The 143060-nt window shown below is 38.2% G+C and overlaps 1 protein-coding gene, 1 long non-coding RNA gene, 31 other non-coding genes and 11 pseudogenes across 40 annotated transcripts in view; 22 read left to right on the top strand and 22 right to left on the bottom strand.

The window, feature by feature from the left end:
* The first annotated feature begins 44329 nt into the window (after window positions 1-44329).
* LOC140880546 (uncharacterized) lies at window positions 44330-64226 on the top strand. Of its 2 annotated transcripts, XM_073285092.1 has the most exons (16): window positions 44330-44580; window positions 45261-45628; window positions 45747-45972; window positions 46045-46290; window positions 46605-46720; window positions 47236-47334; window positions 47413-47500; window positions 47798-48027; window positions 49194-49378; window positions 49562-49761; window positions 61962-62294; window positions 62385-62486; window positions 62559-62856; window positions 63132-63280; window positions 63473-63757; window positions 63844-64226. In XM_073285092.1, exons 2-16 carry the CDS (start codon window positions 45330-45332, stop codon window positions 64054-64056), a joined length of 3069 nt encoding a protein of 1022 aa, XP_073141193.1. In that variant the 5' UTR covers window positions 44330-44580; window positions 45261-45329; the 3' UTR covers window positions 64057-64226. The 2 variants fall into 2 exon arrangements, with proteins under 2 accessions (XP_073141193.1, XP_073141194.1); XM_073285093.1 differs by lacking the exons at window positions 44330-44580; window positions 45261-45628 and having other exon boundaries at window positions 45770-45972; window positions 46077-46290.
* Window positions 64227-75209: 10983 nt separating this feature from the next.
* Window positions 75210-75328, top strand: LOC140885617 (5S ribosomal RNA; annotated as a pseudogene).
* Window positions 75329-75728: 400 nt separating this feature from the next.
* Window positions 75729-75847, top strand: LOC140885591 (5S ribosomal RNA). The gene has a single exon (XR_012151035.1). It is a non-coding gene; the product is annotated as a 5S ribosomal RNA (ribosomal RNA).
* Window positions 75848-76240: 393 nt separating this feature from the next.
* On the top strand, window positions 76241-76358 carry LOC140885601 (5S ribosomal RNA; annotated as a pseudogene).
* Window positions 76359-86314: 9956 nt separating this feature from the next.
* Window positions 86315-86433, top strand: LOC140885602 (5S ribosomal RNA; annotated as a pseudogene).
* Window positions 86434-86830: 397 nt separating this feature from the next.
* LOC140885614 (5S ribosomal RNA) lies at window positions 86831-86949 on the top strand (annotated as a pseudogene).
* Window positions 86950-87349: 400 nt separating this feature from the next.
* LOC140885597 (5S ribosomal RNA) lies at window positions 87350-87467 on the top strand (annotated as a pseudogene).
* Window positions 87468-87866: 399 nt separating this feature from the next.
* On the top strand, window positions 87867-87984 carry LOC140885851 (5S ribosomal RNA). Its single transcript, XR_012151265.1, has one exon. It is a non-coding gene; the product is annotated as a 5S ribosomal RNA (ribosomal RNA).
* Window positions 87985-88381: 397 nt separating this feature from the next.
* On the top strand, window positions 88382-88500 carry LOC140885639 (5S ribosomal RNA). Its single transcript, XR_012151057.1, has one exon. It is a non-coding gene; the product is annotated as a 5S ribosomal RNA (ribosomal RNA).
* Window positions 88501-88898: 398 nt separating this feature from the next.
* LOC140885723 (5S ribosomal RNA) lies at window positions 88899-89017 on the top strand. The gene has a single exon (XR_012151140.1). It is a non-coding gene; the product is annotated as a 5S ribosomal RNA (ribosomal RNA).
* Window positions 89018-89415: 398 nt separating this feature from the next.
* LOC140885967 (5S ribosomal RNA) lies at window positions 89416-89534 on the top strand. Its single transcript, XR_012151377.1, has one exon. It is a non-coding gene; the product is annotated as a 5S ribosomal RNA (ribosomal RNA).
* A 397-nt stretch (window positions 89535-89931) lies between these two features.
* On the top strand, window positions 89932-90050 carry LOC140885596 (5S ribosomal RNA; annotated as a pseudogene).
* A 405-nt stretch (window positions 90051-90455) lies between these two features.
* LOC140885769 (5S ribosomal RNA) lies at window positions 90456-90574 on the top strand. The gene has a single exon (XR_012151185.1). It is a non-coding gene; the product is annotated as a 5S ribosomal RNA (ribosomal RNA).
* A 398-nt stretch (window positions 90575-90972) lies between these two features.
* Window positions 90973-91095, top strand: LOC140885746 (5S ribosomal RNA). The gene has a single exon (XR_012151163.1). It is a non-coding gene; the product is annotated as a 5S ribosomal RNA (ribosomal RNA).
* A 400-nt stretch (window positions 91096-91495) lies between these two features.
* LOC140885675 (5S ribosomal RNA) lies at window positions 91496-91614 on the top strand. The gene has a single exon (XR_012151094.1). It is a non-coding gene; the product is annotated as a 5S ribosomal RNA (ribosomal RNA).
* Window positions 91615-92015: 401 nt separating this feature from the next.
* LOC140885603 (5S ribosomal RNA) lies at window positions 92016-92138 on the top strand (annotated as a pseudogene).
* A 400-nt stretch (window positions 92139-92538) lies between these two features.
* On the top strand, window positions 92539-92656 carry LOC140885919 (5S ribosomal RNA). The gene has a single exon (XR_012151332.1). It is a non-coding gene; the product is annotated as a 5S ribosomal RNA (ribosomal RNA).
* Window positions 92657-93050: 394 nt separating this feature from the next.
* Window positions 93051-93169, top strand: LOC140885620 (5S ribosomal RNA; annotated as a pseudogene).
* Window positions 93170-93570: 401 nt separating this feature from the next.
* LOC140885593 (5S ribosomal RNA) lies at window positions 93571-93689 on the top strand. The gene has a single exon (XR_012151037.1). It is a non-coding gene; the product is annotated as a 5S ribosomal RNA (ribosomal RNA).
* A 402-nt stretch (window positions 93690-94091) lies between these two features.
* On the top strand, window positions 94092-94210 carry LOC140885615 (5S ribosomal RNA; annotated as a pseudogene).
* Window positions 94211-94613: 403 nt separating this feature from the next.
* LOC140885612 (5S ribosomal RNA) lies at window positions 94614-94732 on the top strand (annotated as a pseudogene).
* A 397-nt stretch (window positions 94733-95129) lies between these two features.
* Window positions 95130-95247, top strand: LOC140885908 (5S ribosomal RNA). The gene has a single exon (XR_012151321.1). It is a non-coding gene; the product is annotated as a 5S ribosomal RNA (ribosomal RNA).
* Window positions 95248-95969: 722 nt separating this feature from the next.
* On the bottom strand, window positions 95970-96091 carry LOC140885627 (5S ribosomal RNA). Its single transcript, XR_012151043.1, has one exon. It is a non-coding gene; the product is annotated as a 5S ribosomal RNA (ribosomal RNA).
* Window positions 96092-96492: 401 nt separating this feature from the next.
* Window positions 96493-96611, bottom strand: LOC140885978 (5S ribosomal RNA). Its single transcript, XR_012151388.1, has one exon. It is a non-coding gene; the product is annotated as a 5S ribosomal RNA (ribosomal RNA).
* A 400-nt stretch (window positions 96612-97011) lies between these two features.
* Window positions 97012-97130, bottom strand: LOC140885635 (5S ribosomal RNA). Its single transcript, XR_012151051.1, has one exon. It is a non-coding gene; the product is annotated as a 5S ribosomal RNA (ribosomal RNA).
* Window positions 97131-97529: 399 nt separating this feature from the next.
* Window positions 97530-97648, bottom strand: LOC140885574 (5S ribosomal RNA). The gene has a single exon (XR_012151018.1). It is a non-coding gene; the product is annotated as a 5S ribosomal RNA (ribosomal RNA).
* A 399-nt stretch (window positions 97649-98047) lies between these two features.
* Window positions 98048-98166, bottom strand: LOC140885956 (5S ribosomal RNA). The gene has a single exon (XR_012151367.1). It is a non-coding gene; the product is annotated as a 5S ribosomal RNA (ribosomal RNA).
* Window positions 98167-98566: 400 nt separating this feature from the next.
* On the bottom strand, window positions 98567-98685 carry LOC140885652 (5S ribosomal RNA). The gene has a single exon (XR_012151073.1). It is a non-coding gene; the product is annotated as a 5S ribosomal RNA (ribosomal RNA).
* Window positions 98686-99086: 401 nt separating this feature from the next.
* LOC140885638 (5S ribosomal RNA) lies at window positions 99087-99205 on the bottom strand. The gene has a single exon (XR_012151056.1). It is a non-coding gene; the product is annotated as a 5S ribosomal RNA (ribosomal RNA).
* A 397-nt stretch (window positions 99206-99602) lies between these two features.
* Window positions 99603-99721, bottom strand: LOC140885632 (5S ribosomal RNA). Its single transcript, XR_012151048.1, has one exon. It is a non-coding gene; the product is annotated as a 5S ribosomal RNA (ribosomal RNA).
* Window positions 99722-100119: 398 nt separating this feature from the next.
* On the bottom strand, window positions 100120-100238 carry LOC140885931 (5S ribosomal RNA). Its single transcript, XR_012151343.1, has one exon. It is a non-coding gene; the product is annotated as a 5S ribosomal RNA (ribosomal RNA).
* A 401-nt stretch (window positions 100239-100639) lies between these two features.
* Window positions 100640-100758, bottom strand: LOC140885815 (5S ribosomal RNA). The gene has a single exon (XR_012151230.1). It is a non-coding gene; the product is annotated as a 5S ribosomal RNA (ribosomal RNA).
* A 401-nt stretch (window positions 100759-101159) lies between these two features.
* LOC140885874 (5S ribosomal RNA) lies at window positions 101160-101276 on the bottom strand. Its single transcript, XR_012151287.1, has one exon. It is a non-coding gene; the product is annotated as a 5S ribosomal RNA (ribosomal RNA).
* Window positions 101277-101585: 309 nt separating this feature from the next.
* Window positions 101586-101704, bottom strand: LOC140885604 (5S ribosomal RNA). Its single transcript, XR_012151038.1, has one exon. It is a non-coding gene; the product is annotated as a 5S ribosomal RNA (ribosomal RNA).
* A 400-nt stretch (window positions 101705-102104) lies between these two features.
* On the bottom strand, window positions 102105-102222 carry LOC140885633 (5S ribosomal RNA). Its single transcript, XR_012151049.1, has one exon. It is a non-coding gene; the product is annotated as a 5S ribosomal RNA (ribosomal RNA).
* A 650-nt stretch (window positions 102223-102872) lies between these two features.
* On the bottom strand, window positions 102873-102991 carry LOC140885606 (5S ribosomal RNA; annotated as a pseudogene).
* A 398-nt stretch (window positions 102992-103389) lies between these two features.
* LOC140885664 (5S ribosomal RNA) lies at window positions 103390-103508 on the bottom strand. The gene has a single exon (XR_012151083.1). It is a non-coding gene; the product is annotated as a 5S ribosomal RNA (ribosomal RNA).
* Window positions 103509-103907: 399 nt separating this feature from the next.
* On the bottom strand, window positions 103908-104026 carry LOC140885937 (5S ribosomal RNA). The gene has a single exon (XR_012151349.1). It is a non-coding gene; the product is annotated as a 5S ribosomal RNA (ribosomal RNA).
* A 400-nt stretch (window positions 104027-104426) lies between these two features.
* Window positions 104427-104545, bottom strand: LOC140885757 (5S ribosomal RNA). Its single transcript, XR_012151174.1, has one exon. It is a non-coding gene; the product is annotated as a 5S ribosomal RNA (ribosomal RNA).
* Window positions 104546-104942: 397 nt separating this feature from the next.
* On the bottom strand, window positions 104943-105061 carry LOC140885631 (5S ribosomal RNA). Its single transcript, XR_012151047.1, has one exon. It is a non-coding gene; the product is annotated as a 5S ribosomal RNA (ribosomal RNA).
* A 392-nt stretch (window positions 105062-105453) lies between these two features.
* LOC140885897 (5S ribosomal RNA) lies at window positions 105454-105571 on the bottom strand. Its single transcript, XR_012151309.1, has one exon. It is a non-coding gene; the product is annotated as a 5S ribosomal RNA (ribosomal RNA).
* A 399-nt stretch (window positions 105572-105970) lies between these two features.
* On the bottom strand, window positions 105971-106089 carry LOC140885616 (5S ribosomal RNA). The gene has a single exon (XR_012151040.1). It is a non-coding gene; the product is annotated as a 5S ribosomal RNA (ribosomal RNA).
* Window positions 106090-106490: 401 nt separating this feature from the next.
* On the bottom strand, window positions 106491-106609 carry LOC140885839 (5S ribosomal RNA). Its single transcript, XR_012151253.1, has one exon. It is a non-coding gene; the product is annotated as a 5S ribosomal RNA (ribosomal RNA).
* A 32111-nt stretch (window positions 106610-138720) lies between these two features.
* The window catches only part of LOC140882669 (uncharacterized), a 4594-nt gene continuing 254 nt past the window's right edge, over window positions 138721-143060 (bottom strand). Inside the window, exons 1-6 of one of the 7 annotated variants that reach the window (XR_012150255.1) lie at window positions 142884-143060; window positions 141037-141133; window positions 140286-140702; window positions 139951-140201; window positions 139387-139554; window positions 138721-138837 (exon numbers count right to left, since the gene is read on the bottom strand). The exon at window positions 142884-143060 is cut by the window's right edge and continues 254 nt beyond it. This is a non-coding gene — a long non-coding RNA (uncharacterized lncRNA). Of the gene's footprint in view, window positions 139555-139950; window positions 140202-140285; window positions 140703-141036; window positions 141134-142883 lie in introns of all 7 variants that reach the window. The other 6 variants (XR_012150257.1, XR_012150253.1, XR_012150252.1 and 3 more) reach the window with 6 other exon arrangements.

Raw genomic sequence — 143060 nt, 5'->3', positions numbered from 1 at the left:
AAAACAAGTGGGGTCAAAAACATATAAGGCAAAGCTACAAAAATCATATATTTCTTTCAGAGATCTAAATTTCTTTGGTGGTGTCTCACTGGAAGAGCCAAGTAATGGAGAAATTGGTGAACTTGTTTTACCATTGTCACCAGATGAGGAATTCCTTGGACTTGAAGGAAATTTTTCTTCAAATGACGGTGTTTCTGTTTTCCATCCCTCAAAATCTGTTGGAACTTGAGCACTAACTTCTGTATAAACATTCCAATTCCAGCTGCTCTCTTCATTAAACACAACATTCCTGCTAATGATTACTTTGCCACTTATGGGGTTATATAGACGATAAGCTTTGGATTGAGGACTATATCCAATGAAAATACATTTTTCAGATTTTTTATCAAGATTAGAACAAATATTAACCAAAGCAAATGCTATACAACCAAAGATTTTTAAGTGGCTTACTCGAGGCTTCTTTCCCCTCCAAGCTTCATAGGGTGTCTGATTCAAAACAGCCTTTGTTGGAGAGATATTCAAAAGATATACTGTTGTTGAAACTGCTTCTCCCCAAAATTTATCTGGAATTCCTTTTGCTATAAGCAGGCTTCTAGCTATCTCCACAACCGTTCGATTTTTTCGTTCCGCAATGCCATTCTGCTCTGGTGAGTATGGTGTTGTAAGTTCTCTGCGAATACCATTCTCATCACAAAAAATAATAAAATATTTTGATAAGAATTCACCACCTCGATCAGTTCGTAGTGTTTTTATGTTGTTTCCACTTTGCTTCTCCACCAATGCCTTAAATTTCTTAAAATTATCAAAAGTTTCTGATTTGAATCTCAAGAAATAAACCCAACTCATACGGCTGTAATCATCAGTAAACATCAAGAAATATTGACTTCCACCTACTGTGTAACACCCCAAATTATCTTAATTGTCTTTATTTGAGATAATCAGTGATTTCAGAATTCAAGAGCCGGCTTTTTATTGATCTGGGACTATTTTGCAATTTTTGAAATTTTTAGGGTCTAAAACGCAAAAAGTGGATTTGTTATATAATCTTGGACTTTGACTAAGTCTTATTATCTTCAACCTTTCCCCTCCAAGTCGATTTCCTCCATGGAAGCCGCCCCATCTTTTCCCCAAGCTTCCATATTTCCGATTTGGCTCGATTCGTCCGTTGGAATTTAATTCTGAAGGCAGATTAGCGATCACGGCATCGAGAGCTTCGTTCTATCGTAAGTTTCTCTCCGATCAGATATGTTTTATTTTTCAGAGGTAGTTGGAATTTGATTCTTTTTGGGTATGATGTTCTTGAGATAGTTCTTATCGTTTATTCTCAGACGGAATCAAAATAGAACGTCATTCAGATTTGTTTTGAATTTATTGGTGTTTTTTGAAATATTGGATTTTGAGATGTGTTGGAATTGTATTGGAATAGTTGAATGGTGATTGGTATGAGTTTTTGGGATTGATTTTATGCTGTCTGCGTTTTCGGTTTATCAGAATATAGCCGTTATGCCGTCAGTTTGGGTTTTGTTTATCGTTTTTGTTTGATTGGATCAAACCGAGTTTGAATTGTTGTTTGAAGGTCGATATTGATCTTGTGACTTCTTCTACAGATTTGTTTGCAGGCCATTATGTGGGAGATTTCAGATTTGAATCGTTCTGAAGATTAACCGGTATTGTATCGATTTCTTATCGTTTGAAGAAGATTTGAGGGAGTCATTGAATGATATATTGTTGTTGTTTCCAGGTTTGGGGCATTGACGTATTGAGAAGAGGTATAAGACAACTTAGAGTTGAATGGAACGTTTATCTCGAATCCGACTTGATTCGAGCGTTACGGAGAAACCACATACTTGCATGTTAATTGATTATTTGAATTGATTGAGTTATGATTTTCATTGCATTCATATTGAGCCAAATGATTCATTTCATTTTGAGTTAGAAATTCTGAGAATTATAGGTGGGGGCTTTGTAGGCAATTTACTACAATAGCTAAGTAACTCCCTATAGTTGCTTCAGAGTCTAGAGGTTTGAAACGTACACCCTCTGCCTCGAGTGGAGAAGTAGGTGTGACTGGTGTGATGCTTCAGCCTCGGGATCCCATAGAGAAAGAGAAGAATCAGATCACCTTTTGATTATCCAGACTTGATAATCCCAGAGTTTTAAAGACATGCATTTCATTTTAGATTATTTCTTGAATTGCATGGTTGAGATGTGTATATCATTAGTTGATATATTGAATGATATTGCATGTTTGTTGCTTATACTGGGAATGCTATTCTCACCGGATTATCCGGTTGTTGTCTTGTCTTTGTATGTATGCTTGGCATCAGGTGGGGCAGGACCGAGTCAGAGATCGCATGGCTATGTGGTTGAGTTGATAGAAGTGAGGACTTGGTGTTTTGAGAAGTCGATTATTATATTTCGAAATTGTATTGTATTTTGGATTGTATAACTAAAACTGAAGAATGTTCTACTAGATCGATGGAATGTACAACCCTAGAACTTCATGTATTTTGAGGAGATTGTATTTGTAATGCATGATTTATGTTTTGGTTGAGTTGGGGAGTTGTATTGCATGATTTCGGTTCTGTTATTGCCTTGATTTTCTGGTTTTGCAGCAGAGCACGGACCATGGACATGCCCCCGTGCATGGGTCCGAATGTCCTCAGTCTCGCATTATTGTTTTTTTGCCAATTTGCATCGACACGGACCTTCGCACGGAGGTATGCACGGGGCCCGTGCAGGGGTCCATGCAAAGGTCCGTGTAATGGTCTGTGGGTCTTCTGTTTTATTTTTGAAAATTTTCGTATGTCCGGACCCTTATCCGGAGGTGGTCTGGGGTCCGTGCATTTATTCAAAAAAAAAAATTGCGTTTAATTCACTTGGCTTATTCTTTGCCTTTTGGTTGATTAATTATGATTAAATGATTAGAATCAAGGTCCTCACATACTGACTCAGTTTTCATAGGTCCACACAAATCAGCATGCACGAGTTCAAGATAGTTTGAAGCCCTCCATGATTTCCCTACTGGAAAAGATCTCCTGTTTTGTTTCCCATAAACACATCCTTCGCAAAAATCAAGTTCACCTATTTTTGGTAAGCCAACAACCATTTTTTCTACTCAAAAGTTTCAAACCATTCACATTCAAATTCCCATAACGCAAATGCCATAGTTTAGCCTCATTATTCCTCGAAAAAACTAGAGCATTGTTCTCAAAATTTGATACATCAAGAGGAAACATTCTGTTTTGTGTCATAAAAGCAGCTGCTATGTTTTGGCCTGTTTTCTTATCATGAATGGCACATGCATCACCATCAAACATAATTGAATAGTCACTAGTCATCAATTGACCAACACATAAAAAATTATGAGTTAAACTAGGCACAAATTGCACATCATGGATGAGCTTTTCATTACCTTGCACGGTTTTGATAGTGATTGTACATTTTCCCTCAACCTGAACTTGCTTGTTATCACCAAGCCGAACAACACTTTTATGTGTCTCATCAAGATCTTTAAACAAGGATCTTGAACTAGACATATGATTCGAGCATCCGCTGTCAATATACCAAACACTACTAATGGCATCAGTGATAGGAGAATGGGCTATGAACAACTTACTTTCTTGATTTTCTTTTTCCACTTTTTCCGTGAAATTGACATTGTTTTGCTCATCTCTCTGCTTTGTCCAACAATCAGATTCCTTATGGCCATTCAACTTGCAATATCGGCATTGTATTGTACTTTTGTTTTGATGGAAGTTAACAAATTGGCCTCTACCTCTCCCGCCACCATGACCTTGACCAAAAGAACAGTGCTCGTACTATTGGCAGCCATGGCTTTCACTTTCTTTCTTCGTTGATTTTTTTCTTGTCTCTCACTCTGTCTTTCTTCACTCACTTTTCTTCTATAGTTTTTTTTAAGAAATTGACCGATCCCCTTTTTGGCTCTTGATACCACAAATGTTGGGATCTTGAGGAAAGTAGTTTACAATAAAATATTGAAAAGAGGACAAGGAACAGAGAAGCTTGACAATTCAATTCACTCTACTTTAATGTCAAGTACAACCACATATTTAAATGTACTAGAATAACAAACAATGCTAGAAACAAGGACCATAAACCCACAACTCACTACTACTTTATTGACTTGTTCCATATGAGAATTCTAGACTAATAAAGAAAACAAACATGCTCCTAAAAATCAGCCACTAGTATTTGAATCATTCAACCAACATTGGATTCTTGATGATTTTTAGACATTGCATGTATGATCTTGGGCGTACCTATAAAATTTTTTGAAATTTTGTTTGTTGAAAATTAAGTTAAATTTATCCAGGTTACGAGCGAGGGATTGAAATCCTAATCCCTTTGTTTGTAACTAAGTATGCGGATTCCATGGGGTTAACAACATTTTAAAATTTTAAAATAGAAATTCCATCCGGTCTTGGGAAAATGATTGAAATCCTAATCAATTTTTCCATAGCTAAATTTGCGGGTTAAATGGGATTGTTTCTCCATCTGGGATATAGATAAGGAGATTAAAATTCTAATCTTATCTTAGTTATAGCTAAGTTTTCGGGTAATTATTGGGGCATAAGAAAACTGGGTGCAAAATCCGGAGGTACATAATTAATCTCAAGAAAGTGCATGTTTTGTTTGGGATTGTTGGGATGATGGAGTGCTGGATTGTGACGCTTGCATTGAATTGTCATAGGTCGCTAAGAATTCTTAGAATGGATTCTTTTGAAGTTTCATGAAACTGGAATAACATGGCACACAGTCACGTTTACGTTAAACCGGTGGTGTATTGTGGACAATCAGAAGTTGTTGAGGTTTTTAGTTGATTGAAGTGGAACTCGTCTGAGGCTATTTTGTACATGATTCATTCTTACTTTTGTTATTGCATTTTGTGTTGTATGTCTTGCTCGAGGGCGAGCAAGGCTTAAGTATGGGGGAGTTGATAACTGTGTTTCATATGCATATTTTTGTGATTGTTTTTCATACATTCATATGTTATTGTTGTTGTTTTATTTAGTTTTAGCATTTTTAATGAATTTGTCTGCATAATACTCTTCCTGGTTCATTTCGTAGGGAAACTCGGAAAAATCATGATTTTTGGACAGAGTTACACTCGCTCGAGCGAGAGGCTATGCTCGCTCGAGCGAGGCCGTGAGAGCAAGAAATTTTCCAGAAGTTCACTCGCTCGAGCGCATCTGGTGCTCATTCGAGCGAGCGAAGAGAGATCGTCGAGACAGAAAGTGTCTCGCTCAAGCGAGACTTGTGCTCGATCGAGCGAGCGAGACGGGCCACAATTCCTTCGGAGCAGAAAGTTTCTCGCTCGAGCGAGCGGAGCGTACATAGTTTTTTTAAATATGAAACTCCTGCTCATATTGGATGCTATCTTTTGAAGACCCTTGGGCATATAAATACAAACTTAATCATCAGAATAAAGGTTACACAGTGCATTCGAAGGCAAGAGGCGGCTGATCATCATCTTCCATTCTACTTTCTTCTTTTCTTTTTATTTTTGATTTTCAGTTAATGTTTTGGATTAAAAACTTTTGTTTTTGAATTATGTTGAACTTTGAGTAGTTTTTCTCTTTCGATCAAGGCCACTTGATTGGGCCGAACAATTTATGTAGAAAACTTGGATGTTTATTTGAAAATTTTCAGACTTGATTTTATTTTATTGATTATCGAATTTATATTTGTCTTGTGAATGATCTGGCCATTTATTTGCTTGCATGTTAATTGATTCCAAGTCGACAGAGAATGTTTTGATTTTGATCACTTTGATAATCATCATATTGTAAAACTGACTAGAAATAGAATTCGGTTTCATTATGAGGTTTGGGTGTAAACTGAATTTTCACCGTTCGTCATGAATTCAAATTTGATTAGAATTACGAAAGATTAATCCGTCAATATTTAAATAGATTTGATTGTTCTAGAAATAGTCCTTTGAACAAATTAGGAGAATTCCCGTGATATAAGATTAAATCTGAGTCTTGAATCAACTACTTGTTACATAATTTTTCTGGTACCTACGTGAGTCCTTGATCGAGCTTTTTCCCTATCAAATTTAATCCAAAAATCTCTGTTGTGTTTTGAGTTGAATTTTATTTGCAATTTAATTTCTTAGTTTAAAATCTGAAATGACTCTTTTTTATTAGTCTAGATTAAGTAGAAATAATTATATTCTGGTAGTCATATTTATACAGTCCCTGTGGATTCGACATCTGATTCTATTCACTATCTATAACTTGACCTGGTACGCTTGCTAGTTGATTTTAATCACATCGATTTTTAGCTGTCAATGCTAATGATACTGCCCAGTTCGTAGAACTCTTAACTCAAGGAGAATTGACCCGAAGATCTTGGGAAAAGGATGTACAGGTAACAAAAAGAAATTTTATTACCTGTACTGGTAGTTTGGCAATATGAATTTCACTTGACACTTTAGTAATCCCCAAGCTATTATTTTATTTTATCGTCAAACTTTATTTTATAATGTCATACTAGGTCTTATGAACGTAATTTGATTGATCAAACGAATAATATTAATTTCACCTGAACAAGATAATGTCGGCGTAAGGAGTGTGCGTATTTTTTCTTGTGCTTGCACAGGCCTGGAGGTTCATCATTTGGTTCAGGACATCGACTCGATTCTTTTTTCTTGTGCTTGCACAGGCCTAGAGGTTCATCCTTTGGTTCAGGACATCGACTCAATTCTTTTGCAGCTTTTGGTTTATACCAGGGGAGTGGTGTGTCCTTTTTTTTTGCTTAGATGTGGAATAAATGAGTTGCAATGGGACGATTGTGACTCCAGCTAGTTGCAATTCCTATAAGGTGCCTAAAGGCTGCACACTTCACCTTTCAGATGGGAATTCGGTGTATTGTGGCTAGGAAATGTAAGTTTCTGTCTTTGAGTTAAGCTTAAACCTTGTACTTGTATCCATGTAATAAGAACACGTCACGTGAATAAATTCGCGGAATGTAACCTTGCTACAATGTGAATGATGCAAACAATATTGTTACATTAATTAATAGATATGAAAAGCTCCTGTGAGATAGTAATATCCAATGATAAAATATTTCTTGCAATTATTGTATAATTATGTCGAGATAGATTGTTTGAACTGATTTTTTTTTTTACCCGCATAAGTTGTATTTAAGAAATAATGGGTCGAGGATTTTGTGGCGGTGGAGGGCAGAGTTCATTGGGGTATCTTTTTGGAGATGGTGGAGCCCCTGCTCCAAAATCTTCTACAAACACAGTGGAATCTCCTCCTCAAAACTCGTCTATTGTGGTTAATCATGTACAACAGAAGGTTCTAGCTGTTGCACCATCACCAGCTGTTGTTGCTGCTGTTGCTACTAAACAGATTCCGGCTGGCGCCCATGGAAACCAAACAAACAACTACCTCCAAGTTGATGGCCAGAAATGTGTAGACAAATTTGTTCTGACTTTTTTCGGATGTAATCGGGGTTCTAGAGTTTGTGTAATCATTTAGATGTATGTGTCATATGTTGTGGCTTTGTGATGTTGAGTTGAAATCTAGGTTATACAATCTTGCATACTCATTGTCATTGTCCGAATCATTAGTGCCCTCCATTATTCATCTTGTTGTCTAGCACCGTATGTGTTCTTGGGACTGTCTCAGTGTAGTTTGAAGTGCAAGGATTGATGGCAAAGAGTTACATATTTTTCTTGCTCTTTATGCATTGCGCGCACTTATGTTCTTGTCACATATTTTATTTGAACTGCAGTGCCTTTTGCTTTGCGTTCATGTCTGGTTGGTGAAGTATAACAAATGAGGTTCTCACGAAATCGGTGCATGTATGTTTACTTGGTTTGCCTATTGCTTTAACGGACTGTTTTTTATCAATTATAATCCATCAATGTGCTTAAACAACCTTTTGTTTGTTCATTATATCTAGCGAACTACATGTATGTATTAGGTGTTTCATCAGATCAAGTCGATCTATATAGTGAGATTTTTGTAAATGATTGGATATTGATGTATTGTCATAGGTTTCTCATTTGTCAAAAGTGGATCTGAAATCTAAATCGATGCATTTATACTAGTTTTCTTGTGTTTACTTTTTGTTTCTTTTAAGGCATCAAATTGATTGTGAATCCATTTAATCAAAGTGAATCTGAAAAATAATTTTTTTTACCATCGTTTCTTCTGCTAAACAGAGATTAGAAAACTAACATATGTTTATTTGACTCAAAAATATCACATTTTATGTAAAAAAATATTAGTTTTCATTGCAAAAGTATTACTTTTTATATCAAATTGTTTGTAAAAAATTGAAAATACTTTGAGGACTTAATGACATCCTAATAATTTGTAACTTTGATAAGTTCAATTTATGCACTTAATTTATATATGATTTGGCTTGACTTTTGCGATGTATCGAGTGGATATTAGTGTATTAGTTGATGTTATTGTGAGTTGCAAGTATTGTCGCAAAAGTAGCAAGAAGAAGCAAAAGGATGCATTATGAAGTATCAAATTCAGAAACTTACTGGGAATTCTTTAGGCATCAAAATTCAATCTCCACCGTTCATAATAAATTTAAGATGTTTTGAAGCTGATGTCAAAATTTCAGCTCAATCCAACGGTTAGATTGTGAGATATGATTTTTTGAAAAATGTTGCACGATGCAGATTTTCATACCCAAGAGGCATGCGCGGGCGCGCCGGTTGAGAAATTTTGAGCAACCAGGAGACAGAATCACATGCGCGGGCGCCCCTCTCTTCAGGCGCGGGCGCGCCATCACGAAAGTCAGTTTTTTTTGTTTTTCGGGAAGGAAACCTTCAGACTTTCATGGGATTTTATTTATTGGATTTGAAGCACATATAAAAGGGATTCTTTGGCACATAATTGAAGAAGAAGCCGCCGCATAGAGAGAAACACATCAAGGATCGATCGAGAGAAGATTTTGTAGACTTTGGAAGAGAAAATTCTGCACAAGTTGGAAGAACATCAAAGAACAAAAACGAAGATAGATCGTTCGGACACGGAAGATCGAATATTTGGATTTGTTTTCTTTCTCTTGAATTTATATTATTGATTTGATGTCTAGTTTCATGAATATGAATTGGTTTCAACTATTTTTGATTATGAACTAAATTTTTAGAGTCTAGAGGGACGATGGAACCTAGTGTAGACTCTTCTACGAGTTTTTGATATTTTTGGATTGAATTCTAGTAGATTAATTGTTTTTTTCTAGAATTGATTGTCTTTTCAATTACTTGATTTGTTATATTTATTTGAAATCTGGCACTCGGGAGATGGGATTTTGAATAGGACCAATAGAAATTACACCGTTAATTGTTTATATAGATCGGGAGAGTATATAGCATTAATGGAGCCTTAGAAAGAACATCATTTTTCAAATATCACTAAGACTAGATTTTTTAATAGGGATATTGGAATTGAATCTTAGTTGATACACATTATTTGTTGCTCGGGAAAGGAAAATAATATAATTAAGTGTTCTAGGCTATTAATTGAATAGAATTCATGGAAATAATTTAATTAGGAGTAGTTGTTGTCGAAATCAAGTGAAATCAAAACTTCTAGACCATTTTTCCTCTGATTGATATTTCGTTGAAGTTGTGTGTGTGATAGTCGTGTTTGTGTTGCATATTTTGATAGCATTCTGTTGTGAGTTTGCATGTATTTGTGGGTCTTAATTAAGCATTTGTTCATATTTAAGTTATCATGTCTACATAACATGTTCCCGATTTATTTTGTAGGACGTAGAGTTTGATTAAGAAACAACGCGCCCAAGGAATTTTCGAGATAGGAAGCTATGCGAAGGCAAGGCGCGCCAGCTCGATATTGAGGCGCGCCCGCGCGGTCTGGGAAATCTTTGGAAAATAAAATACGTAGGCTAGGAGCGCCCACGCGATAGAATTGAGCGCCCGCGCGATGGTCTGTAGCAAACAAGGAATTTATGCGTGAGACCCGCGCGCCCACGCAGGAATGTGGTGCGCCCGCGCCACTCCGAAGAATGCAAGATGCGAAGAGGTGGCGCGCCCGCGCGATAGAATTGAGCGCCCGCGCCATCGCGATTTTGGAATTTTGAGATCTTAAAACTATTATTTTGCGGGTTTTATTTCGTGGGCTTTTCAAAGCAATATAAATACAAATATTTAGACGCAAAATAAAGGAGAGGAGATGAGAGAAAAACGCAGAGACGGCTGAAGCAGAAGAAATTCATCTGGAGGCGGCTAAGTTCTTCTTTGTTCTTAGTTTTTAATTTTCTAGTTTTTATTCTTGGTTGAGGAAGACGAAACCCTTGAATTTATTTAATTTGTGAGATTCAGTTTTTATTTGTTTAATTCGAATTGAGTATCAAGAGTTGTTCTGATTCGATTTCCATGCTTGTGTGTGAGATTATAAGGCATGTGATTTCGCTATACAATCTAATGCTAAATTTGAATTCAAATCTATAAGTGTTTGAATCAAATAATTTGCGAAGAAACTACAATTAATAATCGTCCGCTTGTGAGTTTATGAATTGTAGGGATAATAATTGACTAGGCTAAATATATCCGCTTGTGTATGTGTTGTCTAGGTTTATCAGTTTTGCTAGTTTGAATGCTACCGTGGATTTAAATCTAATCGCTTGTATTGGGTTAATTCATTGGTAAGGGTTAACTTAGAACGTTTGTGTCTAGTTAACTAAAATTAAGGTGAAACAGAAATAAAATTTCCAATGGTGAATATTCAATGAGAATTAATTATTTTTAGGGAATCGATGATCGAATGAATAATTTCAAGGGTATAGTCGACCGATACCAAGTCTTTTTAATTTATTGATCTTTCTTATTTTAATTCTTGCTTAGTAGTTTTTAAATTCCCAAATTCCCTTTTATTTATTTTCAGTATTTTTTTAAGAACACAAATAAATTTCACTTTTCTCGTGGGAACGATCTCTACTCTCGCTACTACATGTTTAATTGTTTAATCTGAGTTGGGTTAATTTGGGCGTGACACGACTAAGCGCTACCAAATTTTGGCGCCGTTGCCGGGGAAAGGCGTTTAATTTATTTGTGTTTTTGTTTTTATTTAATTATTATTTTTTTTATTATTCCTCCTAGTGCTACTCTGGTTTGTTCGTGCGTGCTGGTGTATCTTCGGAAGAAGAAGAATTTCCATACGACCCAGAGGTAGAAAGAATTTTGCATAGGCGAAGGAGGATTTTTATGGTGAAATACTTCGAGATGTCAAGTCGACAAGTATTCACAAGTTTTACCCAGCAACACGGAGAGCCATTCTACGTAGCTTGGAAGTGATTCAAAGATTGGGAAACCATCTTCCGGTTTCATGATTTTTCTAACTATTCTCTCCTTACATATTTTCTTAATGGTTTGGATGCAGTGACAAGAAGATGGCTAATTGATGGAGCTTTCACCGCCGGTGTTTCAATATTTTGCCGAGATGATGAGACCATTAGACACCTGATGGATGATATGGTAGAATTTGACTATTACCGGGATTCACACTTTCAAAACCCGGATTTTACAGACCAACCATTCGAACTTCAGGAGGAGGGAAGTTGTTCGGAATTGATCTTACATCCGCTAGCGGATATGATGAGCAAGTTTGTGGCATCGACTGTGAAAGCTATAGAAGATCTAAAAAAGTCTAGATGCGACCTTGCGGAGCACATAAAGAATCTCAAGAGATCAATTCCCCAGAGACACAGAGAACAGGAAGTGAAGCAAGATACTCAAGCAGTGACCAAACCAATTTGGTTCGATGATGATGATTCAGAGAACCAGGATTGGGAGAGCGAATCAATTCCTACTGAATATTTAGAGGTGTTTGAGTCTTCTCTTCTTGTTGAACCTCAGCCGGAAGATGTACTGGAAGAAACAACATATGATGGAGTACCAGTTTCGAAAGATTTTGGTTTCCAAGAGCCCGCAGAGATATTCTCTTCCCGTGTTTACCAGCTACGGAGTGTTGTTGAGGTGACGAGCTTCATCTGTATATATCTGGCCAAGCTTGAGGGAATATGGAACAAAGACCCATTTGTTGTGTCATATGACACTTATTTTGGGCGTCAGCCGCTCTTTGAGCAGTGCGTCTGAGAGTCAAGCCGACGACTGAAAATCAAGCGCTGGCTGGGAGGCAACCCAGTGTCTTTTCCCTTTATTTCATTTTTGTTTGTTTTATTTTTGTTTGTTTTATTTTCTTTGTTTTCAGCACTTAGCCGCCCCATCTGCAGTCTAAGTTTCAATAGGAATCTTCCGTTATTCATCCAGATATCGAAGAGGAAAACGTCGACACTTAAACCAGTGGAGTATTGTTTTTCGTTTTCGCTTGCATTTTCATCTTGTGTTTGCATTTGTGTTGTTAGTGCTAGAGCATTGAGGGCAATGCTTTGGTTAAGTGGGGGGGGGGGGGAGTTTCATTCGTTGGTTGTCATTTTGTTCTGCATTTGTTTTGTTGCGTATTTGCATATAGTTCATTCCATATCATTTGTTAAGTTGTTAGTATTTGTCGTGTTACATAAATAGGATGGAAATTGATAGCCTATGAAGAGGGAGTAAGAAAATGTTTTTTTTTTTTGTGAAAAATTTACTCTTGATTGGATATGAGAAACTTGAGGTTGAGTAGTGAATAATCTTTTGCACACATGTTTGACCAGTGAACTGTAATGATGTATTAGATGAGTTGGTGTCTGTTGGACCATTGCACGGCAATAGGTGTATGTGGAATTTGATAGTTTCTTGAACCTTGATGATTTCTTTGATATGACATACACTATCTTGGGCGTACCTAGATAAAGAAAAATAAAAAATTTTACAACTCCATTCGGGCCTAGAAAGGATTGAAATCCTAATCCTAAAAGATTAAATTCAAGGCTAAGTATGCGGATGAAATGGGGTTGATGCTCCATCCGGGCTATAGACGAGGGGATTAGAAAGAAAAAAATAGAATGATTTTTCGTATCCTAACCAGTTATATCTAAGTCAGCGGGTTATTATTGGGGCTTAAGCAATACCGGGTGCAAAATCCGGAGGTGCGTAATTATATCTCAAAAGAGTTGTGTTGTGTTGAAGGATTGTTGAGAGGAGGGATTCTTGATGGTGATACTTACACTGTTATGCCTTAGGTCGGCGAGCAGTCTTAAAACTTGGTCTTTTGAAGTTGCACTAGCTGGAATAACATGACACACACACACGTTTGCGCTTAACTGGAGGTGTATCATAGAAAATCAAGAGTGTTCGTAGTTGTTTTGAAAGTTGGATTTTTCTGAGGCCGATGTCATAATCCATCCTTGCTTATGTTGTGTTTTGTTTTGTTTGAATTTTGTTTTGCATAACTCGCTCGAGGGCGAGCAAGGATTAAGTGTGGGGGTATTTGATAGTCGTGTTTGTGTTGCATATTTTGATAGCATTCTGTTGTGAGTTTGCATGCATTTGTGGGTCTTAATTAAGCATTTGTTCATATTTAAGTTATCATGTCTACATAACATGTTCCCGATTTATTGTGTAGGACGTAGAGTTTGATTAAGAAACAACGCGCCCAAGGAATTTTCGAGACAGGAAGCTATGCGAAGGCAAGGTGCGCCCGCTCGATATTGAGGCACACCCGTGCGGTCTGGGAAATCTTTGGAGAATAAAATACGTAGGCTAGGAGCGCCCGCACGATAGAATTGAGCGCCCGCGCAATGGTCTGTAGCAAACAAGGAATTTATGCGTGAGATCCACGCGCCCGCGCAGGAATGTGGTGCGCCCGCGCCACTCCGAAGAATGCAAGATGCGAAGAGGTGGCGCGCCCGTGCGATAGAATTGAGCGCCCGCGCCATCGCGATTTTGGAATTTCGACATCTTAAAACTATTATTTTGCGGGTTTTATTTCGTGGGCTTTTCAAAGCAATATAAATACAAATATTTATACACAAAATAAGGAGAGGAGATGAGAGAGAAATGCAGAGACGGCTGAAGCAGAAGAAATTCATCTGGAGGCGGCTAAGTTCTTCTTTGTTCTTAGTTTTTAATTTTCTAGTTTTTATTCTTGGTTGAGGAAGACGAAACCTTTGAATTTATTTAATTTGTGAGATTCAGTTTTTATTTTTTTAATTCGAATTGAGTATCAAGAGTTGTTCAGATTCGATTTCCATGCTTGTGTGTGAGATTATAAGGCCTGTGATTTCGCTATACAATCTAATGCTAAATTAGAATTCAAATTCGTAATTGTTTGAATCAACTAATTTGCGAAGCAACTACAATTAATAATCGTTCTCTTGTGAGTTTATGAATTGTAGGGATAATAATTGACTAGGCTAAATACATCCGCTTGTGTATGTGTTGTCTAGGTTTATCAGTTTTGCTAGTTTGAATGCTACCGTGGGTTTAAATCTAATCGCTTGTATTGGGTTAATTCATTGGTAAGGGTTAACTTAGAACGCTTGTGTCTAGTTAACTAAAATTAAGGTGAAACAGGAATTAAATTTCCAATGGTGAATATTCAATGAGAATTAAATATTTTTAGGGAATCATGATCGAATGAATAATTTCAAGGGTGTAGTCGACCGATACCAAGTATTTTTAATTTATTGATCTTTCTTATTTTAATTCTTGCTTAGTAGTTTTTAAATTCCCAAATTCCCTTTTATTTATTTTTAGTATTTTTTTAAGAACACAAATAAATTTTACTTTCCTCGTGGGAACGATCCCTACTCTTGCTACTACATGTTTAATTGTTTAATCTGAGTTGGGTTAATTTGGGCGTGACACGACTAAGCGCTACCAGTGTGCGCTAGCTGAAATTCTTTGTTTATTTTATTTTTCTGAAAACATATCAAATATTGATTTTCTAGATAAACTTTAGACTATTCTAATTACAAGTACTAAATAATTATAAATTTTACTCCTCGTGGGAACGATATTTTACTCACTATATATTAAAACTTGACATCGTGCACTTGCGGGCACAAATTTCGCAACAAGTTTTTGGCGCCGTTGCCGGGGAGTAATTTTAGATTTTTTTTAGTCTTGTTACCAATTAGCCTAAGTTTTAATTTAGAGCTTTTATTTATTTTAATTTAAGTTACTTATTGAGCTCTTTCTGTTTTTTATTGCAGTTCATGCGAAGATCTCAAAGTGCAAATTCACTACTTTATGATCCGGAGATTGAGCGAACTGCACGTGATTTGAGAAGAGCGAGAATAGAAGAAGTAAGGAACATGGCTGAAGAAGAAATACAACAACCTCCTGTGGTGCCAATTAGAGATCACTTCCGGCCGATAATCCAGGCTCACTATTCTGGAATCGCTCGAGGGACCATTAACGCCAACAATTTTGAACTGAAGCCGGCGTTGATCAACATGGTTCAACAGAACCAATTTAATGGGAGTGCAACTGCTGATCCTCATCTACACCTGTGGACTTTCTTGGAGATAACCGACACGGTAAAAATGAATGGTGTGTCTGAGGATATTATACGTTTACGCTTGTTTTCTTTTTCTCTCAGGGATCAGGCGCGGAGCTGGCTCCAATCACTGCCACTAGGAAGCATTACTACTTGGGAAGAGATGGCAGTCAAGTTCCTGGAGAAATATTTTTCACCTGCCAAGTCCACCCAACTGAAGATAGAAATAAGAACTTTCAGGCAGATGGATTCTGAACAACTTTACGAATCCTGGGAAAGGTATAAGGATTTACTTAGACGTTGTCCTAACCATAATTTTGCAGATTGGGAAGAAATCGAGCTTTTCTACAATGGTTTGAACACGCCTACAAGGATGTCAGTGGATTCTGCAGCTGGGGGAACAATCTTTTCAAAGATCCCATTCAAGCTTATGACATGCTGGAATAGATGACCATCAACAGTTTTCAATGGCCATCGGAGCGAATGGGATTTAAGAAGCCTGCTGGAGAGTATAACGTTGATCCTCTCACATCTATCACTGCCTAATTATCTGCTTTGACGACACAAGTGGCTGCATTAAACAAGGTGAATGTCGCAGATTCAGCATGTGTGTCAATCTCCATTGAGAAATATTATCCTCCTGGACAAGCTCAGTACATCAACCAAAGAGGTTATGGAAGCTATCGAGGTAACCCTTTCCCAAATTCTTATCATCCTGAATTGCGTGATCATGAAAATTTTTCTTATGCAAATAAAGGGGAAGGGAAGCCTTCTCTGGAGGATGTGGTTAGTACTTTTGTGCAGGAATCTGGTAAAAGGATGGCAAGGACTGAAAATTGTCTCGATAGCTTGGAGACTCATGTGGTCAATATGGGTGCCATGATGAAATCTATGGAGACTCAAATTGGGCAGCTGGCGAATGCATTTAAAGTAATAATCGAGGTCAGTTTCCAAGTAATACAGAAGTAAATCTCATTGAACATTGCAAGGCCATTGAGTTGAGAAGTGGAAAAGAAGTTGGAGTCAATGAGTCAAAAGCTGAAGTTGAAGAGGAGAAGAATTTCGAAGAAGCTGAAGTTGCTGATAGCAAGAGTGGTAAGAGTAAGCACATGGAGTCAAAGGGTGAATCTGAAGAGAAACCAATGTTTAAGACGAAGCTTCTATACCCACGGAGATTCAAGAAAAAAGTGTTGGATGAACAGTTTTCCAAGTTTCTTGATATCTTCAAGAAACATCAATATTTCGTTTGCTGATGCTTTGCTGGAAATGCCAAATTATGCTAAATTCTTGAAAGATGTGATGTCTAAGAAGTGAAAGTTGGAGGAGTTCGAGACTGTGAACTTGACTGAAGAGTGTAGTGCTATCCTGCAAAAGAAGTTACCACAAAAGATCCAGGGAGTTTTACAATTCCTTGCATTATTAGTTCTTCTAATTTTAATAAAGCATTATGTGATCTAGGAGCTAGTATTAACTTAATGTATTTATCTGTTTTTAGGAGCTTGGGACTTGGCGAGGTGAAGCCCACAACAATCATGTTGCAGCTAACTGAAAGATCTATCACATATCCTCTTGGAATCATTGAGGATGTTCTGGTAAAAATAGATAAATTTATTTTTTCTATGGATTTTGTAGTGCTAGATATGGAGGAGGATGAAAATTTGCCATTGATTTTGGGGCGACCATTCTTGGCTACTGCTGACGCCAAGATAGATGTTAAAAAAGATGTGTTGACTATGGGTGTAGATGCTGAGAAAGTTACTTTTAATGTGTTCAAGGAGGCTGAAAATCCATCCACAGAGAAGTTGTTCCTGATTGAACAATCAAAGAAGATGGAGAGTTGTTATGAAGTCGAGAGAAAAGTAGAATTGCCAAGAGAGAATGATCCGAAGGTGCCAAAGAAGAAGAAAAAAAAAAAGAAATCGAAGTTTAAGAGGATCGTTGAGTATGTTTGGAGGGTGAAGGAAAAGGGAAAATCCTCCAACAAGGCTGAAACGGGCTAGAACCAGAGTATAGTCGGGCTATGGACTATAAACTAAGCGCTTCTTGGGAGGCAACCCAAGCTATTTTTATTTATTTGATTTATTTTTATTTGTTTATTTTAGTTGTTTTTGTTTCATTTTTTTTAGCATAACGAGACTAGACATCAATAATACTTTTGAGTTGTGTAGGTAGAAAGATGAAGAAATGAAAGTTTAATAGACACCCCTGCATGAAGAGCTTTGAGTGATTAAGATGGTTTCGAGTACAAACGCTTGGTACCCAAGGTGCGTGTTCTTGTTTTAATTTAATCTTGTACATTGAGGGCAATGCACGGTTTAAGTTTTGGGGGTGTTTAAAAAATTCTGAAAATTTTGAAAATTTTTCATGAGTTAGTTTGAGCTGAATAAATGATGTGTACTTGTGTTGGCCTATGATGAAAATAATTTTTTGTGTTGAAAAGTTCATGTTAACAATATTTAATCTTGAGTTCTCACTTACATGCAAGAATGCCATGATTTTTTATACTCCTAGCAATTAGATAAAAATTATGTGGATTTGTGATGTGGATTAGAGGATTTGATTCTTAACTCTTGTGATTTTTACTTGAAACTGAGGTATATTTTTAAGAGCACAGAAGTGATTTAGGCCTTTTTGAATTCGTTGAGCCTTTTTAGCCATTATTCATTTGTTACTCATATAAATCATGAAAAATCCAAAACAAATTGAGTAGCTAAAAAGTTCAAAGAAAAGTAATGGCGGAGAAAGTAAGGTGAGGGGAGGCCTTGAAAAGAAAAAAAAATGGATTGAAATTCTAGTTCAAATACAAGGCATAAAGATGGAGATGTATGGAGTAGAAGAAAGCCAAGACTAATGTCAATGCAAATAAAAAAAAAATTAGCTACTCATCATCCTGCACAAATTGAAAATATTCAATTCCCTTTCCTTTGAATCCTGAGTCCTTGTTTACATTGGATATACATATGGATGCTTATCTCCTGCTGATTATACTTGAGCCTAATGTTAACCGAAAAAGTCATGTTGATCTGTGCAATTAGAAGTTGAACTTGGTGGAGAGTGTTTTAAACTTGAGGACGGGATTAATGAATCTGTGAAGCTTATGGATTGCATGATTTTATCGAAATTTGGGTGGGTAGATGAGACTGGCGAAATCACACACACACAAGAACTCTTGAGAAAATTAGCCTACATGCGAATTGAGTTTTGGGAATAAAAAATTCGGAGGCCGATAGATTACTCATTCTTGCTTTGCTCGGGACTAGAAAAAATCTAAGTTTGAGGGAATTTGGTAAGTGCAATTTATGCACTTAATTTATATATGATTTGGCTTGACTTGTGTGATGTATCGAGTGGATATTATGTGTATTAGTTGTTGTTTTTGTGAGTTGCAAGGATTGACGCAAAAGTAGCAAGAAGAAGCGAAAGGATGCATTATGGAGTATCGAATTCAGAAAATTACTGGGAATTCTTGAAGCAACAAAATCCAATCTTCACTGTTCATAATACAGTATAGGATTTTTAAAGCTTCTGTCAAAATTTCAGCTCAATCCGACGGTTAGATTGTGAGATATGATTTTTTGAAAATTGTCGCGCGATGCAGATTTTCATACACGAGAGGCATGCGCGGGCGCGCCTATCTTATTGCGCGGGCACGGCGGTTGAGAAATTTTGAGCATCCATTAGACAAAATCACATGCGCGGGAGCCCCTCTCTTCAGGAGCGGGCGCGCCATCACGAAAGTCGGCTTTTTTGGTTTTTCACGAAGGAACATTTCGGACTTTCGTGGGCTTTTATTTATTGGATTTGAAGCATATAAAAGGGATTCTTTGGCACATAATTGAAGAAGAAGCCGCCGCATAGAGAGAAACACATCAAGGATCGATCGAGAGAAGATTTTGGAGTGGAGACTTTAGAAGAGAAAATTCTGCACAAGTTGGAAGAACGTCAAAGAACAAAGACGAAGATAGATCGTCCGGGCACGGAAGATCGAATATTTGGATTTGTTTTCTTTCTCTTGAATTTATATTATTGATTTGATGTCTAGTTTCATGAATATGAATTGGTTTCAACTATTTTTGATTATGAACTAAATTTTTAGAGTCTATAGGAACGATGAAACCTGGTGTAGACTCTTCTACGAGTTTTTGATATTTTTGGATTGAATTCTAGTAGATTAATTGTTTTTCTAGAATTGATTGTCTTTTCAATTACTTGATCAATAATTGATTTGTTATATTTATTTGAAATCTGACACTCAAGAGAGGGGATTTTGAATAGGACCAATAGAAATTACACCGTTAATTGTTTATATAGCTCGGGAGAGTATATAGCATTAATGGAGCCTTAGGAAGAACATCGTTTTTCACATATCACTAAGATTAGACTTTTTAATAGGTATATTGGAATTGAATCTTAGTTGATACACATTATTTGTTGCTCGGGAGAGGGAAATAATATAATTAAGTGTTCTAGGCTATTAATTGAATAGAATTCATGAAAATAATTTAATTAGGAGTATTTGTTGTCGAAACCAGGTGAAATCAAAACCTCTAGACCATTTTTCCTCTGATTGATATTTCATTGAAGTTGTGTGCGCGCTAGCTGAAATTCTTTGTTTATTTTATTTTTCTGCAAACATCTCAAATATTGATTTTCTAGATAAAGTTTAGACTATTCTAATTACAATTACTTAATAATTATCAATTTTACTCTTCGTGGGAACGATACTTTACTCACTATATATTAAAACTTGACACCGTACACTTGCGGGCACAAATTTCGCAACAAACTTACTATGGAAACACTAACTTCATACAACGTTCTATTAATATTTATAATCAAAATGATTAAATATAAAATAAAGTATTACTTTTTTCCTGTTAAAATTGTTATTTTTCGATCAAAAGTATTAGTTTTTCTATTATACGTATTAATTCTAAAATATGTTAATTTGATATAAAACGTATTAGTTTTCTTATGAAATATATTATTTTTTTAATAAAAGTTTTATTTTTTATGATAACATTTTTATTTCTAGATTATACGAATTTGACATAAAAAGTATTACATTTTTTGTAAAAAGTATTAGTTTTTCTATTAAAGATATTACCTTGTATGCTAATTGATTATAAAAAGTATTATTTTTTCTTTAAAAAGTATTAGTTTGTATGATAAAAGTATTAGTTTGTATGATAAAAATATTGATTCTATCGTACACTAATTTGACATAAAAATATTATTATTTTGGTCTAACGTATTATTTTTTATGTGCAAAGTATTAGTTTTTGTGATAAATGTATTACTTCTAATGTATGCTAATTTGACACTTTTTTTGTCAAGGGTATTATATATTTTGTAAAAAATATTACTTCTAACATATGCGTTTACATGTTATGTCAAAATTAATGCATGCTTATTTGACATGACATTAATATTTTATGTTAAAATTATTATTATTTTTTTCAAACGTATTAGTTTTTTTGTTAAAAGTATTACTTCTCTCGTATTCTAATTTGAAATAAAAATATTACTTCTTATTCAAAAATATTAATCTTTATGATACAAGTATTACTTCTAAATTATGATTTGACATAAAATATCTCACTTTTTTCATGAAAAATATTAGTTTTTATGTGAAAAATATTAGTTTTCATTGCATAAGTATAACTTTTTTTATCAAAAAATTACTTTGCAAAAAAATTGAGAATACATTGACAACTTTTTGACATTCTAATAAACCAGAACCAAGAACTTCCAAGATCGTTAAAAATATCATTCCATGCAGCAAAGGGTAAAGTCTTAACCCTTTTACAAGGAAAGTCTACCGAAAGTGTATTTTTGTAAATTACATCTTTCCCTATAAACATCCTAGAACTTGTATCATAATATCTTAAATGATAGAATCTTAAACTCAAAGGTCTAATGATAATCATAATATCAATGCGAAAAATATCATAATATCTTAAATGATAGAATCTTAAACTCAAAGGTCTAATGATAATCATAATATCAATGCGAAAAATATAAAATATTCAACTTGGACAGTTGGTCATCACCTAACCTCTCAATCCTCAAGAGAACTACATGCAATCTGCCCCATCGAATGGGGTGTCCAAACAACAACAAAACAACTGAACGTGAGAATAAAACGCTCAGTACGAGAGTATGAGTATACAATATTATATGTGCATGTATGCAAGTGTACTAGTCACCAAGACTCTCAGGTCAAGAAAAAAGCTCATAGACCGGGCCCAGGATATATAGCACGCGACGCTGTCGCATCATAGGTGGCTCCTATACCCAATGGATAATGGTGAGCTGATACTAGTATAAGTGTCCAACCATAGCGGTGACCTGGCACAAGACTTACGTATCCAACCATCCATTACTCATAGGGTGAGCGCCCTACTACTATAGGATATTTCAAAGATACAGGATCAATATGCTCATGTATGCAATATACAGTCATGACACGTATATGAAGATAAAATAATGCCATATAACCAAATAAATCATGCAAACACATAATACATGCATACTCAGTCTTGATATCTCGAACAGCACTTTCGTACCTTTCTAAGGTAGATCCTAGAAGCTCCCATCTAGATTTCAAGCCTACCATACAGCACTACAATACATAATAACTATGCATTATCTAACATGGCAAAACATCATTTATCATGCTCTAAAAGCCTTAATTAAACTATAGCTTACTCCCTACTTTATCTAAGGAACCAGAGCTATACCTTCGTCCGTCATCAGCCCGTTGATGTCGAATGCCCCAGAGCTTGGGCACAGCCTTGCTACGACCCCTGGACACCTCGCCAAAGCTCCACTGCTTGGCCACCACTACGGACACAGTCTGTTATAAAAATACTACTTACTACTCCAAATCTTAAAGAAAGAGTCCCGAAGCCCTTAAAATAGAGCTATGACGGGAGATGAGAGGATTCATTGCATTTTAAATGAGAAATCTCGTTCCTATTTATAGACGGAGTTTGGATCGTCTGATCCCTAGTTCGGACGGTCCGATCTTTGCATGATATCCACATTGCATGCATGCAAGTTCGGATGGTCCGATCCCTCTTCGGATTGTCAGATCGGGCCTAGTGACGTCAGCCATGACGTCATCCACCTGACTGGTCTTGGACACCTGTCCTAAGAGAGTTCATACCATCCAATCTCCTGATCGGATCGTTTGATCTGCCCCAGCTCCCGAACTTCCTTCGCTGGCTCCGATCTGGTTCGGACCCTCGGATCCTCCGAACTGCCCGAGCCCAAATAAGCTCATTAACCATTTTTCGGGCGTTTTGGACCCAATTCCTTGGTTCGTTAGATCATATTAAAATCTTTTAATCATGTTTTCATTAAATCTAAACATGATTAGCAACTTAATCTTGTAAAATGGAACCGAGCTACTACAGCAAAAGTGACAAAACCAAATCCTCGTTGACCAGTCCTCTTGTGGTCCTATGCAGAGTAGAACGACAATTCACACAATTCGTATAGATCCTGGCAGTTTCCAACAATGCTGACATACAAGCATAAGGATACGGAAACTTGGCTAGGGAGAAAAAAAAAACTAAAATAGCATGACATGGATATGGTATGCAGAAGACAAAGGTAACCAATAATTTAAAGATGATTTCATTAAAAGAAGTTAAACTAGATACATGTGCACTTTTAAAAGTTATCAATAAAATCTCAAGACTTTTTCATTCAACTGTGTGGCCACCATGGAGCCCCTAAAATTCGCCATCTTTGCAACCCGTTTTGTCAAACTAATAAAACCACGACAATATTGAAATCAAATAGTATTTCCAATCACAAAACTAAGTTCAAATCCAGAATGTGAGACTAAAAAATCAATCTTTGTGTCATGATGTATTTAGTCTACCAACTGCCCTGCTCACCGCCATCCGATCCGCCGAGTTCGAAAGAGGCATGTTAAGATTAGAACACCATGAACAAACTAAGGCATGTCACATATTAAAAAACAATATGAAACAATCTATAACAACACACTATAGTAAAAAAGAAAACAATTTACTAAAAATGGGGTACCTTGTAAGCCAACAATTACAGAGAAGAATGTAGTAGTCATTACAGGCCTGTGTGGTAACTGTCCCAAAACAATTTTCTTAATCATCGAAAAAAAATCGCGGCTTGGGAAAAATCTGGACGCAAAATTGAACAAGTAATCTAACGAAGGCCCCAATATAATCATACCTCCAGCCATCCTCAAAGTCCTCACGAAATCATACTCCGATGACTCTCCAACAAACGTCTGCATGAAAAAAAAAATTAGATCGAATCAAGTTCTACATAAACAAATAGAAGAAAAACAAAAAATGGGTATCAATAATTTTCCCATTATTTCAGCGTACCAATGGAAGATTAGAAATACACACACAACATTTTTAATTATTGATCAATCAACTCATTTTTTGTTTTACTGTTAGTTGAGTGGCACTAAACAAATGAAAGTTTCCAAGGAAAAATTATGGTAAGAAAGATAAAAATTCAAGACTAGATCAACAACTTATTAGTAAGAAAAAAATGTAAACTAAGCGAAACAACTGGAACGTCAATTGGTAAACAGACCATACAACCAGAATAAATAAACCTTGAGCTATCACTCCTTGTTTCGCATTTAAGACTACACTAGGCATCTGGACAGATTGATTAATTTACACGTACCACATAGCCCACATTGAAATTAACACAGCAAAACCACAAACTTGTGACAATGAGTTTCCAAAACAAGAACAACACTTTTCAAAATGATTCACAATCTATGAATATAATTCAGGACATAATCTGCTAGTTTGACAACCATATTAGCAAACTTCATCAAGTTGATCAAAGATAACCCTAATTCTCCAATTGATATCTAATTATAGGTGATAGTGATACCACACTTATTTGAGTGGCAGAAAGAGTTTTTTTTATTATTTTTTTTAGACAAAAAAATCTTTTGCTCGAGGATGCAATGTTCCAACCACAACTTTTTGAGACTAACTTATGGAAAAACTAAGCAGAGCTTTAAAAACAAAACTAGAGGTTAATTAATGAGAGACACTAATCCAGAGTGTCGTCCCTTACTCTTGGCCTCTTTTATTCTGCAAGCCCGGGAACGTGAGTGAAACTTGGTTGGCTTCCTGATAATGAAACCATCCTTGACCAACTTTATAATATTTTGTTGAGAGTTGGCCATGGAGATTTCGTTGGCTTCATTGGCCTCAGTGTACAAATTTCAAGCGGATGAGTAGGAAATTCAAAGGCGATGACAATCGAACAAAAAATCTCAAAAAATATATACAGATTCGTTGAAAGGAAGAAGGAATCTCACCTTAGTGTAAGTAGCTTCGTTCTTCAATGTAGCAACGAGCGATCTTCTCCATGGGTGAGAGCGATTCGACAAGGAGAAGAGGGGTAAAAAGAGAGATGAAGGTAGAGAAACCAGGGAAGATTTAGAAAAATAGGTCTCTCAACAAATTCAATTAAGAGAATAGGCCTTGCTTCACTTATTACTTATTTCGTTTAAGAAATTACTTATATACCCTTAAGAGCTTCTATTAAGGAGCGTGCAAATTTATTTATTTAAAAAAAATGTGAATGGCTATAAAGAATAAGACTAATCCAAATAGTATTTATATAAAAATTCAAATTAAAATTAAATAACATAAACCATATCATATACATGCTTATGTACATACAGGAGCAAGTATGTGTTTAGGAAGAAAACATATACTTTCAAATCATTATTGCATGAAATATGATAAAGGATTAAAAGTTCGAATAGGAGATGGATCAATTATTTTGCTAGATACAGTAGCAGAAAAATTAAAAATTGAAATTGAGGAAACAAAATTTGTAATACCAATAATATACCAAATAGAATCAGGAATGAATATTATAATAGGAAATAACTTTTTAAGACAATATCTTCCTTTTACACAATTTGAAGATCACATAACTTTAAACAAAGGATCATCAATGATTTACATTCCTAAAATATGAATAGCATTTCGTGTAGGAAATGAAGGATTTAAAAAGAATTTTCATAAACAAAATACAAATCCAATAGAATTAAAAGTAGAAAATATTTTAACGATTAATCCTGAAAAATAAATCATGAAGAAATTTCATGATATTTGTTCTGAAAATCTTCAGAACAAAATTAAGAAAAGAAAACAATTCATTGTTTCAATAAAACTTAAAGACCCTAATATCACAATCCGTGAAGCACCAAGAAGATTCAACATGGATGATGTAAAAATATTCGAAAAAGAGGTTCAAGAATTACTAAAACTTAAGATAATCATCCCAAACAGGAGTCCACACTCTTCACAAGCCTTTTATGTCAGTAAGAAATATACTGATAAGAAAAGAATAGTAATTGATTATTGAAAAATGAATAAAGCAACAATTATGGATGGTTATTATATTCCAGACAAGAATGATTTACTATCTTATATAGGAGAAATGAAATATTTTTCCAGTTTAGATTGTAAATCAGGATTCTGGCAAATTCAGCTAGAACCATAAACACAATTACTTACAGCATTCAGTTGTCCAACAATATCAATGGACTGTATTACCTTTCGGACTTAAACAATCACCAGGTATTTTCCAAAGATATATGAATGAATCTTTTAAATCATATGTAGATTTTTGTTGTGTTTATATAGATGACATATTAATTTATTTAAAAACACTAGATCAACATTATAAAGACCTCATGACAGTATTAGATATTTGTCATAAAGATGGAATTATACTTTCTGAAAAGAAAGCACAATTGTTTAAAACAAAAATAAATTATTTAGGATTACAAATAAAGATGGAAAACATTGTTTACAACAACATATACTTAAGAAAATTCATGATTTTCCTAGTGAAATCAGATATAAAGATCAATTAAGAAGATTTATAGGATTATTAACTTATTCTGGAAATTACTTTAAGAAACTTGCAGAAATCAAAAAACCTCTTCAGGCAAAACTTAAACAAGACTATAAGTGAAAATGGTTTAAAGAAGATACTAATTATATTGATACTATTAAAAAAAAAATTAGTAATCTTCTTGAGTTATATTTTCCTTCAAATAAATACATAATAATAATTGAAACAGACGCTTCAGATGAATACTGGGGAGCATGTTTAAAAGCTTATATAGGATAAAGAACTTTAGAAGAACTTACTAAAACAGCTACCAGGAATAATGAAGAATTATGTAATTATACATCAGGAACTTTTCAAGGTGCACAACTAAATTATCACTCAAATAAAAAAAAATTATTAGCTTTAATATTCATAATTAGAAATTATAAAATTTATCTTATTCCTAAGCCGTTTTTAGTAAGAACAGATAATATGAATTTAACATATTTCAATACAAGAAAAATATCAAGAAATGCAGGGAGAAATGCAGCAAGGTTAATTAATGGCAATTGGAATTGAACCATTATCAGTTCGAGATCCAGCATGTCAAAAGAACGGATAATTCATTACCCGATGCATTAACCGGAGAACTTTATCCAAATTATATTATCCATAGTAACGGAATAACAAAGGAGATCCTAAGTGATCCAGAAAATGACTGCGAGTCATCAGAACATGCCTTAGAAAGCATGGGGAATATAAATTGATGAAATGAGTTTTATATTCAGAAACATGAATTATTTTATGGCTTCAAGTCATCCGAACATGCCTCAGAAAACATGGAGAATATAAATTAATGAAATGAGATTTATATTCAGAAACTTGAATTACTCTATGAGTAAAATAATCAATCTCATGAATATTGGTTCAATTCTTGCAAAAGAATTCATAAATGCAATGATACGCATAATAAAACTATCCGAATTACTCACGATAAAGAGTTAAATTTCTAATCATTATATATATATATATATATATATATATATATATGTGTGTGTGTGTGTGTGTGTGTGTGTGTGTGTGTGTGTTTTCTTGTGCATGATGAACAAATTAAATCAATTAGAGGAAATATTGATCGACATACAAGAAGAAATTCAAATTCTTCAACAAAAAGAAAAAAAATGTAATCGGGAAAATTCAGAAGATAAAAGAGAAGATGACAACCTCGTCATCATCATCCTCACCAAGAACACCAATCAAGATAACAACTTCATTTGATAAAATAATGGAGATGAATGAGAAACAGTCAGTGGTCACAGCCAACAGTGACAACAAAGAAAAAGAAAAGAAAAAAGAACTGGTGGTCACAGCCAACACCGAGAAAAATGAAAAAGAAGAAAGAACATTTAAAAACGCACTTGAAACAAGAGAAAGGAAGGTGGTCAATTTGCGACCACTAAAACCAATTTTTGAAAAAACAATTTTCCAGAAAAACTCAAGACTGAGTTCCTTGAAACATTAAACTATTTGAGAATAGCCAAACCATCTACAGGATCTTGGGTACAAACTTGTGACACACAAAGCATATCAAGAGCAAGAACACTGCAAGGTACTCCAGCGAATGAAGACGCAAGATTCTTTACAAATGGATTATTACGTGGATTAGAAGTAAGTCCCAACAATCAAGAGATAGAACTATTTTTATATCAACTGAGAAATAGTATTATCCATTTCAAGAAAGCAGTCTTCAAGGGCGATCCAGTGTTAACATTGAGTATTCATTCAATCCTTCGAGATTGGGATAATGACAAATTCTATCAACCAATGATATACATTCAATGTCGAATAAATAAAGACAAGTTTTTATTTGAAGGATCAAATGAAGAGAAATCAGTAATGGATCTCTCGACAATTCCGGAGATAAGAATAAAAACATTAATCGACATGATCTCAAAAACTGGAAAGATTGATGAAAATTTAAAGGTTAAAATAAATTTTGCACCTAGTAAAATTTTATTAACCACTGGACACAAGGAGACAATCCAAAAGAAAGATCAAGTCATGTTAGCTCAATTTTAAGCTCCGATCTATGAAGCAAGAGTTGACGTGACTAGGGAAACACAACAGATGCTATGCAAGAGATTAGGTACAATAATTTCCACTCACAAATGTGGACATTGCCTAAAGACAGAAGAAAAGACAGAAAAATGAGCTGTCAAAGAAGAGAAAACAATAAAAAAAGTAGTCTGAAGCCACTAGTGATACAGACAGCGAATCAATGTAAGAAAATTACAAACCGTGGACCACACCACGTGTAAAGGCGTTCATTCAGACGATAAATGAATTGTCTTCAATAATGTTGTATTTTTAATTATGTAGTGTCAGAGTGGTCCCTCCATAAATTCTTGTCTTTAAGCGTTTCTCCAAGCCTATTTAAGGAGAAGTCTGTTTTGTGAAAATGATAAGCGAAGTTTGAGTATCTCTCTCTCTTCTTAAGTTTCTTACAATCTGGTTCATACAAGACGTATGAAAACTATCAGAGATTAAGAAACATAAAAATCAGAAACAAAACTAAGCTTTATGGCAAATAACTAAACAAGCAGTGCGTAAAGAGGATAAGGTTGGAAGTCAATCATTGAAGATTCATGATGAGAGTAAACCTGGAGATCCACACAGCAAGTACCATCTGATCAGGTGATCGTTAAGGGAAAGCAAGGATTTGGCCTCTGCTCAAAACCAAGATTCAATCATCAAGGTAACTGTAGCATCTAAAATCCAATCTATTAAATCGCATGCATTAAATTAAATAAATATTATGATTATTATTTTTAATTTTAATCGATTTAAAATTCTTTATCTTAATTATTTGTTAATAAAATATTAATTATTTATTTAAATGTTTTTATTGTACTAACTATTTTATTAATGCTTTTAATTGCTTAAATGTAATTGCCAAAATTATTTTTATTGTGCAACTTATCTGTTTTAAATATTTAAATATTTTAAAATTTTAAGTTTGCTTAATTAAATGATTTTAATTATTTAGTTTATTTGTTTAAATGATCATAACTGTCCCACTTATTTATTTAAAATGATTTAAGTTTATCGGATAGTTATTTAAATTATTTTATCTGTTAAGCTTATTTATTGAAATTTTTTTTTTTGGATTGTCCAACTTATTTCTTTTAAATAACTTAAGTTTAGCTGTTAGTTATTTTAAATCATTTTAAATGTCTAGCTTATTTATTTAGATGATTTAAATTATCCAAGTCGTTTTAAATATTTTTATTCCGCTTGTGTATTTATTTAGGTTACTTTTAAGCAATCGTTTAGTTTATTTAAATTATTTTAATCGCTCTGTTTATTATTTAAATATTTTATTTAACATCGTGACATCAAAATAACTAAAGTATTGATTTTAATTTCTAAGTTAGTGTTTAAATTCCTTCAAATGTTTATTTGTTTTTGTGACGCCAAAGTTCTATAATTTAAATTCCATGTCTAAACTAGCCTCAATATTTAAATTTCTTAAATTCATGGTGATTTAAATGATTTAAATTTTCTTAGAATTTAATTTCGCCAATATTTAAATTTAATTGCTTGAGATGCTTGTTATTGGTGATCTTCGGCTTCGGCACGCGGCAAAGGCGGACACGGTGGGAAAACCTCTTATTTTAAATTTAGATGGCCTAAAATTTATAAGGGATTAAGAAAATAAAAATAAAAATCTTTATTTTAAAATTTTCTTGTAAAGAAAAATCGCGTAACAGCATTTTCGCGCGTAATTCTTTAAATTTTTCAAATTCGTCTTTTTGGACCCGGACAAGTGAAATTTCATTCTTGACATTTAAATTTAAAGATTCTAGACTTACGAATTTAAAATGGGGGCAATTCTACAAGCTAAAGTTTTAATACTTATATTAGCACTTTTATTAATAAAATGACATTTTTTGAGCATGCCCTACACTCATACACTCACACCTATTGTAGTAGCCCGGTTCTATTTTACAAGATTAAGTGATTTTAAACATGTTAGAAAATGACATAGAATTTTAAAAGTGTCAAAACATGTTTAAGGTGTCCTTATTTGGTTAAAATAAGTGGAAAATCAGATCCGAAACATCCGAAAATTGTAGGGTAGGTCCCGGGGGTCCAAAAATGAGTTCGGAAGGACAAAAATTATTTGGAGCATACGGACCAGTTTGGGCCCTCCGAACCAGTTCGGGCAATCCGAACTCAGCAGAGCCCAGGTGTCAAAATGGCTCAGACAAGTGGCAGTTCGGGCCGTCTGAACACAGTTCGGACCGTCCGAACTTCGCCTATAAATAGGGGTCCGAATCCCTCATTTTGAAGTGCAATTTTTCCTCTCCTCTCCCGGTAATCGCTCTATTTAAGGGCTTCGGGACTCTTTCTTTAAGAGTTGGAGCAGGAAATAGTATATTTTTATAGCGGACAGTGTCCGCAGTAGCAGCCAGGCGGCGGAGCTTTGGCGAGGCATCTAGGGGTCGTAGCTAGGCTATGCCCAGGCTCTGGGACATGTGACATCAGCGGGCTGACGACGGACGAAGGTATGGCTTTGGTTCCCTATAGTAAATAGAGAGTAGACTATAGTTTAATTAAGGCTTTTAGAGCCTAGTAGGTGATGTTTGGCATGCTAGGTAATGCATGGTTAGTTATGTTGTAGTGTTGCATGGTAGGCTTGGACCTAGATGGGAGCTTCTAGGATTTGCCTTAGTAAGGTACGAAAGTATTATTCGAGATATCCAGATTGAGTATGCATGTATTATGTGTTTGCATGGATTATGCGATTGCATGTTTTATATGCCTTTATATATAGCATGTCATGATTGTATGTTGCATACATGAGCATATTGAGCTTGTATCCTTGTGATATTCGGTATTGGGATATTTACCTTGTCAGTTGATGGTTGGACACATAGATTCATGTCAGGTCACCAATATTAGTTGGACACATGAGCTCGTGTCAGGTCACTGATATTTGGTTGGACACGTGGAGTTGTGTCAGGTCACCATCAGGGCATCTAGGTATGTCTGTCACCTCTTGTAGCGATGGCTCAGCGTGGTACATACCAATGCCCAATTTGTTATCTATCAGATATTCTTGACCTCGTGTCTTGATACCCAGTTAATTTGCATTCATGCGCATATAATAGTGTATACTAATACTCTCGTACTGAGCAAGTTAGGATCACTTCTGGTTGTTTTCTATTGGCTGGATGCCCTATTCCATGGGGCAGTTGCAGGTAGTTCTCCCGAAGACAGGGAGGTTAGATGGTGACCAAGGCTGGATAGCAGGGTTGACCATTAGGATTTGCTTACCTGGTATTATTTTATTATAAGATTCCGTGGTTATTCCAATTAAGATTATTTTTTTGATTAATTGCATGCTTAAGTTCTGATTAGTAGGTGATCACTGCGCGGGTCACTACATTTATGGTATCAGAGCATGCAATAAGATTCTTTGGGACATAGTATTGATTTTTGGTTATCCTTTGTAGGATTACAATTTGGTTTCAATGACGATAGCAGTATCAGGAATTGGAATAGCAGGATGTCTAGGCTTTTCCAAGATCGTCATTGCCAAGGTTGGCAACAGAGGATCATATTATGTGGATCCCAGCAGGATAGAGCTGGAAGAGAAGATCCAGTTTTCAACGCCAGGTTCTTCGCAGAGTTGAACGGAATGTATGACATGTAGTCATCCATTCTGCGTCGACCAAGGAAGACACCCCATTAGATCCTACCAAGAGGATGTCTCAGGAAGCTTTGGACATCTCTAGTAGGATATATTTTTATATATCTTTGAGATCTTGCGATGTATAAGGTCTGCTGACATGAGTGGCAGACAAGAAACTTCATGTTCAAGATCAGTAGACGGAATGAAAGACTTCCGCATGAATTTAAATACTGTATTTTGTTGTAAATAGTATTTCAGTTGTAATCAGATGTATTAAAGATTTCAGTATTTGATATACTCAGTTATTGTTGTATTGTACATCTTTCAGTGTAATCTTTTGGTTAAGTTATGTATTATATGGGATTGTAATAAAGATTGTATTGGAACCTGGATTTGTGGTTCAAGTATTGTAATCATTGAAGATTAACTTGGTTATATTGAATAAAATATTGATCATTGTTTAAATGAGTACTTGGGAATTTTGCATGTTTTCAATGAATAGTTCTAGATGTTTTACCTAGAATATTCTAGTAAGCCAAGTGTTTCCCAGAGATGATGTGATTCATCAGGGGGCATGAATGTTTGTTTTAGGCGGGTTTCCTTAGAGCAATTGGCTGTTTTGATCTTTTTATGTTGTTACCTAGTGATGATGGATTTTCATCAGGATGACAGACTAAGTAATACCAAGAGTTGTGGATTGTGACCAGTAATAGACGTGAGGAGGCGCCACCCTTAGTCGGTATTACTCTGGAAGTTTCCATACTTCAGAGATTGTTTGGAGGTCTTGGTGCTCCAGGGACTATATAGGGAAGGCTACTCGGTCTGGAAATTTGGCAACAGTCACAACAGGGTATGACTTTGGATATGACAGATACCAGGTGTGGTATCAAGGTTTAGTTATCGACTGTTTGAGATAAAGATGTTTCGTTGTCAGAACAGTCTTGGAATGCATTTTTCCTTGACAAGTAATTGTTCTAAGTAGATAAGTTTTGATCTTGATTTGTGATTTCGGGATTTAATCCAGGAGATTAGTTGAATTGATATTCAACATGAATTAATTATCAGATGCTTGCAGACTCGGGATTTGAGTTGTGCCTCTACAGAGAATTTTTCCTTGACCAGTGATTTTGGTCCGGATAGGAATATTTCATAATATCAGAGACTCAGAGATGAGTTATGCCAGGATGCTCTTGACTGACGGGTTTCGAGATGGTATAGTAAGTGCGACCTTATGCCGGTGTACTCTAGAAGGATTCTTTTGTTCCAGTTTGGCATTATAGGAAGACTTACATCAGTCTCGTTGTATGTACAGTTATAGCAATGGGTATAACTATCACGAGAATATTCAAAATTTATTTGAGTCTTCTGGAATTGTACTTGGTACTGGATTAGTTTCAAGGGATTTGAGTGATCGTCTGACTTAATCAGAGATACAGATTTTGGTTTCCGTGGATAGAATAGTCTTGGAAAGGATTCCTTGACAAGTGAATATTCTGGACGGGTAGTTCTCGCATGTGATACTAGGGGAGAACCAGGAGGTTTTACCAGTATTGTCTGATTCTATCAGAGGTATAATTAGTGATCAGGATCTTGATTACAAGATGAACAGGAAATTCGAAGTTATGAGTTTACTTAGGTAAGTTTCCCTGTAAGAATTGAAATTTTATTGATGGGTTATCAAGCAAAGATGAGTTTTATTAGGACACTGGGATGACTTATACTGGAAGACGTGAACTATGATCATTACAACAGTTACGTTAAAGTATAATTTGGTGTCAGTTTGATAACCTTGAAAAGATACTCGATTCTATTGACAGATGTCATGAGCCTGCTAAGTTACAGCATGAATACGACAATATAAGAATTCATTTGGTTAGTTAAACTGGTGCAAGTTTGGTGCCCAGTGACTATTTGAAACTATTTGTCTGAGGTAGATACAGATGTTATAACTCCGTGATGGGGGAGCTAAATATTTTTTTGCATAAAGAACGATTGGAATTGTTCACTTTTTGGTAGACTGATAAGATGAGTACAGTACTCAGATATTCAGTTCTCAGGAATGATTTGCATAAATTCTAGGACTTCAGTGTCAGAAATTGATCAAGCAAGCATTTGAATTTTAATGGATACTAACAAGATAGAATCAAGTGTTTAGACATGGAAAAAGGATAGCAGCTGAGATCTAAGGTTATCAGGTCCAGCGGGATTGTAGTCACCAATTTTCCGGGATGTCTATTGGATGTGTTAGGTCATTGATATGTTAGATTTGATGAGATCGATTCAGGGTTTTGCTAGGTTGTATTGGTTTTAGGACTTTACCTAAGAGTGATGAAACAGTTTTGTTCATCCAGTAGTGCAAGTCAGGATTCAACAAGAAATGATTATCCGTGACAAGATAAGCAATATTCTCCTTTTCAGGTGTTATCTGAAGTTATGAGATAGATGTCAATATATATTGGCACTAGATATTGTACTAATTGATTTGTGAATCAACAGAATAATTGTATTGATATTTCCAAGAAGAAAACTTGAAGGGTTCAGGAAATCAAGAATTGTGGACAACGACGTTGTCACAAGTGTTATCACAAGTGTTAGTCATAATGTATGAGAATCTTTTTGGTACAAAGATTTGCGTCCGAGGTTCTTTCTGGTGGAAAGGAATGAAGAAAATGTGTATCAGTATGCTTCTAGATGTTTGGTGTATCAGTAGGTCAAGGCAAAACACCGACGACCTGGAGGATTGCTTCACAGTTTATCCATTCCTGAGTGGAAATCGGAGCTGATCATGATGGACTTCGTGAACCATTTACCGGTGAGCTCGAGGAATTGTGATTCTATCTGGGTTGTGGTGGACCGACTCACCAATTCAGCACATTTCATTCCTTATAATCGGGACTACAGTTTTGATAGGATGGCACGGTTGTACATCCAGGAGATTGTTCGATTGCACGGAGTGCCTGTGAGCATATTCAGCGATCGAGATCCCAGGTTTACTTCCACGTTTTGGGGGAGTCTTCAGCGCGCTATGGGTACTACTCTTAGCTTGAGTACACCATATCACCCAAAGACTGACGGACAGTCAGAGCGCACGATCCGTACTCTTGAAGACATGTTGCGAGCATGTTATATGGATTTAGGTCCAACATGGCAAGATCAGTTGCCATTGATTGAGTTCGCGTACAACAACAGTTACCATCACAGTATTGGGATGGATCCGTTTGAGGCGTTGTACGGGCGACGATGTCGTACTCCACTATTCTGGAAAGAAGTGGGGGAGTGACAGATAGAGGAACAAAAGTTAGTCCAACAGGCTGTTGATATTGTTGGACAGATCAAGAAGAGAATTAAGGTTGCGCAGGATCGACAGGCTAGCTATGCGAATGTCAAGCGCAGAACTTTGCAGTTCGAAGTGGGAGAGAAAGTATTCCTGAAAGTCTCCCCATTTTGCAATATTTTGAGATTTGGTCTCAAGGGTAAGCTATCTCCTAGGTACATTGGTCCATTCGAGATTCTGGAAAGTGCTGGAGATTTGGCTTACAGGTTGGCTTTACCTCCGTATTTGTCTAGTATCCACGACGTGTTTCACGTTTCACTGTTGCGACGGTATGTGACAGATGAGTCTCATAACTTACAGCCGTCTGAGGTACAGTTGGAATCGGATTTGACAAATGTGGAGAGACCTTTGCGTATCATAGGTCATAAGGATAAGGTAGTACGCAACAAGGCCATTCCTCTTGTTCTAGTTCAGTGGCAACGCCGAGGAACTGAGGAGGCCACTTGGGAACTTGAGAGCCGTATGCGTACAGATTATCCAGAGCTATTTTGAATTGTTGTATTTTTAGATTGTAACTTGTAAATGAATCAGTTTGAATAAAAGATATTTATTCAGTATTTTACTGCATTCAGTACTTAAGATTGTTCGAGGACGAAATATCTTAAGTAGGGGGAGAATGTAGTAGCCCGGTTCCATTTTACAAGATTAAATGATTTTAAACATGTTAGAAAATGACATAAAATTTTAAAAGTGTCAAAACATATTTAAGGAGTCCTTATTTGGTTAAAATAAGTGGAAAATCAGATCCGGAATGTTCGAAAATGGTAGGGTAGGTACCGGGGGTCCAAAAATGAGTTCGGAAGGACCAAAACAGTTCGGAGCATACAGACCAGTTCGAGACATCCAAACCAGTTCGGGCCGTCCGAACTCAGCAGAGCCCAGATGTAAAAATGGCTCGGACAAGTGGCAGTTCGGGCCATCCGAACTTCGCCTATAAATAGGGGTCCGAATCCCTCATTTTGAAGTGCAATTTTTTCTCTCCTCTCCCGGTAATCGCTCTATTTAAGGGCTTCGGGACTCTTTCTTTAAGAGTTGGAGTAGGAAATAGTATATTTTTATAGCGGACAGTGTCCGCAGTAGAAGCCAGACGGCGGAGCTCTAGCGAGGCATCTAGGGGTCATAGCTAGGCTATGCCCAGGCTTTGGGGCATGTGACATCAGCAGGCTGACGACGGACGAAGGTATGGCTTTGGTTCCCTATAGTAAATAGGGAGTAAGCTATAGTTTAATTAAGGCTTTTAGAGCCTAGTAGGTGATGTTTGGCATGCTAGGTAATGCATGGTTAGTTATGTTGTAGTGTTTCATGGTAGGCTTGGACCTAGATGGGAGCTTCTAGAATCTGCCTTAGTAAGGTACAGAAGTATTATTCGAGATATCCAGATTGAGTATGCATGTATTATGTGTTTGCATGGATTATGTGATTGCATGTTTTATATGCCTTTATATATAGCATGTCATGACTGTATGTTGCATACATGAGCATATTGAGCTTGTATCCTTGTGATATCCGGTATTGGGATATTTACCTTGTCAGTTGATGGTTGCACACATAGATTCGTGTCAGGTCACCAATATTAGTTGGACACATGAGCTCGTGTCAGGTCACTGATATTTGGTTGGACACGTGGAGTTGTGTCAGGTCACCATCAGGGCATCTAGGTATGTCTGTCACCTCCTGTAGCGATGGCTCAGCGTGGTACATACCAAGGCCCAATTTGTTATCTATAAGATATTCTTGACCTCGTGTCTTGATACCCAGTTCATTTGCATTCATGCGCATATAATAGTGTATACTCATACTCTCGTACCGAGCAAGTTAGGCTCACTTCCGGTTGTTTTCTATTGGCTGGATGCCCTATTCCATGGGGCAGTTTCAGGTAGTTCTCCCGAAGACAGGGAGGTTAGATGATGACCAAGGCTGGATAGCAGGGTTGACCACTAGGATTTGCTTACCTGGTATTATTTTATTATAATATTCCGTGGTTATTCCGATTAAGATTATTTTATTGATTAATTGCATGCTTAAGTTCTGATTAGTAGGTGATCACGGTGCGGGTCACTACAGCTATACATACATACACTTAAAATACCACACCAAAAAAATTAAACCCTAGCATTTCTTAGGCTCATCAGCCGTCATTCACTCTCCTCCTCCCCTTCACCTCACACCATCTTTTTTCCCCTCCACTTGAAGCACTCGGCCGCCCCTTTATCTTCTTTTTCTCGTCGCCGGCCGCCTTTCCCAGCCCAGCTGCCGCCGTGGAGTACACCTTGAGAGGTGTCCAGCTGTAGCCGTGAGAGTGTGTGCCCAGCCGTTCCTCATCTTTCTTTTGGTTGCAAGTTTAAGGAAATAAATTCTTTCCTCCATTTTTAAACCCAAGCATAGACTATATTTTTGGTTATCTTGTTACCTTGGCATTTTTTTTGGCAAATTATTTGAGTATGGGAGGGTGTATGGTTCGGCCAACAGGGGGTGCTCGGGAGTTTGGGTGGTTTTTGCGTATTTTAAATTCTAACCCGTATTTCTAGTTCGTATGGATGAGTTGCATGCACTTAAATGAAATTTTGATGGCGTGATTGAAAAATCAGTAGGCATTATGCTTCATTTCGGCCTTGTTGTATGTATGGATGTTTGGTTTTTAAGCCCACATGATGTTGGTTAAGTTAAATATTGCATATGCTTTGAAATGATGTAAATAGAATTGAGTTGCAGCGTTTGAATTGGAAATTTTATGTGAATGGATGAATGGAGTTTAGGGGCTGCCATGGGATGTTCATGGGGTTAAACATGTGTATTTGGATGTGTTAGAGATGGGCTATAGGGCTGGTCATGGGCAACTAAGTTGGATGGTCGTTTAGTAGTGTTTTGGAAGTCTTTGGGCTAATGTTTTGGGCAAAGGGAGAAGTAAGGTAGCGTTGGGCTAGAGCCTTGTTCAAGGGCCCTAGCTGGTTGTCTAGGCATGTTTACTAGTTGTTCTCATGGGTTTTTGAGGTGCAATAGGTTGAGGGGTTAGCTCGGGAGTCCATAGTTTCAAGTTGTCCAAAACAAAATTTTTACCATCGCGTCATGTCTCTGGGAAACAGGTCTGATAGGGTCGGTTTTTGAGGTTTGGACAGGGTCTACCTCTGATGTTTTAAACGTATGTAATGTTAGGATCGTTTTGGTGCAAATTGGGCTTATTTCGGATAAAAATCGACTAAGTTAGGTGCATTTTAAGATAGTGTGACACAAGCAGATTTTTAAGCATTTATGGGCTATCCGGGAATTTAAATTGTTTGGGTCATTTGGTTCATTATAAAAAAATATAAATACTGGTCATAGGAGTATTTTAAGATGTGTTTGAGGTGTCGGTTCAAACGGAAAGTCTTTTGGATTAAAATAGGTTAAGTTATGGGTCATGCGGGTTAACCGCTCTTGTAGACCATTTTTTAGCGTAAACTTAGCGTAAAAAAAAGGGCCCTTAAGCCGTGAGTGCTCCCCTACACTCCAATCATCCATAAAAATTTGTGTCATGCTATCTTTTGAGGTTCATGTCGTTTAAATTATTCAACGCCCATTTATTCGCGTGTGTGACTTCATATTTATTTAATATTCTAGCCCCGAAGTCTTAATTAAAGAATGCATGAATAAGCATAAGTTGAAATGAGAAAATTTAAATGAATGAAAAGTAAAGTATGAGATGAATTGGTTGTAACTTAGACGTGCAATGATGGGTAGGGGGATGTCCTGACTCACTTGCCAAATGAGACGTGTAGTACGGTGTTTAACGGGAGAAATCTCAGCATCCCTACCAAATTCAGACTTGTAGTACGGTGTTTAACGGGAGAAATCTCGGCATCCCTACCAAATTCAGACGTGTAGTACGGTGTTTAACGGGAGAAATCTCGGCATCCCTACCAAATTCAGACGTGTAGTACGGTGTTTAACGGGAGAAATCTCGGCATCCCTACCAAATTCAGAGGGGTAATGTGGTGTTTAACGGAAGAAATCTCAACATCCTTGTCGGCATTGTATATTATAGCCATTGATCGATCAAAATCATAGTCACAATCGAGGATCTAAATTCACAAGTAAATAAAAAGGATAAATGACTCATGAACATTACTTTTCATTGCATATTGCTATCGTTTCTACTTCGGGCATGATATGACGTTTTTCCTTTTGTGTGAGTTTCATGATATACTGAGTACTACTTTTAGTATGCTGCATTATTTGGAACCCTTGTTGTATTATGTAAATCTTGTTGGGTTTTTAGGCTCACTACTATGCTTGGTGCAGGTTGTACTTTGTTGAGATCAAGGGCCGTGACTCTCGAGTGGACTGCGATGCGGGCACGGCACATCCCTCCGACCTATGCTATTCTTCAGCAAAATTTTATTCAAACTTAAATGTTATGAAGTATTTGCTTTGTTTATTTGGCAAATGTAAATGAAATGATTTTTAAGATTTGTTTCTTGGTCTGTAAGGATTAAATTGCAAAATTTTGATGTTTGTGATGTTGAGCCTTTTTCTATACTTTCTCTTTTATTTATTCTGGTCTATTTTATCGGTGTCGTAGGTTGCTTTTGTTGTTTGCTGTCTGTGTCAGGTGAGTTTTAAAATAAACAGATGGGTCATGCCGAAATTTTTTGAAAAATCCATATTTTATTTAATTATTAATTATAGTAGAGATAGTTGTCGTTTCAGTAACCTTCCTAAACCTCCTGTTGCCCTTAATTTAAAACTTACCCAAAACCTTATCATGCCTGGAATGACTCTGAAGCAAGAAGTACTCATGTTAAATAAAAAGTTTCGAGATTTGAGAAATAAAATTCAAAATTTAGAAAATACAGATTCACTCTACATTCAGATCTATAATAAAATAAGTACAATAAATCAACGATTATTCATTGTAGAAAATTATATAATTGTTCGATTTGGTAAACATAGTATAAAAGAAATATATAATGAAATTGATGATGAAAATAATAATTAAAAAAATATTCAAAGTATATTAATCATGTCATTATCCTTTATAAGAAATGAAAATTAATAATTAAAAACTTGTTTGAAACAGAGGATGATCATGAATATGATACATTTCATGAATTACATATAAATAATTTTGATTTAACCATATTCGAATCAATTTATCAATTAAAATTTGTAATAGTAACTAATGAATGAAACCAAATCTGAATTAAATCATTTATATGTTACAAATGAATTAGATCTGTAAACCGATGAATAAAGAACTTCATAAGAATTTCGAGAATTCCGCAACCTGGTATTAGAGCTTGGTTAATAAAGCAAATTATTAATGTCTGAATTAACTTTAGACATTGAGATTAAAAACTTATTTGACAAAATAATCTTACTATAAGATTTACATCAAATAAACCAATTATGGAATAGAATAAAAGATCTTCAAACCTTTTATTTCAAAAACCATAAACAAGAACATTTTTCAAGCAACTGAAAAATGATAATTCAAATTTCTGAAAATGAAAAGATTGAAGACATAACAATTTTTTTATGTATAGAAATACGCTTTGTTATCGAAACCCGATCAACAAAAACAAAATAGTAAAAATAACAATTTTTACTAAATGGAAAATGTATGAAAATACAAAAACAAATATCTTTAACTTATACTCTCAAAATATAAATTTTGATATAGAAAATTGTGAAAACAATTTGAAACATCTCAAAAATTCAATCTTCAATTAATCGAAGATTTCCATAATCTATTAGAACAAATAGATTCAACAAAAAGACTTTTAATAGCTTTAAAAAAATTAAGAAGTTCTATTATCTATTAAAATGACAGAGGTGACAATTTCAAATCAAAACATTCAGATTGATGAATCTGAAGAACATCAAGAGTATAATTTGAATATTATATTCAATCAAAGTAAGTTTGCTGAAATACAGAAAACAGGATTTTCTAATTCAAATTTTTTTTAATAAATCAACCTGAAATATTAAGTAAAATTTCAAATCTTCTTAATCCCAGAAAGAATTTAATTTATTATTCGATACGAACAAAAAAACGATCATGTAAAATAAATAACGAATTAAGGTCTAACACTCTAAAGTTATTAACAACTCAAGATATTGATACCATCATGGAAAAAGCCAGTGAAAAAGAAATATTTGAACTAAAATATGTTCATATCGGAGGAATTGAAATAATTGTATCAGCTCACTACCGAGAAGTAATAGATACACTAATTGAAATCACAGTTCGTGATAAAATGATACGTAATCTTGAGGATTCAATCTTTGGAAAAATTATAGGAAACTTATGTTACAAAAAGATGAAATTTTGTATTTATCCACAATACAATATATCTCTTTTTGATAAAAACATAAATGTTGTTTTAACACTAGATTATTATTTTTATAGAAATAATCTTATGTTAACAGGAAACCATCCAATCAATATAAACTATGTTGTCGGTTTAGCAATGAGTAACAATTCTTAAACAGGAATAATTTCAACGAAACCAACCATTTATGTTGAAAGAATGCTTGAAAATATTACAAGAATTGAACATCCCCGAAATGAATTTATTGAAGAAATAGATTTCTATAAAAAATGGAGTTCAAATGACTTCCAAATAACAAAACATTCTTTTCCAAGAAGATCGTTATCATTTTCTAGAAATGATGAAGATATCCTTGAAAATATTGGAACAATGAATCAAAACATCCTTAAAATTAAACAAGCCATTGTTACTTAATCAACCTCATCGTAATGACATCCTTAACAAAATTATAAAAAAATAGGAGAATTAGAAAGTAAAATTGATGAGATCAATCTAACAATACAAGATTTAGAAAGAAATTTTCAAAGAATATATTGATTTAGCTACGACTAGATTAATAATAGAACAAGAAAGACATAGTAATGAAATATTAAGCTATTTTAAGGAATTTCTTCCAATAGATAAAGGGAAAAGAAAACTGAAAGAAGAACCACCATTCAAAATTGAATCATGGTATAGAAATCCCCTTATTTATGGAAAGACTAAGTATGAAAATGTTTAGTGAAACAGATCAATCTGATTATGAACAAATAAAAATAAATACAGAAGAACTGTATCATTCTCATCAAGAAACAGAACAATATAGAGATATGGATATCTCAGAACCAGAATCAGAAGATGATTCTAGACCACGATTAACTCTACGAATGAATGTAGGTAGTGGTAGTGGTAGCGGCACCAAAAATGAAGGATTCGAATATAATAAAGACCAGTATTTCGGATCATATAAAGATGTTAGAGATATTCTCAGAGAATAAAAAACATCAGGATTCGTAAAACAAAATATTCTAGATTTAGGATGTTGTACTACTAAAGAAAGAAAATCAAGGATAGATCATTGGGCAAATGAACTATCAGTACAAATTTAATTAACACAATTATTAGATAAAAGCGAGAACATATAAGTATTAACTCATGGAATGATAAAAATAACTTTGGTAGGAGCAGTGAGAACTTGGGCTGAAAACCTAGTAATAACTAACCTACCACAAGGAATGACATGACATCAATATTTCGAACTATTTGTTGATGCCTTGTACCAAGAATTTTTAGGAGTTTCTAATAATGACACTAATTTAGTAGCCAAAAACATAGAACAAAATAGAGCAATTTTTATACTGGATAATATTAAATTATACAATTTATGTTATCTAGAAGAATTTATCTGTGATTATGAAACAAATTATTATAAATTAATAGATGCTGATAAAAAAGAACATTATAAATTAAATATTTTTAATAAAATACCTAATATACCAGTAAATAGTAAAGATAAATTTTTAACGAGATCCTATGCAAAAACCTTAGGAGAAGCTATTAAATTTATCAAAGATATAATAACAAAAAGATGCCATGAAGTAACGCTAAATAAAAGAATATCTAAATCCTACAAACAAAACAATAAACTTTGTTGTTTCAAAATGGAGTTCACGGTAAAAGAATATGGTTGTAAAACAAACATGTCACAAAAATACTTAAAACGACAGAAACAAAATAAATCTAATAAACCTTATAAATCTTTTAATATGAAATTTATTCCTTATAAGAAAAAAAAATTTAAAAAGAATTTCTTCAGAAAACCTTATAGAAGAAAATTTTATAAAAAGTTTGATAACAAAAAACAACCTTGCCCAAAAGGTAAATGAAAGAATTGCACATGTTGGTTGTGCAATGAAGAAGGACATTATGCAAATGAATGTTCAAAATATAACGAAAAGAAAAACAAAGTTAAACTTTTAGAAGAACTATACACCATTGGATTTTATCCAGTTGAAACAATTGAATGTTCATTAGAAGACGAAAATATTTATTACCTAGATGAATCAAGTGAATCTAATTTCGAATCAAATTCAACATTTGATGATATTATTTCAAATTAATCAAAAGGGCATTCTTGTCATTACAAATCACATTTATATAAGATATATAATAAAAGTCAAAAGACCCTTAAACTTAAAAGAAATTTGTGAGGGAGTCATTTTTGCAAATGACCCGAGAAACTAGGCCACGGGAGAAATGGGCCTAAAAAAGCGGGTTAGATACGACTCTATTAGATTCCGTCTCACGAAATATGACTCGTGAATCGGTCTCACAAAAGTGTTTGTCTAAATTTAAACAAGAGTTGAGCAAGGAGAATGTCTTACATGAAGACCGACCAAATATTTTAGTTCGACATTAGATATTTATTGATCGTTTTTCCTCAAAACATTGCATTTTTCTCTTTTTATCATTTTTTTTTTGGTTCTCATTAAAGAGAAAGTAATAATGTATAAGCACACGAGACTCGTGTACCAACAATAATAATTATTTGTTTTTCAAACAATAATAATAATAATTATATTATATATAAACTCTAAAAAAAATTATTATTATTTATTAATATTAATATTATATTATATTAAAATTGAAAAAGTTCAAATAAACCGACAAAGCTCTCGAAGCACTGAAGAAAGTAAACGCAAAAATCCAATTTAAATACGAAAAAAGGAGCACGAAAGGGATCCGACTTCTAAAAAAAATCCTAATAATTTCTGGGTTCGGTACGAGGGAGTTCTGAGTTCGAAGAATATGCTGTTCCATTATGGAATTGTTCCTTTTTCTTTTTTCAAGGATTAACTCTCAGAAATAGGCTGGTTCCTGTTTCTTGATCTCTGAAATATATCCTTTTTCCTTTCAACACGCTTGCTTTCTGGGTTCTCTTGCTCTATCTCATCTTACTTGAATTAGGTAACTTTGATTCACTTGCGGGGAGTTTTGTGTTCTGTGGACGTTTGTTAATTTCCCCCCCTTTTTGGGTTTGTTCAGCATGCAAATATAAATGTCGATTGGAATAGGAAAAACCCAATTGCTAGTTATGCTCGTGGATCCCAATTGGGGTATTGAATTCTTGGTTTTCGTAGTTGCCTGTTTTTTGTGTGTCAAAGTTTGTGTTGGTTTGTTTAATTCATTTGCTTCACTAAGTTGTTGATTATTTCTAATGGTATTCTTGTTAAATGAGTTGTCTCATTTCCCACGGTGGAGAATTGCTCTGGTACTACTTGAATGAAACGTCAAATGGGGATAATTTTATGGTGTACTATTTAGACTTTCTTGGTTTCTGAATTTTGGAAACGTTTGATCATTGTTGACAATTATTATAGTTTATTTTGCTTGGGGTACTCTCTCTGATCCTTACTTTGAATATCGTTGATTGTGCGGTGTTTGAGACTTGAACTTTCTTTTAATTTATTTGACATTTTCTGGGATTGTGTGAGAAGGGAAAATTTTTGCCTGGATCACTTTGTTTACCCAAGGACTCCATATGAATAGCAGCACGCTGTTGTACTAAGATATTCATTGTTCCATACATGGTATGTATTTATAATAATTGTCAGCAGTATTCAGACCTGGTGATCTCTGTTGTGCAGTTGTTTCTCGTGGATCGAGTCTCTGGCAACATTAAGAAGGAGAAGTTAACTTAATTTCAAGATTCTGCAATGGGGCCTGACAGACAGCCTAGTGGTTTACTAGATACGCTAAATATGGAGACAGTTAGGACTATTTTCACCCACACATATCCATATCCGCATCAGCATTCGCGGCATGCGGTCATTGCTGTTTTTATTGGTTGCTTATTTTTCATCTCATCGGAAAATATGCATACACTTATCCAGAAATTAGACAGCAACATTAAATGGTGGTCGATCTATGCCTGCTTGCTTGGATTCTTCTATTTTTTTTCTTCTCCATTTATAGGGAAAACAATCAAACCAAGTTATTCTAATTTCAGTCGCTGGTAGGTATCCCTTGTTAGAGCTATTTATTTTGTTGAATATCATCAATGCTGATTATTTAATAAGAAACTAAAATGTATATCTAAGGAAGTTTGATTATGTTGGTGTTTCACTTTGTAGGTATATAGCCTGGATATTGGTGGCTGCATTATATCACCTTCCTAGTTTTCAATCAATGGGGGTTGATATGAGGATGAACCTATCTTTGTTTTTAACAATCTATTTATCTTCCATTTTGTTTCTTCTTGTTTTCCACGTTATCTTTCTTGGCCTCTGGTATGTTGGACTTGTTGCTCGTGTGGCTGGAAGGAGACCTGCAATACTTACAATTCTTCAAAATTGTGCTGTAAGTCCAATGAGCGCATCCTGAGAAAAACTAAATTTCTTGAATCTTATTTCTGGAATTACTGTTGTGTAGGTTATAAGTATAGCATGTTGTGTATTTTATAGCCACTGTGGTAACAGTGCTATTATGAGAGACAAGACATTTGAAAGGAGGTTCTCTGGCTGGTTTACTTTTTGGAACAAAGAAGAAGTGAATACATGGCTTGCGAAATTTGTACGTGTGAATGAGTTTAAAGATCAAGTTTGCAAATCTTGGTTTGCTCCAGTTGGTTCTGCCAGTGATTATCCGTTTCTTTCCAAATGGGTTATTTATGGAGAGGTATGTTTTTCTTTTGACATTTAGCCACATTTGAATTGAAGTCTTTGATTGGAGAAATGGATTTGGAAGAATATATTTCAAATTAATTCATGAATTAAAGTTTTGGAATCCAATAGTGATAGAAAAAATAATTTGAAATTTTAACCAAGGAATTTCAAATCCCTGGATTTAAAAATATCCAAACAAGTCGCTTTACTAAAGATTTGAAACCCCTCGCATTCAAATCCTTTATCCACGCATACACCTATGCTTTTCTTATCATTATGGTCTATGATCTTAACTGGGGCTATGTGTTTGCATTTGTCTTGTTTCAGTTAACTTGTAGCGGGTCATGTGAAGAATCCCCAGATGAAATTTCTCCTATCTATTCATTATGGGCCACTTTTATAGGCCTCTACATGGCAAATTATGTTGTGGAGAGGTCGACCGGGTGAGAGTCAACTAATCCCTTGCTTTTCTATTTCATAAGTTGTATTATTTGCTTTTGCTTTACAGTGTGGTCTTCAAAGGTTCTCATTAAGATGCGGAAAAAATTACGAGCACCATGGATTTATATTACCTGTCATATCTTGATAAGTGTTGGCATTTAAGTTTTTTCGTTCATCCAACTTTATATAACTTAGGAGGCGAGTAAATTGTCGTTCAAATCTTTCTTTGATAATTGTTCATATTTAGTTTTTTTTTTAATCCAACTTTATGTAGCTTAGGGGGGTGAGTGCAAGAGTCACCAATCTTCTTGGCATTGTTGCATTATTTTAAGCCACTGCTAGGCTTTGTTTGCTTCTACCTTTTAGCTACTTTAAGATTGATTGTCCATGGTTTTCAGTTTGTAACTAACATGATAATTCATCAAATGTTGTTTCATCAACTCTCCTTTTTCAATGAAGTTTAGTCAAGTTCTAATTGATTAAATTCTCTATATTGATCACATGCTCCAACTAATAGATGGGCTCTTACTCACCCTGTATCACAAAATGAATTTGACAAGTTGAAGAAAAAGCAAATGAAGCCCGATTTCTTGGAGATGGTGCCTTGGTATTCGGGGTATACCCACTCTCCAGCTATCTATCTTTCTTTCCATATGTATCCTCAAATAATTTGTTTTCAATTTCTATAATGCAGGACATCTGCTGATTTATTCAAGACAGTTTTTGACCTCCTTGTATCAGTTACTGTGTTTGTTGGACGCTTTGACATGCGTATGATGCAGGTATTTGAAAGTTCCATGTTCATATTATTGATGCTCCTATTGAAATTTATTCTTCAACATAAACTCAAAACAATTTCGTTTAAAGATTTGTCTCACAATGATGGATCTTATTATTGAAGAAAGAGCCATAATCTGAATGCATTTTAGTGAAACTCTCGCATTTTTCTTTAACAAAGAATATCTTGACGATTCTCATAATTAGTTTTATTCTGTTTTCGGCACATGCTGTTATTTTATGTTATCATACCAGATATGGTGCCTTTTTTTGATGATTTTCCATTTACCCTATTGCTGCAGGCTGCAATGAGCAGGGCTGAAGTTGGAGGGAAGCATGAGGATCTTTTATATGACCAATTTAGCGAGAGAGAAGAATTATGGTTTGATTTTATGGCTGATACTGGTGACGGTGGAAATTCTTCCTATAGCGTTGCACGACTTCTTGCTCAGCCTTCAGTTAGAGTTTGCAGTGATGATTCACCGATTATGCTGCCCCGTGGTAACCTGCTCCTTATTGGAGGTGATCTTGCGTAAGCTCGATACCTTGTCTTTCCTCTGGTAGTATTTCATCATTATTTTTTTAAGTGTGCGACGATAAAGGGAATGTTAAAAAATTACTGTTTTTGCGCTTCTGGGATCCATTCTAAAATTTTAAATAATTTTTATATTTATGTAAAGTAAAATTTATTTTTTTAGTAATATATAAAAGAAATACTATATGGTATTTCGTGAGCTTTAGCTTGCAAGTTGAACTCATGATTTGAGCGTGCAACATATTCAAAACAAATATAAGCAAAATCTGAGCTTGCAGGCTTAATCTGAATCCGTTTATTTTATGCTCGAGTTCAATCTTTTGTACTCAAGCTTGAGCTCGTAAAATTTCATGAGCTTGTCTCATTCATACTATTATAGGTGAAGCTCTTGGGCTAAGGTGAACCTCTTAAAATCTAGAATTGCTTCCCATTGATCTCCCTTGAAAAATTCCCGATAGTTTTGGGGGAAAATACTGAAAACAGATCTTAACCTGCTTGTGCCAAAGATAAAGCATGAATTTGAGTTCATTCAAAGAGGGCGTTGTCAGAATCCAGTTATCCTCTTCAGACAAGATGCTAGGTATTTGGTCAAGTGAATGATTTAGCAGATCAGGTGTATAATCCCCAGAAGGTTGGATAAGTAAGATATGGCCGATTGGAATGTATCTTTGGTCAATGAAATCCACTATCTGCATCTCTATCTGCCTTATCTGTAATAGTTAAACGTACTAATTGAAAAATGGTCCCTTAAAAGGGAACAGTTCTACTATAATGTCAATGGACACATTAAAGTAATTTTATCTGTTCACAAATCAGATTGTATTATGTTCCCGAGATCAGCTCATTTGGGTCATGTGATGTATCAGATTCTCTTTTAGAAGGTAGATTCTTGCGATTTTTCAATGTCATAGCAGTATTTTCAATATAACTTTAAAATGTGTTATCTTGGAGCGATCACGACAAGTACTTTCCATGTCAAGGTGGTTGAGGATCACTTAAACTTCACAAAACAAAATGCCAGTTAATGTAAATGGCAATATTTTTGTTTCGTCTTCATCAATAAATAATGTGTATGTCGTAGATGCTTTTGGATCATGCTTGATGAAGCGTTTTAACTTCATTGTAAGGTGGATTAAGCATTGAATTTCGTGTTTGTTATCCAGGTATCCCAATCCATCAGAATTTACATATGAAAATCGTCTTTTTCGTCCCTTTGAATATGCTCTGCAACCTCCAGTTTGGTATAAGAAGGAGCATATAGCTGTAAACAAACCGGAATTGCCTCCTGGGTTCTCGTCTTTGAAACAGTATGATGGGCCTCAGTGCTTTCTCATACCTGGAAATCATGGTTTGTTTCGGTTCTTGGCCTGCGCTTTGGGCTTCTTCCTTTATTTCTTTTTGGTACCATAGGCATCTTTTGTTTCTTAACTACTTTATGCCCTCCGCCATTTAATTTCTCTGATTAATCTACCTTTTGCTCTTTCTTGTTCATGAATGTGTAACATAGCCAACCGTCTTTGTGAATTTTCAGATTGGTTTGACGGGCTTCAGACATTTATGCGATACATTTGTCACAAGAGCTGGTTAGGTGGATGGTTTATGCCTCAAAAGAAAAGTTATTTTGCCCTTCAGCTACCCAAAGGATGGTGGGTCTTTGGTCTCGATCTTGCTTTGCATTGCGATATTGATGTCTACCAATTCAAGTTTTTTTCAGAGTTGATCAAGGAAAAGGTGACATTTCTAATAATCTGGCTATAGTTGTCCTCGTGCTGTATTACCGAATGTATCTGAAAATGAATGTCTTTAGTTGTTTTGCTGATTTTAAAATTAAGGTGATGTAAACACAACAATGTGTGAAGGTGATTTTAAAGAGGAATACTCTTTTTGATTTCTCACGCTATATCTTTTGATACACAAGTACATCATATATACAACTCTAATAATCTATCCTAGGAATAAAATAAAATCTATTCTAGGAAGAAAATAAATATATTCTACGAAAGATTACAAATGACTAATTACATATTATATTTCTAAACATAAAAGACAAATTATTAGGAGCAATTTTGGAAGAATCTAATCCAATCTTTTGAATTTCTCAACACTCCCCCTCAAGCTGGTTGGTAAAGATCTGTCATTCCCAGCTTGTCTAAAATATTCTTGAATGTAGTATCAGATAGTCCCTTAGTGAAGATATCTGCAAGTTGGCCACCTGTTGGAACATGAGTACAAATCAGTCCACTGGCAAGTTTCTCCTTTATGAAATGTCTATCCACTTCAATGTGTTTTGTTCAATCATGTTGCACTGGATTGTGTGCAATACTAATGGCAGACTTGTTGTCACAGTACAATCTTATAGGTCCGTCCCACGTCACCTTTAAATCTTCTAGGATGATCTTAAGCCACAACAACTCGCAAATTCCTAATGCCATTGATCTGAACTCAGATTCTGCACTTGATCTTGACACCACATTTTGCTTTTTACTTCTCCATGTTACCAAGTTTCCACCCAATAAGGTACAATATCCTGAAGTGGACCTTTTGTCAACCACTGCTCCTGCCCAATCTGCATCGGTGTAGCCTTCCACTTTTAGGGATCCATTTTTTCTATAAAGAATTCCCTTACCTGGATTTCCTTTCAAGTACTTGAGTACTCTGTAGACTGATTGAAGGTGAGATGTCTTTGGATTGTGCATAAATTGACTGATCATACTCACTGCAAATGCTATATCTGGTCGTGTATGTGACAAATAGATAAGCTTGCCTACCAATCTCTGATATTGGCCTTTATCTACTCCTTCTTCTTCTTCATTCATGTCAAGTTTTTGCCCTGGTTAAACTGGAGTATCACATGGCTTGCAGCTTATCATCCCAGTCTCTTTTAGGAGATCTAGAACATATTTTTGTTGTGAAATAAAAATCCCCTTTTCTGATTGAGCTAGCTCTATGCCAAGAAAGTATTTGAGCTTACCAAGTTCTTTAATCTCAAATTCAGCAGCTAGTTTCTTCTCAAGAGATTCCTTTTCCACTTGATCGTTGCCTGTCACAATTATGTCGTCAACATAAACAATAAGAATTGTAACTTCCCCTGCAACTGAATGTTTGATGAACAGTGTAGGATCCCCCTGGCTTTGTTTATATCCCACTCCTTGCATGGTTTTGGTGAACCTGCTAAACCATGCTCGTGGTGATTGTTTTAAACCATAGAGTGCCTTCTTCAATAGGCACACTTGGCTTTTAGAAAGAGAACCATTGAATCCAGGTAGAGGATCCATATACACTTCCTCCTCCAAGTCACCATGTAAAAAGGCATTCTTAACATCATATTGCTGCATAGACCATCCAAAGTTAGCTGCCAAAGAAATTAAAATTCGAATGGTATTCATTTTTGCAATTGGTGCAAATGTATCTTGATAATCTATACCAATGTTTGAGTATATCCCTTTGCTACTAGCCTAGCCTTATATCTTTCTAGGCTGCCAACTGCCTTATATTTTAGTGTAAATACCCATTTACACCCTACAGTTTTCCTAAGGGTATTTACACCCTACAGTTTTCTTTCCCTTAGGCAATTCAACTACCTCCCATGTCTTGTTCCTTTCTAGAGCATTCATCTCTTCTCTCATAGCATTGTTAGGAACCACAATTTATATATATAATAGAAGAGAATTATAGTAAAGAAAAACCCAGAGATGATCTCTGTACAACCCTAGTTCACGCTAGTCCCTAGCAAACGCTAGTATTAACCTTCGAAACCAATTAACAGAAATGCTTTCCCTCAATGTATTCCTTCCCTTTATAATACTGTTTCCCTTTCCTCAAGTTATTTGTTTCTAGAATAAACGTTTCTCTTAATGGGCTTGATTTGGTTAGGCCCAGTGTCTTAGAACCTCTTGCATATTTGGGCCGTAACAATACCGCTCTCTTCAAATCAGCCTTGTCCTCAAGGCTGAGTCTTGAGCTTTCCCCAGGATCAAGCCAACATCGAAGACAATGATCTCAAAATCAAGAGGACAATCTTCAGTCCAAGCATTAATTATAGCAGAAAAGTTTACTGCCTTGTTAAATTTCTGCAATTTCAAATGAGAATTGAGAGCCAAGTTCTTTTCCAATAGTGTTTCCATGAAAATAACACTACTAGATAAATCACATAGCTTCAGCGGCTTCATCAAATAAATGCCAATCTCTTCACCATTATCGATTGTTGCTTGATCATTCGATCCGATTTTTGTTCAAGTCGATCTTCACTCGTCAAGTCATTCTCTAAGTATACCCAATCTGCCATCACCTCATGGCTGCAAGCAACTACCAGCACAAGTGCCACCCCTTTTATCCCACACACGCAACTTGCTACAATGTTCACCCACGATAATACTCCTATCTCTGAACAATACTCGTATGGTTCCACCGCTTTTCGCCCATCGTACCGTCCGATTAACTCCATGACTTTTGGGTAACGTTCGATCTTTAGCATCCATCCCATCTGATCTCGCTCTTCGTACTCCAATGGATTCCCTTCTCCAGAAAGTTTCAGATCCCCAAGACAATCTGAAAACTCTTTGTTGATTTTACAGAATACGATAGAACATGATAGATAGGAGAGGAAAAATCTTTTTATTAATTCTTATTTTCAGTCTATACAAACTTAACGATAGATACACTTTAAATAGATAAAAAACAAATCAGAATAATATCCCACAAAATCTGTGAGATATTTTATTCCTATAAAATAAAATCAAATCATATCTTTCCTAAATAAACCTCTCAACACTCCCCCTCAAGTTGGTGCGAAGATATCTATCATACCCAACTTGCTGACTTGTTCTTCAAAGACTTGTCTTGGCAGCCCCTTGGTTAGGACATCAGCTAACTGCAAGGTACTGGGAACAAACGGAGTACAAATTATGCCTTCTTCAATCTTCTCCGTTATGAAGTGCTTGTCAACCTCAACATGTTTTGTCCTTTCATGCAACACAGGATTATGGACAATACTAATAGCTGCTTTGTTATCACAATATAACTTTATGGGAAAGTTTATGGTGATGTTTAGTTCCTCCATGACCCTTTTTAACCATAGCACCTCACATACTCCTTGAGCTATGGACCGAAATTCAGCCTCTGCACTGCTTCTAGCAACTACATTCTGTTTTTTACTTCTCCAAGTTACCAAATTACCCCATACAAATGTGCAGTACCCTGTAGTCGATCGTCGATCAGTAATCGATGCTGCCCAATCTGCGTCAGTATATACTTTCATCTCCTCTTGAATTGCTTCTTTCCACTCAGGTAACTTTAAAGCCTCCTGTACATTATTAGGAACACGAATGGCTTCCATCTGAGAGATAAATGCATGATATGAAGATGACAAATGGTTATACGATACAAAATTTGAGATGGGATGTTTTGTGCAAGACCGAACACCTTTCCTTTGAGCAATAGGAAGTTCAATATCAAGATTTGTTGAGGAGTCATCATGAGTTTCATGATTGGGTCTCAGAGTTGATTCATGGTTTGGTACTGAGACAGAGTCTCCCTCTTTCTTTGCATCTCTTCTCCTTGTGTAGACAAAATCATATGTCTTACCTGTTTCTACAGTGTTAGTTGGATCAAGAGTGCTTTCAATTAACGGCTGATCAGAAGGTTCAGTATTTCCAAATTCAATTTGGAAATCTGAATTGAAATCTGAATGAGTTAAGTATTCATCTTCTTGTAGGCGCTCCCCCTGAAGATGATTGTAGTAGGACTGGCCTTCAAAAAAGGTGACATCCATAGACACAAAGAATTTTTTTAAAATAGGATCAAAACATTTATATCCTCGTTGGTTAGCAGGATAACCAACAAAGATGCACCGAATGGCCTTCTTATCAAGTTTTGAAATTTTCGGATCATGATTATGAACAAAGGTGAGACTTCCAAAAATTTTGAGAGGAATATTTGTTAACAAACGCGTATCAGGGAAACATTTTTGAAAAATTGTCATAGGAGTTTGAAAGTTCAAAATTTTGGTATGTAAGTAGCTGTTAGGATTGCTTCTCCACAGAGGTACTTGGGAACTTTAGTATGAAAACTAATGGCCCGAGCAACTTCAAGGAGATGTTTATTTTTCCTTTCAGCCACCCCATTCTGTTGAGGAGTATGAGGACAAGAGCTTTGATTTATAATCCCATGATTAATGAAAAAATTCCCTAGAATATGATTGAAATATTCCTTGCCATTATCACTCCGAAAAATTCTGATCCTGGTTTGAAATTGTGTCTGAACCATTTTGTAAAAATTTTGGAAAGTATTTCCTGCTTCAGACTTATCTTTTAAAAGAAATACCCAAGTCATTCGAGAATGATCATCAATAAAGGTGATAAACCATTTTTTTTCAGACAAAGTTCTGATTTTGCACGGACCCCAAACATCACTATGAATCATGGTAAAAGGAGCAGATTTTTTATATGGTTGGGGGGGGGGAAATGGGATCTATGATGTTTAGCTAATTCACACGATTCACAATGCAAAGTAGAGACATTTTTATTAATAAATAACTTGGAAAACAATTGTTTTAAATAAGCAAAGTTTGGATGACCTAGTCGGCTATGCCATAACATTATTTCACTAACACTCGAAGTAGAGTTGGAGGTGAGACATGTATTCTGATTTTGCCTTCCAAGGAGAGAGTGAGCATCGAGCAGGTAGAGACCATTGTCTTGCCTAGCATTGCCAATCATCTTCCCCGAGACTAAATCCTGAAATTCACAATGAGAGGGCAAAAAACTGATACGACAATCAAGATCAAGGGTTAGTTTGCTTATAGACATGAGATTGTAGGAAAGGAGAGGAACATGTAAAACATTGTGAAGTGCTAGAAAAGGAGAAACAAAAATTGTTCCTTTTCCAGCAACAGAGGCAAAGGAACCATCGGCAATTTTAACTTTGTTGTTCCCTGCACAAGGTACATAGGAGGAAAAATATTGCGAGGATCCCATCATAGGATCTGCTGCACCTGAATCCAAAATCCAGGAGCTGTTAGATATAGAACGGACGACATTGGCGGACGAGGAAGTACCTGTCTGGGCTACAGAACAGGAAGAATTAGTCTTGCCCAATCGATTGTCAAATAATTTGTACAGGTGCTCAAGCTGATCCTTTGTGAGAGGAAGAGTTTCCAAGGGCGATGATTGCTGTCCAGAGTCATCCGCACTTGTTTGAAGGGCACGACTACCAGTATTATGCCTGTAATGGTTGACTGGTTTTTTCTTGAGATGTGCTGGTTTCCCATGAATTTCCCAGCATGTTTCAATGGTATGCCAGGGTTTTTTACACTTTTCACACCATGGCTTTGATTTTTCATCACGTCTATCTGCCCAATTCTCCTTGCTAACTCGTCTGTCTGCCCAATTCTCCTTGCTAACAAGGGCTGATCCTTCAGTTTCCAGTGGTATTTCAGCAGGCTTTAGCATCACATGGCGACGAGCTTCTTCACGCCGAATCTCTGAGAAAACTTCTCGAATACTGGGCAGAGGTTTGCGCCCAAGTATGCGACCTCGAACCTCGTCAAGGTCTTTGTTTAAGCCAGCAAGAAACACAAACACCCTACTGTGCTCAATTTTTTTCTTGTAGCGCACGCTGTCTTTGTTGCATTCCCATTCCTCCCCGTCGAGGAGGTCCAGCTCTTGCCAGATAACCATCAACTCATTGTAGTAGGTTGGGACATCCCTACTGCCTTGTTTGATTTGCCACATGCGAGTGGTCAGCTCATATAATTGAGAATAATTCTCCAAGTCAGAGTACGTCTCTCGTACGGCCTCCCAAATATCACGGACAGTGGGCAGAAACATAAAAGGTTTGCCAATTAGGGGATCCATGGAATTAATGAGCCATGCCATGACCAGTAAGTTTTCAGATCTCTACTGAGTGAACTTTGCATCAGATTTTTGTGGAGCTTTCATTTCACCGGTCAAATATCCTAGCTTTCCTTTGCCATCGATGACAAGACGCACAGATTGCGCCCACTCAAGGTAGTTCTTGCCATTTAATTTATGGATCGTGATCTGCAGGGATGTATCGGAGAGAGACAGGCCTGCAGTTTGAGATCCGCCGCTGGAGCTGCCGGATTCAGGACCACCAGTAGCGCCGACCATTGCTGCCTTAAAGTTCATGACCGTCTATGGCTTTGATATCATGTTGATTTTACAGAATACGATAGAACATGATAGATAGGAGAGGAAAAATCTTTTTATTAATTCTTATTTTCAGTCTATACAAACTTAACGATAGATACACTTTAAATAGATAAAAAACAAATCAGAATAATATCCCACAAAATCTGTGAGATATTTTATTTCTATAAAATAAAATAAAATCATATCTTTCCTAAATAAACTTCTCAACACTCTTCTACCTCCTCAACTCCCTCTTGCTCTATCGTTTTCAGTGCTTGGGGTAAATAAGTTTTAAGTTTCTCTGCACAGTTCTGGACAACCTGCGCCACCAATTTTTTTGCATTTGACAGTATCCCTTCATTACTCCTTTTCATGGCAGCCATAATTGTGGGTAAAATCAACGTTATATCCATATCCTCACTTTCTTCAAAAACAAGAGTCATCACTGTCTCCATTGCCTTAAAAATATTTCTGAATGATGAACATTTATAAATCTAAGGAAGTATTTAAGCATCTCAATAATCGTCTCAGCCATTTCTAAATCCAACATGATCAGACAGTACCTTACCTTAGCCATGGTTTCGAGAATGGTTACCCTTTTGAAATTAGATCTGCTAGCAATGTCCGTGAAATCCTCAAAAGCCGATACTATCAAATAGAAAACCTCTTTCATTTTGTAATCATTGTAAGGAGCCTCCGGTGCCGTAATTCTAATAATCTCACTAATGCAAGAAGCTGCTCCTACCTTTACATCAACATCAGAATGCTTGAGGAATTCTGTCGTCCCCAATACATCCATCAGTGGTGAAAGAGCCGATAGCATAGATTTACACGGTGACTGCTCGACTTTCGATAGAAGCTTCTCAGCTTGATCAAGGAGACGGAGGAGTTTGTCCGATGATGAAGGAGGCTGATGAAGAGCTTTCCCAGCTTTTGTGAGTTGTTTTTCCAGCTCCACGTCTGAAATTGGCAGTTTCATCTTTGACACTCTACTCAAATTGTGGTTGCCGTTACCTTTCCGACTAAGATCCGGCAGGTCGGACCAATTGTTAGGAACCACAATTTATATATATAATAGAAGAGAATTATAGTAAAGAAAAACCCAGAGATGATCTCTGTACAACCCTAGCTCACGCTAGTCCCTAGCAAACGCTAGTATTAACCTTCGAAACCAATTAACAAAAATGCTTTCCCTCAATGTATTCCTTCCCTTTATAATACTGTTTCCCCTTCCTCAAGTTATTTGTTTCTAGAATAAACGTTTCTCTTAATGGGCTTGATTTGGTTAGGCCCAGTATCTTAGAACCTCTTGCATATTTGGGCCGTAACAAGCATCCTCTCAATTCTTATTTCCTAGTGCCTCATGAAAGGTTCGTGGAATTTGGATGGTGTTTATTTTAGTGAGAAAAGCTCTATGTGAAGGAGAAAAGTTTTTGAAGGTTATGTAATGAGTTATAGGATACAATGAAGTTTCAGTACATTTTCGTTTACCTTTCCTAATAGCTATAGGTTGCTCAGTATCAACAATAGTAGGAAAAAAAGGTGAATGAGAATGAGTTTCAGTACCTTGTATGGGTTCGGACTCATGGATCTGCTGAGACATTGGGTTGGGCTGTAATCTCCTTGTATAGACCTGTAATGGACGATCTATAGTGGTTCCACGTGGGTTTATTTGAGAAGATTCAATATCCAGATGCAATGTTGAACTGGAATGGGAATTTGGACTTGGATTGACCATTGTAAGTTCAACAGGTTCAATTTCTGTTCTTGTTTTATTGGCTGGTGTTTCTGGTTTTTGTCCTTTTGTGACTGGAATGGGTAAAGAAAACAGATCGAATTCATCATATTCATCTTTCTTTTGGCTATGCTCCCCCTGAAGATTAGCTGGGCCAAAAAACGACTGTTTCTCGCCAAATGTGACGTCTTTGGACACAAATTTTTCTAGAGGAAGGATAATAGCATTTGTATCCCTTTTGTGTGGTAGAATAACCTACAAAGATGCATCTAAGGGCCCTTGGGTCGAGTTTACTCCGCTGATATTTGTGAATGTGAACATAGGAAACACGACCGAAGATCTTTGGGGGTATTTTTGAGTAGAAATTATTGTTAGGAAAGAACTCTGACATATAGTTCAAGGGACTTTTGAAGTCAATGACTCTAGAGGGCAACCGATTGATTAAATATGCAGAGGTTAAAACTGCCTCTCCCCAATAGCTTTTTGGAACATGATTTTGGAAAAGTAAGGCTCGGGTTACTTCAAGAAGATGTCTATTTTTTCTTTCGGCGACTCCGTTTTGTTGTGGAGTGTCAACACATGAAGATTGGTGAACAATGCCTTCTTTTTCAAAATATGATGACAATGCTTGATTGAAATAGTCCCTAGCATTGTCTGTCCTAATACCTCTAATGTTTACTCCAAATTGTGTTTTTATCATGTTAAAGAAAACTGGGAGAACATGACTCACATCTGATTTTTGTTTAAGGAGATATACCCAAGTCATTCGAGTGCAATCATCAATAAACGTTACAAACCCTTTAGCCCCTGAAATGTTGGAAATTCTTGACGGTCCCCATATGTCAGAGTGAATTAAGACAAAAGGTGATAAAGATCTTGTGTTGCTCACAGGAAATGGCACTCGATGGTGCTTTGAAAATTCACATACTTCACAATGAAAAGACTCGACATTAATATTTCTAAACAAAGAGGGAAACATTCTCTTTAGGGCTGTGAATGAAGGATGTCCTAGACGACGATGATGATTCCAAATCTCATCTTTATTTGAATTGACAGAAATTAAAGAAAGGGACGAGGGATCACTACAGCTATCCTTGTCTTTAAGAAGATACAGCCCTTCCATTGCTCTAGCTTGCCCAATCATCCTCCCCATAGTTTGGTCCTGGAAAATACAATGATCATTGAAAAATGTCACATGACAATCCAAATCTTGAGTTATTTAGTGATGGATAATAAATTAACAGAAAGTCTGGGGACATGTAACATGTCTTTAAGAATGAATGAAGAAGAAAGAACCACTGTTCCTTGACCAGCAACTGTGATTAATGAACCATCAGCAACTTTGATTTTTCTATTGCTAGAACATGGCTGATAGGTGGTGAAACAGCTTGCAGAGTATGTCATGTGATCTGTTGCACCCGAGTCAATGACCCAGGTGGCAGAATTGCATTTGTTTGAGGCACTAAAGGCACAAGATTTTAGGATTTTACCATTCTGAGCAAGAAAGCATGATCCAGAAGGCTTCTCAAGATTGTTGAGGAAGTTTCTTAGCCTTTCAATTTCCTCTATGTTGAACCCTCCATTCTCAGTAATTTGTTGATCATGAACTAGTCCTTCCATATTAGTGTGATGTGCTTGGCCTTTTACTTGATTTCCTCTATAGCCTCCACCTTGGCTCATCGACGGGGGTTTTCCATGAAGTTTCCAGCAATTTTCTTTCGTGTGCCCTTTTTTCTTGAAATAATTGCACCACAGATTGTCTTTGTAAGTGGATCTCTGTCCATTTTTCTTTGCTTCAGCAACATTTAGGGCTTCACTTGGAGTTTTCGTTTCTGTGATCATCATAGCAGACCCTTCTGGATTGGAACTTGGCATTCTGCCCTTATGAGAGAAAAGGCTTCATTGAGCGATGGCAGTGTATCCCTTCCAAGGATTTGGACTCTAACTTGGTCAAATTCCATGTTAAGTCCTGCCAAAAACTCAAAAATTCTCTCTCTTTCCACATTGTTTAAGAGTTACAGCATTCTCGCTACATTTCATCTTGAAATCTTGATAATAATCTAACTCCAACCAAAATCCTTTCATTACATTATAGTATTCAATGATGGATAAATTACCTTGCTTGGTTGTTGAGAGTTTTGTCTTAACCTCATAGATTAATGCAACATCTTTGACCTTGGAGTATGTCTGTGTTACTGCTTCCCAAATTTCCTTCGCTGTAGTGAGAAACATATATGGTCCACACACCTCTGGCGTCATCGAATTCCAAAGTCATGACATAATCATAGAGTCTTCTTCTTCCCAAACAATGAACTTGGGATCCTTAGGGGTCGGGGACTCGCCTAACAAGTGGCTAATCTTCCCCTTGCCTTTCAGAAATGTCTTCACAATTTGAGACCATTTCAAGTAATTTCGCCCATTCAGTTTTGTACGAGACTTGTACATTTTGAAACTCCCCAAAAGTTTGATTGCTTTGATTTTCAGACTTAACAACAACGGTTTCTTTGCGGATATTTTCAAATGTTTCATACATGATGAAGATAGGTAAAAAATGTATGAATGAAATTGAAGGGACGGCTGATAGTGTTTAGGCAGTGAGTAGATCGGAAAAATTTTGCAGAACCCTAACCTGTCTCTGATGCCATAAAGAGGAATACTCTTTTTGATTTCTCACGCTATATCTTTTGATACACAAGTACATCATATATACAACTCTAATAATCTATCCTAGGAATAGAATAACATCTATTCTAGGAAGAAAATAAATATATTCTAGGAAAGATTGCAAATGACTAATTACATATTATATTTCTAAACATAAAAGACAAATTATTAGGAGCAATTCTGGAAGAATCTAATCCAATCTTTTGAATTTCTCAACAAATTTCCTTCAAATATATGTGCTTATTTTGTCGTGAGAACAATGTGTGATCCACAATGATCTATGTTTGGTGTTGAAATTAATTAATTTAAAATGGAGGATAAAAAGTTCCTTGATTATGAAGCTATTTCTCTTCATCAGGTAAAAGCTTGGTCCTCAATGTTGAAAGAAAATCAAATCCCATTCAAATAATTTAGGTAAAATTTGAAGGAAACAAAAATGGACATTTCATGATTCATTAGTTTGGCATATAATTTTGTAATCTATTGTTGCTCTCTCTGTAATTCTGGCCAGATTCTGAATTCCATGCTACAAGGCAAAGAAATAATAATAATAATAATAATAATAATAATAATAATAATAATAATATGATGATGATGATGATGATGACGTGCCTTCCGTGAAATTCTTACTGTTTTAATGAATATTTGATTCAAAAACAAACAATTTTTGAAATCAAAATCCATCCCTGGATTTGTTGTCTTAAATATTTAATTTGTTTTGTAAAATTAAGATTTTTCAAAATTGAAAGAAAGGCATGAAAAAAATCAGTAAAAAAGGCATGTGGTTTAGGAAATCGGTTAACATTGAGCTCCAAATGGCTTTAAATGTTGTTCTACTTTCAGTCCCCAGCGGACTAGTACGAAAGGCATATGGTTGCTATAGCCCAGTAGGTCGAGATTTCTTTTACCCTCTTGGGGTTTAGAGAAGCCCAAGCTTGGTACTAGACAAATTATCATGGATGAGCTGGAGGTGGATGAAAAAGAAAATGTTGTCTATGAAATATAGAACAAGGAATGATGATTGAAGAGAAAAGGCATGACCACATGAACCTTAATGGAGGAGAAAAGGCATGAGAGCTGATTGAGGAGAGAAAGACATGGTCATATGTGAAGAGGACATGGCGGAAATTAATTGATTGATTTAATAACAAAATTTGAGTGGATGTCTCGGTTACTATAAGTTACAGTGCACCTTGGGTCTCTGGTTTGAATTAGCAGATTTTGGGCATCATCCAACATCTCAATAAAGAATTTATCTTAATATCTTATCCTTGATGTCGATGTTAACATACGATTTCTGAAGGTTATGAAATTGGACTTAAGAGACTTCCAACTCAGCATTGTCCAAGGTCTTTCTTGACTTGTTCTTATTTGTTTTTCAGGTTGGAGACTCTGATTCTGTGATTATAATGACCCATGAACCTAATTGGCTTCTTGACTGGTACTGGGAAGACGTGAGTGGGAAGAATGTTACCCATCTAATATGCGACTATTTGAAAGGAAGGTGTAAGCTCAGAATGGCAGGAGACTTGCATCATTACATGCGCCATTCATATGTGCAGTCAGAGAAGCCCGTACATGTGCAACATTTACTTGTTAATGGTTGTGGTGGGGCATTTTTGCATCCCACTCATGTCTTTAGTAATTTCAACAATTTGTATGGGACGCCATATGAAAGCAAGGCATCTTACCCTTCGTTTGAAGACTCAAGCAGGGTGCATCAACAGTTTTGTGATACAAACTATTTGTAAATTGCTATCCTTTTTATCATATTCGAAACTATTTCTTATTGAAATTTTGTGCAGATTGCTTTAGGGAATATATTGAAGTTTCGGAAGAAAAATTGGCAGTTTGATACAATAGGTGGCTTTTTATATTTCATCTTGGCCTTTTCCATGTTTCCACAGGTAAACATTTAGCAACATTATCACAGTATGTTCAATTAACGGATGTCTCACCAGTTTCCTTTCGTTTTCTAGTGTAAGCTAGGACATATCTTACGAGACGATACATTTTCTGGCCATCTAAGAAGCTTCTTTGGCACGGTATGGGATGCTTTCATCTATATGCTGGGATGGTCGTATGTGTCCTCAGCCGGGGCTCTTTTATTGTTAGTTACTGCCATCACCTTTGTGCCCTCAAAAGTGTCTCGAAAGAGAAGAATAATCATCGGCATACTCCATGTGTCTGCGCACCTGACTGCTGCGTTGATTTTAATGTTGCTTTTGGAATTGGGGATTGAGACATGTATCAGGCATAAGTTATTGGCAAATGCAGGTGATGATGGTTTCATTCCATCAATAAATTAAATTTTTTTTTTCCGAGTAAGAAATTTGCATGTTGGTCTGTGGGATATTTTTCTTTTAATTTTTTGATTCAGTTTTCGTTCTTTTATGGACATACATGTTGAACTTTGTCTAACCATCAGCCATTCCATGGCATATTTTAAATTTCTATTTTTTAACTAACTGTTTGTTGATACCATACTCACATTTCCGTTGATACTTCATTGATGGTACCCACTGTCACCTAAGCAATTTAAAGTGCCGCAGGTTATCACACTTTGTATGAGTGGTATCGATCTGTTGAGAGTGAGCACTTTCCGGACCCAACAGGCCTCAGAGCACGCATGGAGCAATGGACTTTCGGTCTATATCCAGCATGCATCAAGTACCTGATGTCCGCTTTTGATGTGCCTGAGGTGAGAATGCTTTGCTGACTCATCCGTGTCTTGGATTTTTCTATGCCACATGCAATGGTATACGAAGGGCATTGATTTACCTTAATTTTTAAGGTTTATATGTATGCTCCAGATTGGCATAAAAAGGACTCATAGTCATGCTTCTCTCCGAATCCCTAATTTATTTTTTGCTTTATGCCAACCAATTTTCAGGTGATGGCTGTCACCAGGAAGAACATCTGCAAGAATGGGATGGATTCACTTCCCCGAGGAGGTGCTGCGATTTATTATGCTTCCGTCTTCCTTTACTTCTGGGTCTTTTCGACCCCCATCGTGTCATTGATTTTTGGGAGCTACCTCTATATCTGCATCAATTGGCTTCACATACACTTTGACGAAGCATTCTCATCCCTGCGCATTGCTAACTACAAGTCATTCACACGATTCCACATAGACCCGAAAGGCGATCTTGAAGTTTTCACCCTTGCAGTCGATAAAGTATAAAAACCAATGGTGCACATTTTTTGACAGTCTGATTAATATGAAATCTGAATTCCCAGCTCAATCTCCTGTTTTTTTTGCAGGTTCCGAAGGAGTGGAAGCTGGATCCTAGCTGGGAGAGAGAGTTGAAACAGCCACAAAGCCTTGGCTACCTCAGAAAGCATCCGAGCAAATGGCGATCGGTTTCCTCTCAGCAAGATCCTGTCAACACTGTAAGAATCGTCGACCGCTTTGTCGTTGAACGAACAGTAAAACCTGAAGGAGAGCCAGTCGTTAATGGATCAGTAACTCATTGATTTAGCAAATGTGACTTGTAACATTAATGTAAGGTGTGTGGTTTAGGTGCAGCAGCCAGGAGATTTATTTTGGGATTAAGTTTTTACTAATTGTAAAAATATGGATATAAACTCAAAAAACATAGGAAAAATGAACCCAAAAAGAACATAGATATTTAATTTGATGTTAACCATGTTGTCTTAATTTTCTGCAATCTTTGTCAAGGCCATTTTTGTGAAAATCTAGATTAATCTAATCTATATATTATACCAATTATAAAAGTGTGAATCAAGGTCAAAATTTTTCATTGTGTATTTTCAACCTTGTCCTTGGTTTGTACACACTTGATAAATTCTATGATGATGTTTTTGTAAAATTAATTATTATGATGAGATAAAAATTAACAAAATATGTGCATATTAGATAAGGATTTAGTTTTCAAAAATATTGAAATACCAAAATACTTTGGTTTTTATTTTTTTTGTATCTAAACTGAATGAATAGATTTTTTCAAAAGTTTTTTATGTATTAAAATTTTGTAAGGATCTATAGAGCTAAATTGTTAAGAAATCAATTGCCTAAGTTTCGGTGTTTTAACAAAACGACTTTGCGCATCAACAACAGAAGAAGAACACGAAGCAGAAAAGCTCAAAACAGCAGAAGCAGAAACTCAAATAACAGACATTAGATCAGGCGTGATTAGAACATCCTATTAACTAGTCCAAGATTTTACCCAAAGATCTCTAGTACACTGACTTGCGCAACCATAGTGAAACGACTCATACTACTACTATTGAAATTTTTTTTTAAAAATAAATACTTAATATATTATATATACTAGTTACGGAGCACACACTTTGCGTGTGTAATATAATGTATTATATTAAAATTTTGTGCTCCGAAAATACATGTGTGTGAGAAGTTAGATTTTCAATTGAAGAGAAAATGGGAGAAACTGATGCAAAGTGAAAATTTGGCTGCAATAAAAGGGCAAATCTAGAAGAAAATTTTGGTGTCATCACACCATACCAAAAACAGTTTTTATAATGGTTTCAAGCATTATAATATAGTATAGATATATATAAAACGTGTCTAATAATAAATAAATTAATACATAAATATATTTAAACTTAAAATAAACTTAAATAAAATATTCTACATATAACTACTATTTTTGCATGCAAATAAAAATATCCACTAATTAAACTCTTAAGTATAAAATCCATGCATTAAAAATACCATAACTTAAACTCTCCATAACTTTCAACATAAAATCCATAAACTCATAAATAATAAATAAAACATGTGCGGAAAATGTATTATTATTTAAAACCACTGAAACATAAATAGCATAGGTCACGGGCTAGCCGACCGCCGAGAGCTCATACATCTTTATCCCCAGTCGGGGCTACATTCTCTACGTCAAAGTCTTGCTCATCTACACCATTTAAGTCTAGTCATCCTAGAGGCTCAACACGCTCTATCTCATAATAACATGATAAAAAACATGCAACACGTAACACATGCGATATACATAATATTACATATATTCATGCATATTCTTAAAATTCATAGCTCATGGCTGTAACATAAACATATCATGCATAATCATGTCATAATACATTCATCATACATAATACATAAGGCATATCATAACTTAAAAATTTCATGAGGTTGCATCCATGCCGTGTGACCGTAACATGTGTGATTGATCAATCAAATAACCAACGTACGTGAAGGTGAGATCTCCACCTCTTATGCCACTTAACCAGGCTGACCTCGGATCCATAGGCGCATCATCATAAACATATGGAAAGGCAATCGAGCCCCAGTATCTCGACCCACAGTTCAGTGTCATATGGAAAGGGCTTCGGCCTAGGTATCTCATCCACAATCCGGTAGATTGTCACACACCCACTTTAACTTCCTTAAAATATTTTTCATGTCCATCATCATACAAATAACATATTTCATCATGCACATCATAAAATTTTTCATTATCATATTTTCATAAAAATTTGCAGTAGATATATATTTAATTATTTCATATAAAAATAATACTTTTACATACTTAAAAATATACATGCAAGAATTAAATATATATTTACGGACTATGCATTTTTCATGGACTGGTTCACGCTGCTGACTCCTTAGACTTAAGCCCAATAAACTTTTAGACTGACCCAATAACTCAACTTAAGTCCATTAACTTAAAGTTAGCCCAAATAATTTATTTAAGCCCAATAGTAGGAATGACAACGGGTCGGATTCGGGGCGGGTTTGGGCAAACCCGAGACCCTCCCCCGCCTCCCCTTGGACCCGACCCGCCCCGCTCTGTGAACCCGGCGGGTCCAATTCGGGTTAGACTCGTTGAACCCGCCAAATTTTATATAATTTAAATTTTATTAAATAAAAAAATTAAATAAGTTAAAAAATTAATTAAAAAATCATTAAATTTATATTAACAATATTTAGGACAAAAAATATTCTCACAAGTTAAAATGTATTATTTTTTATTTAATTAATAATTAAAAACTAAAAAAATTTTATAATAATATATTTTTATATTAAAAATATCATGATATATTAAAATTATTTCAACCCAAAAATATTATAAACTCAAATTATAAATAAAGTATTGATTATTTAATATAAAAATATAATTATATATATATATACATATATATTTTATATTTATATATTAATATATATTTTTGGCGGGGCGGGGCGGGTCTGGCAAAACCCGGGACCCGCCTCGCCGGGCCGGGTTCGATGCGGGGCCGGGTTTAGACCCGACCCTTTGCCATCCCTCTAGGGATGGCAATTTTCCCCGCGGGTTCGGGTCCCTGCAGGGAAAACCCGAAACGGGGACGGGTTCGGGGGAGAGTTTCGGGTTCGGGTTTGGGTTCGGGGATTTTTTTAAAATCCCCGAAGTGGAGTGGGGCGGGTATGGGGATGCTATCCCCACCCCCGAACCCGCCCCGATATCCCCGAAAATAAATAAATAAATAAATAATTAAATAAATAATAATAATAATAATAATAATAATAATAATAATAATAAAAAACACACACTCATCATCATATAATAAATTTTTCTTGAATTTATTTAGAATTTTCAGCGTATATATGTTAAAGATATTTGAATCACTAAGTTGAATTATTTAATATTTGAGACTTGGAATGCCTCAAATTTTTTATATAAATCTAGAATTTATGAATATTTGTCAAAATTTTAGAGTTAGAGTTTGAACATTTTATAAGGTAGTACACAAAAATGTAATATTAATGATTTTTGGAATGTAAAAGATAATTGTTGGAAAATTGAATATTTTAAGTTTGATGTCTACGGGGACGGGTTTGGGGATTTCCCCACGGGTTCGGGGATCCACCCCATCACAATCTCATTTTCATATCTAGAATGGGTTCGGGTTCGGGTTCGGGGAGGGGGGTTTAGTCCCCACGGGTTTGGGGACGGGGATTCCCCGAATATGTAGAACCGGGGATGGAGACGAGGACGGGGATGGGGATGGCAAACCCGTCCCCGCCCTGCCCCGTTGCCATCCCTACATCCCTCCCAATAGTGCATTCCTGGCTCATTAATTTACCCAAGCCCATTAATGACTTAATCTGGCCCAATGAGCCCAAATCACCATAAACTGACTCAATAACTTCCATGGACCCTAGGCCCATGAAAATTAATGGACTCACTTAATTAATTATTTAAACCCAATTAATAAAACCCAATTGGCCCATTTATTTAATTAATTCAAACTTAAGCCCATTTAAACACCTAAACTAATAATTAACTTAAAAATAAAATACCCGAGCCCAATTAACACTACCTAGACCCGAACCCAACTAACTTGACCCGTAACATTTTAGACCCGACCTGGACATGAAAACCCAGCCCGGCCCATCCTAAAACCTACAGCCCGATCTGCCCTTTCTCCTAAGCTGCTGCCGCGAGCAGCAGGTCATTATGGCCTGCGGCCGTCCAGCTCCGGCCATCCCCGGCCAGAGTTCCACCGCCCAGATGTAGCCCAGGTCTGTGCGGTTCCAACAAACCCATCCTTGCACCAAACCAAGCCCTACACCACCTGAACGAAGCCTCCTTTTCTCAAGAACCCTAGGGGTGTCAAAACTCAACCCAACCCGTCAACCCGACACGACCCAACCCGAAAAATATCAGGTTAGGGTTGGGGGGGGTTTTGGGTTTGTGTCGAATCGAGTTGACCCGAAAGCTAACCCGAAAAAATTAATCGGGTTCGGGTTGGGTTAGGGTCAACCCGGGTTGACCCGAAATGACCCGAAACTTTTAATTATTATTATTTTTATATAAAATTAAGATAGATTACTACATTTTTATACGTTGTATATATGTTTGAAAAAAATTATTATATATTGATATAATATATTTTCTTAATTTAATGTTTATTTTGTGCAATTTTTATTTTTTAAAATATTTTTTTATTTTTTGTAATAAGTATACTACAAATTTTTTATAACTAAAAATTCAAATTTAAATTGTATATAAGTTTAGATTTTGTTATTATGTGTTTTAAATTAAATATTATTATTGTTATAATTGTGTTTTTTGAATTTTTATTTAATAATTTTGTTAAAAAATTAAAAAAAACTTCGGGTTGGTTCAGGTTGATCGGGTTAGTCGGGTTAGTCGGGTTCGGGTTCGGGTTCGGGTTCGGGTTGGGCATTTTAGCGTTGATTCGGGTTCGGGTTAAATAAATTTTTAGAATTGTTTTCATCAACCCGACCCGAACCCACCCGACCACCCGAATTGACACCCCTAAAGAACCCTAAACCGCCGTTCTGTGCACAACCAGAAAGAACCACTTCGGCCCTAACATAAACCACCTTCATGCAACCATCTAAACCGACCACTGTGACCCTAACACACTCCATGACCATGAACTAGCAGCCCTTCAACGAACCCAATCAGAAAAATAATGAAAAACCCGTGAGAAACATGAAGAACGTGTACAGTTCACATATAATTGCACAACCTTCATAAAACTCGAACACACACATACTAAATCCAAGGTTTTCATGCAAGATTAGAATATTATGACTTAGATGGTGGCCAAAGAGAGAGTTCGAACGTGTTTTTTTTTTGAAGCCAAAAATGGGTTTTCGATGCGTTAGACGATCTCGTGGATGAACGACTCGCAAACCTTTGCTTGAATCTTCAAACATCGTGTGTGGGAAGTGTGTTTTCAGTTGAGGCGTGAGGAAGATGGTGATTGGTGTGTGCGGCGGCTAGGGTGAAAATAACGTGAAGAAGAAGATGAAATAAGGGCTAAATAAATTGTTTGCTTATTTAACTATTAAGTTAGATTTTTGGAAGATAATCTATCAAGTTTAATATAAAAATAGCCCTTAAAATTTATTATTTTTCTGATAAAATTTCGTAATATAATATTATAGATATTTTAAAACCTACTAAAAGCCCTTAAAATAACTTATTTTAGTGAAAATCGGACTCCTATATATCTATATATATTAAAAATATAATTTTTTTGAAAATAATATCTTAAAATAATAATTTATGTCTCATAAAATTCTCATAAAATATTTTAAGTAAAAATCCTTAATCTCGTTCATCCACGGTCCCGTCTATGCGATCGAAAAATAATATTTATAGAAATTTCATAAATAGCATAACTGCAGGTTAAATACTAAAAATAAAATTTAAAACATGCAAATAATCTCACATAATTGACATAAAAACATTTAACCCATTTTCTAAATTTTAAATTAATTATTTTTCCTAGTTATGCATGCGAAATCACCTAAGAAAATTTTCGGACGTTACAACTTTCGCCCCTTAAATTGAATTTCGTCCTCAAAATTAAGTTACGTAACGAATAAATCCGGGTATCGAGTCCTCATATTGGCCTCAGTCTCCCAATAGCTTCCTCCTCGGAATGATTCAGCCACTGGACTTTGACCATCGGAATAACCCGCGTCCTAAGCCTCCTTGGAAACTTGGTTGGAGAGCATGGAAATAACTTTGAAAATTATTATAATGTTTTCGGAGGTCAAAAGGATCAAGAAAATGGAAAAAATATTGAAGAAATCACGAAATTGAATTCTTTGGTTCGAAGCATAGGCGCGCCCGCACTCCTGTACACGTGCGCCCGCGCCATCATCTGCGAGAGGCCAGCGCGCCTGCGCCTATTAGCCGCGCGCCCGCGCCGTTCCTGCGCACGACAAGCGCGCCCGCGCCGACGTTCTCTCACACACACTTCTGCGTGTAGTGTGTGTGCGTGGAATTTTGAGTTTTTTTAATATTTTGGATTTACTTTGTTTATTTTAGGTCTTTTATTCCTACTAGGAAACTTTAGGAGATATCTTTGATATCTTTTTGATTTATTTTGCGTTATCTTTCAATATTTTGGGTTGTAATATAAATACTACAATATTCATTATTTTAATGATAACTAAGATTTTCAGATTATTGATTATTCAATACAAAATTCTCTTTAGAATTTTATCAAAGCTTTTGCTTTACCCAAAATCAAACTTATCAAAGATTCATAGCTTTGTGGCGTTTGTAAATCGATTTTCAATTGGGTTGTCAAAGACAGGTTCCTTTGAAGGTCTAATTTGAATCTTCGATTGTTTTCTATCGTAAATTTTCTGTTGCTAGTTACAGGTTCAACTAGAGGTGGAGATTCCAAAATCTGTTACTTGTTTCAAAGTCGGGACAAAAATCTTTGAATTCTTTTGTTATCGAATTGAGGTGCGATTCATTGAAATCGTGTTGCCTTTCATACATAAGATTCACATCATTTGGTATCAAAGCTTAAGGTTTTGATTCAAGTAAGTCGTATCTTTCTTTAATCTATATTCTTTCTTCGTTCTTCGTTCATCTTTCCTTTTTCTTCGTTCTTCATCTATATCATCTCAAATTTCTGTGCCATTCTTTCAAACTTGTTATCCAAATCTTGTGTCTTGTGCTACAAGTTATAAATTCAAAAAAAAAGAGAAAATTCGAAAAAAAAAAATATTCGGTCAAAAAAAAAAGAGACCGAAATTGTCAAAAAAAAAAAAAAGAAAGCAAAATAACTTGTGGTCAAAATTTCTTGTGTCTTGTGAGTCTTGGGTGCCAAGTTTATTTCAATCTTCATAAAGTCAATTTCTTGTTTTTGTGCAATCTACGTGAGTCGATTGGCAAGTGTTTACAAGTTTTAAACTTGTGAATTTGATATTTAAAATCACAAAGCATAAGCTATTCCATATATTTTGAGTGAAAAAAAAAGAGTAATTGAGTGATTTTCTTTGGAGTGACTAGTGAGAATTTGGGTAAGGATATTTTATTACTAACTTTTTTCTTGCAGGTACAATGTTTTAAAGAAACTTTGATGAGTATAGGAAGAGTGAAAAAAGATTATATGGGTATGATAGTAGTAGGAGAGAGAGAAGACATGATGATGGTTGTCGTGGAGAAAAAGATTTTGAATATTATTTGGATAGGATTAAGATAAATAAAATTCCATCGTTTGATGGTTATTCAGATTTGGAGTCGTATTTGAAGTGGGAGAAAAGGGTAGAGTTTTTATTTGAAGGTCGTGATTTTTCTGAAGCTAGGAAGTTTAAACTTGTTTTACAAGAGTTTATCGACTATGCTTGCACTTGGTGGGATAAAGTGGTAGTGAATAGGAAAAGACATGGAATGAATCCTATTTTTACATGGGATGAGTTGAAGAGAGCTATGCGGACACGTTTTGCTCCTAATGAGAGGAAACGAGGAGTTTCCAAATGTGAACATAGAGGTACATCTAAACTTTCAAATTCTAGTACCTTTGATATTGCATGCTTATGGTGTCGTAGAAAAGATACGCATGATATGAGCCAATGTGTTAAGGAAGCTATGATGAAAGTGTCGGATTCTCGTGTAGAGCTTGAATCTAATGTTGTAGTGAAGGTTGAATCTAAATGTGAAGTAGAAGTAGTTGAGAAAGTTGAGGATGAAACTTCATTAATTGATGAAGTGATTGTTGAAATTTGTGCGGTGGAAGGTGAATGGCATGATGAGAAATCTTCTATTGTGCATGATGTGATTGATAGTGGTGTTATTGATGGAGAATGTGAAGTGATAGGTGAGTTTGTATGTGTTGAGGAGTCATCTAATATTCTTGTGAGGGATGAGAGTCCTATTGATGTTCATAGTAAGACTAGTAATTTGTTGTTGGATGAGTCTTGTAATCTTTCTATTCAATTGAGTCCAAAAGAACTTCTTGAGGATCAATTGGAATTTGAAAAATTGAGTGATATGGCTGAAAAAAAAGAGTGATGAAAAAAGTGAGATAGCCATGGAAAAAGAAAAAGAAAAAGATATAATTGAGGCCGAAAGAAAGAGAGTTCAAAAGAGTGAGATGGTCTTTGAGGTAAAAAAAGAGAGGAAAGAAAAGAGAGGAAAGAGACCAATAAAAAAAGAAAATATTATGATCCAAAATTGTGAGGTTGAAAAATTTGTGCAATTGAATAAGATCTTTAAAGTACTTATGTACAAAGAGGTTTTATCTCATTGTGATGAAATAGCCGGTTCAATCCCGAGCAGTATTCTTTCTTCTTTGCAGGTTGTGAAAGATGTTGGGATGAGTAAGCAAAGAAGATACAACATGTTGGATCCATGTAAAGTTGGTCATACACAAAGTGAGGTTAGATATTTGAGAGTTGTTCCATTCGAGAGGTATGATTTAACTTTAAATGTTGGATACCAATCAAATGCCTACTTTCAAAGGTATGATCTCAATTCTCAATTATTGGGATTTAATGATTTTGTTGAGAGATTTGTGACTATGATATCTATGAAATATGCTTTAATTTCAAATTGTGATTTTAAGTCTCTTGAAATTTTGCATACTACAAGAGTGATTGATTTGGATCATATTGATTTGTTGAAGTCACTTTTTGATTTCAAGGTGTTTGAATCGTTGTATGTTATGAGATTGAGTGATTTGGTTTATGTTGTGTGCGAGTGTTGCATGAATAGCATAGGTGGAAAGTCATATTTGCTTGAGTGGCTAGTATTAACTTTTGAGCTAGCTAATGTGCGTAATACTTTCATGGGATTGATGAGTTTGTTTTGCATGCATCTATGGGTAACTTTGTTGTGATATACTTTGATTATATCTTAGTGTATAACAAAAATTTTAATGTGCATGTTGAACATTATGGAGTTGTGTTAATCATGTTGGATCGTGAACATGTTAGAATTATTGGTGAAGAGTTGATCCAATGCCAACGAGGTAAGAAATATGTGGTAGTTACTATACTATCACAAAGGTATGAGTTCTTATCTATTTTGGTTACAAAGTTTTTATGGATTGAGAATGTTAATGAGTTATATGCATTGGATAATGGTTTGAAATATGTGTTTGAGTTATGTTTGCATGAAACTCTTGAGAAATTCTATGTGAGCAATAAGTGTTTGTTTAAGATGAGTAGCACTTTTATTCCATCTTCGTCATTGAATAAGTTACTTGTTGTGGGAGCATGTAGTATAAAGTTAATGAATACGTTGCATGAATATTTGTTGTGGTTGCATATGAAGAGATATGTTGAGAGGAATTGTGAGTGACATATTTCAAGTGCATTGTTTCTTATTCCTAAAAAGCAATGGTTGTACTTAACTATGAACTTTGTGTTGGGGTTAACTAGGTCTAATAAGGGGAGGAATTTGATCTTTGTCTTGCTAAATGGAATTTTAATCATGTTTAAGCATGCGAGTAGTTATAATGTGTTTCATTTGTATATGAGAAATTTCGTGATTTTTGACATGGTTTTGAGTGTGCAAAGTACATTGTTGTTTGTGAAAAATATTTTTAAAGTTTCTAATATTTGCTTGGTTTTTGTAGATAAAGGGCAAGATTTGAGGACAAATATTTTTGAAGAAGGGGAGTCTGATATGAATCTAGGAGGCGTTCGATGATTCATATTGTTCCAAGGGATGTCTCTTAATTTGCTATCAATGATTGCAGGATTTGGGATCCATGGAAACTTGGTTGGAGAGCATGAAAATAACTTTGAAAATTATTATAATGTTTTCGGAGATCAAAAGGATCAAGAAAATGGAGAAAACATTAAAGAAATCACAAAATTGAATTCTTTGGTTCGAAGCATAGGCGCGCCCGCGCTCCTGTACACGTGCGCCCGCGCCATCATCTGCGAGACGCCAGCGCGCCCGCGACTGTTAGCCGCACACCCGCGCCGTTCCTGCGCACGACAAGCGCGCCCGCGCCATTCCATAGCGCGCCCGTGCCGACGTTCTCGCACACATACTTCGGCGTGTAGTGTGTGTGCGTGGAATTTTGAGTATTTTTAATATTTTGGATTTACTTTGTTTATTTTAGGTCTTTTATTCCTACTAGGAAACTTTAGGAGATATCTTTGATATCTTTTTGATTTATTTTGCGTTATCTTTCAATATTTTGGGTTGTAATATAAATACTACAACATTCATTATTTTAATGATAACTAAGATTTTCAGATTATTTATTATTCAATACAAAATTCTCTTTATAATTTTATCAAAGCTTTTGCTTTACCCAAAATCAAACTTATCAAAGTTTCATAGCTTTGTGGCATTTTTCAATAGATTTTCAATTGGGTTGTCAAAGACAGGTTCCTTTGAAGGTCTTATTTGAATCTTTGATTGTTTTCTATCGTGAATTTTCTGTTGCTAGTTACAGGTTCAACTAGAGGTGGAGATTCAAAAATCTGTTACTTGTTTCAAAGTCGGGACAAAATTTTTTGAATTCTTTTGTTATCGAATTGAGGTGCGATTCGTTGAAATCGTGTTGCCTTTCATACATAAGATTCACATCACAATCCGCGGATAGAAAAGATGCAATAGACTGAATCACAAGACGTGAACGTGCGATCTGGGTAACGCGGGTCGTTTCGATGGGTCCCAACATGCCCTACGGGAAAAACGCCCCGAAAGTCCATCTCCGGGTTGGAAATTGAGCGTCTCCGTCTCTTAGACCAAGATGCGCACTGTAGGTATCGAGACGAGCTTTGCATGAGCAGGTTGAAGCTCCCATAACTCTCAGCGGGCCAAAAGTTATGTCCGTTTGAAAGTGCAGCGCCTGTTTCTCCGATCCGAAATTCGAGAGACAAAACAATAAAGAATTCATTCACTGTTGGGTGCGATCGTACCAGCACTAATGCAATAGATCCCATGAAAACTCTGAAGTTAATTGTGCTTGGGTGAGAGCAGTACTAGGATGGGATACCCCCTGGGAAGTCCTCGTGTTGTACCTCTTTTTCATTAATTTCTTTTTTTCTTACTCGTACATCTTGTTATTCCGATTCCTCACTATCCTATTCCCGACTCCTTTAGTCTAATCCGCGGATAGAAAAGATGCAATAGACTGAATCACACGATGTGAACGTTCGATTTGGGTGACGCGGGCCGCTTCGGTGGTTCCTAACATGCCCTATGGGACAAACACCCCGAACGTCTATCTCCGAGTTGGAATTTGAGAGTCTCCATCTCTTAAACCAAGATGCGCGCTGTAGGTATCGAGACGAGCTTCGCGTGAGCAGGCTGAAGCTCCCGTAACTTTCAGCCGGCCGAAAGTTATGTCCGTTTGAAAGTGCAGCGCCTATTCCTCCAATCCGCAATTCGAGAGACAAAACAATAAAGAATTAATTCACTGTTGGGAGCGATCATACCAGCACTAATGCACCGTATCCCATCAGAACTTCGAAGTTAAGCGTGCTTGGGCGAAAGAAGTATTAGGATCGGTGACCCCCTGGGATGTCCTCGTGTTGCACCCCTTTTTCATTAATTTTTTTTTTCTTACTTTCTTGTTATTCCGATTCCTCGCTGTCCTATTCCCGACTCCTTCAGTACAATCCGCGGATAAAAAAGATGCAAAAGACTGAATCACATGACGTGAATGTGCGATCTGGGTGACGCGGGTCGCTTCGATGGGTCCCAACAAGCCCTATGGGAAAAATGCCCCGAAAGTCCATCTTTGGGTTGGAAATTGAGAGTCTCCGTCTCTTAGACCGAGATGTGTGCTGTAGGTATCGAGACGAGCTTCGCGTGAGCAGGTTGAAGCCCCGTTACTCTCAACGGGCCGAAAGTTATGTCCGTTTGAAAGTACAGTGCATGTTCCTCCGATCCACAATTCGAGAGACAAAATAATAAAGAATTCATTCACTGTCGGGTGCGATCATACCAGCACTAATGCAACGGATCCCATCAAAACTTCGAAGTTAAGCGTGCTTGGGCGAGAGCAGTACTAGGATGGGTGACGCATGGGAAGTCCTCATGTTGCTCCCCTTTTTCATAGTTTTTTTTTCATACTCGTACTTCTTGTTCTTTCAATTCCTCGCTGTCCTATTTCCGACATTTTCAGTCCAATCCACGGATAGAAAAGATGCAATAGACTGAATCACACGACGTGAACGTGCGATCTGGGTGACGCGGGTCTCTTGTAAGAGTGGGTGCCCAGTGAGCCAACTGTGTGGCTATGGGCTTTGATGACTCTTTGTATAAACAATCTTTTGTTTAATATTATTTACACTTTTATGGCAATGACTTTATATTACTTCATATTGTTATATTGTGATATACTATTGTTGTTTTGATAAAGACCTTGAATATACTATAGTGTATGTAAGATGTGGTAGAACATGGAGATGTCTATCATGAAATACATCTTATAGTCACTGTATGTTCTAAAACCGTTCCTAGTCGATTGAGCCGTCCGATAATAAGGATAAGGATCGCTCGAGTTTGAGACTAGCATTTGCGATGCGGAGTACCACGTTTCATTGGTAGGGAACATGGAGATGTTCGAAGCATGCAAATGGATATTCATAGGATGAATAATCGAACTACCCTATCCGGACTTTCCAAGTGGTTATCACTTATCGAGTGGATTAAGTCCGCGGTTTTGGTTGTACACCATTAGTCCTTACGACTTGAAACATCATGGAGACTCTATATGCTAGTGCTGTGCTTTGACTCGTTTACCGACTCTATGGGGGTCATCAGGTGTCGAGATTGGGTACAGTTACGACACATATAGGAGTCAATGCATTGTTGTCAAGGATTCACCACATACTTGCGAGTGTGGATATCCTATGCGATCTGAGGAGATATTAGTGTGATAAATCTCTGGCCAGAGTAATTGATGTGATTTAAGAAATGGTTTCTTAGTAGCACATGCGATGTCACTAATTTGATCTTCAAGATGTATTGCATAGTTATCGAATCTTGAGCGACTCTCGATATACCAATGGTTGTTGATTCGATCGGGATATTTGGATGAAGGGACCGTACTGTACGCTAACCAAAATCTACTGGTTCTTGTAGGCACTATCAGTGATACCTAGGGAATCATGGGGCGATGTTGCTAGGCGCTTTACCATGATTCGTTGGGCAAGTCGGAAAGTGTTGTTCCGAGTCACAAGGAGTTGTGAGCCCACGGCTAGCTGTATCCCTGAACCATTGAGGGTCACACAGTGTAATGGAGTTTTAATCCCCGTTGAGATAGTTAAATTTAAAGAGTTAAATTTAATGAACTAAGGAGTTGGACTTCTTAAATAAGAGTAAGGGAGTAGGATTTCCTAAAATGACATAGGGATGAACATTTTTGGAAATCACTGAATTCGGATTCAGGAAAATTTATTTTGACTTTAAAATGTGCAGAAATGGTTTCTGTGCACATTGGTGAAATCAGTTCATCAATCGGAGTCACGATGAATTTTATATTAATTTCTGAACGAGCGGGCTTTGCTTGTCGGGCCCCAGCTTATGACTAATGGGCCCTAAGGTGTTAGTGGCCTGCATTATAAATAAGTTATTTCAGTACAGAAATTAAAAACAACAGCTCATAATTTTTGAGAAGCAAAAATCGAACCCTAGCCTCTCAAAAGTTTCGGCCGTCCCCTCCCTGTCCTCTGCCCGAGAAAATTCCGGTCTGTGATTTTGAATCGCAGTAAGGAATAGCGAATCAGATTCGTTTATTCTCTTCGCAGAAAACTTCTGATAGATTTTCTAGTGCAATCTATCAGAGGGATTAAACCTCTGTTCGTGGACCTGATTGAAGGAGTTCATCGGTTCCAGGGAGAGACAACAAGAGCAGATCAAATCTGTTGGTGTCCATTAATCTCGTTGCGAGATTGGAGGTAAAATTTAATAATTGTTATTTGAATTTTACACACACAATAATTTAATCGTTGAATGGTTGATACCCACACCATGGAATTGTTCCATGATAAAAATTTTTAAACTTCCGCTGCACCGGGTATCAATCGTGATTGATCTGACCGCCAGTTTTCCAACAGTGGTATCAGAGCCAGGTTGCTCAGATCAAACGATTAAATTAATCAATTGTACAAAATTTTTGAGTCTCGGTTTTTGAAACAAAATAAAATATTTTTAAATAAAAAAAAAAAAAAATTTCGGGGCAAAACCCGGGCAGCGATTGGATCGCTGCCCGGTGGGGCAGCAATTGTTGCTACCCCGGGCGGCGCACGGCGCCGCCCAAGGCGGCGACCGTCGCCGCCCAGGGCGGCGCTGTGCGCTGCCCAGCGCAGCGCTGGGCGCTGCCCAGGGCAGCGCACGGCGCCGCCCAGGGGCGGCGCCAGGCGCTGCCCTAAGGGGGCAGCCGGGCTGCCCCCGGCCCGCGCCCCGGGTGCGGGCCGGCCCGGGAATGTCCCGGGCGGCCCGCGGGAAAAATTATAATTTTTATTTAAAATTAATTTTAATATTTAAAATTTTATTTTTGGTCCGGTCAAAAATTGTTTTTGATTGGTTCACGAGATTTCGGATCGAATTGTTCGAGTCCGTAAATTTTAAAATTGATTTTGGATAAATTTGAATTTTTGGAAAATTTTAATATTTTATCCGTAAATTGAATTTTGAAATCAATTATTTTGGTACAATTGATGATAAGATATGATCTTATGATATATTAAGTAAAATATGATTTTATTTGTAAAATTGGATTTTATAGATAAAATATGATTTTATTTGATATAGAGATAAAATATGATTTTATATGTGAAATGAGATTTTATATATAAAATATGATTTTATCTTGTTTAAATTTGAATTGCCACAGCATGTTATCCAATAAATTAATTTTGAATTAAATGTTATTGGATAAGGATGATCGATTGCCATGACCAATTTTGTAGGTGTATGTTAGGAATTTACATTTTGTCTTTATTATTGTTGGTTTTATTAATGGGCCTGGTTTATGGCCCGATATGAATGTCATATGTAATAAAAGTGGGCTTGGTTTATAGCCCGTTCCCACCCCCTAAAAATGTATCCCCTACTTGTCATTGTTATTTATTGTAAATACATTAGATTTAGTGGGAGATCAAGATTTGAAGATGGTGGGCCCAGCAGACAATGAAGACTGAAGAAATGTAAATTGGAAGCATATGTAATAGGATTGCATTTGCATACTGCATATTACCTAGGATTGGACTAAAACCCGTGATTGGCAACCACGGGTCAATTAGAAATGGAATCGATCATCCTATATAATATGTGATATTATGATTGTATGCATGTTTAGACATAAATTGCGTGAATCCGGCAATGCATGCAATAAATTAAATATGATGAGACAAATATTTTTATAAATAAAATCCCTCATTTTAAATATGATTTAAAATTTATATCAAGATAAATAAAGGAAATTTAAATATTGTTTAAATGTTCCTACCTTCCATCAACGGTCAATGTATGTGATGCTACCCGCGGATACGGTCCGGCTCATATTATTGGGGGGGCCCGTCCGTCGGAAAGCTGTACATTGGATCGACAAATGTTGTAAGTTGGGTGGAACTCCCATGGGATCGGCTCATATTATTGGGGGATCCACATGGCGACCGTCCATCACAACTTAATATTGATGGGTCATCTTGACATGTCACTTTAAACGGCGTCATATTATTGGGCCCTTATTGGACATGAGGTAAATACATGGGGGTTGCTTTGGAAGCAATTGGGCTCTACCTTTTGAGAATTATGGTTGGCTGATATTATTCGGGACCATAAGTTTGTCAATTGGACTCCATGTTCTCACTAAGGAAAAAGTTTCCCGTTTTCACTAGAGGGTGGTGAAATCGTTAAAATAGTGGGAGTGAGATTCATAAAATTAAATTCGCCTATTTTATGTCTTAGTAAATTGTTAAACAATCATTGATATATGTCTGTTTTCCTTTTCAGTATTTCATACAATGAATTCGCGAAATCCTTTATTCTCGATCCTCGAACAAAACAAGCTGACTGGCGCCAACTATACGGAATGGTTCCGGAAGTTGAAGATTGTCTTAACTTCGGAGAAAATGCTCTATGTGTTAGAGAAAGCACCTCCGAAGGAAGCACCAGCTGATGTTAGTCCGGAGGAATTGGCCAAGCTTGATGCATGGTGGGACCATGACATCAAGACCAAATGCTATATGCAAGCCTCGATGTCTGATGAACTCCAGAGGCGATTTGAGGACACGGTGAATGCTGCTGACATTCATGCGCAACTCAAGGAACTTTTTGGGGCTCAGTCGAGGGCTGAAAGGTTCTCTACTGTTAAGGAGTTGATGACGTGCCGCATGCGTGAAGGGACTTCGGTCCGTGATCATGGGGTACGAGTGATTTGGCTCATACAGAAGTTAGCGACCCTTGATTTGGTGTTGGAGCATGAACTCAATGTGGACTTGCTGCTTCTATCTCTTCCTTCTTCATTTGATGGATTCGTGATAAATTTTAATATGAACAAGATAGAGGCCACCCTTGAAGAGATGGTCAATATGCTCGTTACATATGAATCCACACTTAAGAAGGATAAGCCAGCTTTCTTGGTGGGCTCCTCATCTTCTGCTAAGAAGGGGCCAAGTATGAAGGGCAAGAAACGTTCTGCCCCACCCAAGAAAGTGGAACCCGAGAAGAAGCAAAAGACAAAGGCTTCAAACAATGGAAAATCCAAGGATGTTTGCCATTACTGCAAGAAGCCGGGTCATTGGAAGCGCAACTGCAAGGAGTATCTTGAGCAGTTGGGAACTGCAAAGGGTATGTTCTATATCGAAATAAACATGTCACTTAATACAACTTCTTGGGTATTGGATACCGGATGTGGATCTCACATTTGCAATGATTTGCAGGTGATGACAAGAAGTCGCAGGCTTAGAATGGGTGAGACCCAGCTGAGGCTCGGGAATGGTTCCAGAGTTGAAGCTACGGCCATTGGAGATGTTTGTTTGATTTTGCAGAATGGTTTTAAATTATTGTTGAGAGATGTTTTATTTGTGCCAGATTTAATTAAAAACATTATTTCTATTTCTATGCTTGATAGAGATGGTTATTCTTGTAATTTTGTGAATGGGATTTGCAATATTTACAAGAATGAATGTTTAATTGGAAATGGACAACTTGAAAACGATCTATACAATTTAAAACTAAAAGACGTTCCAGTGAATTGTATTGACAAACCGGCGACAACAAACAAAAGGAAAATCGATAGTCAAAACCCGGCAAACCTTTGGCACGCTAGACTAGGTCATATTTCCTCAAGGAGGATGAACAAGCTAGTGGGAGAGGGCATGTTTGATATGTCTGATATTAACTCTCTACCTACTTGTGAATCCTGCCTAAAAGGAAAAATGACTAAATCTCCTTTTAAGGGGAAACCTGAGCGTAGTCAGAATCTGTTGGATTTGATCCATACAGATGTTTGTGGTCCATTTAGAGTAGGGACTCAACATGGCCACACCTACTTCATTACCTTTACTGATGATTATTCAAGGTATGGGTATTTATATTTAATGAAATATAAGTCTGAAGCATTTGAAAAGTTCAAAGAATTCAGGGCTGAAGTAGAAAACAAGCTAGGTAAAAGTATTAAAGCACTTCGATCGGATCGAGGTGGAGAATACTTGAGTACCGAGTTTTTGGACTATCTGAAAGAGAATGGGATTCTCTCTCAGTGGACTCCTCCTATGACACCACAACTTAATGGTGTATCGGAGCGTCGTAATCGAACTTTGTTGGACATGGTTCGATCTATGATGAGCTTCACTGAGCTTCCACCTTCGTTTTGGGGCTATGCGCTTGAAACGGCGGTATTGTTGTTGAACAACGTCCACACTAAAGCAGTGGACAAAACACCATACGAGTTATGGAATGGCAAATCTCCTAAGTATTCGTACTTGAGGATTTGGGGATGTCCTGCTTACGTGAAGCGGACAGTGGGAGATAAGTTGGATAGTCGATCCAGCTTATGTTATTTTGTAGGGTATCCGAAGAATTCAATCGGATATTATTTCTATTATCCTGCTGAAACAAAGGTGTTTGTTTCTAGGAATGCCACCTTCTTGGAGAAGGAGTTCTTATTGGATAAGAAAGGCGAGATGATGGATCTCGAAGAAGTTCGAGAAGAACCCGAAATACAAAATAACGATCCTACACCTCAGGAACCATTGCTGGACACGCCTGCACCTAGAAGATCCGAAAGGACTTCTAGACCTCCAGTTCGATATGGTCTTCTTCTTGAAGGGGATCAAGATGAACCCGACATTGGATGTGATCCAAGAAACTTCAAGGAAGCAATTTCTGATGCGGATTCGAATTTATGGCTTGAAGCTATGCAGTCAGAATTGGATTCGATGCATACAAACCAAGTTTGGTCTTTAGTAGATCCTCCCGATGGAATTGTTCCGATAGGGTGTAAATGGATCTACAAAAGAAAGCTTGGGCCTGATGGTAAGGTATTGACCTACAAGGCGCGATTGGTGGCTAAAGGTTATACTCAAAGGCAAGGAGTTGACTATGACGAAACCTTTTCACCAGTTGCAATGTTCAAGTCCATAAGAATCCTAATTGCCATAGCTGCATGGTATGACTATGAGATATGGCAAATGGATGTGAAGACTGCTTTTCTTAATGGAGACATTAAGGAGGAAATCTATATGAAGCAGCCTGAGGGGTACACATCCATGGGAAGCGAGCATAAGGTATGCAAGCTTCAGAGATCAATTTATGGTCTAAAACAAGCATCAAGAAGTTGGAACCAGAAATTTGATGAAACAATAAAAGATTTTGGTTTCATCAAGAACCCGGAGGAACCTTGCGTGTACAAGAAAGTAGTTAAGGATGCGGTGACATTCTTAGTACTTTATGTTGATGACATCCTACTCATTGGGAATGATGTAGGGATGTTGCAGTCAACAAAGATATGGTTATCAGGTAGATTTTCGATGAAGGATTTGGGAGAGGCATCCTACATTCTTGGGATACAGATCTATAGAGATAGGTCTAAGAGAATGATAGGACTCACTCAATCAACCTACATCGATACCATATTGAAACGGTTTTCAATGGATGGGTCCAAAAGAGGACATCTACCCATGTGTCATGGAGTTTCTCTATCCAAGTCTATGTGTCCCAAGACTGATGAAGAGATAGAGAATATGACACATGTACCATATGCGTCAGCTATAGGTAGTATCATGTATGGGATGATATCTACCAGACCGGATGTAGCATTTGCTCTGAGTGTCACGAGCAGATATCAGTCTAATCCTGGTCAAATGCATTGGAAAGCCGTGAAGGACATTCTTAAGTACTTGCGAAGGACTAAGAATATGTTCATGGTTTATGGAGGACGAGAACTCAAACTGGAAGGCTATACCGACTCTAGCTTCCAAAGTGATGTGGATGACTCGAAGTCTACCTCTGGATTTGTGTTCATGCTCAATGGCGGTGCTGTCTCTTGGAAGAGTTCCAAGCAGGACACCACAGCGGATTCCACCACTGAGGCTGAATACATTGCAGCATCAGCTGCTGCTAAAGAGGCCGTTTGGATGAGGAATTTCGTCCAAGAGTTTGGCGTCATTCCTGAATTTGTTGGTCCAGTCCCGGTGTACTGCGACAACACGGGTGCCGTTGCTCAAGCAAAGGAACCAAGGTCTCATCAAAGATCCAAACACGTACTGAGGAAATACCACATAATCCGGGAGATTGTGGAAAGAGGAGACATCATTGTCGAACGAGTGGCCTCTGCAGACAATATCGCTGATCCGCTTACTAAGCCCTTGCCAGGACCATTGTTTGACAAACATCGCGAAGCAATGGGTCTACGTAGTATGACTAGTTGGCTATAGGGCAAGTGGGAGATTGTAAGAGTGGGTGCCCAGTGAGCCAACTGTGTGGCTATGGGCTTTGATGACTCTTTGTATAAACAATCTTTTGTTTAATATTATTTACACTTTTATGGCAATGACTTTATATTACTTCATATTGTTATATTGTGATATACTATTGTTGTTTTGATAAAGACCTTGAATATACTATAGTGTATGTAAGATGTGGTAGAACATGGAGATGTCTATCATGAAATACATCTTATAGTCACTGTATGTTCTAAAACCGTTCCTAGTCGATTGAGCCGTCCGATAATAAGGATAAGGATCGCTCGAGTTTGAGACTAGCATTTGCGATGCGGAGTACCACGTTTCATTGGTAGGGAACATGGAGATGTTCGAAGCATGCAAATGGATATTCATAGGATGAATAATCGAACTACCCTATCCGGACTTTCCAAGTGGTTATCACTTATCGAGTGGATTAAGTCCGCGGTTTTGGTTGTACACCATTAGTCCTTACGACTTGAAACATCATGGAGACTCTATATGCTAGTGCTGTGCTTTGACTCGTTTACCGACTCTATGGGGGTCATCAGGTGTCGAGATTGGGTACAGTTACGACACATATAGGAGTCAATGCATTGTTGTCAAGGATTCACCACATACTTGCGAGTGTGGATATCCTATGCGATCTGAGGAGATATTAGTGTGATAAATCTCTGGCCAGAGTAATTGATGTGATTTAAGAAATGGTTTCTTAGTACCACATGCGATGTCACTAATTTGATCTTCAAGATGTATTGCATAGTTATCGAATCTTGAGCGACTCTCGATATACCAATGGTTGTTGATTCGATCGGGATATTTGGATGAAGGGACCGTACTGTACGCTAACCAAAATCTACTGGTTCTTGTAGGCACTATCAGTGATACCTAGGGAATCATGGGGCGATGTTGCTAGGCGCTTTACCATGATTCGTTGGGCAAGTCGGAAAGTGTTGTTCCGAGTCACAAGGAGTTGTGAGCCCACGGCTAGCTGTATCCCTGAACCATTGAGGGTCACACAGTGTAATGGAAAAAATCCCCGTTGAGATAGTTAAATTTAAAGAGTTAAATTTAATGAACTAAGGAGTTGGACTTCTTAAATAAGAGTAAGGGAGTAGGATTTCCTAAAATGACATAGGGATGGACATTTTTGGAAATCACTGAATTCGGATTCAGGAAAATTTATTTTGACTTTAAAATGTGCAGAAATGGTTTCTGTGCACATTGGTGAAATCAGTTCATCAATCGGAGTCACGATGAATTTTATATTAATTTCTGAACGAGCGGGCTTTGCTTGTCGGGCCCCAGCTTATGACTAATGGGCCCTAAGGTGTTAGTGGCTTGCATTATAAATAAGTTATTTCAGTACAGAAATTAAAAACAACAGCTCATAATTTTTGAGAAGCAAAAATCGAACCCTAGCCTCTCAAAAGTTTCGGCCGTCCCCTCCCTGTCCTCTGCCCGAGAAAATTCCGGTCTGTGATTTTGAATCGCAGTAAGGAATAGCGAATCAGATTCGTTTATTCTCTTCGCAGAAAACTTCTGATAGATTTTCTAGTGCAATCTATCAGAGGGATTAAACCTCTGTTCGTGGACCTGATTGAAGGAGTTCATCGGTTCCAGGGAGAGACAACAAGAGCAGATCAAATCTGTTGGTGTCCATTAATCTCGTTGCGAGATTGGAGGTAAAATTTAATAATTGTTATTTGAATTTTACACACACAATAATTTAATCGTTGAATGGTTGATACCCACACCATGGAATTGTTCCATGATAAAAATTTTTAAACTTCCGCTGCACCGGGTATCAATCGTGATTGATCTGACCGCCAGTTTTCCAACATCTCTTTGGTGGATCCCAACATTCCTTACGGGAAAACGCCCCAAACGTCTATCTTCGGGTTGGAATTTGAGAGCCTGCGTCTTTTAAATCGAGATGCGCGCTGTAGGTATCGAGACGAGCTTCGAGTGAGCATGATGAAGCTCCCGTAACTCTCAGCCGGCCGAAAGTTATGTTCGTTTGAAAGTGCAGCTCCTGTTTCTCCGTTCCGCAATTTGAGAGACAAAACAATAAAGAATTCATTCACTGTTTGGTGCGATTATACCAGCACTAATGCATCGGATCCCACCATAACTCCAAAGTTAAGCGTGCTTAGGCGAGAGCAGTACTAGGATGGGTGATCCTCTGGGAAGTCCTCGTGTTGCACCCCTTTTTAATTAATTTTTTTTCTTACTCGTACTTATTGTTCTTTCGATTCCTTGCTGTCTTATTTCCGACTCTTTCAGTCCAATCCGCGGATAAAAAAGATGCAATAGACTGAATCACACGACGTGAAAGTTTGATTTGGGTGACGCGGGCTGCTTCGGTGGGTCCTAACATGCCCTACAGGAAAAATGACCCGAAAGTCTATCTCCGAGTTGGAATTTGAGAGTCTCCGTCTCTCAAACCGAGATGCGCGCTGTAGGTATCGAGACGAGCTTCGCATGAGCAGGCTGAAGCTCCCGTAACTTTCAGCCGGCCGAAAGTTATGTCCTTTTGAAAGTGCAGCGCCTATTCCTTCGATCCGCAATTCGAGAGACAAAACAATAAAGAATTCATTCACTCTTGGTAGCAATCATACTAGCACTAATGCACCAGATCCCATCAGAACTCCGAAGTTAAGTGTTCTTGCACGAGAACAGTACTTGGATGGGTGACCCCCTAGGAAGTCCTCATGTTGCATCCCTTTTTCATTAATATCTTTTTTTCTTACTCGTACTTCTTGTTATTCCGATTCCTCGCTGTCCTATTCCCGACTCCTTCAGTCCAATCCGCGGATAAAAAAGATGCAATGGACTGAATCACACGACGTGAAAGTGCGATCTGGGTGACGCGGGTTGCTTCGATGGGTCCCAATATGCCCTACGGGAAAAACGCCCCGAAAGTCCATCTCTGGGTTGGAAATTGAGTGTCTCCATCTCTTTGACCGAGATGCGCACTATAGGTATCGAGACGAGCTTCGCGTGAGCATGTTGAAGATCCCGTAATTCTCAGCGGGCAGAAAGTTATGTTCGTTTGAAAGTGTAGCGCATGTTCCTCCGATCCGCAATTCGAGAGACAAAACAATAAAGAATTCATTCACTGTTGGGTGCGATCATACCAGCACTAATGCAACGGATCCCATCAAAACTCCGAAGTTAAGCGTGCTTAGGCGAGAGCAGTACTAGGATGGGTGACGCATGGGAAGTCCTCATGTTGCACCCCTTTTTCATAAATATTTTTTTTCATACTCGTACTTCTTGTTCTTTTGATTCCTTGCTGTCCTATTCCCGACTCTTTCAGTCTAATCCACGGATAGAAAAGATGCAATAGACTGAATCAAACGACGTGAACGTGCGATCTGGGTGACGCGGGCTGCTTCGGTGGATCCCAATGTTCCCTACGGGAAAAATGCCCCGAACATCTATCTTCGGGTTGGAATTTGAGAGTCTGCATCTTATAAACCGAGATGCGCACTGTAGGTATCGAGACGAGCTTCGCGTGAGCAGGATGAAGCTCCCGTAACTCTCAGACGGCCAAAAGTTATGTCCGTTTGAAGGTGCAGCGCCTGTTCCTCCGTTCCGCAATTTGAGAGACAAAACAATAAAGAATTCATTCACTATTGGGCGCGATTATACCAGCACTAATGCACCGGATCCCATCAGAACTCCGAAGTTAAGCATGCTTGGCGAGAGCAGTACTAGGATGGGTGATCCCATGGGAAGTCCTCGTGTTGCACCCCTTTTTCATTAATTTTTTTTCTTACTCGTACTGCTTGTTCTTTTGATTCCATGCTGTCCTATTCCCGACTCTTTCAGTCCAATCCGCGAATAGAAAAGATGCAATAGACTGAATCACACGACGTTAACGTTTGATTTGGGTGACACGGGCCGCTTTCGTGGGTCCTAACATGCTCTACGGGAAAAACGCCCCGAAAGTCTATCTCCGAGTTGGAATTTGAGAGTCTCCGTCTCTTAAACCGAGATGAGCGCTGTAGGTATCAAGACGAGCTTCGCGTGTGCAGGCTGAAGCTCCCGTAACTCTCAGCCGGTCGAAAGTTATGTCCGTTTAAAAGTGCAGTGCGTATTCCTCCGATCCGCAATTCGAGAGACAAAACAATAAAGAATTCATTCATTGTTGGGAGCGATCATACCAGCACTAAAGCACCGGATCCCATCAGAACTCCGAAGTTAAGCGTGCTTGGGTGAGAGCAGTACTAGGATGAGTGACCCCCTAGGATATCCTCGTGTTGCACCCCTTTTTCATTAATTTTTTTTTCTTACTGGTACTTCTTGTTCTTTTGATTCCTCGCTGTCCTATTCCTGACTCTTTCAGTCCAATCCGCGGATATAAAAGATGCAATAGACTGAATCACACGACGTGAACGTGTGATCTAGGTGACGCGGGCCGCTTTGGTGGGTCCCAACGTGCTCTACGGGAAAAACGCCCCGAAAGTCTATATCCGGGTTGGAATTTGAGAGTCTCCATCTCTTAGACCGAGATGCGCCCTGTAGGTATCGAGATGAGCTTCGCGTGAGCATGTTGAAGCTCCCGTGACTCTCAGCCGGCCGAAAGTTATGTCCGTTTAAAAGTGAAGCGCCTGTTCCTCCGATCCGCAATTTGAGAGACTAAATAATAAAGAATTCATTCACTGTTGGGTGCAATCATACCAGCACTAATGCACCGAATCCCATCAAAACTCCGAAGTTAAGCGTGCTTGGGCGAGAGCAGTACTAGGATGGGTGACCCCCTGGAAATTCGTCGTGTTGCACCCCTTTTTCATTAATTTTTTTTCCTTACGCGTACTTCTTGTTCTTTCGATTCCTCGTTGTCCTATTCCTGACTCTTTCAGTCCAATCCACGAATAGAAAAGATGGAAAATATTGAATAACACGACTTGAACGTTCAATCTGGGTGATGTGGGCCGCTTCGGTGGGTCCCAACGTGCCCTAGGGGAAAAACTCCCCGAAATTCCATCTCCGGGTTGGAATTTGAGAGTCTCCGTCTCTTAGACCGAGATGCGCGCTGTAGGTATCGAGAAAAGCTTCGCTTGAGAAGGCTGGAGCTTCCGTAACTCTTAGCCGGCCGAAAGTTATGTCCGTTTGAAAGTGCAGCGCCTGTTCACCTGATTCGCAATTCGAGAGACAAAACAATAAAGATATCATACACTTTTGGGTGCGATCATACCAGCACTAATGCACCGGATCCCATCAAAACTCCGAAGTTAAGCGTGATTGGGCAAGATCAGTACTAGGATGGGTGACACCCTGGGAAGTCCTCGTGTTACACCCCTTTTTCATTAATTTTTTTCTCTTACACATGCTTCTTGTTATTTGGATTCCTCGTCGTCCTATTCCCGACTCTTTCATTCCAATCCACGGATAGAAAAGATGCAATAGACTGAATCACACGATGTGAACGTGCGATCAGGGTGATGCGGGCCACTTCGGTGGGTCCCAACGTGCCCAACGGGAAAAAGCCCCAAAATTTCATCTTCGGGTTGGAATTTAAGCGTCTCCGTCTCTTAGATCGAGATGCGTGTTGTAGGTATCGAGATGAGCTTCGCATGAGCAGGCTAAAGCTCTCGTAACTCTCAGCCAGCCGAAAGTTATGTCCGTTTGAAAGTGCAGCGCATGTTCCTCCGATCCACAATTCGAGAGACAAAACAATAAATAATTCATTCACTGTTGGGTGAGATTATACTAGCACTAATGCACCGGATCCCATTAGAACTCCGAAGTTAAGTGTGCTTGGGCGATAGCAGTACTAGGATGGTTGACCCCCTAAAAAGTCCTCGTGTTGCACCCCATTTTCATTAATTTCTTTTTTTTCTTACTCGTACTTCTTGTTATTCCGATTCTTTGCTGTCCTATTCCCGACTCTTTCAGTCCAATTCGCGGATAGAAAAGATGCAATAGACTGAATTAATCACACGATGTGAATGTGCAATCTTGGTGACGCGGGCTTCTTCGGTGGGTCCCAACGTGCCCTACGGGAAAATCACCCCGAAAGTCCATCTCCGATTTGGAATTTGAGAGTCTCCGTCTCTTAGACCGGGATGCGCACTATAGGTGTCGAGACGAGCTTCGCGTGAGCAGGCTGAAGCTCCCGAAACTCTCAGCCGATCGAAAGTTATGTCCGTTTGAAAGTGCAGCGCCTGTTCCTCCGATCTGAAATTCGAAAAACAAAACAATAAAGAATTCATTCACTGTTGGGTGCGATCATACCAGCACTAATGCACCGGATCCCTTCAGAAATTCGAAGTTAAGCGTGCTTAGGTGAGAGCAGTACTAGGATGGTTGACCACCTGGGAAGTCCTCGTGTTGCACCCCTTTTTCATTAATTTTTTTTTCTTACTCGTACTTCTTGTTATTCCGATTCCTTGCTGTCCTATTCCCGACTCTTTTAGTCCAATCCGCGGATAGAAAAGATGCAATAGACAGAATCACACGACGCGAACGTGCGATCTGGGTGACGCGGGCCGCTTCGGTGGGTCCCAACGTGCCCTATGAGAAAAACGCCCCAAAAGTCCATCTCCGGGTTGGAATCTGAGGGTCCCCGTCTCTTAGACAGAGATGCGCGCTGTAGGTATCGAGATGAGCTTCGCGTGAGAAGGTTTAAGCTCTCGTAACTCTTAGCCGATAGAAAGTTATGTCCGTTTGAAAGTGCAGCACCTGTTCCTCTGATTCACAATTCGAAAGACAAAACAAAAAGGAATTCATTCACTGTTGGGTGCGATCATACCAGAACTAATGCACCGGATCCCATCAGAACTCCGAAGTTAAGTGTGCTTGGGCGAGAGCAGTACTAGCTAGGATGGGTGACCCCCTGAGAAGTCCTCGTGTTGCACCTTTTTTTCATTAATTTCTTTTTTTCTTACTCATACTTCTTGTTATTTCGATTCCTCGTTGTCATATTCTCGACTTTTTCAGTCCAATCCGCTGATAGAAAAGATGCAATAGACTGAATCACACGACGTGAACGTGCGATCTTGGTGACGCGGGCCGCTTCGGTGGGTCCCAACATGCTCTACGAGAAAAACGCCCCGAAAGTCCATCTCCAGGTTGGAATTTGAAAGTCTCCGTCTCTTAGACAAAAATGCGCATTTTAGGTATCGAGACGAGCTTCGCGTGAGCAGGATGAAGCTCCCGAATCTCCCAACCGGCCGAAAGTTATGTCCGTTTGAAAGTGCAGCACCTGTTCCTCCGATCCGCAATTCAAGAGACAAAACAATAAAGAATTCATTCACTGTTGGGTGCGATCATAACAGTACTAATGCACCGGATCCCATCAGAACTCCGAAGTTAAGCGTGCTTGGGTGAGAGCAGTACTAGGATGGTTGACCCCCTGAGAAGTCCTCGTGTTGCACCATTTTTCATTAATTTCTTTTTTTTTCTTACTCGTACTTCTTGTTATTCCGATTCTTTGTTTTCCTATTCCCGACTCTTTCAGTCCAATCCGCGGATAGAAAAGATTCAATAGACTGAATCACACGACGTGAATGTGAGATCTTGGTGACGCGGGCTGCTTCGGTGGGTCTAAATGTGCCCTACGGGAAAAATGCCCCGAAAGTCCATCTCCGGGTTGGAATGTTAGAGTCTCCATCTCTTAGACCGAGATGCGCGCTGTAGGTATCGAGACGAGCTTCGTGTGAGCAGGTTGGAGCTCCCGTAACTCTCAGCCGATCGAAAGTTATGTCCATTTGAAAGTGCAGCGCCTGTACTCCGATCCGCAATTCGAGAGACAAAACAATAAAAAAATTCATTCACTGTTGGGTGCGATCATACCAAAACTAAAACACCGGATCCCATTAGAACTCCGAAGTTAAGTGTGCTTGGGCGAGAGCAGTACACGCTAGGATGGGTGACCCCCTGGGAAGTCCTCGTGTTACACCTCTTTTTCATTAATTTCTTTTTTTCTTACTCATACTTCTTGTTATTCCGATTTCTCGTTGTCCTATTCCCGACTCTTTCAGTCCAATCCACGGATAGAAAAGAGGCAATAGACTGAATCACACGACGTGAACGTGCGATGTTGGTGACGCGGGCCGCTTCGGTGGGTCCCAACATGCCCTACAAGAAAAACCCCCTGAAAGTCCTTCTCTAGGTTGGAATTTGAGAGTCTCCGCCTCTTAGACAAAAATGCGCATTGTAGGTATCGAGACGAGCTTCCCGTGAGCAGGCTGAAGCTCTCGAAACTCCCAGCTGGCCGAAAGTTATGACCGTTTGAAAGTGCAGCGTCTGTTCCTCCGATCCACAATTCAAGAGACAAAACAATAAAGAATTCATTCACAGTTGGGTGCGATCATACCAACACCAATGCTTCGGATCCCATCAGAACTCCGAAGTTAAGCGTGCTTGGGTGAGAGCAGTACTAGGATGGTTGACCCCTGGGAAGTCCTCGTGTTGCACCCCTTTTTCATTTTTTTTTATTACTCGTACTTTTTGTTATTTCGAATCCTTACTGTCGTATTCCCGACTCTTTCAGTCCAATCCGCGGATAGAAAAAATGCATTAGACTGAATCACACGACGTGAATGTGCCATCTGGGTGACGCGGGCCGCTTCGGTGGGTCCCAACGTGCCTTGCGGGAAAAATTCCTCGAAAGTCCATCTCCTGGTTGGAATTTAAACATCTCCGTCACTTAGACTGAGATGCGCGCTGTAGGTATCGAGACGAGCTTCGCGTGAGCAGGTTGAAGATTCCGTAACTCTCAGCCGGCCGTATGTTATGTCCGTTTGAAAGTGCAGCGCCTGTTCCTCCGATCCGCAATTCGAGAGACAAAACAATAAAAAATTCATTCACTGTTGGGTGCGATCATACTAGCACTAATGCATCGGATCCGATCAAAACTCTGAAGTTAAGCGTGCTTGGGTGAGAGCAATACTAGGATGGTTGACCCCGTGGGAAGTCCTCGTGTTGAACCCTGTTTTCATTAATTTATTTTTTTTATTACACATATTTTTTGTTATTTCGATTCCTTGTTGTCATATTCCCGACTCTTTCAGTCCAATCCGCGGATAGAAAAGATGCAATAGACTGAATCACCTGAGGTGAACGTGCGATCTGGGTGACGCGGGCCGCTTTGTTGGGTCCAAACGTGCCCTACGGGAAAAATGCCCCGAAAGTCCATCTCAGGGTTGGAATTTGAGAGTCTCCCTCTCTTAGACCGAGATACGCACTGTAGGTATCGAGACGAGCTTCGCGTGAGAATGCTGAAGCTCCCATAATTCTCAGCCGACCGAAAGTTATGTCTGTTTGAAAAAGCAGCGCCTGTTCCTCCGATCCGCAATTCGAGAGACAAAACAATAAAGAATTTATTCACTGTTGGGTGCAATAATACCAGCACTAATGCACCGGATCCTATCAGAACTTTGAATTTAAGCATGCTTGGGCGAGAGCAGTACTAGGATGGATGACCCCCTAGGAAGTCCTCGTGTTGCACCCCTTTTTCACTAATTTATTTTTTTTTCTTTCTCGTACTTCTTTTTCTTTCGATTTCCCGTTTTACTATTCCCGACTCTTTCAGTCCAATCCGCGGATAGAAAAAATGCAATAGACTGAATGACACGACGTGAATGTGCGATCTGGGGGACACGGGCCGCTTTGGTGGGTCCCAACGTTCCTTATGGGAAAAACTCCCAGAAAGTCCATCTTCGGGTTGGAATTTAAGAGTCTCCATCTCTTAGATTGAGATGCGTGCTGTAGGTATCGAGACGAGCTTCGCGTGAGCAGGACGAAGCTCCCGTAACTCTCAGCCGGGCAAAAGTTATGTCCGTTTGAAAGTGCAGAGCTTGTTCCTCCGATCAGCAATTCGAGAGACAAAACAATAAAGAATTCATTCACTATTGGGTGCGATCATACCAATAATAATGCACCGGATCCCATCAAAACTCCGAAGTTAAGCGTGCCTGGGCAAGAGCAATACTAGGATGGTTGACCCCCTCGAAAGTCCTCGTGTTGCACCCCTTTTTCATTAATTTCTTTTTTTTTTCTTACTTGTACTTCTTGTTCTTTTGATTCCTCGCTTTCCTATTCCCAACTCTTTCAGTCCAATCCGCAGATAGAACAGATGAAATAGACTGAATGACACGACGTGAATGTGCAATCTGGGTGACGCGGGCCACTTTGGTAGGTACCAACGTGCCCTATGGGAAAAAAGCCATGAAAGTCCATCTTCGGGTTGGAATTTGAGAGTCTCCGTCTCTTTGACTTAGATGCACACTGTAGGTATCGAGACGAGCTTTGCGTGAGAAGGCTGAAGCTCCCGTAACTCTCAGCCGGCCAAAAGTTATGTTCGTTTGAAAGTGCAACGCTTGTTCCTCAGATCCGCAATTCGAGAGACAAAACAATAAAGAATTCATTCACGGTTGGGTGCGATCATAGCAACACTAATGCACCGTATCCCATCAGAACTCCGAAGATAAGCGTGCTTGGGCGAGAGCTGTACTAGGATGGGTGACACCCTGGGAAGTCCTCATGTTGCACCCCTTTTTCATTATTTTTTTTTCTTACTCGTACTTTTTGTTATTCCGATTCCTCGCTGTCCTATTCCCGACTCTTTCAGTCCAATCAGCGGATAGAAAAGATGCAATAGAATGAATGACACGACGTAAACATGCGATCTGGGTGACGCAGGAAGCTTTGATGGGTCCCAACGTGCCCTACGGGAAAAATGCCCCGAAAGTCCATCTTCGGGTTGGAATTCGAGAGTCTCCGTCTTTTAGACCGAGATGCGCACTGTAGGTATCGAGACAAGCTTCTCGAGAGCAGGCTGAAGCTCTCGTAACTCTCAGCCGACAGAAAGTTATGTTCGTTTGAAAGTTCAGCGCTTGTTCCTCTGATCCGCAATTCGAGTGACACAACAATAAAGAATTCATTCACTGTTGGGTGCGATCATACCAGCACTAATGCACCGGATCCCATCAAAACTCCGAAGTTAATCGTTCTTGGGTGAGAGCTGTACTAGGATGGGTGACCCCTGGGAAGTCCTCGTGTTGCACCCCTTTTTCATTAATTTCTTTTTTTTTCTTACTCGTACTTCTTGTTCTTTCGATTTCTAGCTGTCCTATTCCCGACTCTTTCAGTCCAATCCGCGGTTAAAAAAGATGCAACAAACTGAATGACACGACGTGAACGTGCGATTTGGGTGATGCGGGCCGCTTCGATGGGTCCCAACTTGCCCTACGGGAAAAATGCCCCAAAAGTCCTTCTCCGGGTTGGAATTTGAGAGTCTCTATCTCTTATACCGAGATGCGCGTTGTAGGTATCGAGATGAGTTTCGCGTGAGCAGGCTGAAGCTCCCGTAACTCTCAGCCGGCCGAAAGTTATGTCTGTTTGGAAGTACATCGCTTGTTCCTTCGTTCCGCAATTCGAGAGAACGGCGCTGCACTTTCAAACAGACATAACTTTCGGCCGGCTGAGAGTTACGGGAGCTTCAGCTTGCTCACACGAAGCTCATCTCGATACCTACAGCGCGCATCTCAATCTAAGAGACGGAGACTCTCAAATTCCAACCCGGAGATGGACTCTTGGGGCGTTTATCCCGTAGGGCACGTTGGGATCCACCAAAGCGGCCCGCGTCACCCAGATCGCACGCTCACGTCATGTCATTCAGTCTATTGCATCTTTTCTATCTGCGGATTGGACTGAAAGAGTTGGGAATAGGACAGCAAGGAATCAAAAGAACAAGAAGTACGAGTAAGAAAAAAAAGAAATTAATGAAAAAGGGGTGCAACACGAGGACTTCCCAGGGTGTGGTCTCCCATCTTAGTACTGCTCTCGCCCAAGCACGCTTAACTTCGGAGTTCTGATGGGACCCGGTGCATTAGTGCTGGTATGATCGCACCCAACAGTGAATAAATTCATTATTGTTTTGTCTCTCGAATTGCGGATCGGAGGAACAGGCGCTGCACTTTCAAACGGACATAACTTTCGGCCGGCTGAGAGTTACGGGAGTTCCAGTCTACTCACGCGAAGCTCGTCTCGATACCTACAGCGCGCATCCCGGCCTAAGTGACGTAGACTCTCTAATTCCAACCCGGAGATGGATTTTGGGGCGTTTTTTCCCGTAGGGCACGTTGGGACCCACCGAAGCAGCCCGCGTCACCCAAATCGCACGTTCACGTCGTGTCATTCAGTCTACTGCACCTTTTCTATTCGCGGATTGGACAGAAAGAGTCGGGAATAGGACAGCGAGGAATCGAAAGAAAAAGAAGTACAAGTAAGAAAAAAAAGAAATTAATTAAAAAGGAGTGCAACACGAGGACTTCCCAGGGGGTCACTAATCCTAGTACTTCTCTCGCCCAAGAACGCTTAAATTTGGAGTTCTTATGGGATCCGGTGCATTAGTGCTGGTATGATCGCACCCAACAGTAAATAAATTATTTATTGTTTTGTCTCTCGAATTGCGGATCGGAGGAACAGGTGCTGCACTTTCAAACGGACATAACTTTCGGCCGGCTGAGAGTTACGCGAGCTTCAGGCTGCTCTTGCAAAGCTCGTTTCGATACCTACAACGCGCATCTCGGTCAAAGAGACGAAGATGCTCAAATTCCAACTCGGAGATGGAATTCCTGGGCGTTTTTAACGTGGGGCACGTTGGGACCCACCGAAGCGGCCCGCGTCACCCAAATCGCATGTTCACATCGTGTCATTCAGTCTATTGCATCTTTTCTAATAGCGGATTGGACAGAAAGAGTCGGGAATAGGACAACGAGGAATCGAAAGAAAAAGAAGTACGAGCAAGAAAAAAAGAAATTAATGAAAAAGGGGTGCAACACGAGGACTTCCCAAGGGGTCAACCATCCTAGTACTGCTCTCGCCCAAGCACGCTTAACTTCAGAGTTCTAATGGGATCCGGTGCATTAGTGCTGGTATGATCGCACCCAACAGTGAATGAATTCTTTACTTTTTTGTCTCTCGGATTGCGGATCGGAGGAACAGGTGCTGCACTTTCAAAAGGACATAACTTTCGTCCGGCTGAGAGTTATGGGAGCTTCTACCTGCTCATTGAAGCTCGTCTCGATATCTACAACGCGCATCTCAATCAAAGATACATAGACGCTCAAATTCCAACCCGGAGATGGACCTTCGGGGCGTTTTCCCCATAGGGCACGTTGGGAACCACTGAAGTGGCCCGCGTCACCCAGATCGCCCGTTCACGTCATGTCATTCAGTCTATTGCATCTTTTCTATCAGCGGATTGGAATGAAAGAGTCGGGAATAGGACAGCGAGGAATCGAAAGAACAAGAAGAACGAGTAAGAAAAAAAAGAAATTAATGAAAAAGGGTGCAATACGAGGACTTCCCAGGGGGTCAACCATCCTACTACTGCTCTTGCCCAAGCACGCTTAACTTCGGAGTTCTGATAGGATCCGGTGCATTAGTGCTGGTATAATCTCTTCCAACAGTGAATGAATTATTTATTGTTTTTTCTCTCGAATTGCGGATCTGAGAACAGGCGCTGTCATTTCAAACGGACATAACTTTCGGCCGGTTGAGAGTTACGAGAGCTTCAGCCTGCTCACGCGAATCTCGTCTCGACACCTACAGCGCGCATCTCGGTCTAAGAGATGGAGACTCTCAAATTCCAACCCGGAGATGAAATTTGGGGGCATTTTTACCGTAGGGCACGTTGGGACCCACTGAAGCGGCCCACGTCATCCAGATTGCACGTTCACGTCGTGTCATTCAGTTTATTGCATCTTTTCTATCCGCGGATTGGACTGAAAGATTCGGGAAGAAGACAGAGAGGAATCGAAAGAACAAGAAGTACGAGTAAGAAAAAAATAAATTAATGAAAAAAGGATGCAACACGAGGAATTCCCAGGGTGTCACCCATCTTAGTACTGCTCTCTCCCAAGCAAGCTTAACTTCGGAGTTCTGATGGGATCCGGTGCATTAGTGCTGGTATGAACGCACCAAACAGTGAATGTATACTTTATATTTTTGTCTCTTGAATTACGGATCGGAGGAACAGGCACTGCACTTTCAAACGGACATAACTTTCGTCCGGCTGAGAGTTACGGGAGCTTCAGCCTGCTCACGCGAAGCTCGTCTCTATACCTACAGCGCATCTTGGTCAAAGAGATGGAGACTCTCAAATTCCAACCCGGAGATGGACTTTTGGGGTGTTTTTCCCGTAGGGCATGTTGGGACCCAACAAAGCGGCCCACCGTCACCCAGATCGCATGTTCACGTTGTGTCATTCAGTCTATTGCATTTTTTCTATCCGCGGATTGAAATGAAAAAATCGGGAATAGGAAAGCGAGGAATCAAAAGAAAAAAAAGTACGAGTAAGAAAAAAAAGAAATTAATGAAAAAGTGGTGCAACACGAGGACTTCCCAGGGGTTCACCCATCCTACTACTGCTCTCGCCCAAGCACTCTTAACTTCAGAGTTCAGATGGGATCCGATGCATTAGTGCTGGTATGATCGCACCCAACAGTGAATGAATTATTTATTGTTTTGTCTCTCGAATTGGGGATCTGAGGAACAGGCGTTGCACTTTCAAACGGACATAACTTTCGGCCGGTTGAGAGTTATAGAAGCTTCAGCCTACTCATGCAAAGCCCGTCTCGATACCTACAGAGCGCATCTCGGTCAAAGAGACGGAGACGCTCAAAATTCCATCCCGAAGATTGAATTTTGGGGGATATTTTTCGTAGGGCACATTGGGACCCACCGAAGCGGCCTGCGCCACCCAGATCGCATGTTCACGTCGTGTAATTCAGTCTATTGCATCTTTTCTAACTGTGGATTGAACCGAAAGATTCAAGAATAGGACAGCGAGGAATTTAAAGAACAAGAAGTACGAGTAAGAAAAAAAAGAAATTAATGAAAAAGGGTGCAACACGAGGACTTTCCAGGGGGTCAACCATCCTAGTACTGCTCTCGCCCAAACACGCTTAACTTTGGAATTCTAATGGGATCCGGCGCATTAGTGTTGGTATGATCGCACCCAACAGTTAATGAATTCTTTATCTTTTTGTCCCTTGAATTGCGGATTAGAGGAACAGGCGCTGCACTTTCAAACGGACATAACTTTCGGCCGGCTGAGAGTTAAAGGAGCTTCAGCCTGCTCACACGAAACTCGTCTCAATACCTACAGCGCGCATCTCGGTCAAAAAGACAGAGACGCTCAAATTCCAACCCGAAGATGTACTTTTGGGTTGTTTTTCCCGTAGGGAACATTTGGACCCCTCGAAGCGGCCCACGTCACCCAGATCACACGTTCACGTCGTGTTATTCAGTCTATTGCATCTTTTCTATCCGCGGATTGGACTGAAAGAGTCGGGAATAGGACAGTGAGGAATCGAAAGAACAAGAAGTAAGAGTAAGAAAAAAAAATAATGAAAAAGGGGTGCATCACGAGGACTTCCCAGGGGGTCAACCATCCTAGTACTGCTCTTGCCCGAGCATTCTTAACTTCGGAGTTCTGATGGGATCCGGTGCATTAGTGCTGGTATGATCGCACTCAACAGTGAATGAATTCTTTATTGTTTTGTCTCTTGAATTGCGGATCGGAGGAGCAGGCGCTGCACTTTCAAACAGACATAACTTTCGGTCGGCTGAGAGTTATGGGAGCTTCAGCCTACTCACGCGAAGCTCATCTCGATACCTACAGCGCGTTTCTCGGTTTTAGAGATGGAGACTCTCAAATTCCAACCCAGAGATGAACTCTTGGGGCGTTTGTCCCATTGGGCATGTTGGGACCCACCAAAGTTGCCCACGTCACCCAGATCGCACAATCACGTCATGTCATTCAGTCTATTGCATCTTTTCTATTCGCAGATTGAACTGAAAGAGTCGGGAATAGGACAGTGAGGAATCGAAAGAACAAGAAGTACGAGTAAGAAAAAAAAATTAATGAAAAAGGGGTGCAACACGAGGACTTCCTAGGGGGTCACCCATTCTAGTACTGCTCTCGCCCAAGCACGCTTAACTTCGGATTTCTGATGGGATCCGGCTCATTATTGTTGGTATGATCGCACCCAACAGTGAATGAATTCTTTATTTTTTTGTCTCTCGAATTGCGGATCGGAGGAACAGGCGCTGCACTTTCAAACGGACATAACTTTTGGCCGGCTGAGAGTTACGGGAGCTTCATCCTGCTCACGCGAAGCTCGTCTCGATTCCTACATCGCGCATCTCGGTCAAAGAGACAGAGACGCTCAAATTCCAACCCGGAGATGGACTTTTGGGGCGTTTTTCCCGTAGGGCACGTTGGGACCCACCAAAGTGCCCCGCGTCACCCAAATCGCATGTTCATGCCATGTCATTTAGTTTATTGCATCTTTTCGATCCGCGGATTGGACTGAAAGAATCGGGAATAGGACAGCGAGGAATCGGAAGAACAAGAAGTACGAGTAAGAAAAAAAAGAAATTAATGAAAAAGGGGTGCAACACGAGGACTTCCCAGGGGGTCACCCATGCTAGTACTGCTCTCGCCCAAGAACGCTTAACTTCGTAGTTCTGATGGGATCCTGTGCATTAGTGCGGGTATTATCGCACCCAACAGTGAATGAATTTTTTATTGTTATGTCTCTCGAATTGCGGATCAAAGTAACAGGCGCTGAACTCTCAAACGAACATAACTTTCGGCCGGCTGAAAGTTATGGGAGCTTCAGCCTGCTCACGCGAGGCTCGTCTCAATACCTACAGCGCGCATCCCGGTTTCAGAGATGGAGACTCTTAGATTCCAACCCGGAGATGGACTTTTGGGGAGTTTATCCCGTAGGGCACGTTGGGACCCACAGATGCGGCCCGCGTCACCCAGATCGCACGTTCACGTCGTGTCATTCAGTATATTGCATCTTTTCTATCCTTGGATTGGACTGAAAGAGTCGGGAATAGGACAGCGGGGAATCGAAAGAACAAGAAGTACAAGTAAGAAAAAAAAGAAATTAATGAAAAAGGGGTGCAACACGAGAACTTCCCAGGGGTCACAATCCTAGTACTGCTCTCGCCCAAGAACGTTTAACTTCGGAGTTCTGATGGGATCCAGTGCATTAGTGCTGGTATGATCGCACCCAACAGTAAATGAATTCTTTAGCTTGCTCTTGCGAAGCTCGTCTCGATACCTACAGCGTGCATCTCGGTCAAAGAGACGAAGACACTCAAATTTCAACCCGGAGATGGAATTTCGAGGCATTTTTAATGTGGGGCACGTTGGGACCCACCAAAGCGGCCCGCGTCACCCAGATCACACGTTCACATCGTGTTATTCAGTCTATTGTATCTTTTCTAACTACGGATTGGACTGAAAGAGTCGGGAATAGGACAACGATGAATTGAAAGAACAAGAAGTACGAGTAAGAAAAAAAAAAGAAATTAATGAAAAAGTGTGCAACACGAGGACTTCCCAGGGGGTCAACCATCCTAGTACTGCTCTCGCCCAAGCACGTTTAACTTCGGAGTTCTAATGGGATCCGGTGCATTAGTGCTGGTATGACCGCACCCAACAGTGAATGAATTATTTATTGTTTTGTCTCTCGAATTGCAGATCGGAGTAACAGGCGCTGCACTTTCAAACGGACATAACTTTCGGCCGGCTAAGAGTTATGGGAGCTTCACCCTGCTCATGCAAATCTTGTCTCGATACCTACAGCGCGCATCTCGATCAAAGATACAGAGACGCCCAAATTCCAACCCGGACATGGACTTTCGGGGCATTTTCCCCGTAGGGCACGTTGGGAACCACCGAAGCAGCCCGCGTCACCCAGATCGCCCGTTCACGTCGTGTCATTCAGTCTATTGCATCTTTTATATCAGCGGATTGGACTGAAAGAGTCGGGAATAGAATAGCGAGGAATCGAAAGAACAAGAAGTACGAGTAATAAAAAAAAGAAATTAATGAAAAGGGGTGCAACACGAGGACTTCCCAGGGGTCAACCATCCTAGTACTGCTCTCGCCCAAGCACACTTAACATCGGAGTTCTGATGGGATCCGGTGCATTAGTGCTGGTATAATCGCTCCCAACAGTGAATGAATTATTTACCGTTTTTTCTCTCGAATTGCGGATCGGAGGAACAGGTGCTGCACTTTCAAACGGATATAACTTTCGGCCGGCTGAGAGTTACGAGAGCTTCAGCCTGCTTACGCGAAGCTCATCTCGATCCTACAGCGCGCATCTAGGTCTAAGAGATGGAGACTCTCAAATTCCAACCCGGAGATGGAATTTAGGGGTGTTTTTCCTTAGGGCATGTTGGGACCCACCGAAGCGGCCCAAGTCACCCAGATCGCACGTTCACGTCGTGTCATTCAGTCTACTGCTTCTTTTCTATCCGCGGATTGGACTGAAAGAGTCGAGAATAGGACAGAGAGGAATCGAAAGAACAAGAAGTATGAGTAAGAAAAAAAAGAAATTAATGAAAAAGGGGTGCAACACGAGGAATTCCCAAGGGGTCACCCATCCTACAACGTGTATCTCGGTCTAAGAGACAGAGACTCTCAAATTGTAACCCGGAGATGGACTTTTGGGGAGTTTTTTCCGTAGGGCACGTTGGGACCCACTCTCAGTCTATTGCATCTTTTTTATCCGCGGATTGGACTGAAAGTGTATGGAATAGGACATCGAGGAATCGAAAGAACAAGAAGTACGAGTAAGAAAAAAAATTTAATGAAAAAGGGGAGCAACACGAGGACTTCCCAGGGGGTCACCTATCCTAGTACAGCTCTCGCCCAAGGCCGCTTAACTTCGGAGGTCTGATGGGATCCGGCTCATTATTGCTGGTATGATCGCACCCAATAGTGAATATATTCTTTATTGTTTTGACTCTCGATTGCGGATCGGAGGAACAGGCCCTGCACTTTCAAACGGACATAACTTTTGGTCGGCGGAGAGTTACGGGAGCTTCAGCCTGCCCACGCGAAGCTCATCTTGATACCTACAGTGCGCATCTTGTTCAAAGAGATGGAGACGCTCAAATTCCAACCCGGAGATGGAATTTCGGGGCATTTTTACCGTAGGGCACTTTGGGACCCACCGAAGTGGCCCGCGTCACCCAGATCGCACGTTCACGTCATGTCATTCAGTCTATTGCATCTTTTATATCTGTGGATTGGACTGAAAGAGTCGGGAATAGGACAACGAGAAATCGAAAGAACAAGAAGTACGAGTACGAAAAAAAAAATTAATGAAAAAGGTGTGCAACATGAAGACTTCCCAGGTGGTCAACCAGCCTAGTACTGCTCTCGCCCAAGCACGCTTAACTTCGGAGTTCTAATGGGATCCAGTGCATTAGTGCTGGTATGATCGCACCCAACAGTGAATGAATTCTTTATTGTTTTGTCTCTCGAATTGTAGATCGGAGGAACAGGCGCTACACTTTCAAACGAACATAACTTTCGGCCGGGTGAGAGTTACGGGAGCTTCAACCTGCTCATGCGAAGCTCGTCTCGATATCTACAGCGCGCTTCTTGGTCATATATATAAAGACGCTCTAATTCCAACCCGGAGATGGACTTTCGGGGAGTTTTTCCCGTAGGGCACGTTGGGTACCACCGAAGCGGCCCTCTTCACCCAGATCGCACATTCATGTCGTGTCATTCAGTCTATTGAATCTTTTCTATCAGCGGATTGGACTGAAAGAGTCAGGAATAAGACAGCGAGGAATCGAAAGAACATGAATTACGTGTAAGAAAAAAAAAATTATTGAAAAAGGGGTGCAACACGAGGACTTCCCAGGGGGTCAACCAACCTAGTACTGCTCTCGCCCGGGCACGCTTAACTTCGGAGTTCAGATGGGATCCGGTGCATTAGTGCTGGTATGATCGCACTCAGCAGTGAATGAATTCTTTATTGTTTTGTCTCTTGAATTGTTGATCGGAGAAACAGGCGCTGCACTTTCAAACGGACATAACTTTCGGCCGGCTGAGAGTTACGGAAGCTTCAGCCTGCACACGCGGAGTTCGTCTCGATACCTACAGCTCATATCTAGGTTTAAGAGATGGAGACTCTCAAATTCCAACCTGGAGATGGAATTTTGGGGAGTTTGTCCCGTATGGCACGTTGGGACCCACCAAAGCGGCCCACGTCACCCAGATCGCACGATCACGTCGTGTCATTCAGTCTATTGCATCTTTTCTATCCGCTGATTTGACTGAAAGAGTCGGGAATAGGACAGCGAGGAATCAATAGAACAAGAAGTACGAGTAAGAAGAAAAGAAATTAATGAAAAAGGGGTGCAACACGAAGACTTCCCAGGGGGTCACCCACCCTAGTACTTATCTCGCCCAAGCACTCTTAACTTCGGAGTTCTGATGGGATCCGGCTCATTATTGTTAGTATGATCGCACCCAACAGCGAATGAATTCTTTATTGTTTTGTCTCTCGAATTGCGGATCGAAGGAACAGGCGCTGCACTTTCAAACGGACATAACTTTCGGACGGCTGAGAGTTACGGGAGCTTCAGCCTGCTCACGTGAAGCTCGTCTCGATACCTACAGCACGCATCTCGGTCAAAAAGACAGAGACACTCAAATTCCAACCCAAAGATGGACTTTCGTGGTTTTCCCGTAGGGCTCGTTGGGACCCACCAAAGCGGCCCGCGTCACCCAGATCGCACGTTCACGTCATGTCATACAGTCTATTGCATCTTTTCAATCCGCGGATTGGACTGAAAGAATCGGGAATAGGACAGCGAGGAATCGGAAGAACAAGAAGTATGAGTAAGAAAAAAAGAAATTAAATAAAAAGGGGTGCAACACGAGGAATTCCCAAGGGGTCACCCATCCTAGTACTGCTCTCGCCCAAGAACGCTTAACTTTGGAGTTCTGATGGGATCCTATGCATTAGTGCTGGTATTATCGCACCCAACAGTGAATGAATATTGTTTTGTCTCTCAAATTGCGGATCAGAAGAACTAGAGCTGCACTTTCAAACAGACATAACTTTCGGCCGACTAGGAGTTACGGGAGCTTCAGCCTGCTCACGCGAAGCTCGTCTCGATACCTACAGTGCACATCTCAGTCAAAGAAACGAAGACACTAAAATTGCAACCTGGAGATTGAATTTTGGGGCATTTTTACCGTAGGGCATGTTGGGACCCACGCGGCCCGCATCACCAGATCGCACGTTCACGTAGTGTCATTCAGTCTATTGCATCTTTTCTAACTGCGAATTGGACTGAAAGAGTCGGGAATAGGATAGCGAGAAATCGAAAGAACAAGAAGTACAAGTACGAAAAAAAAAGAAATTAATGAAAAAGGGGTGCAACACGAGGACTTCCCAAGGGTCAACCATCCTAGTACTGCTCTCGCCCAAGCACGCTTAACTTCAGAGTTATGATGGGATCCGTTGCATTAGTGCTGGTATGATCGCACCCAACAGTGAATGAATTATTTATTGTTTTGTCTCTTGAATTGCGGATCGGAGGAACAGGCGCTGCATTTTCAAACGTACATACCTTTCAGCCGGCTGAGAGTTACAGGAGTTTCAGCCTGCTCACGTGAAACTCGTCTCGATACCTACAGCGCGCATCTCGGTCAAAGAGACGAAGACGCTCAAATTCTAACCCGGAGATAGAATTTCGGGGCATTTTTACCGTAGGGCACGTTTTGACCAACTGAAACGGCCCGCGTCACCTAGATTGCACATTCACGTCGTGTCATTCAGTCTATTACATCTTTTCTAACTGCAGATTAGACTGAAAGAGTCGGGAATAGGACAGCGAGGTCGAAAGAACAAGAAGTACGAGTAAGAAAAAAAAGAAATTAATGAAAAAGGGATGCAACACAAGGACTTCCTAGGGGGTCAACCATCCTAGTACTGCTCTCGCCCAAGCACGCTTAACTTCGGAGTTCTGATGGGATCCGGTGCATTAGTGCTGGTACGATCGCACCCAACAGTGAATGAATTATTTATTGTTTTGTCTCTCGAATTGCGGATCGGAGGAACAGGCTCTGCATTTTCAAATGGACATAACTTTCGGCCGACTGAGAGTTACGGGAGCTTCAGCCTGCTCATGCGAAGCTCTTCTCGATACCTACAGTGCGCATGTCGGTCAAAGATACGGAGACGCTCAAATTCCAACCTAGAGATGGACTTTTGGGTCATTTTTCCCATAGGGCACGTTAGGAACCACCGAAGCGGCCCGCGTCACCCAGATCGCACGTTCACGTCATGTCATTCTGTCTATTGCATCTTTTCTATCAGCAAATTGGACTGAAAGAGTCGGGAATAGGACATCGAAAAATCGAAAGAACAAGAAGTACGAGTTAGAAAAAGAAGAAATTAATGAAAAAAAGGTGCAACACGAGGACTTCCCAGGGGATCACCCATCCTATTACTGCTCTCGCCCAAGCACGCTTAATTTCGAAGTTCTGATGGGGTCCGGTGCATTAGTGCTGGTATGATCGCACCCAACAGTGAATGAATTCATTATTTTATCGAGTTGTAACATTCTTTGTAAAAAGATCAGTTGAGGTTATGTAAACCCTCATTTTACTAAGAGATCAGTCTAGTACTGTAATATCAATCAGTTGAGGACTGTATTCAAGTTGTTGAGGCTAGGAGTTCCAACTTAAGCAGTGTGATAAGTTCTAAGATTGGATTGGGTTTGTATAAGTGTTTATATATATCAAAGTTCTTGCATAAACCTTCCCAAGGGGAAGAAGGGGTGACTTAGGAGCAGTTAAGTCTCCTATCATCCAAAAACACATCTTTCCTTTGTTACTATCGGTTTATTCAACATTCCCATTCTAAACACCCCATCCTATCCTATGATTAATTGGTATCAGACCGAGGTCCTTTCTTGCTTCCAAACATACATCTAATGACCTCAATCGATCTACCAATGTTCTTTGCATAATATTTTGATGAGTGGAGAATTAGAACCCAAGTCCACCTTGCAGAACTTAATGATGATACGTTGAAGGTTTTGATTGATGGTCCAATTATCATTGATAAACCAAGAAGTCAATGGACTAGTGAAGACAATATGTTTGCTAATATCGACAATATTGCCAAGAACATCTTGTACAATAGTTTGAACAACTGTACATTCAAGAAGATCAAGACATGTCCAACTGCCAAAGACATTTTGCAGAAGTTGATCAAGTTAGGTGAGGAAAGTGAGCCAACTAAGCAGAGCAGGAGCCAAATGATAGAATGAAGTGATGTACCCTACCGCTCTGATAGTCTATCAAGCCAAACTGATGAAGAACTTATTCTACGAGTGAAGGATGATGATGATCAACTAAATTAAACCCAATGAATAAGATGATGTTATTTCCAATTTCAGTTTTAACAACTTTACACGAGATGATCTCATCATTTCACTATATGAAATGATAAAAGAGTATGAATGTATGATCGACTATCTCATGAGTTCGAGAAATTCAAGGAAGAAAGAAAGAGTTTAGCAGATAAGTTAAACTAGTTGGATTTTTACAAATCCAATAGGTGTGGCATCTAAAAGTTCAAGAAAATTTTCTTATGATTGAGAACAGAAACTTGAGACATGAACTCCAAGTAATAATCACAAAGAATCAAAGGTTGAAGAATCTACTCAACACTTGGAATCAGTCGATTATCTCACTAGATAAACTGTATGGAATGCAAAAGCAAGCAGGTGATAGGACTGTATTAGGCTTTAACATGAATGATGAAAGTGAATCTAAGATAAATACTCAATCATGATTGGACAATAAAAATTTGAGATTTGTGAATTTTTTTAGGTCCAGCATGATATATGAACATTTGGAACCTGAAATTCATGTTAATCAACCGATGTCTCAACTGAACAAAATTTTCCACAAAGGGTTGGGATATGTTGAACCAGAGGGTTCTAAGTCAAGATGGACCATGAATAAACCAGTTTGGTCTAGAGATGATCAAGCACGATAAGACTCAATGAAGGTCCAACATAGAACATATTTCAAAATAAGTCTTGAAAAACACCACCTATGCACACACAACACAATTCACAGTTCAGTCTACCATATTCCTTGAAAGATGCACATAAAAGAAAATCTGTGAAGATAATTCAAGTATGGGTTCCTAAAGGACTAATCAAATCTGAAGCCAAGTAGGTATTGGCCAACACGAAAAACCAATCTACAAAAACACCATCTATGCACAAACAACACAATGCATAGTTCAGTATACCCTATTCCTTGAAATATTCACATACAAGAAAACTTGTGAAGATAATTCAACTATGGGTTCTCAGAGGACTAATCAAATCTGAAACCAAGTAGGTATGGGTAACAAATGATATTTTAATTTGTGCTTGCAAGTGACATGAACTAAAGAGCTCAGGAAATCATTTTTGGTGCTTATGATCGACTAACACTATGTCGACTGATGTTGTTCAACTGATCCCTGCAACTGATTTCTAAACTAATCATTTATTCTCAAATGGAAATTATTATTGTTAAGACGATTATTATTTGATCAAGTCAATGAATGTATGATACCCTCACAAGATCATCAACTCAATTAGAAAAAGAACGAGGGGGAATTAATTCAGGGGGAATGTCATATCATATAATATGATTTTCAAAGATATATCAAAGTAGAGTTTGATCTCAACTGAATGACAAGCAACAGACTTCTTCATGAAACCACTACATGAAACTAAGATTTCTTTTTCCTTCTATCTCTTACTTTTTTTGCCTCCGTTTTTATGATTAAGGGGGAACATTGAGATTCAAATGGACAACTGATAAGCCAATAGTCAGTTTTCCGTAAGCTCAACTGACTCGGTTTTTTATCTCAACTGAACTAGTCAACAGAGCTTCTGGCCTAACTGATATTATCCTATACATTGACATATGTTTGACTCAGTGTAGTTCCACATTAAGTTAGGTGAACTTTGATATAATAGGTTATGAAATTTAGTTAAGATACTTTCCGTAATTTTCAAAAATCAGTTGGCCAAAGCATTTTTCAAATATTTTGACCTCTGACAAACCGTCTAATGAGTGCATTTTGTATGCATTAGTTTGTGATAAGTTTATGTCTATTTTGTGTGCATTCGTATTTTTTTTATGTGTTTTTATGTGTTTAGTGCATGCTTGTGTATTTCACTCTCCGGGTTAATTTTGTAGAAAAATGGATTTTTGAAGAATGAATTACGGAGCAGCCTTGGTCAAAAATTCAAATTTAATTTTATAGAGACTCAAATCCGATATCCACCGTTCAAAATACAATTCAAGATGTTTTGAAGCTGCTGTCCAATTAAGCTCGATCCGACGACTAGAACTCAAGATATGAATTTTTCAAAATCATCGCGCGGAGAAAAAAAATCCACTCGCTCGAGCGAGACTTGTGCTCGCTTGAGCAAGCGAGACGTGCCAAAAATCTTCTGAGATAGAATTTTTCTCGCTCGAGCGAGTGAAGCGAGTCCAGAAATTCTTCGGAACAGAGTCATGCTCGCTCGAGCGAGACCTGTGCTCGCTGGAGCGAGCGGAGCGTGCAGAATTTGTATTTTTTGAAAACTCTTGCTCGGATTGGATACTATCTTTTGAAGACCCTTGGACATATAAATACAAATCTAATCATCAGATTAAAGGGTTCCAACACACAGAGAATGCAGAGGGAGGCTACTACAACTTGGGAGAGAAGATTTCTCGTTTCTTCTCCTTTTCTTATTTTTATTTTTAGTTCATGATTAAAACATTGTTTGAATCATGATTTTGGTTCGTGAGTATTTTTTCTTTTGATCAAGGCCACGTGATTGGGCCAGAAAAATGTATGTAAAAAACTTGGTTGTTTGTTTGGGATTTTTTAGAATTGATTTTATTTTATTGATTATCAGATTTATATTTATCTTGTGAATAACCTGGTCAACTGTTTGCTTGCATGTTAATCAATTCCAAGTCGATGGAGGAGGTTTCGATTTCGATCAATTTGATAATCAACATATTGTAAAACCGACTAGAAATAAAATTCAGTTTCAATGTGCGGTTTGGGTGTAAACTTAATTTTCACCGTTCGTCATGCATTCAAATTTGATTAGAATTACGAAAGATTAATCCGTCAATATTTGAATAGATTTGATTGTTCTAGAAATAGTCCTTTGAACAAATTAGGAGAATTCCCGTGAATTAAGATTAAATCTGAGTCTTGAATCGACTACTTGTTACATAAATTGTCTGGTACCTACGTGAGTCCTTGATCGAGCTTTTTCCAAATTGAATTTTAATCCAAAATCTTTGCTGCGTTTTTGCTGAGTTGAATTTTATTTTCTATTTAATTTCTTAGTTTAAAATCTGAAATCACTTTTATTCATTAGTCTATATTAAGTAGTAATAAGCATATTTTGGTATTCATAATTATACAGTCCCTGTGGGTTCGACATCTGGACCTTTGTCCACTTTACTATTACTTTACTTGGTACGTTTGCCAGTAGATTCTTAATCATACCGATTTAAGCGGTCAATTTTTTGGCGCCGTTGCCGGGGACTGTTTGATATAAATATTTTTTTTTTCGCTTGAGATTTAGACTTAATTTTAATTTATTTTATTAAATTCTGAATTTTTTTTCTTGCTTATTTTCAGGTACTCATCTTGAAACTCCCCTATCCTCTACTAATTAATAATTTAAATAAAAATACGGGTTTTCAAAAATTTTCGGCATGACCTCTCTATTTATATTCATACCCGCCTGTCACAGACAACAAATTTAAAATGCAAAAAACAACACTAAATAAACCAGACCGAGAAAAGAAAATAACAAAAACCTGAGAAAGAGATTGACACTCCAAACTATCCAAAAGTTAAACAATTTTATACATAAGTACCCATAAACAATTCCAAAGAATATTATCTTTACGTTTACATTTACTAAATTAACAAGATGAAGGACTTTAAAGTGCTAAAATAAACTTTTGCGGAAGACTGACATGGTCAGAGGGATGTGTTGTGCCCACATCACAGTCCACTCGATAGTCCTGCCCCACAATCTCAATGATAACCTAAACCTGCACCAAGTAGAAGTAGTGAGCCTAGGGGCCCAACAAGAATATGGGAAAAATAATGAGTACTACATAAATACATGCACACGCAGATTAAAAATAGCTTATACTAAAAATACTTTTGTTTGTGCCCCTTAATTTAAATAAATGATTTCTAAAGGAAAAAGGTGAACATAAATGAAACATATGCATGACTAAGTCGAATATAATCATTGTAACTAAATAAATTGTACTGAGACATATTCATAAATATTTGAACTGTAACTGTGAACTTAGATCCTTGAATTGTGACTCTGGTTCCGATCATGATCATGGCTGTAGTGCACTATGCCGCAAGAAAGTTAGGATATCTCCCAACCCATCTTGCCCATACTTGGTAAGGGAAGCCAAGATTTATCCCAGCCAGCCCAAACCCATAAATTTGGTAAGGGAATCCAAGACGTCTCTCAGCCTGTCCATACACGTCAGGTGGTATGGAAAGCTATAACATCTCCCATCCCGTCCGTACACGTCATAAATATAGTCACAATCATCTCACTTCGTTCATAAAAATATTTTATTTCATACTTTCTTTCTTGCCTTGATATAAGAACTTAGCATGCATATGTAGATGTAATGTACTTGAAAATATTTACTCAATGATCATGCAAGAGACCCAAATGCGGATGACCGGGATGGTGATTTAGGATGCAACCAAGGGTAAGATTCTAAACCATAGGTTTGCGCTTAGAAAAATTCGAGCGATTCTCCCGTAAAACTTATAACTCTCCCAATCCTTATTCAAAAAGATTTCCGCTTGAAACCACGACTCCCACACACTTATAACTTAATTAAGAAGTCATCCTCGAGGTACCAATCTTATCCCCTAATTTCTGACAATAATGATTCCGGGCAGCTCACTTAACATTTAAAATTCTGCACCTTAACATCAAATAGCCTAGAAATCAACAAAACATTAACAGAATTGGTTCCCGCATTAAATGAAATTTCCCTAACATCCTAGGCTATTTCCAAACCCGAGCCCTTAACCGAAACATGAGTGTAATCCCATTCTAATTACATTTCCGGACAGCCAATGCAAGCCCAAAAATGGATCATCCAATTCCTTATTTCTCACTCTTTTCTAGATGTTAGATCAATGGAATCCGGATATCTCCACAATGATATGATATTGTCCACTTTGGGCACAAGCCCTTATGGTTTTGATTTTGGGAACACACCCAAAAGGCCTCATACCAATGAAGATATCATTCCATATATTAATTCATGATATTTCTCTTAAATTTCCAATGTGGGACTTTGGTTGATCATTCCTAACAATCCTCCCCTCAAACGAAGTCCCACCAGGCCTCCCCTCAATCCGTCCCTCCAATAGAGCCTACTCACCTTCAATGCGTTGCAGCACACGCCTTACATGAATTTCCGGGAGCGTCCCTCGAGACCTTTTTCACGGATCTTTAATCGGGGCCTCAAACTTCTTCTCCTTGAGTCTCCGAGGATTCCACCCACATTGGTTCCATCAGACCATGGATCTGATACCACTTGTTAGATCAATGGAATCCGGATATCTCCACAATGATATGATATTGTCCACTTTGGGCACAAGCCCTCATGGTTTTGATTTTGGGAACACACCCAAAAGGCCTCATACCAATGGAGATATTATTCCATTTATTAACCCATGATTATTTCCTTGATTTACCAATGTGGGACTTAGGTTGATATCCTAACACTAGACACTTAAGACACGGGATTTCTATGCTCCTATCAAATAACCCATGACCAATCTCCCCTTCCCGAAACATCCTCAGCTTGAGTCTCCCTGCTTCAAGCTAAATCATAGCTCGAAAACAGACCCCCTATCCACAAGCCTCTACCTAGCTCAAGGAAACCCCTGTCCTAGAGAAAATTCCCAGCACGTGAATGCCCTACCCCAGCCCTCAGAAAACCCGATTCCTCCAATGCCTGTTGAACAGTCCCTCGCCTCATCTTGCTAGCCATTTCACACAAACCTAGGTGCTACCATGTGAGCTACGTTCTCACCCATGGTAACCCCTATATCACCATCCAAACAACGAACAAAGCTCAAGCAACGCATAGCACACGGCAAAAGAAATCTTGAAACAATTTTGAAACAGGGAAATTGCAACACTTGACAGAAACTCCTACTCATCTATAGCCAACACAAGATAAATGACTTGAAAGACACAAGCAAGTACAATACGCCAAATGAGAACACGATATTTTGAATGGGAAATCCCAAAAATAAACAGGGCTCGAATGAGCCATCAACAACAAAAAAAAAAGAAAAGAATCGTGCAGCTACCTTAAATTCCAGACAAAGATCTAAATGCATACAAGAAAACAAAAACACATCATACTAATCCACTTGGTGGCCAAAAAGCCCATATTCTTGCCTCGGCTTGGAAATATCAGAAATGGGGCTCGAACTGCTGGAATCGAGCTGAGAAAAAGAGGAAGAAGGTTGATCTGCTCGCCTAGAGGGATGCTTCGCCGGGAAAGAGTAGCTAGCGGCGGCCGAAGGGTGGAGGAGAAGAGGAGAAAATGCCGATCGTGAGAGATAGAGACGGGGAAGAAACAGGCTCTTGATGTGTATCGGCTAAACTTGGAGAAGGGAAAAGAAGAAATGGGCTGTGACTTTAGGCCAGGTGAATCACTTAATGGGCCGTGAATTTGGGCTGGGGAAAATCCTTTGGGACAGGTCAGCTCATGAGTTTAAGCGGGTAGGAAATGTAATAAATAAAATATAATACGTAGTATTTTAATAGCATTAGACCCAAATTCCGCAAATAATAAATTTTGAAAATTTAAGAATTAAATACTTAAATCCTATTTATCGGGTTTGAAAATGCTAATCTTTAACACTTAAATATTTTGATGTCACAACGATAAATAAAATATTTTAATAATAAACAGAGTGATTAAAATAATTTAAACAAACTTGACGAACGATTAAAAGTCATTTAAATAAACACACAAGCGGAGTAAAACCTTTAAAATGATTTGAACAATCAAAATATTTAAATAAATAAGTTTAATGGTTAAAATTATTTAAATAATTATCCAATAATCTCAAGTAACTTTTAAATAAGTGAACAAAGTAGTTAATATCATTTAAATGAATAAATTAAATAATTAACATCATTTAAATAAGCAAGCTTAAACCTTTAAAATCTTTAAAAAAAATAAATAGTATAATAAACTAATTTAAATGAGTAAATCTAAACATTTAAAAGAATTAATTTAATAGTTAGTAAAATAAAATCCTTTAAACAAATAATTAATATTTTATTAACACCTAATTCAAATAAATAATTTAAATCTATTAAACTTAAAAATTATAAATCTTAATATTTATTAAATTTAATGCATGCAATAAAGTAGGTTATGTTTTTAGGTACTACACATCTGCTGGTGCATGCACCGATCTTGACACACCAAAGATCTCTTACCACTTGACTTGGAGATCGAGCGCACACTTAGAAGGATTCGGAGAGCTAGGAGAGATATTAATCTGGAACTTGATTTAGAAACAGAAGAAGAGATGACAGACAACCGTACTGTATGAGATCTGATTAGGCCGCAAGTTGAAGGTTATGGATCTGGCATAGTTCGCCCCGCTGTTGAGGCGAACAATTTTGAGATGAAACCCTCTACTATTCAGCTGATCCAACTGCAAGCGAGATTTGGGGGTACGTCTGTGGAGGACCCCTACGCTCATCTGGAGCATTTTCTGTCGATCTGCGACACGTTCAAGGTTAATGGGGTAACATATGATGCAGTGCAACTGCGGTTATTCCCATTTTCTCTACAGGGAGATGCACTTGAGTGGCTAGATGATCTTCCTACCGGTTCTATCACTACTTGGACTGAGCTTGTTCAAACTTTTTTGAACAAGTATTTTCCTCCTACAAAGATGGCGAAGTTATTTTCTGACATTATTTCTTACAGGCAAAAGGAGGGAGAGTCCTTACATGAAGCATGGACCAGATTTAAGAATATGTTGAGGATGTGTCCTCAACATAATATCACTCAGCCAGCAGACGCAGACATTCTATAATGAAGCTGATCCATCAGTGCGTTCTATGTTGGACGCTATTGCTAATGGCTTCTTATTCAGGAAGACGCCGGCAGAAGCTTGGGAGATTATAGGTAATATGGCAGAGAGTAACATTGGGTGGCCGGATGTGAAGAAGGAGAATAAGGATGAAATTCTAGAGTTTGATGCTTTAATGGCCCTGAATGCAAAGATTGACGCTCTGACACACCAAGTGGCACTTATGAAAGTAGCACCAACGACTCAAGTACAAGGGAATCTGCCAGAGAAACAACAGTTATTTGAAGTTGAAGCGGCTAATTTTGCAGGAAACCAAGGACGGCAGCCGTTCAACTCCTGCAATAACAACTACAATCAGAACTGGTAGCCCAAGTAAGAGGAGAAGAAGCCGAGTTTTGAAGAGATTATGATGAAATATGTGGCTGGTACTGAGGCTTGACTACATAATCAAGAAGCTATGCTGCAGAAGTTGGAGACTCATATGGCTCAGATAGCAACCCAACTATCTACTCGTCCGACTAAAGCATTGTCGAGTAACACCGAAACAAATCCTAGAGGCGTGAATGTTATCATGGTAGTTAATAGATCACAATTTGAAAAACTTGAGCAGCAGAGGGACGAAGAAAACACTATGGAGGGGCCGAAAAGTTCAGAATTAAAGAAGGATGCGCGTACTGAAAATTCCTCCATGGCAGGTAGGATAGGTAATACTTTTAAATTTGAGTTTAATGATAATGTTAGTATTTCTACTTTACCTTTTTCTCAAAGAGCTAAGCAGTTACTATTTGATTTTTAGTTTAAAAAGTTTCTTGAAACTTTCAAGAAACTACATGTTAACATACCTTTTGCAGACGATTTAGCTCAGATGCCAAACTATGCTAATTTTTTGAAAGATTTACTGAGGAATAAAAAGAAGTTGAATGATGTGACGCAGGTCACAATGCATGAGGAGTGTTCGACTGTACTTCAGAATAAGCTCCCGCAAAAATCTCAAGATCCAGGGAGTTTTTCTATACCTTACCAAATTGGAAGTTTATCAGTTGATAATGTTTTGTCTGATTTAGGATTAAGTATAAATTTAATTCCTCATAAACTTGCTATGAAATTGGGTATATGCAACATTGAACCAACAAATACTTCTCTTAAATTTGCTGATGGATCTATTAAATACCCAAAAAAAGTCGTGGAAAATATTTTAGTCAAGATAGACAAATTTATTTATCCTGTAGATTTTGTTATTCTTGACATAGATGAAAATTGTGAGGTGCCTCTGATTTTTGGGCGTCCATTTTTAGCCATAAGTCGAGCCTTAGTGGATGTTAAAAAGGGAGAGTTAGTTTTGAGGTTGAATGATGAGCAAGTAGTATTCCATATGTTTAAGTCGGCTAGTGATAGTTCGAATTTAAAATCTTGCTCTGCTGTTAATTTTATTGATGTGATTAATTATGTTGGGGACTGTCAGCTGGTTCAGCTTTCCGCAGGAATTGGTCCCTTGAAAAATCTCTATAGAAGTGAAGAATGCAGTTGCAGGAATGATCTGAGTTTTTCCATGACGGTGGATAAGCCACCTTGAATGTCGCCACTCAAGAGAGGACTATAGTCGGGCTATAGACTATAAATTTAGTGCTGACTGGGAGGCAACCCAGTGTTCTTTACCTTGCTTTTTATTTTATTTTTGGTTTTTGGTTTGTGTTTCTTTTTATTTTATTTTTACTTTTTTCCCATGCCAGTTTGTCGTGCCTGACTGATATACCCAGCCTGCTGCTACCGTCCCAGTACTAAGAAGGAAGCAGACGAATATGCAACCAGGGGAGTGTTACTTTTTCATTTTGTTTTTGTTCGTCTTGCATTTGTGTGTTTGTTATGCATTTTGTTCATTGTTTATGAAGCATTGAGGGCAATGCTTTGGATAAGTATGGGGGGTGTTATTTAGTTTTGTTTCATTCATCATTGTGTTTTGCATTCATATGGTTTAGTTCTTTGCATATAGTTCGTAATCATGCCTATCAATATGTTGTTGTTTGTGTTGTGGATACAAGTAGAATGATGACTGTTAGCCGATGAGGATAGAGATGAAAAAAAACTGTTTTTGGATAATGTTTCTTTTGATTGAACATGAGAAACTGTTGGTTGAATCGTTAATCATCTTAAGCACGCATGTTAGACTGGTGTAGTGTAGCGAAGTAATTGATGAAGTTCGTGTTTGTTCGACCATTGCACGACAATAGATGCTTGTTGATCATGATATTGTCTTTGGATTCTTGATGATTGTTAAAAATTGCATGTGTGATCCTGGGCGTACCTATAAAATGTTTGAAAAAAAATCTTTTTTTGAAAATTAAGTTAACTTCATCCGGGTTACGAGTAGAGATTGAAATCCTAATCTCTTGTTCATGACTAAGTATGCGAATTCCATGGGGTTAATAATTTTGAAATTTTAAAATAACAATTCCATCCGGGCTTGGACAATGATTTAAATCCTAATCATTATTCTATAGCTAAGTTTGCGGGTTAAATGAGATTGATGCTCCATCCGGGCTATGGACGAGGGGATTGAAATCAGAATCATATCTTAGTTATAGCTAAGTTTGCGGGTAATTATTGGGGCTTATAAAAAAATACCGGGTGCAAAATCCGGAGGTACGTAATTAATCTCAAGAAAGTGCATGTTTTTTTTTTGGGATTGTTGAGATGATGGAGTGCTGGATTGTGATACTTGCATTGAATTGTCATAGGTCGCTAAACATTCTTAGGATGGATTCTTTTGAAGTTGCACAAAACTGGAATAACATGACACACATACACGTTTACATTAAACTGACAGTGTATTGTGAACAATCAGAAGTTTGTGGTTTTTAATTTTTGAATTTGGATTTATCAGAGGCTATGTTGTTCATGATTCATTCTTACTTATGTTTTTGTTTGCATATTGTTTTTGTATGTCTTGCTCGAGGGCGAGCAAGAGTTAAGTATGGGGGTGTTGATGAGTGCATTTTATATGAATTAGTTTGTGATAGGTTTATGTCTATTTTGTGTGCATTCATATTATTTTTATGTGTTTTAGTGCATGCTTGTGTATTTTACTCTCCGGGTTAATGTTGTAGGAAAATGGATTTTTGAAGAATGAATTACGGAGTAGCCTTGGTCAAAATTCAAATTTAATTTTTTAGAGAAATCCAATCTAGACCGTTTAAAATAAAGTTCAAGATGTTTTGAAGCTGCTGTCCAAATTTCAGCTCGATCCGACGGCTAGAACTCAAGATATGAATTTTTCAAAATTGTCGCGCGGAGAAGAAAAATCATCTCGCTTGAGCAAGACTTGTGCTCGCTCGAGCGAGCGAGACGTGCCAAAAATCTTTGGAGACAGAAAGTTGCTCACTCGAGCGAGCCCTGAAATCCTTCGGAACAGAGTCATGCTCGCTCGAGCGAGACCTGTGCTCCTTCGAGCGAGCGGAGCGTGCAGAATTTGTATTTTTTGGAAACTCTTGCTAGGATTGGATGCTATCTTTTGAAGACCCTTTGGCATATAAATACAAATCTAATCATCAGATTAAAGGGTTCCAACACACAGAGAACGCAGAGGGCGGCTACTACAACTTGGGAGAGAAGATTTCTCGTTTCTTCTTCTTTTATTATTTTTATTTTTAGTTCATGATTAAAACATTGTTTGAATCATGATTTTGGTTCGTGAGTAGTTTTTTTTTTTGATCAAGGCCACGTGATTGGGCCAGAAAAATTTATGTAGAAAACTTGGATGTTTGTTTGGGATTTTTTAGAATTGATTTTATTTTATTGATTATCAGATTTATATTTATCTTGTGAATAGCCTGGTCAACTGTTTGCTTGCATGTTAATCGATTCCAAGTCGACGGAGGAGGTTTCGATTTCGATCACTTTGATAATCAACATATTGTAAAACCGACTAGAAATAAAATTCGGTTTCAATGTGCGGTTTGGGTGTAAACTAAATTTTCACCGTTTGTCATGCATTCAAATTTGATTAGAATTACGAAAGATTAATCCGTCAATATTTGAATAAGTTTGATTGTTCTAGAAATAGTCATTTAAACAAATTAGAAGAATTCCCGTGAATTAAGATTAAATCTGAGTCTTGAATCGACTACTTGTTACATAAATTGTCTGGTACCTACGTGAGTCCTTGATCGAGCTTTTCCCAAATTTAATTTTAATCCAAAATCTTTGCTGCGTTTTTACTAAGTTGAATTTTATTTGCTATTTAATTTCTTAGTTTAAAAATCTGAAGTCACTCTTATTCATTAGTCTAGATTAAGTAGGAATAATCATATTTTGGTATTAATAATTATACAGTCCCTGTGGGTTCGACATCTGGACCTTTGTCCACTTTAATATTAATTGAATTGGTACGCTTTCCAGTAGATTCTTAATCATACCGATTTAAGCAGTCACCGCCATGTGTCCTGTTAAGGGAATTTCAAAAGTTTCCGTACATATGTACTATAGTTGAGCCCTTTCACCTCTTTCTCCACTGTTAAAACTCTTTGAAAATTTATTAAGTGTCCATGCTTTCAAATACTCTTTGAAACCCTAAATGTGTGATTTTATCATATTATGCACTTCAAAAATGCCTCACAACCTGCATATATCATGAATGCGATGACAATGAACATTGAATAACTCTGATGTAGGGATCACTACAGTTTTCCAAAAAATCAAGTCATCTGGACTTCAAGCTTTCCTTACTACTGAAACGATGGAAATCTTTGAGACCGATCTTCTGAATATCTATCGCAAGTTCTCTCTCAAAGGCGAAGGTCAAATCATTCCATTGGTTGGAGACCAGTTGGTCATCGATGAAGCATTCTTCGTAAATCTCTTTCAGCTCCCCTCAGAAGGTATTACTGACTTCAACACTATTTTTTCTTGAGACCTAACTAAGATGCAGATCTAGTTCTTAGTTTTGGGCCAAGCCGTTGGCATGTATGATGCCAAAAGGGAATTCAAACTGGAATATCAGCTACTGGCTGATGTAGTTTCAATAAGTCTGCTTGCCAAAGATTTTTCTTTCGCAAGTCTAACCGAAGAAAAATTCAAAGTCATGATTGGAATCATGAAAAAAAACAAGTTGAACTCGTCCTCTGTTCTATTTTTAGCTCTGTAAAACATGTTGCTACCTACCAAGAATTCTAGTGGATATTCTATTCAACTAAGCCAAATCTTGAAACAATCCAGTGTCATTCTTCAAAAATTAACTCCTATTCTTAAGTACAGATTGATGAATGCACAACACATTTATGATTTTAGAAGCAAAGAACCTGCTAAAAAACCCTCCCCTGCTCAACTGCTTGAGGTTAAGAAAGAATATCATAAGATTTGGACCATGCTAAGCAAGCAAAGAAGGCCAAAATGAGTAAGGCTGCAGTGAGCAGAGTGTCTAAGGATAAGAGGAAATTTATCACTCACGATAGTGAAGATGAAGTGGAATATGACCAAATTTAAGATCTTACGGTCAGACCATTAGTGAAAAGGGCTAGAACATCCAAGCCCAAGCCAATCTCCTCCCCTACCAAACTTGTAGTGAAACCAGTAAAGTAGGCTGCTTAGAAAAAAAGAGCGAATGGAAACTGAAGTCACCATGACTCAAACTAGTTCGAACTCAACTGAGCAGAGGGAGACTGCACTCAGAACTAAGCAGAAGTCTGACCCTGAACCGAAGGCAGCTGTACCCGAGTTCAAAGAGATTGCAACTGAGAATGATATAGGAATCCATAACCAAGATGAGGATGAACCAATCCACAATACCCATGCTCAACTTTAGGTTGTGTTTCCACCAAAAATTTTACTAGCTGCTAGAACTACTAATGGAGTCCTTATCCGAGGATTTGTTGAGAGCCTTCACTCTGGGTTGGATCTGAAAATGTCCAATTATAATAGAAAAATTCTGGCATTGGATACTTCAGATGATGATTACATGCCAACTAATGCCATGCATACTCAGATTGATCTCATCATGGACAAAGTGTTGGAGTTTGTAGAGACTAAAACTGATGGGATATTTGATGAATGGTACAAGTACATAACTGTCACTCTAGCTAGACAGTTAAAATATAAGGGAAAACTGAAATCATTAATAGCATTAGAGGAAACAGTATTGAAGATTGTCAAAATAGTTGACATATATGTTTCTCTAGACAGAAGGCAATATTTTTACGATCTAATGAGATCCAAGAGACTAACAACAATTCATGCGGAATTGAAGTCTAGATATGACCAACTGCTCCAACAACCTATGATGATAGAGGAGTATTTACACTACTGAATAATGATCTGAGGCAAATTCAAACGGAAATCCGATTTTGGGAAGAAGATAAGCAATTATTCATCCCAAAGCCTTATAAATTTCCTTATCCAAATCAAAACCGATTCAATCATTTGTTCCAAATCAGGCGGAGTCTTCTGATCACACCTCGGATCAGGTGTTTAATGAAGTTGAACAAGATTATGCACAAATAGAGGTTCAATAAGTTGAGAAATCCCACCCAACTGAACCTTTGGTTGTTTTAGTTCCTAAAATCTAGTTAGGCACTGAAATAATTCAGGAGGTTACAATTTTAATAATTGATGATATATAGAAGGTCAAAATGTTGAGACACGTATCACAAGAATTGAACTTTTTATTCAACCTCCCTCTAAACACCCCAGCCGATCCTATCAACTTGTGCTCTCAATCTCCACTATTCAAAATATTCGTTAGAAAACATTGAAAAATCGGTTGAGGATATTTTGAATATGTTCAGAAGCAAGAAATGACCTCGCTATGATATCACTTGTTGGAAAGGATCAAGGGTGAACTGATTTCACGTGACTAAACTATGTTCAATTGTGGTTGGAAACTAAACCCTTTATTTCTCTACTGTCGATGTCAGTTTACCAACAAATGAATATGTGCGGAAAAAGGTCGACTGACAGATTATAACATATGTAAATGGCTTGGAAAACTGAATATAAGAGCTCGAATGAAAGTAAATAACACATATTTTGTTCTGGATTTTTGGAGATTCATCTGCTCCTATGTCACCCCCTCTTCAACTTAGGAATGATTTCACTAGAAGACTTTGAGTATTACAAGAAATTTTCAACAACACGGTTTAGCTAGGACTTATCCCACTGCCTAGAACTGAAACTCATAACACCTCGACTGAAGAATGCGTTCCTCGAGTGATTATTTTACAAGAGTGTTTAACACACTAACTAATCCACTAAAATGAGTTTACAAATCGATAGAGTTAGCACAATATGATCCTACACTTGATCAAATATAAATTGAAGTGTGTTCTTGACCAGTTGACTTCAATTACTCTTGAATTCTTTAGTTGACTGAGGCATAGATAACTCGACTGAATATACTGAGAATTTAAGTGTTCGAGTGAATTAAGAGTTTTGAGAGCCTTATACAAAATTGATATTCATATGCTATTTATAGCTCGAAGTGCAATGGAAATATTCAAAATATAGTCGTTATCTTGTCTTGTACGCTACCTCATACTAACTGACATGAAAGTACTTTGTTGTGCTTTGCAGGATCTGCAGTGTCAGATAAATACAAAAAACTCTATCCATATACGAACTAGACTGTTTGAAATAAATTCTACTTGAAATACTTCAGTCTTAGCTCCACTTGTTTTCTCTTGGATGGTTCAGTTTTGGTCATTCAGTTCAGTTGAGTTACCATGTCCAGTTGGGTAACACGTTCGATTTAATAACATTGTCCAGTCGAGTATATTTCAGTTTAGCTCATGGTTGACTAATTTAGTTACGCTCTGCTCAATTGAATCCGATCTAGCTTGACTAGTCCAGTCGAGGTTCCATCCAATTTAGCTTGTGGACTAGTTAGGTCAGTTGAGTTGACTTGTCAAGTTTTTCAGTTTAGCACCTTTAGTTTAGCTTTTGGACAAGTTCAGTTCTCCTCATAATTTTTCTTATGTAATTTGTCAATCATCGAAACAGTTTTTCAATATCAAAATCATGAATGTTCGAACAGATGACAAAATCCTGAATTCTATACAATTATTGAAATATGTGTATCCATAAGATAAGATATGTTTTTTAAAATTAAATTTTTTAAAAAATAAAAAAAAATCATCTATAAATAGCATATGTTTAGTAATCCGAGTTCCGTTTTACAAGATTAAATGGTAAAACATGATTAAAGAATCATTATTTTAATTAACTAGGAGATTAAACAGATGAGAAATTAAAAAAAACATAAGGCTTTAGAACGACCAAAGAGTCCTGAAGGTCTAAATTGTATTTTGGAAGCATCGAAGTGCTCTATGTTGAGTTCGGAAGCAGAGGGAGGTTCGGAAGATCCGAACTCAAGATTAGAGGGCCCTAAGTGAGTTAGGCCATGCATTTTTTGAGGTTTCACTATGAGGAAGACACGTCTCTGCATGCGTGTTATCATAACTTCTGAAAATCATATCAGAACTTCCGATCAGATGAGTTCGGAGACATGGCAGAATGAGAGTTTGGACCTCCGATCTAGGGATCGGTGTGTCCAAATCCGCCTATAAATAGACCATCCAAAATTCAGATTTCTTGCCCATTTCCAAATCTTCTCTCTTAATCTTGTGTTCTTGGGGGTGTTTCTAGTCCTAGTATCGAGGGTCGAGCGATACCGAGGATTTACTGGAGTCATAGAGAAGTTGTGCCTAAGAGTTGTATCCTTTGAAATCAGCGGGCTAACGACAAAAACAGGTATGGTCTGAGATCCCTAGTAGTATTAGGGAGTATCTATAGCTTAGTTAAGACTTTTAAATCAGTAATAATGATATGGTAATTATTGACTCGGACCCTAGACTTATTTTGTTATGTCTGCCTTAGAAAGGTAACTAAGTACCGACTGAGATTTTCAGTGAGTATGCGTACTTATATGTTGCATTTTATGTGTCATGATACATGTTTTGCTACTTTACTCTATTATGTTGCATGAGCATATATCATGTTGAGCCTGTATCTCCTTAGATATAACTGTTATCGTAAGGTTGCTCAGACAGAGGGCTTCCTTCTATACGGACATCGGGAGCTAGTGATGGCGCAGATTGAGTCTACGATGATCTTATCTAGTGTGGAAGCTAACCAGCAGATATGACCACAGATGGTACTACTCACTCATGCTGCCCAATCTGAGCAGGATTGAATTAGTATACCCATTACCTAGTCACGTCATTTTCATGCATCATATTGGTTTATATACTTGTAATTTATGTTCAGAGCATTAGTTGTGTCCTTGCTGTTATTCTTGAATACCATATTCGATGGGGTAGGTCTCAAGTTGGACGAGGCCAAAGTTTATAGACAAGGTTGAGGCGGAGATAGTGACCGCTCTGGGAGGTTACCCTATTTTACTGCTTTAGTTATTTGTTGTTAGTTCTATTGGGTTTTATAGTAGTTATTTTTGTTGTTGGTTTTCTAGTTGTATTCTGTTGGTGGAATTATCGGATTTAATGACTGGATTTTTGTTTCTGTGATATTATATGATTATATTTTACTTTAATTTCATGCTTAAGTTTTTTACTAGTAAGTGATCCGGTCTGGTCATTATATCTATAATAGCAGAACATGCATGGTATATTTGGTTATAGTTAAACCGTTTAGGGAAATAATGTGCATTATTATTTCAGATGGCTGTATGCGATGATGAGAGCCATGGTAGTGTTGGTCTTTGTGGAGAGGATAAGGCTCAAATACATCATCAAGGACATCTCCATCATCGTGAGGGTGATTGCCGTCGATTTGAGATGCATCTGTTTCTCCATATGGGACCAAAGACTTTGGTGGGAGCGAGACTCTTGAGGCCACAAAATATTGGCTATAGAGGATGGAGAGTTGTTGCCGTGCCTTTTATTGTTCTGAGGAGATGAAAATGAAGGTCACAATGTTTTTGTTGGAGGGTCGAGCCCATAAGTGGTGGAGATCTACCTCTGCTCAGCTAGTACTTGAGCATGGTCAGCTACTTTGGGCTGATTTCCTCGAGTCTTTTATGAATCTGCATTTTCCTCCAGTTGTTCGCCAGAAGAAGTCTATTGAGTTGCTCAGTCTGAAGGAAGGTAGTATGTCCATTTATGAGTACCAGAAGAGATTCATTAATCTGTTTTCGTTCTGTCCTCACATCAACGCTTGTTTGGAAGCCAAGTACAATCATTTATTGCAAGGCCTTGATCAGGATATATTTGACCGCATGTCATTTTTTGATGATTTAACGTCATATGAGGGTCTGGTTAACCATGTCAGAAAGGCAGAGATTAGCATAAACCATGAAAAGTTGTTGCATTCTTCTATCCCTGGCAGTTCTCTTGGTTCGATTGCACAATCCTTTAAGAAGCAGGGTTCTACATCTTCTTCCTCGGCTTGTGGTGGTGTTTTCTGTTTTGTTAAGAAAAATAAGAAAGGATGTTGTGAGAACTGCATGAGGAATCATTCGTCTGAGTGTCATCGAGCATCTAGTTCTTGTTTTCTATGCGGTGAGTTGGGTCACATGAAGAAGGATATTCCTATCTGGGGAGGATATGGTATTATTTCTCAGGGTACCTTTCAGTAGAGCAAACCGACAGCATCACATGGTACTTATAACTTGCGCCCACGAGCTCAGGGGAAATTCTTTGCACTCAATCAGGATCAAGCCAATGCTGAGAGTGAGCGCATGATAGCAGGTACTTTTAGATTTTGTGGTATTCCTGCTTTTGTTTTGATTGACATTGATGCATCACATTCGTTTATTTCTGCAGGTTTTGTCAAGAGATATAACTTGTCTTATGTTTCTTTAGACGTTCTATTAGCCGTGTCAACTTCGATAGGTCATGAGGTTTTAGCTAAGCATCTAGTGATAGGTTGTACTTTATAGTTTTAGGGTCATCAGTTTTACGCCAACTTGATGGTTTTTATGATGGATGATTTCGATTTTATCATTGGGATTGATCTTTTGACTGCCTTCCTAGCCACTTTGGATTGTTACCAGAGGATAGTTCAGTTTCGTACGGAGGATGAAGACATGCAATTTTTCTATGATGAGGGAGCGCCACACATGATTCCGATTGTATCTTATCTAAAAGCTTGATGTGCTTTAGAGTCTGGTGAGGAAGGCTAATTTATCTATGCCATTGATACATCCTCAGAGAGTGTGGGTATTCAAGATATCCCAGTTGTCTGAGAGTTTTCAGATGTGTTTCTTGATGAGAATTCGGGACTTCCTCCTATTTGAGAGGTAGAGGGATAGAGTTGATGTCGGGGACATCCCCGATTTCCCGAGCGCCTACTGAAATAACAATTGTAGGATCTGCTTGATAAGGATTATATTCATCCGAGCGTTTCACCTTGGGGAGAGCCAGTTTTGTTCTTCAAGAAAAATTATGGTTATATACGTCTCTGTATTGATCACAAACAGTTGAATTAGGTGACAGTTAATAATAAGTATCCTTTGCCGCAAATATATGACTTGTTTGAATAGCTTCAGGGGAATTTTTTTTATTCCAAGATTGATCTGAGTTTTGGTTAACATCAATTGCGAGTTCAAGATGAGGATATTACAAAGACAACATTTCGTACGAGGTATGGTCACTACGATTTCTTAGTGTTGCATTTCGGACTGATGAATTCTCATGCGGTCTTCATGGATCTGATGGACATGGTTTTTCGAGATTATTTGCATAAGTTTGTGGTCGTATTCATTGACGACATTTTGATCTACTCGCATAGCATTGATGAGCATGTTCATCATCTAAGGATAGTTTTGCAGACTTTTCGAGAAAAGTATTTGTACGCAAAACTTTTCAAGTGCGAGTTCTAGATTGACCAAGTTGTTTTCCTTGGGCATTTGATCTCTTATGATGGAGTTTCAGTTGATCCCAGCAAGACAGAGGCTATTTTGAATTGGTCAAGTGTTGTAACCCGTACCCTGTTTTAAGTAATTAAATGATAAACATGATTAATGGTTGCTAACTTAACAAATCATGGGCTTCAATAGAATTAAAATACAAGTTCTAAGCTTTGGGACCACCGAAGGATTCGGAAGATATGAACTACATTTTGGAAGCACCGAACTAAGGCTTTGGCATGATCGGATGTAGGGAAAGTTTGGAAGGTTTGAACTGTAGGTCGGAACGTCCTATACTTAGTAGACAAGTAAGCCGATGGATTCATGTGTGGATGCATGCCATGTGGAAGATCATAGGGTCCGAAGTCCCGATCGAAGCTTCTGAAGCCAACTGTAAATGAGTTGTCCATGCATCTGTGACTCATCCACTGCATGCAAAGTTCGGAAAGTTTGAAGGTGAGTTCGGAGTGTCGAACTCAGACACTCAGATACGTGTCGATCATGCAGAGTTTTGAAGGTCTGAACACGAGTTCGTAGCGTCCAAACTCTGTCTATAAATAGTCCTCTACAGCTTCCTTTGAGAGGCACAATTCATAAGTTTTCCCTTTTGATTCATTCTATATAGTGAGCTAGTCAAAACATTGAGGGCCCGAAGATGGTGAGGTGCTTCTGGAATAGCAGAGGAGTTGTGATTGAATCCAGGGCTTTCGACATCAAAAGGCTAACGAAGGACGAAGGTATGTCCTATAATCATATCAAAAAATAGGAGTATTTGTTAGCTTAGTTAAGGTCTTAAGAGTATAATAAGTGATATGATAATCACATGACTGTAGGCTTGAACCCAAGACCCTGGTTGTACTTGACCTACACATAAAGGTATGTACGTACTGATTGAGATTTTCAACTGAGTATGCATGTTTATATGTTGTATTTATGTTACATGATACATGTTTTAATGCTTTATATATATACTGCATGTGCACATACACTTTGATCTGTATCCCCATTTAGATAGCCTTTCTCGCAGGGTCGCTTAGCCCAACACTTGTTTAAACTCTCTGGAATCGGGAGTTACCAAAATGGCAGATACTGATACTACGGTAGTCTAGATGAGTGTGTGAGCCAACTTGTGGTCAGATTCTCAGATGGTGATACATACTCCGTGGCATATAGTTTGAGCAGGACTTGGTAGCCGACCGATCACCTCATGAACCATGCACCATATTAGTTTTGTATACTCATACTTTCATATTAGGCGATTGTCGCTTACTTCCCTTGTGTATCTTGCACGCCCCATTACACAGAGCAGGTCTCAGGTTGGACGGAGCGAGATGATTGAGACAGGGATAGGTACAAGGACCAGGGGGTTGCTGGGAGCTTTATTTTTCCTATAGTTAGATTTTATATAACTATGGTTTTATGAACATAATTTGGTTTTAGTTCCGGTTGTATTTTGCCTATTTCTTTTGTAATAGGTTTTTAAGTTTCTGTGATATACTATGTTTTTAATTTTTGGTTATTAAGCTACTTACGTGCTTAAACTACTAGTTAGTAGGTGATCTAATCTGGATGATTACATTTATGGTATCAGAACATATACAATATTTTGGATTTTAGCATGACATTTTGGATTTAATATGTGCTGATTTTTTATTCTAAGACATGGCCGGACAAGGTGATGAGGATTGACAGCTTAATTCGGTTATCTAGCACGTGCACTAGGTCAAGTAATAGTAAGTGGACAGAGAGTCCAAGTATCGATCCCACAGAAACTGTAGTCAATTCTCAAGAATTAATTAATTTACTTAAACTAGACAAAATCATAAAGAGCGATTTGATTTAAATAAAATAAGAATTTAAAATAAAAACTGTTTAAAAAATAAGAATTAAAATAGTTGAAAAGAAAATTTAATTAAAACGAGACAACCAAGACACACGTAGGTACCGAACAATTTATGCAAACAAGTGGCAAATCTAAGATCCAGATTTAATCTTAAATCACGGCGAATTATCCTATATTGTTTAATAGTCTATTTCTAGAATATGTTAAACCTATTCAAGTTATGACAGATTAATTTTCATAATTCTAATCAAACATGAAAGCATTCAATATTTGTGATAATTCAGTTTTCACCTAAAACCGCATATTGAAACAGAATACTATTTCTAGTTGGTTTTACCATATGTCAATTATTGGAGCGATCGAAATCAATTCCTCCTCTGTCGACTCAGAATCAATTAACAAGAAAGAAAACAATTGATCAGGTTATTCATAAGACAAAACATAAATCCAACAATCAATAATATAGATAGAAATCAAAAATCCCAAATCAAAATCCACATATTCAACATAAAATTGTTTGTCCCAATCTCACCGTCTTGGTTGAAGAAAAACTACTCAATTGTTGAAAAAAAAATTCAAACAAGTTTAATAATCAAATGGGAAGAAAGGAAGAAAAAGTCGATTGGAGTGTTCTTCAATCTCCAAGCTTCCTAACCGACGTCCACTCTCTGCGTTTGGAACCCCTCAATCTGATGTTAAGTCCCCTTTTATATGGCTTTGAAAGCCCAAAAAATAAAGCCCGCAAAATAATACTTTTAATTGCTAAAAATTATGATTTTTTGATCTGCGCGACGCCTTGCTCGAGATGCAAAAAGTTGCGCTCGAGCGAGCACACTTCTGTTTTATTTTTTTTCAAACTCTTCCAGGCTCGCTCGAGCGGTAGAAATCTTGCTCGAGCGAGAAAGTTTCTGTCCAGCGTGCAGCGTTTTTGAAAAATTCAAAACTCAAGAACTAGCCGTCAGATCGACTTGAAATTTGAACAAAAGCTTCAAAACATCTTGAACTGTATTTTGAACAATAGAGATCGGATTTGGGTCTATTTAAAATATAAAAATGATTTTTGTATCATGTCTTCTCCGTAATTTATTTTTCTAAAATTTATTTTTCTACAAAATTAACCCGGAGAATGAAATGCACATATAAGAAATAAATCACATAAAAACACACATAAAATAATATGAGACAATACAAATGCATGGAAAATAGACATAAAATAATGCACGCAAAATGCACTTATCAAGGATCACGACGATATGGGCCATTTGGGAGCTGAGGGTTCTCAGGGACATCCTCTTATACACCATAACCATTATAAAGGTCGACGTCGGTTCGCAATGCATAAGCTTTTGCAGATGAGACCGAACCCATTGATGTGATGTGAGACCCCTGAGGTTGCAGAAGATTGGCTTGAGTGGATGAATAGCAGTTTTCATGCCTTTGACTATTCCATGGATCAGTGGATGGAGGCCATGAAATTTCTATTGGAGGGTCGGACGCGAAAATGGTGGGAATCAAAGTCTACTCAGTTTCTCCTAGAGAAAGACCAGGTATTATGGGAAGATTTTTGGCAGGCCTTCATGAAGGCGAAATCCATAGAGCTTCTGAATTTGAAGCAAGGCTCTATGACATTTGATGAATATCAACAAAATTTCATCAACATACTACCGTTCTGCCCCCACGTCAATGCCAATTCTGAGGCCAAATATGATCACTTCTTGCAGGGCCTCAACCAGGATATAGTGACTTGTTCCGGAATCACCAACTAATCAAAGTTTAAGCATGCAATGAATATCTTAAAGCACAATAATCAATAAAACCAACAGAAACTAAAATGATACAACTAAAAAAACTACCGGTGAAATACAACAGGTACTGAAATCAAGTATAACCAAATGCTATACAACCCTAACGAATAACAGTACTAAAAATCCACTAATAGAAACCTAATATGGTATAATCCAACCCTACTGTAGCTCAATGACCGCAACCTCCCGGCCCATTCAAGCTAATTCTTGCCCCGTAGAATGGGATGTCCAGAACCAAAAACCGAGGACGTGAACTAACAAAGCTCATCACGAAAGTATGAGTATACACATGACATGAATGTTGGATCAGTTCTCTTGTGCCCGAAAGGGCAACGGAAGTTTAAAAATTTTATGTAAAAACCGAGCACATGTGTAGCATTCAAAAATTAAACATCCATAGGGTGTTTAAGATATTTTACCTATCAATCTCAAAAGATTGATTTATGGCTCCAATCAAGTTGTGAACAACTTAGTTCTTGAAATGGTAGACACTATCTACAAACTTTCAAAAGCACACCTTGCTCAGGATTCAACCCTCCAAGAACACACCTTGTTCGAAATTGAATCCTTTCTTTCAATTAGGTCCACGACTAGTCAAACTAGATCCACTCTAAATATGCACTAGAATGTTTAGAGCATTTTTCATTGAGATTTTCTTTGTCTTTTCTCCCAAAAGTTGAAAGACAAAAATATGGAGAATATTATGTGTAGTGTTCGGCCATTGTGTGAATTGGAGAGAGGGAATATTGAGTGTATTGGTACTTAAAAAGTGTGTTATGACAAAAGACAAAGCATGCATGAAAAAAGTAAAAGCATGCATAGAAAAGTGTTCACTTTGTCTTTAACCCTTCATATTCACTCTCTCTCATTTGTTGTATATATATTATATGTCAAACATATATATATATATACATAGCCCATGAACTTAATATTTAATTAATTATCAAACTCAAACCCATTTAAGTTTAATCAATTAATTAAATCCAACTTGAACTCATTCAAGTCCACTAGTATAATAATTATTTAAAACTATTTTTATTTGGGCTCTACTATACCCAATAGTGTTTAATTAATTCAACACTTGAATTAATTTAATTATTTGGACTCTACAAGGCCCATTAGTGTTTAATTAATTCAATACTTGAATTAATTTAATTAAGTTCATAATAATAATTTCGAAAATCACCATTTTCAAAATTAATTATTTTATTCAAGTCAACTTTTAATCTTGGAACACATTCACAAATTAAAAGTTATTTTCCCATTTATTCTCCTTTAGAAGTCATACTTCTAATTTATTTCACTTATAATTTCCTTTATAAGTTGTTTAACACATTGAACTAATTTTATTCTCAACGGGATCTAGTAAGCTAGTACTTGTGTGACCCTCAATGGTTCATTGATACAACTAGCAGTGGGTGCACATCTCCATGTGATTCGGGATCAACAAGTCCCTTATGTGAGCATACCCTATATAGCTCCATTCTTATTTATCAACTCCTTGATAATAAGAATGTCAGAAAACTCAAGTCTGATAGTACCTAACCAATCATGTTAAACGTATAACAACATTGCTTACATGACTCCCTAGTTATCAAATGATAGTGCCTACAAGAACCAATCAATTATGATTAGTGTACAATACGGTCTCTTCAACTCATATATCCCGATCGATTCGACAACCATTGGTTTATCGAGAGTTGTCATTGAATCGATAACTATGTGTCATGACGTAGTTGCATCGAAGGTGTAATTCTAGAAACCCTTTCTTAATTACCACCTACTCTGATCAGATATTTCAATCTACATATGCATGAGATCACATAGGATATCAATACCCGTAGGTAAGCGGTGAATCCTCGACTACAATGCATCGACTCCTATATGTTTTGACACAACACCCAACATTGCCACCTGATGACCCCAGTTGAGTCGGTAAACAAGTCAAAGTGAATCTCTAGCATATAGAGTCTCCATGTTTTCCTGGGTCATAAGGACTAATGGTGTACAACCATAAACTAGGACTATTCCATTCGATAAGTGAGAACCACTTGGAAAGTCTTTTAGAGAGGGTTGTTCAGTGCACTCTACAAGGAGAACTTATTTGCATGCTTGGATATCACCATGTCCCCTGCCAATGAAACGTGATACTCACATCGCAAATACTAGTTTCAATCTCGAGCGACCTTTATCCTTCTTTGTGGTGGCTGAATCGACTAGGAACAACTTAGAATATACAGTATTCCAAATATGATTTTTATGATAGTCATCACATGACCATCTCATATTCTTTCCACTATATGTATATTCAAGGGCTTTATCTACGCGGCTTGCATGAGTATACAAATAAAGGTTTGCCAAATTAAATAATGTCAAATATTATTAAAATAATGATTGTCATGCAAGAGTTCTCTCAAGGACCATCGGCCAACACTTGGCTTGACGGGCACCTACTCTAACAATCTCTCACTTGCACTAGAGCCAACTACCCATATGCTTCAAACCAATTGATTCGCGATGCTTTTCGAACAATGGTCCTGGTAAAGGCTTAGTTAGTGGATCAACAACATTATCTGCGGAGGCGACTCTACCTAACGAGACCTCTCCTCTTTCCACAATCTCCCGGATGATGTGGTATTTTCTCAGTATACGTTTAGATTTCTGATGAGACCTGGAGAAACTCCATTAGGAATAACGTCCAACTATTGGACGAAATTCCTCATCCAAACACTCTCATTTTTGCTGCATCTAATGCAGCAATGTATTCGGTCTCAGTGGTATGTATTCGGTCTCAGTGGTGGAATCCGCATTGTTTTCTTGCTTGGAACTCTTCCAACAGGCAGCAACACCATTGAGCATGAATATAAAATCAGAGGTTGACTTCAATTCATCGATACCTCTTTGGAAGCTAGAGTCGGTATAGCCTTCCAATATTAGTTCTCCGCCCCATAGACCAAGAACACATTAGTCCTTCGTGGGTTCGATTGATATCTACTTGCAAAACTCAGTGCAATTGCCACGTCAAGATGTGTAGATATCATCGCATACATGATATTATCAATAGCAAATGCGTGTCATCGTCACTATCTCTACATCAGTCTTGGGAGACGTGGACTTGGATAGTGACACGCCATGACACATTAGTATATGTCCTCTCCTGGACTCTTCCATCGAGAACCTCTTCACTATGGTATCAATGTATGTAGACTGGGTGAGACCAAGCAATGTTTTTTTTATCTATCCCGATAGATCTGTATTTCCAATACAAAAGATTCTTAACCCAAGTCTTGCATCGAGAACTTACTCGCTAACCATACTTTAGTTGACTGCAACATTCCTACATCATTTCCAATGAGTAGAATGTCATCAACATAAAGTACTAGGAATGTCACAGTACTCCCACTGACTTTCTTATATACACAGGGTTCCTCATGATTCTTAGTAAAACCAAACTCTTTGATTGTATCGTCAAATCTGAGGTTCCAACTCCTAGATGCTTGTTTGAGACCATAAATAGATCTCTGAAGTTTGCATACCATATGCTCACTTCCGATAGATGTAAACCCTTCAGGCTGAGACATGTAAATTTCTTCCTTAATATGCCCATTAAGAAAGGCCGTCTTCACATCCATCAGCCATATTTCATAGTCATATCATGCATCTATGGCTAGCAGTATCCTTATAGACTTGAACACTGTGACTAGAGAAAAAGTTTCCTCAAAGTCAACTCCTTGTCTTTGAGTATAATCTTTTGCTACCAATCATGCCTTGAAGGTCACCACCTTCCAATCTGCCCCAAGTTTCCTCTTGTAAATCCATTTACACCCTATAGGAACAATTCCCTCAGGTGGATCTACAAGATTCTACATTTGGTTCGAATGCATGGAATTCATCTCAGATTCCATAGCTTCAAGCCACTTGGATGAATCGGCATCAGATAACGCTTCCTTGAAGGTTCTTGAATCACATCCATGGTCAGGCTCATCATGGTCTTCTTCAAGAAGCAGACCATACCTCATAGGTGGTCTCGAGACCTTATCGGATCTCCTAGGAGCTTGTATCTCCTCTCTTGGTTGTTCGGGTATGGGCTCTACAACCGTAGGTGTTTCTCGAACTTCTTCGAGTTCTATCATCTTCCATTTTTTATCCAATAGAAATTCCTTCTCCAAGAAGGTTGCATTCCTAGAAACAAACTCCTTTGTTTCTTTGGGATGATAGAAATAATATCCAACCGAATTTCTTGGATATCCCACGAAGTAGCATAAAATGGATCGATCATCCAATTTATCTCCCACTGTTTGCTTCACATAAGTAGGGCAACCCCATATTCTAAGATAAAAATACTTAGGAGGTTTTCCCATCCATATCTCATATGGTGTCTTATCAACTTCCTTTGAGTGGACATTTTTCAACAACAGTGCCGCTGTTTCAAGCGCATATCCCCAAAAGGATGGCGGCAACTCCGTGAACCCCATCATAGACCGAACCATGTCCATCAAAGTCCGTTACGACGTTCTGAAACACCATTCAACTGAGGTGTAGCAGGAGGAGTCCACTGCGAGAGAATCCCATTCTCCCTAAGATACTCTTGTAATTCAGCACTCAAATACTCAACACCTCGATCCGATCAAAGTGTCTTTATGCTCGTCCCAATTGTTTCTATACTTCATTTCTGAATTCTTTGAACCTTTCAAATGCTTCAAATTTGTATTTCATCAAATACACATACCCAAACCTTGAGAAATCATCGGTAAAGGTGATGAAGTAAGAATATTCATGCTTAGTGGTGATGCTAAGTGGACCGCACACATCTGTATGGATCAAATCCAACTGTCTTTTGGCTCGCTCACATGGTTCTTAAAGGGAATTTTGGTCATCTTTCCTTTTAGACAGAGTTCACAAGTAGTAAGAGAATTAATATCAGACATATCAAACATGCCTTCTCTCACTAGTTGTTCATCCTACTTAGGGATATATGACCTAATCGAGCATGCCACAAGTGTGCCGGATTCATAGTATCTTGTTTTCGCTTGTGTGTTGTTGATATTGCTTGGACATTATTCAATGGAATATCTTTCAATTTTAAATTATAGAGATCGTTTTACAATTTTCCTGTACCAATTAAACATTCATTCTTGTAAATATTGCAAACACATTTTCCAAATAAACAAGAATATCCATCTTTATCAAGCATAAAAATGGAAACAATGTTTTTCACCAAATCTGGTACAAACAAAACATCTCTCAATACTAATTTAAAATTATTGTTCAACAATAAGTAAACATCTCCCACGACTTTGGCAGCAACTCTTGCTCCATTGTCCATCCTCAAGAAGGTCTCACCTTCCCTAAGCCTCTTACTTCTTGCCATTACCTGCAAATCATTATAGATATGTGAGCCACAGCCGGTATCCAATACCCAATAATAAGAGTTAATTGAAATGTTTACTTCAATGTAGAACATACCCTTTTTCAGAACCATTCTGGTCAAGATATTCCCAATTACTTCACCTTTGGGTGGAGGAATTATTTCGGTGAGAATGGTTTGTAACTGTGTGTTAGAATCCGAGGGGAATTCGATTGAGATTGACTGCATTGTACTTGGATTATCTGACTTTGACTGTATTGTCGGGATTCATGCTCTGACCAAGTATAGGGCGACGGTAGATTGCTTTCAGAAAGTGGTTCGTTTCAGACCTGAGATGGCAGATGATTGGAAGTTTTTCGGTAAGGGTTCTCGATCCAGGATTCCTTTGATTTCTGCGTTGTCCATGTCTCGTTTGCTTTAGAGAGGAGCAGAAGGATTCCCGATTTATGCAGTAGATGTGCAGAGGTCTAGTCCTGAGTTGACTGAGATACCGGTGGTTAGCGAGTTTCCTGATGTGTTTCCAGATGAGATTCCTGGTTTGCCGCCGATTCGAGAGATCGAATTCAACATCGAACTTGCACCAGGTACTGAGCCCATTTCGAAAGCACCTTATCGAATGGCTCCGTTAGAATTGAAAGAATTGAAGGAGCAGTTAGAAGATTTGATTGCCAAGGGATACATCCGACCTAGCGTATCGTCTTGGGGTGCTCCAGTGCTCTTTGTGAGGAAGAAAGACGGTTCTATGCGACTCTGCATCGACTATCGCCAATTGAATCAAGCGACGGTCAAGAACAGGTATCCTCTACCTAGGATCGATGATCTTTTTGATCAACTGCAGGGTTCTTCAGTGTATTCAAAGATAGATCTGAGATCAGGGTATCATCAACTGAGAGTTCGCGACGAGGATGTGCCTAAGACAGCTTTCAGAACCAGATATGGGCATTTTGAGTTCGTAGTCATGTCGTTTGGGTTGACAAATGCTCTAGCAGTTTTCATGGATCTGATGAATCGTATCTTTCAGCGGTTTTTGGACGAGTTCATCATTATCTTTATTGACGACATTCTGATCTATTCAAAGAACCGTTCTGACCATGCCGAGCATCTGAGGATTGTATTGCAGACTTTGCGAGCCAAACAGTTATATGCTAAGCTATAGAAGTGCGAGTTCTGGTTGGACTGAGTGGTTTTCTTAGGCCACAATTTATCAGGAGATGGAATTTCTGTTGAACCCAGTAATATCGAGGCAGTTATGAATTGGCCGAGACCGACATCAGTGCCAGAAATTCGAAGCTTCATGGGTTTAGCAGGGTATTATCGCCGATTTATCGAGGGTTTCTCTTCAATTTCAAAGACGATTACCCAGTTGACCCAGAAGAATGCACCGTTTGTTTGGTCCGAGGAGTGCGAGGCCAATTTCATTGAGCTGAAGAAGAGATTGACCAGCGCTCCGATCTTGTCAATTCCATCAGGTACGGGAGGTTATTCCGTTTACTGTGATGCTTCTCACCGTGATCTTGGATGCATTCTTATGCAGAGGAAGCACGTCATAGCTTATACTTCGAGGCAACTGAAGCCGCACGAGACTCGTTATCTGATACATGACCTTGAGCTTGCGGCGATTGTGTTTGCTTTGAAGACCTGGCGCCATTATCTTTTTGGCGAGTCGTTTGAGATATTTTCTGACCATAAGAGCCTGAAATACTTGTTTTTCCAGTCCGAGCTGAACATGAGACAGAGGAGATGGATGGATTTGCTTAAGGACTTCGACTGTGAGATCAAGTATTATCCTGGAAAGTCGAATGCAGCTGCAGACGCTCTTAGTCGGAAGCTTTGTTCCTTATCTCTTTCTACGAGGAGTGTCTCTCAATTGATTGAAGACTGTTGTACTTCTGGTTTGGAGTTTGAAATCGATAGGAGATCCATCAGAGTTTTTGCGATTCAGGCCGAGCCAGAGTTGTTTCAGTTGATCAGAGAGGCACAGAGATCCGATCCGAGCATTCAGAGTTCGATAGAGAAGGTTCGATCAGGTCATCAGTCAGAATTTCAGGTCAGGGATGATATGCTATTCGTGAATAACCGTATTGTTGTGCCCGATGTTTCTGAGTTGAGACAGCGTATTCTTCGAGAGGCGCATTGCAGTCGGTTCAGTGTTCATCCAGGAGGCCGAAAGATGTACAACGACTTGAATACTCAGTTTTGTGTGCAATCGATCGCAGCACTCTTCATTAAAAAAAAATCCTTTTCTTTTGGTTTTCGTTTGTGATGCTTATTGATTGATTAGTCCCTGAATAGATTATTAGAAAACGGGGTCTCACATTAAGTTTAATGAACAGTGCTGCGATCGATCGCACGAACTCGTGGGATCGATCACACGCAAATTTCCAAAGTTCTGCCCGAGACAAGAGGGCTGCGCTCGATCGCACTAAACTCATGCGATCGAGTGCACCCGAAAATCCAAGGATGCTGCCCAGAAATCCACAGAACCGAAAGAGGCTAAACAAATCCATTTCATTCAAGCTTCATAACAAATACATGCACTACGAATTCCACATGCATAATACAATACAGTACAAGCCGAAATACAAACTAAGTTCGACGATAGGGTTCGTTCGACTAATCAAAACAATACAAGTTCAACGACACGACCCTACAAAACACGGTTTCTCACTTCTATCAATTCTCACCCCGAGCTAACCCAAACAACTCGATCCAGCTCCTGATCCTCCTGTTGCCAAGTACACATACAAATAAAAACAACAGCCGGATAAACCGGTTAGAAATACAATTTTTAAGTAAAAGGGACAGGCATACAATATCAGTTAAACATCTCATATCGAAATGTAACAATCATCAATAACTCAAAAGAGAGTGAATGTATGCATGGCTTCAAAAGCTCGGGACTATCAAATCAGATAATCGAAATATCAATCGGTATTCGGTTGGGATCCCGGGGCCAAGTCACTACAACAACCCACCTACACACCCATTTGGGGCGGATGTCGCACGACTCAAACCCCTAGACTTCAGAGCAACTATAAGAAGTATTCTAGTACTTGGAAAAACTCAAAATTCAAGACCACTTCAATATAGCTCCCTAAATCGTCTAAATTCAAAACGAATCGAATATTCGGCTCAATATGAATGCAAGTGTAATCAACATAATCAATCAAGTTCAACACAAGCAATTAATTAACATGCAGTATGTGATTTTCGGGGCTCGAGAATAAATCAAACTCGAGTATTCTACCCCATTCGAATCAATGTCTTCTTTTACCTTTCAAGTCCGTCGAGGATTCAAATTTGAAAATAACAACGAACTCAAATAAATAATCAATCGAATCACAACAAATCGAAACAAAGAAATTCAATCAATATACCGTCTCCAACTCTCGATTCGATTCAACTTCCAAGCTCAAACCAAACCCGAAACTCCAATCCAAATCTGAAAATGAAGAATATACGGATTCGATATCAATCCAACAAGTCAATCAAACCCGGAAATGAACCGAACAACAAACGATAATCCAAACTCGATTTCGACGGCATAACGGCTATAAACGGTCAAACCAAAAATCTCCAACAACAACAAACAATCCCAAACCATCCACAACATCTTCTAAACCAACCAAAAAATCCAAAATCAATCAAATCCATCAAAATCCAACAACCCCATTTTTGAAATAATGCCTCAAAAATCAAATAAAATTCAAACTTCGATTTTTTTTCAAACCGACTTCGAATACACGATCTATGCTAAATCAAGAACAACATACTCCAAGATTATCAAATTCTGACAACCCAACAAAAATCAAAGTCCGAGGATCGTAGCAAAACTTACGTCAAAACGAAGCCCTCGTTCCGGTGATCGTGAATCTCAACTCGGAATGAAAATCTAACGGTCGGATCGTGCGAATCGGATGGAAGAGAAGCTCGAAATGTCGTCTCCCATGGCTTCGACTCAGTACGTACGAATGGAGAAGGAAAGGAGAGGTATGGAGTGATGGGAAAGGCAACTTGCCTTAAGATAATATATAAAATCCACATTTGCATTATGGTCCCTCAATTCTTTAAAGTTTGCAAAATGACCCCCTGCGAATTATCAAACGGCCCTCAAATACTGAAAATCCTAATTATCTCAATTAAACTTAAATATAAAAAAAATCGGGGCATTACAGTACTAATCTTTGATAGCAGTCCACTGAAGCTCAATAGGTAGTCAACATGTATATCCCCAGAATACAATCGAAGTCATCCATCGCAAGAACCATGAGATTTGCTATCAGAATGTTTCCTTAGAACTCTAAAGGGCAACCCATCACTAGATGCTTAGCCAAAAAAGATTGACCCGTCGGAGTAGAAACAAAAACTACTACGTCTAGTGAAATGCATGATAACTTATGCCTCTTAACAAAATGTGCAGAAATGAAGAAATGAGATGCACCAGTGTCAATAAGTATAAGAGCAGGTATTCCATATAACAGAAATGTACCTGCGATGACTTTCTCATTCTCCTCCACTGCCTGATCATTCCTCAAGGCAAACACCTGGCCAGAAGTCCCCGGCTTCAAATGAGAACTCCCAGCATACTGTCTGAAACGACCTCTAATTACTTATAATTAATAAGTAAATAATACGGATTTTCAAAAAATTTTATAAAAATTTCGGCATGACCTATTTGTTTAAGTGAAAACCCGCCTGTCTCAGACAGCAAACAAAATAAAATGAAAGAAATAAACAACCGACGACACGAGTAAACTTAACTGAGAAAAGAACGAGAACCCAAGGAAGAGATTCGACATAACAAATATCCAAAAGTGTTTAAAAATCTAATGTTTACATGCCCAAAACAATTATAACTAAACATTACATATACATTTGACAAATAAGCAAAATAAATGCTTCATAACATATAAATTCTAGTAACCATGTGGAAGACGAGCATAGGTCGAAGGGATGTGTCGTGCCCGCATCGCAGTCCACTCGATAGTCTTGCCCCTCGATCTAAATAAAATACTCCTCACCTGAAAATAATAAGTGTAGTGAGTCTAAAAGACTCAGAAAGAATATGGGGGGATAACGAGTACTACGTAAATACAAGCACACGCATATTTAGAGTAGCATATACTAAAAATACTTTGTGCCCTTACCTGAAATAAATGATTTTTAAATAAATGGAGTGAACATGAATGAAACATATGCATGGCTAAGTCGAACATAAATAATTGAATAAGCTGATCTGAACATAGTCATAAATATTGAACTTAGATCCTTGGATTGTGACTCTGTGATTTCGATCATGATCATGGCTGCAGTGCACTATGCCGCAAGGAAGTCATGATAACACCCAACTCGTCTTGCCCATACTTGATAAGGGAAGCCAGGATTTCTCCCAACTCGTCCAAACTCATACTTTGTAAGGGAAGTCGGGATTTCTTCCAATTCGTCCAAACCCATAAATTTTGTAAGGGAAGTCAGAACGTCTCTCAACTCGTCCAAACCCATACTTTTTATAGTCACAATCATCTCACTTTGTTCCAAAAAATATTTTTTTTTTTGTTCTAGAATATGAGACTTAGCATGCATATGTAAATATGACGTACATGTAAATATTACTCGATAATCATGCATATGACTCACACAAGAATGACCGGGATGGTGATTTAGGAAGCCACCCAAAGGATGGAAATTTAACCCATAATTTAGCGCTTAAGACAATTCGAGCGGTTCGCCCGTAAAATTTGTAACTTACTCGATTCTTATTAAAAAAGGATTCCTCTTGAAACCACGATTCCATGACACTTAGAACTAAGTAGGTAAATCATCCTTGGAGTTTTATTCCTAAGCAATCATTTTATAAAAATTTTATTTCCGGGCAGCAAGCTTAAAAGCCTAGAATTGTGCACCTTTACATCCAAAAATCTAGAACTCAACCAAGACTTAACCGGATTGATTCCCCCTTGAACCGACATATTCCCAACATCTTAGACTAATTTCAGACCCGAGCCCTTGACCAAAACCCGAGTTTAACCCTGTTTTAAAAATTAATTTCCGGACAGCTCAAACATCACCTAGAATTCTGCTCATGTTCTAGTTTTATATCCCATGAAAACCTTAGCTATTTGACTCCCATCTCCCAAGAAAATAATCTAGGACCATGACCAATGCATTAGACTCACTCACACCACTAAACCATCCCCTCAAACCCACCTAAACTCAGCTCAACTTAACTCAAAAATGGCAGCCCTTAAACACTACCAAAACCGAGCCCAACCATAGCCAACTCGAATGATCCTCAACTCCACTTACAAGTTAAACATCAAGCCATTTTATACACTACCATGTGACTACAATTCACCCATGGTAGTCCCTAATTTACCATCCAAATCAACACAATAAAACACCACAATTTTGAATCACATGATAAATATAAATTCCTGAAATTCGAACTCACAAGGCAAGCTCATTTTTCTGAAAATTTCAACCACAACATGGGATGTTTTTTTCTGGAAAAATTCGAAATCCTATAGCATAAAAAAATAATCTGGACACTTTGAAGGTAGCATGGCATCCAAGCATCCACACTTTAAGTTCAATATTCCTTTCAACCCCCAACAAACAACTAAATTCTCACTCATGAAATGCTAAATCTGCACAAAAATTTTTGAACCAAAACAGGGCACCTATACTTATATATTTCAAAGGTTTGATGATATGCAATACACACAACATACAAAACTACATGATGAAAGGAAGGAGAAGCCATATTCTTGCCTTAGCTACAAACAACCGAAGAACAAGTGCTCAAGTGGGCTGCAAATCGATCCAACAAGCTCCACGAGTGGAAGCCGAGCTGCCAAGGAGGAGAAACCAGCTCGGTCAGCTTGCCGTGGAGGAGCTTTGGTAAAGAAGAAAGAAAAATATGGGCTGCGGCATCGAGCTTGCAATTTT

Source organism: Henckelia pumila, chromosome 2 (genome assembly GCF_033568475.1).
Source record: "Henckelia pumila isolate YLH828 chromosome 2, ASM3356847v2, whole genome shotgun sequence".
NCBI classification, from domain to species: domain Eukaryota; kingdom Viridiplantae; phylum Streptophyta; class Magnoliopsida; order Lamiales; family Gesneriaceae; genus Henckelia; species Henckelia pumila.
Note: the sequence above shows the minus strand (reverse complement) of the source record. Positions and strands in the feature narration are given on the sequence as shown.

What these genes read in the sequence shown, in the direction of transcription:
- LOC140880546 (XM_073285092.1), top strand. Translation starts at nt 45,330, where the DNA reads ATGGGGCCTGACAGACAGCCTAGTGGTTTACTAGATACGCTAAATATG. An exon ending in AATGGGTTATTTATGGAGAG is followed by an intron (nt 46,291 to 46,604) that starts GTATGTTTTTCT and finishes GTCTTGTTTCAG; the next exon opens with TTAACTTGTAGCGGGTCATG. An exon ending in TTGACATGCGTATGATGCAG is followed by an intron (nt 47,501 to 47,797) that starts GTATTTGAAAGT and finishes CTATTGCTGCAG; the next exon opens with GCTGCAATGAGCAGGGCTGA.